This window comes from Carcharodon carcharias, chromosome 6 (genome assembly GCF_017639515.1).
Source record: "Carcharodon carcharias isolate sCarCar2 chromosome 6, sCarCar2.pri, whole genome shotgun sequence".
Classification (NCBI taxonomy): domain Eukaryota; kingdom Metazoa; phylum Chordata; class Chondrichthyes; order Lamniformes; family Lamnidae; genus Carcharodon; species Carcharodon carcharias.
This window is the reverse complement of record NC_054472.1, coordinates 192,183,709-192,327,887: the sequence shown is the minus strand read 5'-3', so window position 1 is coordinate 192,327,887 and position 144,179 is coordinate 192,183,709. Positions and strand designations below refer to the sequence as shown.

The 144,179-nt window shown below is 46.5% G+C and overlaps 3 protein-coding genes across 3 annotated transcripts in view; all 3 read left to right on the top strand.

Annotated features, from left to right (window-relative positions):
- Nucleotides 1–1,935, top strand: part of abcf2a (ATP-binding cassette, sub-family F (GCN20), member 2a) — a 61,174-nt gene extending 59,239 nt beyond the window's left edge. The window contains exon 15 of the mRNA XM_041190146.1: nt 838–1,935. Within this exon, the coding sequence (XP_041046080.1) occupies nt 838–975 (138 nt within the window). The 3' untranslated portion in view covers nt 976–1,935. The remainder of the gene's footprint in view (nt 1–837) is intronic.
- A 33,220-nt stretch (nt 1,936–35,155) lies between these two features.
- On the top strand, nt 35,156–57,761 carry LOC121278870 (E3 ubiquitin-protein ligase TRIM21-like). The gene is made up of 6 exons (XM_041189328.1): nt 35,156–35,453; nt 42,551–42,646; nt 45,196–45,435; nt 47,771–47,793; nt 55,673–55,809; nt 57,145–57,761. The coding sequence occupies exons 1-6, from the start codon at nt 35,253–35,255 to the stop codon at nt 57,759–57,761; spliced, it is 1,314 nt and encodes a 437-aa protein (XP_041045262.1). The 5' UTR covers nt 35,156–35,252.
- A 27,215-nt stretch (nt 57,762–84,976) lies between these two features.
- Nucleotides 84,977–131,124, top strand: chpf2 (chondroitin polymerizing factor 2). Its single transcript, XM_041190474.1, has 4 exons — nt 84,977–86,635; nt 90,071–90,635; nt 124,156–124,338; nt 128,982–131,124. The coding sequence occupies exons 1-4, from the start codon at nt 86,316–86,318 to the stop codon at nt 130,239–130,241; spliced, it is 2,328 nt and encodes a 775-aa protein (XP_041046408.1). The 5' UTR covers nt 84,977–86,315; the 3' UTR covers nt 130,242–131,124.
- The last annotated feature ends 13,055 nt before the right edge of the window (nt 131,125–144,179 follow it).

The following is a 144,179-nucleotide window of genomic DNA, read 5'->3' as shown; positions in this document are numbered from 1 at the left end:
AAGATTATGAGGAGCATAGATAGGGTGGATAGGAAGGCACTTTTTCCATTTAGTAGAGGGGTCAGTAACCAGGGGCCATAGATTTTAAGGTAAAAGGTAGAAGGTTAAGAGGGGAGTTGAGACCTTCTTTCACCCAGAGAGTGGTGGGAGTCTGGAACTCACTGCCTGAAACAGTAGTTGAGTCAGAAACACTCATAATGTTTAAGAAGTATTTCGATATTCCTTTGCGTTACCATAGCCTCCAGGGCCATGGGCCAAGCGCTGGAAAATGGGATTAATGTAGCCAGATCTTTGTTGATTGGCGCAGACATGATGGGCCGAATGGCCTCCTGTGCTGTAAACGTCTGAGTCAGGGAAGATGGATTTAAGGTTTATGGAGAGAGATGCAGGAAGAACTTTCTTATGCAGCGAGTGATAATGATCTGGAACTTGCTGCCCTTGTGGGTGGTGGAAGCAAAGACAATGATTTCCAAAGGAAATTGGATGGGCACTCAAGGGAAATAAATTTGCCGGGTTATGGGGTTGGAGCAGGGGAATGGGACTGACTGGATTGTTCTACGGAGAGCTGGCGTGGACTCGATGGGCCAGATGGCTGCCTTCTGTGCCGCAGAGACACTCCTCCTAAATTAGGAGAGAGTAAATTTTAAACTGAGCTGAACTGGCATGTGATAAAGGTTTGGAATCCGCTGGGGTGTGGGGAGTTCAGGATGGAGGCAGATGAGCTTGATGGGCTGAAGTACCTTTCCTTGAAAACTTGATTTTTTTTTTTTTCCTCTGGCCGGTCTGCAAGGGATTTCTCTCTCCGGTTTGGTTACAAAATTCTGATTTCTCTTTCAGGTTGCTCAGGAGATCTGGGTGTGTGAGAAGCAGACAATCTCCAAGTGGCAAGGGGGGATCCTATCATACAAGGAACATTTGAAGTCCAAGATGCTTGGTGACAACCCTCAGAGCAGCAAGAAGACTCCCAGTGTCTGAAAGATTCTCAGCAATTTGGCATCAACATGAAGCGAAATTCTTAAAACCATTACAGATCATTCTTTTTCAAATCCAGGTGGCTTGACACAGCAGTGTGGGCGAGGCTGAGTTCTAAGCATGCTAGACAATTGAAATCGAATGCAAAGAATAAATTGCTGTTCATACTATTAGCTTACTGATCCTAGGGGCTGTCATCTTCACCTGCTTGGGGATAGTGGGTAGGAGGTTTTAAAACTAAAACACAGCCCAATGCTCGTTCCTATACTCCCGTTAAATATTGGGGGATTTGTCTGCTCACCTTATCCTGGTGAGGTAGGCGCTGCCTCTCTCTCATCCCTTATGTCCTGCTGGAGCATCACCGCCATTCAAAAACTTGTGTACAAAAATCTGGCCCACCTCAAATATTTTGGACCACTGCCCTGCATGAACATTCATCCTCTGCACCAACACTGATGGTTACTTAGGGTTTTACCCACAGCCGTAACCAAACACAGCCCTCGACCTGCTCCTTTCTCATTGTCTTGAGTCAGTTTATCCCCTTTGACTGAAGGTTACAGGGGGTTTGCTGTGAGCTGGGCATTGTGAATGCTGGGCTACTTAGTGTTTCTCTCATTAACTTTGTGGCCTCTTCAGTACTCAATAACCCGGCAAGGTTGCTGTAGTTTGCCAAGAAACACATTTCTTCCCTTTTTCTTGGGTCCCAACCACAGTCCTATGCACGTGCTGTAGGAGCCCAGGTGGAGAGCTGAGCTTACTCTACTGTCCCCACCGTGCTGTTTGGCTTTGGGTACAGGACATTGTGTATGTTATGCAGAGGACAGCTGCTCCGTTAATGCATAAAGTTTAAACCCATGTTTCCTGTCCACTTTCCCTTTCCCTCCCTCAAAGTAGGTGGTTATAAACTGCGCCACAGATTATGATGCTGATGGCTAATTCTGATTAAAGCTCAGATTAATATTGTTCCGAGTATTGTGTTCATTTTTGCATTGATGCTTTAATTTGCTTTGTTGGAATATCTTCTCCAGCAGCCTGACTGAGGGGCTCCCGAGAGAAGTTCTAGGACAGAACCTTGAACTCTGTTTATTTATTTTGTGTATTGTGCACTGTGGGAGCCTTGACTGTACTTAACCCCAGCCCAGATGGACGAGGTTGCCATTTAACCCTCTGGAGGATCTGTTATATACATCCTTATTCCAAATTTCCCCTTACAGAATATGGCAGATCTCTCCACTTTTTTGTTTTGCACCATGTGAAAGAATGAAGCCTGTTGAAGATTCACAGGGTTTAAATCCATATTGTGATCTGTGTCCCTTAAAAGATTGTTTAAAATTGTAGGATACTTTCCTTTTCCAGAAGTGGGGTGGGAGAAATGGCTCACTAACTCAAGGTGTTACCTGCTGGTGAACCCCCGATTGCTTATGCACCACCCTTGACAGTGGCCATCGGGTCTGTACAGTACTGTTGTTCAGTGTGGGTTTCTGGGTTCTATGCATGCTGCCCTCCTACGATACATCTGGGGGGTCCCCATTCCACTTGCTGCTGAAAGTGAGCTGTCAGCTCAGTGCAGGAAGACCCCACCAGCGATGCTTCTGAAGCTGCTTCAGGCTGGGGAAGAGAGCAAGCACGGTGCTGTAGTAAATGTCTCCAGTTTGTGGTATATTCATAAGAGGTCTCTGTCTCTTGATGGCAGATAGGTCATAAGAATAGAGAATGTGGAACTGCAGGACCCCTTATTTGGTATTCTGAGCAGTGCTGAATTGACACACACCTACCCCTTGTTAGATGTTGCATGTACCCATCCCACTCCTCCAAAAGCTTCTTTTGATAAAATAAACTACAATCAAATTTAGTTTAGACAAAACGAGCAACAATTCGGTGTCCAATGTACTGAAAGGGGCAGGTTGTTTAAAACTCACCTCTTCATCTCGGAATTCAAAGTTGTTTCAAAGGTATTGGCATCCTTCACTTGACTGATGGAGCTTCTTTGAGCACCTCATCTTCAAAGGTGCTCCTGTGGCTATATTTCCCTAAAATGTGTACGCTTGGAGATTGAGAAGGTTTTGGATACTTTCCTTCACCTGGCAGGTGTTTTTGGATTTTGAGGTTTGATTGCAGCCCTGGTGGTCACAGGGTCTTTCTGTCCAGTTCTTTTTCCTTACCCCTTTGCCCCCCTGCTCCACACTCTTTCCCCCCTCCCCCTCCACCCCAATACACACATACATACACACACACACACACACACTGTGGTTGACATGGTGTTGTTTTGCTTCTCTTCCTCCCAGCCCAACCCCAGTTGGGCTCTAACTCCCCAGTTAAAGGGGGTGAGACAGCCTTCTCTGTGGAGTCAGGTTCAGTACATCCCCTCCATTTCCTGCCATATTGACACATCAGTACTGTACTTCAGTGTTAGTGACGAACCTGTGCCCCTTGTAATACACCTTAATGTTACAGTGATATACTTATACCAAGAGTAGTTCTCTCCTTCCAAACAAGTAGACATAACATATCAGTTTTCCTTTTACTGAAACTTTGATTTTTTTTTTATGTAACAATTCTGTTGGGTCTCATTTTGAAAAAAAAATATGTTGCACCATCTAAATCCCTTAAAGTATAAAGCACCTGGTCATCTGGAGACTGAGTGTCTGGTCTTAATGTAAAATTTTAGGGAAAAATAAAGTTTACTGGAGTGTTTCTAATTCCATTCTTTTTGGTGTGACTTTTTTTCTTAAATGTTTTCAGGAATTGAGGGACTGGGTACAGGGTATTGATTATTACATGACTACCCAACCCAGCTTACTTATGGGAAGTTGTCTCCTTGTCTTTGTGAAATGAGTTTTTTGCTGTTTCAAACCGTCTGTTTCTCTGCCTCCTGCATTAACCTGCCTCTAACTTGGTATTAAAATAGCCACCTTAGAAGCTACAGCAAGACTGCTGGTGGAATGGTTGTTGGGTTCCTGTCCTGGACCCCTCCATAACACAAGCTAGGAGCAGGAGTGGATCATGTGACCCCTGCCAAGCCTGCTCACCGTGGATTTCAACTCCACTTTCCCCATATCCCTGGATTCACAGCCTTAAATGTGGTCAAATAAGGGACGGAAACACTTAAAGGGAAGACCCACTACCCAAAGAATTGGCAGTTAGGTCTGGGCAGTAAATACAGCCTTGCCCATGCCACCCCCCCCCCCCCCCCCCCCCCCCACCACCACATCCCAAGTATATTTATTAAGTGAGGGAAATGTGACATTGTGACTGGGCCAGCAGTGAGGGAGCTTTACTCTTACTCAGGATGTTACCAGGGATGAGGGACTTGAGCTATGAGAGGTTGGAGAAGTTGGAACCATTCTCCTTGGAACAGAAAAGGCTAAGAGGTGACATAATAGAGGTTTGCAAGGTAATGAAAAAGTAATGGAGGAAAAACTATTCCCTCTGATGTAGGGGTCAAAAAACTAGAGGTCAGATTTCAAATCGTTATCAAATGATTTGGAGGAGAACTGAAGGGAATTTATTTTGCTGAGAAAAGTCAAATCTTTTAATGTTGCACTCATCAGGACAGACACAAGAATGTCAAATTTCAAAGGGAGCAACAACTTACACTACATGAGAAACGGGGTGTTGGCTAGATGGTAACTTGATTCTGGCCAGGAAACTCCTGTTCCCCCTACTTTTGTTTAATTCAAAAAAGGCCCAGTGCCTGGACATGTATCTTTTGCGTGAAGAGGACAGGTGCCTGTGTAGCTTCTAGCAAGTATAAACGATCTACATTGTGAGCCTGACTGAATCTTAAATTGGTTTTTAGTGTAATTCTTAGCATACTCAATCATTCAGCAAGTGCTGTCCAATTGTGGAATCGCATCTAACATTGGGCATTATGTTCTCAGCTTTGCCAGGAATGGCCGGTTGAGTCCAGTCAGTCCTCTGCCTATTGTGAACAGCTGAAGTAATGTGCTTTTTGATACCTTCTGCCAGTCTTTGGGATGTATAGCCTGGCATCACACCAGCACTGAAATTCATGTACCACATCAATCATTTGTGTGGTAGGCAGAAGGTCTTTTTAACTAATATCACCACTGTCAACACCCCTTTGTCCTTTTGTCTATGACATCTTTGGCAATCTCCCCTTTGCCTCCACCTATCACTGGCCCTCTATCCAGCTCTACCTGTCCCACCCCCCTTAAACAGCTTATATCTCACCACATTTCTTATTCCTCTTTAGCTCTGATGAAGAGTCATCTGGGCTCGAAACGTTAACTCTGTCTTCCTCGCCACAGATGCTGTCAGACCTGCTGAGTTTTCCCAGCAATTTTTGGTTTTGTGTGTTTTTAAATTGATGGTTGCGTCCTTTCAGTGGAAGATACCACTAGTGTTGCTACCACATCCTTCCTCAAGTAAGGGGACCAAAACTGTGCACAGTACTCCAGGTGCGGTCTCACCAATGCCTTGTACAGTTGCAACAACACTTCCCTATTTTTATACTCTATTCCTTTAGCAATAAATGCCAACATTCCATTTGCCTTCTCCTTATTACCTGCTGTACCTGCATACTAGCTTTCAGCTTGTTAGACTTCTCCATTTCAAAGGTGAGTTTGAGTGCAGATGGTGCCCATTCAGGTGTGTAAGGAAATACTTAAATGCAGATTCAAATATAACAAACATACCATCTACATATCGGAAATATGCAAGGGGTAGGAGGTTAAAGATCATTCCATCTAAAATGCATATCTTGTGGAAGCTGAAAATGTTGGTGAGAACTGGGCAAGAGGATCCCATGGCAACACCATCTATAGTATTTGGACATACACGTTTTCATTAAAGCTGAATTCAGAATCTCAGAGCAGAAGAGGCCCTTTGGCCCATCGAGTCTGCACCGACACAAGAAACACCTGACCGACCTACCTACCTAATCCCATTTACCAGCACTTGGCCCATAGCCTTGAATGTTATGACGTGCCAAGTGCTCATCCAGGTACTTTTTAAAGGATGTGAAGCAACCCACCTCCACCACCCTCCCAGGCAGCGCATTCCAGACCGTCACCACCCTCTGGGTAAAAAAGTTTTTCTTCACATCCCCCCTAAACCTCCTGCCCCTCACCTTGAACTTATGGCCCCTCGTGACTGACCCTTCAACTAAGGGAACAGCTGCTCCCTATCCACCCTGTCCATGCCCCTCATAATCTTGTACACCTCGATCAGGTCGCCCTTCAGTCTTCTCTGCTCCAATGAAAACAACCCAAGTCTATCCAACCTCTCTTGATAACTTAAATGTTTCATCCCAGCAACAACCTGGTGAATCTCCTCTGCACCCCCTCCAGAGCAATCACATCCTTCCTATAATGTGGTGACCAGAACTGCACACAGTACTCCAGCCGTGGCCTCACCAAGGTTCTATACAACTCCAACATGACCTCCCTACTTTTGTAATCTATGCCTCGATTGATAAATTGATAAAATCCCATATGCCTTTTTCACCACCCCACTAACATGCCCCTCCGCCTTCAGAGATCTATGGACACACACGCCAAGGTCCCTTTGTTCCTCAGAACTTCCTGGAATTCAGCAGAATGAGTTGCTAAGTTTACAAGTTCAATGAATATCGATTCAGAACATGGCAGCACATCAAGATTGCCATGACATAGTGATGTGGTGCAAATGTCTATGGCTTCCTTGAGTGGAACATTAGTCAATAGGCTAGCAATATCGAACAAGCACATTGACACAGCATTGCTATGTCAGGTCATGTAGAGTCTTTGCAAGGGTGAGCGAATCCTTCACCAAAGAAAAGATGAGGGAGGGAGAAAACAGCAAATTGCAGACCAGTTAGCCTAACATCAGTAGTAGGGGAAATGCTAGAGTCTATTATAAAGGATGTGATAACAGGACACAATGGGATTAGACAAAGTCAGCATGGATTTATGAAAGGGAAATCATGTTTGACAAACGTACTGGAGCGTTTTGAGGATGTAACTGGCAGAATAGATAAAGGAGAACCAGTGGATGTGATATATTTGGATTTTCAGGAAGCTTTTGATAAAGTCCCATATAAGAGGTTAGTGTGTAAAATTAAAGCACATGGGATTGGGGTAATATATTGGCATGGATTGAGAACTGGTTAGCAGATAGGAAACCAGAGTGTAGAAATAAATGGGTCTTTTTCAGAGTGGCAGGCAGTGACTAGTGGGATGCCCCAGGGATCAGTGCTTGGGCCCCAGCTATTCACAATATATATCAATAATTTGTATGAAGGAACCAAATGTAATATTTCCAAGTTTGCTGATGACATGAAACTTGGTGGGAATGTGAGCAATGAGGACGGTGTTAGGCTTCAAGGTGATTTAGACAGGTTGAGTTGGCAAATACAGGGCAGATGCAGTATAACATGGATAAGTGTGAAGTTATCCACTTTGGTAGGAAAAACAGAAAGGCAGATTATTATTTAAATGGTGATAGATTGGGAAATGTTGATGTACAAAGGGACCTAGGTGTCCTTGTACACCAACCACTGAAAGCAAACATGCAGGTGCAGCAAGCAGTTAAGGAGGCAAATGGTATGTTGGCCTTCATTGCAAGAGGACCTGAATACAGGAGCAAGGATGTCTTACCCCCTCTGTACAGGGCCTTGGTGAGACCACACCTGGAGTATTGTGTGCAGTTTTGGTCTCCTTACCTAAGAAAGGATATACTTGTTGTAGAGGGAGTGCAGTGAAGGTTCACCAGACTGATTCCTGGGATGGCAGGATTGTCATATGAGGAGAAATTGGGTTGACTAGGCCTGTATTCACTGGAGTTTAGATAGAATGAGAGGGGATCTCATTGAAACGTATAAAATTCTGACAGAGATGAACAGACTGGATGCAGGGATGATGTTTCCTCTGGCTGGGGGGGTCTAGAACAAGGGGTCACAGTCTCAGGACACGGGGTAGGCCATTTAGGACTGAGATGAGGAGAAACTTCTTCAGAGGGTGGTGAACCTATGGAATTCTCTACCACAGAAGCTGTGGAGGCCAAGTCACTGAGTATATTGAAGAAGGAAATAGATTTCTGGACCCTAAAGGCATTTAGGGCTATGAGGAGAGAGCGGGAGTGTGGCATTAAGATAGAGGAACAGCCATGTTCATATTAAATGGCGGAGCAGGCTCGAAGGGTTGAATGACCTACTCCTACTCCTATTTTCTATGTTTCCATGTGTGTGGAAAACTCACTCAACTATAGCAACTCACTCAAACAACTGGCTAATTCGCTCTGAGCAGAACCAGTCATAGATAAGAGAGGGCATAACAGAACATCACTTGTGTGTGTCTTGGGCAGCCTGTACATATGTGGATGGAGTGAAGCATGAGACTGTGCCCCATTACATGCACCCCAGGCAGCTCGTCACTCTTATACAAGTCTAACAGATGTTTTTGTAACTTGCTCTCGAGCAGGGCTGAGGTCACATTTGAATATGAATTTGGATTGTTATTCAGACATGTTTGTTAAGGGTGACTGTTTCAGTCTCTTTGTCAGGCTTGTAAAGATATATGTCCGGGTTGGTCTTGAGGCCTCGCAATGCTGCCTTGTGAACAAATGTGAAAATTGGACAAGTCTTTGGGCGCTAGGTCAGCGAGGCCTGCTCTCAAGGACTCAGCATTTTCATTGGATGCTGGCTTATGGTGGGATAGCTGAGAATAGAGGAGTTCACTGAGTTGTAGCAATGTGGCCCGTTCTATCTAAAAAGATAATGGAAGCTGATTCCATAAATAATTTAAGCAAGTTGGACAGGTATTTGGAGGTGAGGAACCTGCAGGGTAACTGGAAAAATCAGGAATAAGCACAACTTCCTGCTGAAAGCCAGGGTCATTCAGTCCAGGCAGGTGGGGGTGGAGAAGTCTCTCTGTTCCCAGTGAGATCCAGGCTGCATCTCCATCTCTAAAAGTGGGTCATGGAGGCCTTATCAAGCACACAGGACCCTTCCTAACTCTGCTGGGACCAATGGAACATAATTGGCTGCTGCTGAGTTGTTCCATACTGAGCTACTCAGCTGAACTTGTACAGAAGCTAAACGTATGAACTAAGAGCTGGAGGAGGCCACTCAGCCCTTCGAGCTTGCTCCACCATTCAGCTGGATCATGGCTGATCTGATTTTAAACTCCCACCTACCCCAGGTAACCCTTCACCCCCTTGTTTATCAAGAATCTATCTGGCTCAGCCTTCAAAATATTCAAAGACTCTGCATCCACCACCTTTTCAGGGAGAGAGTTCCAGAGACTCACGAACCTCTAAGTGAAAAAAAATTCTTCTCATCTCTGTCTCAAGTGGGCAACCCTTTATTCTTAAAAAGTGACCGCTAATTCTAGATTCTCCCACAAGATTCTCCTCTCCACATCCACCCTGTCAAGACCCCTCAGGATCTTAAAGGTTTCGATCAAGTCGGCTCTTACTCTTCTAAACTCCGGTGGATACAAGCCTAACCTGTCCAACCTTTCCTCATAAGACAACCCACTCATTCCTGGTATTAGTCTGGTAAACCTCTGAACTGCTTCTAATGCATTTATATCCTTCCTTAAATCAGAAAACCAGTACTGTACACAGTACTCCAGATGTGGTCTCACCAGTGCCTGTACAACTGAAGAATAACCTCTCTACTTTTATATTTAATTCCTCTTGCAATAAATAATAACATTCTATTAGCTTTTTTAATTACTTGCTGTACCTGCATTCTAACCTTGTGTGCACTAGGACACCCAGATCCCTCTGAATCTCAGAGCTCTGCAATCTCATCTTTTAGATAATAAGCTTTTTTATTCTTCCTGCCAAAATGAACAATTTCATATTTTCCCACATTATACTCCATTTGCCAGATCCTTGCCCACTCACTTAACCTATCTATGTCCCTTTGTAGCCTCCTTGCATCTTCTTCACAATTTACTTTCCGACCTATCTTTGTGTCATCAGCAAGTTTAGCAACCAGACCTTCAGCCCCTTCATCCAAGTCATTTATATAAATTGTAAACAGTTGAGGCCCCAGCACTGATCCCTGTGGCACTCCACTCACCACATCCTTCCAACCAGAAAAGGACCCATTTATCACTACCCTCTGTTTCCTGTTAGCTAGCTGTGATGTTTGTGTTTAATGTTTATGTGTTTTTGTAAAAGGACATTTTAGTTAAAAAGAATTGTTATATAAAAGCTGCTAGTAGGGTGTGCAGAGTCCTGGATATATTGTCCTCTGGTGGAGGATAAGGAATAAAGGAACCTTCTGTTTTTCACACAGGAAGTTGGAGTTCAGAAGCAGATAGCTGTGTGTGCGTGCATGTGTTTGCATGTGCATGTGTGTGCATGCATGTGTTTGCATGTGCATGTGTGTGCGTGCATGTGTGTGCGTGCATGTGTTTGCATGTGCATGTGTGTGCGTGCATGTGTTTGCATGCATGTGTTTGCATGTACATGTGTGCGTGCATGTGTTTGTATTCTTAATTGTTAAGAAAGTGACACAACACTTAAAATGGCGATGATGATGGGATCATCATTATTAGGGGCTTTAGAGGCTTTTGATTCAGCGACTATGGACTTTGTAGTTTAATGGAAGTTTTTCATTGTGAATGAGATTGAAGAGGAAAAGCGGGCCTCAGTGTTTCTGTGAAATCTCATTGCTCTTGGCAAACCAGCAGATAAAAGCTTTAAAGAGCTTGTGGACATTTTGAAAAAGCACTTCAATCCCAGACCAGCAATTATTACCAAGAGATTCAAGTTTCACTGAAGGGAACAGCATGAGAGTGAGTCAGTTTCTCAGTTCCTGGCTGAGTTGAGAACATCAGTGGAACATTGTGACTTTAAAGATTACCTGGAAGAAGAGTTGCATGATCGCTCGGTTTGTGGACTAAGAAATGAAAGAATTCAGTGTAGATTATTATCGGAGCAAGAGTTGACACTGAAGAAAGCGTTCGAGATCGCGCTAAGCATAGAAATGGCAGAGAAACAAGCTGGAGATTTGAAAGCACATTCTAACAATGCCAAAATTAAAATAGTAAAGTCAGGGTATAGTCGCTTTCAAACATGTTACTGCTGCAATAGAATAGGACATAATGCAAAAGCCTGTAGGTGGAAAACCACTGATTGTCGCTACTGTGGGAAAAAAAGGACACATACAGCACTCGTGTAGATCAAAGGCTGATCACAATAAAGCAGTACCACCAAGGAAAGGACATCAGGAGGAGCACACAGATAAGTCACGCTTGAAAATAAGCAGGCAGTTTAAAAAGACGCATTATTTGGAAACTAAATACAAAAGCAATGAGAGTTCAGATGAGACAGAAAGTGAAATTAACAGCGACAATGCAGAAGAGCAAAACCAAAACAGAATTACCTGGAAAAACTCAGCAGGTCTGGCGGCATCGGTGGAGAAGAAAAGAGTTGACATTTCGAGTCCTCATGACCCTTCGACAGAACTTGAGTGAGTCCAAGAAAGAGTTGAAATATAAGCTGGTTTAAGGTGTGTGGGCGGGGGGAAAGAGAGAGAAGTGGAGGAAGAGCAATTGTATCGCATTCAGTCTGATCTGAAACTGGAATAAAATAAATAAAGTGCATTGCAGCCCCACGTCGCAGTCCTTGTTAGACAAGCATACTGTCTAAGAAGGTCTTGGAGTTATTAAAGACATTGAAGCCAAACTTGCAGTGAAGGCCGAAGCTTCTCCAAGGTTCTTCAAACCACGTTCGGTTCCCTACTCAATACGATAGGAAATCGAGCAGCAACTAGAACAACTTGAAAACTTTCAGATCATTGAGAAAGTTGATCATGCCAAGTGGGCAGCTCCAATAGTCCCAGTAGTGAAGGATGATGGATTTATCAGAACGTGTGGTGACCATTAATCCTTTCCTGGAAGTGCATCAGTACCTGCTACCGAAAATCGAGGACCTGTTCGCTACTCTGGAGGTGAATTATTCACAAAGCTTGACCAATCACAGGCATTTTTGCAAATGCAGCTGAGTGAAGATTCCAGGAAGTATACAACCATCAGCGCACGCAGAGGCCTTTAACAATACAAACGGCTACCATTTGGAATCACGTCATCACCAGCCTGATTCCAGCAGGCCATGGACAAAATACTGCAGGGCGTCCCTGGTGTAATCTGCTTCCAAGACGACATGCTCATCACTGGGAAAAACCTCCTGATTCATTTAGAGAGCCGAGGCAGGGTCCTGTGTAGACTGGAAAAATACGGCATCCACTGTAAGAAATCCAAATGCTCGTTCCTGAAGCCCTCAGTGGAGTTCCTGAGACATGTGATCGATGAAACTGGCCTCTCAGCCTCACCCAGAAAGGTGGAGGCAGTTGATGAATGTATTACAGCCCCAAAATGTTCAGAAGCTTCCTTAGTTTTTGAGGCTTGTGAATTACTACAGCAAGTTCATTTCCAGTTTGGCTACCAAGGCAGCACCACTGAATAACCTGAAGAAGAATACAAAATGGGATTGGTCACAAGTCTGTTAGGAAAGTTTCGAGGGACTCAAGCAAGAGCTCACTTTTGCTAAAGTCCTGGCACAGTTCAATGGAAAGTTGCCTGTCAGCCTGGCTTGTGATGCATCTGGATATGGGGTTGGAGCTGTCACCTCCCACATACTTCCTGATGGCAGTGAAAGCCCATTGTCCATACACGCTGTCCAAGGTAGAACAAAATTATGCCCAAATTGAGAATGAAGCTCTTGGACTAATCTATGGGGTCAAGAGGTTTCACCAATATTTGTATGGGTGTAAATTGATGTTAATTACAGACCACAAGCCTTTGACCTGGTTGCTTAGCCCGAAGTCACAAACCCTGACACTTGTCGCTGTACTCCTACAAAGGTGGGCACTGATCTTGGAAATGTGGACGCACTTTTCAGACTTCAGTTACACCACAGCTCCACAACCTGAAGTGAAGTCACAGCTTTCAATGTGAACCAGATAGACACGTTACCTGTTAAAGTGGATCAAATTCTATTTGAAACACAGAAAGATGCTGTGATCTCCAAAGTTTACCTGTACACACAGAAAGGTTGATGTGTACCTCAAGAAGTGTCTACTGAGCTTAGACCGTACTACATGTGTAGAATTGAGCTGACTCTGCTAGACAGTTGTTTGTTATGGGGAATCCGAGTTGTTATTCCTCCAAAATTCCAAACACAAGTGTTAGAAAGAACTTCACCTCAGTCACAGTCAGAGAGGGTCCAGAGGAGGTTCACGAGAACGATCCCAGGATTGAGGAATGTTTGAGGACTCTGGGTCTATACTTGATGGAGTTTAGAAGGATGAAAGGGGATCTGATTGAAACTTACAGAATACTGAAAGGCCTGGATAGAGTGGATGTGGGGAAGATGTTTCCATTAGTAGGAGAGACTAGGACCCGAGGGCACAGCCTCAGAGTAAAGGGAAGACCTTTTAGAACAGAGATGAGGAGAAACTTCTTTAGCCAGAGAGTGGTGAATCTATGGAATTCATTGCCACAGAAGGCTGTGGAGGCCAGGTCATTGAGTGTATTTAAGACCGAGATAGATAGGTTCTTGATAGGTAAGGGGATCAAAGATTATGGGGAGAAAGCGGGAGAATGGGCTTGAGAAACTTATCAGCCATGATTGAATGGCGGAGCAGACTCGATGGGCTGAATGGCCTAATTTCTGCTCCTATGTCTTTTTTTTAAGTTCTACCCATATGGCTTAGCTTGAGGAGTCTTCTAAGATGTCATCCCTCCTCACTGCTGTAATTGATTCCTTGATCAATATTGCGATACCCCCTCCTCTTTTACCTCCTTCCCTGTCTTTCCTGAAGACCCTATATCCTGGAATATTGGGCTGCCAATCCTGCCCCTCTCTCAACCATGTCTCTGTGACAGCAATGACATCTTACTGCCACGTGTTCATTTGTGCCCTCAACTCATCTGCCTTATTCGTCAGACTCCTTGCATTTAAATAAATATCATCCATCCTTGCCAAACTCCCTTGTGCCTTAACTGGCCTATAATTTCTGTGCCTTCCAGACTCACTCGCTCTCTCTTCTAATTTTGGCTCCTCTCAGGATCCCACCCCCCTGCCAAGTTAGTTTAAATCCTCCCCAACAGCACCAGCAACCCCTGGACAAACATTAGGAAGGGCCTCTCAGGCACTGACTTACGTGTCTCAAACCATTCTGCCTCGAAAAGTGTGTGAGACAGGACCTATATTGAGAAGATTTTAAGAGAAAAGGCTAATCCTGAGGGCTATAGCAAGATAAACCTTAACTGCAGGACAGAAGGATACACTGGAAAAAGGTGGGGATAAGAACCTTGCACTTTTAACGAGGGTGATCTCATCACTTTTGTGAGAGATGTGAATAGTCCGGTCTCAGAGTTCTCTCTGGACGATGTCATACATGACCGGAGATTGGGCTCCTCCAATTCAAACATAGAAAGATTTACAGCACAGAGGGAGGCCATATGTTTTAAGGGGGTTAATATGCCCATGCCATTCAAAAGCTAACCGGTAAAATTCCCACCTCCTTACTCTTGGTCCATAGCCCTGTAGGTTTTAACACAAAAGACATTTGACACAGTATCGCACAACAGACTTGTGAGAAAAGTTATTCCTCATGGAATAAGAGGGACAGTAGCAACATGGATACAAAATTGGCTAAAAATTATGAAGCAGAGAGTAATGGTCAATGGATAATTTTAGGGGTGGAGGAAGGTTTGTAGTGGAGCTCCCCAGGGTCGGTATTGGAACCCTTGCTTTTCCTGATATGTATTAGTGATCTAGATCAGGGGACAATTTCAAAGTTTGTGGATGATATGAAGCTTGGGAGTGTTGTAAACTGTAAGGAGAACAGTGTAGAACTTCAAGAGGACATAGACAAGTTGGTGGAGTGGGCAGATAGGTGGCAGATGAAGTTCAATGTGGAGAAGTGTGAGGTGATGCATTTTGGTAGGAAGGACATGGACAGACAATATAAAATAAGAGGTGAAATTTTGAAGGGAGTGCAGGAGCAGAAAGACCTGGGTGTATATGTGCATAGATCATTGAAGGTGGCAGGACAGGTGGAAAGAGCAGTTAATAAAGCAGATAGTATCCTGGGCTTTATTAATAAGGACATAGAGTACAAGAGCAGGGAGGTTATGCTGAATTTATATAAGACACTCATTAGACCTCAGCTGGAATATTGTGTACAGTTCTGGGCGCCACACTATAGGAAGGATGTGAACACATTGGAGAGAGACCAGAAGAGGTTTACAAAAATGGTCCCAGGGATGAGAAACTTCAGCTATGAGTATAGATTGGAGAGGTTGGGACTGTTCTCCTTGGAGAGAAGAAGGCTGAGAGGAGATTTGATAGGGATGTTTGAAATTATGAGGGGGCTGGACAGGGTAGATAGGGAGAAATTGTTCCCGCTCGTAAAAGGATCAAGAATGAGAGGGCACAGATTTAAAGTGATTTGCAAAAGAAGCTAGTGTGATGTGAGAAAAGCTTTATCACACAGCGAGTAGTTTGGGTCTGGAATGCACTGCCTGGAAGTGTGGTGGAGGCAGGTTCAATCGAGGCATTCAAGAGGGTATTAGATGATTATTTGAATAGAAACAGTGTGTAGGGGTACAGGGAAAAGGCAGGGCAATGGCACGAGGTCATAATGCTCATTTGGAGAGCCAGTGCAGACACGATGGGCTGAATGGCCTCCTTCTGTGCCATTAAAATTCTGAGATCCTGTGACACAAAGTGCATATCCAAGTGTTTTTTTAAAATGTGATGAGGGTTTCTGCCCCCACCACCACTTTCAACAGTGAGTTCCAGACCCTTATCACCTCTGGTAGGAGGAATAGAGGGGAGCCGAGGAGCAATTTTTCACAATCAGTTTAAATCTATGCCTCCTGGTTAGTCACCTCTCTAATTAAATAGGTCCTTCCTAGCCACTCTGTCTAGGCCCCTCATAATTTTATAAACCTCAATTAAATCTCCCCTCAGCCTCCTCTATTCCAAAGCAAAAAAACACAACCTACCTAATCTTTGCTCATAGCTAAAATTCTTCATTCCTGGAAACATCCTCGTAAATCTCTTCTGTACCCTCGCTACTGGGACACATACAACCTGCAATAAAGTACTTTAGCTGCGGTCTACACATGAACATACAAGTTAAAGGCAGGAGTAGGCCATTCGGCCCTTCGAGCCTGCTCCACCATTCAATGCAATCATGACTGATCTGACATTCCACATTCGGCCTACCCCGGATAACCTTTGACTCCCTTATTAGTCAAGAATCTATCTACCTCTGCCTTAAAAATATTCAATAACCCTGCCTCCACTGCTCTCGAGGGAAGAGAGTTCCAAAGATTCACAACCTTCTGAGAGAAAAAATTTCTTCTCATCTCTGTCTTAAATGGGACGCCCTTTATTTTTAAACCTAAAAGGGGAAACACCCTCTCAGCATCCACCCTGTCAAGTCCCCTCAAGATCTTACATGTTTCAATAAGTTCACCTCACAATCTTCTAAACTCCAATGGATACAGGCCCAGCCTGTCCACCCTTTCCTTTAAAATAACACCCCCATACCAGATATCAGTTGAGTGAACCTTCTCTGAACTGCTTCTAACCCATTTATGTGAAATATAAACTAGTAAAACTGAACTATATTATGGTTCAGCGGATGGTAAATGCTGAGCTGCACAAATCCCAAAGGGAAACTTGAAACAACTGTCACAACTGTTTTGCAATTTGTATATATTTCGAGACGCGTGCCTTGAATTCAGTAGTAATAAGACCATTGAGTCTTATAGGTTTCTTACAAAACTAAATCAAACCTTTATTAATGGAAGAAATGATTTTAAGTATACACATAGATCTACAAATTACTACTGTCATAATTTCTAAATCTCTTAATTAATCTAAACCCCTAGTTACATTTTCATTAAGATAATAGTAAGACCCAGGTAAAGTAAATAACACACAATACCCTCAAACAGCTGAATTCAAAGTGAGTTTTTCTCAGCTTCAGTTCTTTGTAGACAGCAGCTTAAGGCTTATATGCTGGAGACTTTTCACACGTGTTAGATCTTAGAATTCCTTCCTTTGCACACAGCCTTCTCTCCTTTATCCATATTTTCCCCTTTGAATGCAAATTCCCATTGTTTCACTATGTCTTTGGACTTTACCTTTCTAAAATAAAAATTTCTTATAGTACCAATTTTACTAGTAATCTTTTGGGAAAAATAAACACACTGCTTTTTAACTTCTCCAGGCTAGGTGAAACATTTAATATTTAATATAACATTTAAACTTTAATATAATATGCATATAGATTGGGCAAATCAAATTAGTAACACTACCATAGAGGAAGAATTCCTGGAGTGTATACGGGATGTTTTTCTGGACCAATACATTGAGGAACCAACGAGAGAACAGGCCATTCTCGACTGGGTATTATGTAATGAGAAAGGAATAATTGGCAATCTATTTGTGCGAGGCCCCTTGGAGATGAGCGACCATAATATTATAGAATTCTTCATCAAGATGGAGAATGACGTAGTTGACTCTGAGACTTGGGTCCTGAATCTTAATAAAGGAAACTACGATGGTATGAGACGCGAGTTGGCTATGATGGATTAGGAAACATTACTTAAAGGGATGACGGTGGATAGGCAATGGCAAACATTCAAAGAGTGCATGGGTGAATGGCAACAATTGTTTATTCCTATCTGGTGCAAAAGTAAAACAGGAAAGGTGGCCAAACCATGGCTTACAAGGGAAATTAGAGATAGTATTAGATGTAAGGAAGAGGCATACAAATTGGCCAGAAGAAACAACAGACCTGAGGATTGGGAGCAGTTTAGAATTCAGCAAAGGAGGACCAAGGGATTGATTAAGAAGGAGAAAATAGAGTACGAGAGTAAGCTTGCGGGGAACATAAAAACTGACTGTAACAGTTTCTATAGGTATGTGAAGAGAAAAAGATTGGTGAAGACAAATGTAGGTCCCTTACAGTCAGAAACAGGGAAATTTATCATGGGGAACAAAGAAATGGCTGACCAACTAAATACATACTTTGGCTCTGTCTTCACAAAGAGGGCACTAATAACATACCAGAAATATTGGGGAACACAGGGTTTAGTGAGAGGGAGGAACTGAAAGAAATCAATATTAATAGGGAAATGGTGTTGGGAAAATTGATGGGATTGAAGGTCAGTAAATCCCCGGGGCCTGATAATCAACATCCCAGAGTACTTAAGGAAGTGGCCCTAGAAATAGTGGATGCATTGGTGGTCATCTTCCGAGATTCTATAGACTCTGGAACAGTTCTTACAGATTGGAGGGTAGCTAATGTAACCCCACCTAACAGTGGCAGAATCAGACAGAGTCAGCATGGATTTATGAAAGGGAAATCATGCTTGACAAATCTACTGGAATTTTTCGAGGATGTAACTAGTAGAGTTGATGAGGGGGAGCCAGTGGATGTGGTTTATTTGGACTTTCAGAAGGCTTTTGACAAAGGCCCACATAAGAGATTAGCGTGTAAAATTAAAGCATATGGGATTGGGGGTAGTGTATTGAGATGGATAGAAAACTGGTTGGCAGACAGGAAACAAAGAGTAGGAATAAATGGGTATTTTTCTGAATGGCAGGCAGTGACTAGTGGGGTACCACTGGGATCGGTGCTAGGACCCCAGCTATTCACAAAATATATTAATGATTTAGATAAAGGAATTAAATGTAATATCTCCAAATTTGCAGATGACACAAAGCTGGGTGGGAGGGTGAGCTGTGAGGAGGATGCAGAGATGCTTCAGTGTGATTTGGACAAGCTGAGTGAGTGGGCAAATGCATGACAGATGCAGTATAATGTGGATAAATGTGAGGTTATCCATTTTGGTAGCAAAAACAGGAAGGCAGATTATTATCTGAATGGCTATAAATTGAGAGAGAGGAATGTGCAACGATACCTGGGTGTCCTTGTACACCAGTTGCTGAAAGTAAGCATGCAGGTGCAGCAGGCGGTAAAGAAGGCAAATGGTATGTTGGCCTTCATAGCGAGAGGATCCGAGTACAGGAGCAGGGATGCCTTGCTGCAATTATACAGGGCCTTGGTGAGACCACACCTGGAATATTGTGTGCAGTTTTGGTCTCCTTATCTGAGGAAGGATGTTCTTGCTATAGAGGGAGTGCAGCGAAGGTTTACCAGACTGATTCCTGGGATGGCGGGACTGACATATGAGGAGAGATTGAGTCGGTTAGGATTATATTCGCTGGAGTTCAGAAGAGTGAGGGGGGATCTCACAGAAACCTGTAAAACTCTAACAGGACTAGACAGGGTAGATGTAGGAAGGATGTTCCCGATGGTGGGGGAGTCCAGAACCCGGGGTCACAGTCTGAGGATATGGAGTAGACCATTTAGGACTGAGATGAGGAGAAATTTCTTCACCCAGAGAGTGATGGGCCTGTGGAATTCATTACCACAGAAAGTAGTTGAGGCCAAAACATTGTGTGTTTTCAAGAAGGAGTTAGATATAGCTCTTGGGGCGAAAGGGATCAAAGGATATGGGGAGAAAACAGGAGCAGGCTATTGAGTTGGATGATCAGCCATGATCATAATGAATGGCAGAGCAGGCTCGAAGGGCTGAATGGCCTAGTCCTGCTCCTAGTTTCTATTTCACCCCTCCTTTTGAATTCAAGCTAGTCTGGTTTATTTAAAAATGTAGATGTTCCCATCATACCTCACATTCTAAAGCCTCCCCCATGTTTACCTACTTAACATTTCAAACCACCTTATCTTCTGATACGTCAAACCCTTCAGACCAGCTGCCTTTAATTCAATCAAGTCACACACACAAACATACACAGACATAGACACAGATCCCACTATTACTCTACAATAAATTCCAATAACATTATGAAAATTATTATATTTTCCTGACAACTATGAACTAGTTCACTATCTGAACCGGTGTTTCATGCAGTTCTAGCAGAACCTCTCAGCTCTCAGATCCTAGGCCTCGGTCAGTTAAGTTTTCCATATGCCTTCTTAACCACCTTACTTACCTGTCCTGCTACCTTCAGGGATCTGTGAACATTCACTCCAAGGTCACTTAGTACGTATACACTTCTCAGTATCCTCCCATTTATTGTCAAATCCTTTGCCTTGTTTGTCCTTCTCAAATGCATCACCTCACACTTCTCCAGATTGAATTCTATTTGCTACTTCTCTGCTCACCCGACCAGTCCATTGATATCCTCCTGCATTTTACCGCTATCCTCTTCACTATCAACCACACGCATCAGCTGCAAACTTCTTAATTGAGCCCCCTACGTTTAAGTTTAGATCATTGATATATGGGAGGTTATGTTGGAGCTGTATAAAATGCTGGTTAGGCCACAGCTAGTGCACTGTGTGCAGTTCTGGTCACCACACAATAGGAAGGATGTGATTGCACTGGAGAGGGTGCAGAGGAGATTCACCAGGGTGTCGCCTGGGCTGGAGGGTCTGAGCTATGAAGAGAGGTTGGATAGACTTGGGTTGTTTTCCTTAGAGCAGAAAAGGCTGAGGGGGGACCTGATAGAGGTGTACAAAATTATGAGGGGCATAGATAGGGTAGATAGGAAGAAACTTTATCCCTTAGCGGAGGTGTCAATAACCAGGGGGCATAGATTTAAAGTAAGGGGCAGGGGGTTTATAGGGGCTTTGAGGAAAAATGTTTTCACCCAGAGGGAGGTTGAAGTCTGGAACTCTGCCTGAGGGGTTGGGAGAGGCAGGAACCCTCACAACATTTAACAAGCATTTAGACGAGCACTTGAAACGCCAGAGCGTACAGGGCTATGGGGAAAGTGGGGTTAGAATAGATAGGTGCTTGATGGCTGGCATGGGCGCGATGGGCTGAAGGGCCTGTTTTTGTGCTGTATAACTCTGCAACTCTATGACCACGAACAGCAAGGGAGCCAGTACTGAACCTGATGGAAAAAGCCCATTGGATCAGCCTTCCAATCACAAAAACATCCTTCAACCACAACCCCTCCTATCACTGAGCCAATTTTGGATCCGATTTGCCACTTTCTCTGGGGCTCCATGAGCTTTTAATTTTCTGGCTGTTCTGCCATGTTGGACTTTGACAAAAGCCCTGTTAAAATCCACATGGACTACATCCAGGACTCTGCCCTCATTGGCCCTCCTTGTTACCTCCTCAAAAAATTCAATCAAGTTAATCAGGCACGATCTTCCATTAACAAATCCATGCTGGTCATCCTTGATCAATCCATGTCTTTCTAAATGACCATTTCATAGAATCATATAGTGGTTACAGCACAGAATTGGCCCACTGTGTCTGTGCTGAAGGAGAATCCACCTAGTGTCACTCCCCTGCCTTTTTCCCATAGCCCAGCAATTTTTTCCTTTTCCGATAATGATGAAATTCCCTTTCAAAAGCCTCAATTAACCCTGCCTCCCCCACACTCTCGGCGGCGCATTCCAGCTTCTAACCACTCGCTACGTGGAAAAGTTTTTCCTCATGTCACCATTTCTTCCTTTGCCAAACACCTTAAACCTGTGTCCTCTGGTTTTCGATCATTCCACCAATGGGAACCGTTTTCCCCTATTTACTACGTCCAGACTCCTCATGATTTTGAATACTTCTATCAAATCTCCTCTCAACCTTCCCCGCCAAGGAAACTAGCTGCAGCTTCTCCAGTCCATCTACTTAATTGGCTGCAGAAACTCTTATCTGTTCCCCTATCAAATCTCCTATCACTGTTGCTCTTCCAGTCTACTTCCATGTACCCCTGTAAGGCTGAGCCAGCCATGGTGCCCTGGACTTGACTGGCTGCACTCCTGGGTGACCCATCACTCCCATCAGCATTCAGAACTGGTGACTGGTTGGAGAGTGGGATGCACTCAGTGGGCTCCTGCACTAACTATCTGTTTCCTCTTAACTGGTGGTCACCTGTTCCCTCTTTCCCTGCATATGCTTGAGCTGCGGGGTGACCACATTTATAACTGTGCTATCCACAAAGATCTCAACCTTTCAGATGCGCTGCAATTCCACCAGCTGCTGCTCAAGCTCTGAAACCTGGAACTTCAGTTGCTGCAGCTGACAGCGTTTCCTGCACACATAATTATGCCGGACAAAGGAAATGTCCTGGAGTTCCCACATGGAACAGGATGTGCACACTGAAGGTCGGAGCTGCCCCGCCATTCCTCTATCTATTAGATAATAAAACTTCCTAAAAAAAAAATGAAGACCCACCAGCTACTCACTTCCCTTCTTCTGTTGTCACTTAAATATAGGGAGATTAACTGAAATGTCTCAATTGAAATTTATACTGTCTGAAGGTTTGCAATAATTTTCCCACTACGAAGGGTAGCCTGATTGGCCTATACTCAGTCTGTACTTTTCTGCTTTTTTAAACAACAACACAACGCTACCTGTCCTCCAATCCTCTGTAGTCAGAGGCTCCACTATTTCTTGCCTTGAGTCCCACAGCAACCTGGGTTATTCGGCATCCAGGCCTAGGGATTTATCCACTTTCAATGATGTTAAACACTTCAGTATTTGTGTCATATTTGACCCTGTCATGAAGCTATTAATGTGTACAAAATTATTGGAAATTTTTTTAAATAGAGGGTTAGTCAATGGGTGTGTCTTAATTGGATTAAAGCCAGCTAGTTTGGGTACTTTGATGTGTACTAGTTTTGAGGTGTAAGAGAGGTAGAGTGCATTTGCATTTTTTGAATAGAACATTCAAGAAGTGGGATGAAATCTGGCACCTAGCTAGCAGAGACCAAGCAGTTTATTTATATTACTAATAAAATTGGTACTAGGAAAGGAGTTTTATTGTAAGAAGAGGTGGAGTTCAAAGAGGCTGGTGATACAATGAAGATTTACTTTCAGTGAGATGTGCTGGATATAACCAATGGCAGCTTTGTGTGTGTGCGGGGCAAAGACACTGTATGATCAAAGCAGCTTTAAGCCTACAACTGTCTCCACAGGAACCAAAGTGAAAGGAACTTCATTTTGAATGCGTAAGGTGAAAATGCTTTGCCTGGTGTTTGGTTAAGTCTACAGGTTTTTGTTGCCTTAATGGAGAACAATTTGGGAGTTTGTTAAAAGTTATGATCATAGTAATTCATAGCCATGTGTATATATTTAACTAGTTCAGTGTAAAACCTCAAGAACTGGTGGTCTGATTCCTGAATTTAGAGTTGCATCTCAAACATAACACTTAAAAATATAGGTTATGACAGAGTTTCCCTCTGAGATTTTTAAATAACTCCGATTTACCAACTACATCGGTCATAACAGACCCCAATAGCACTTTCAACCACATATACACATCGACACTATGACCTCATATTTTCGCTTTTGCAATATTGCTGGTCTCTGCCCCTGCCTTTGCTCTTTCGCCTTTAAAACACTTCTCCATGTCTCTGTTACCTCCAGCCTTGATGTTCCTAATGCACATTCTACCTTCAGTTGACGGGCGGTCCAAACCTGAAGAAACGCTGCTTCCCATGTGCTGACTCGCAAGAGGTGCTGTTCAGCCATCGCTCCTGTGCTCACTGAGATCCACAGGCTCCAAGTTAAACAGCTCAAGTTTTCAAATCCCTCCCAATGGCCTCACCCCTCCCATTCTCTGTAATCTCCTCCAGCCCCTACAACCCTCTGAGATAAAAAAATAAAAAAAACATTGGAAATACACAGCATGTCAGGCAGCGTCTGTGGGGAGAGAAACAGTTAATATTTCAGGCCAGATGACCTTTCATTTCAATAGCTGCTGTACCTCCAACCCATGCTCGGTTGGCGTGTGTCTATTCGGCACCCATCAGGTTTGCATGTCTGTACCACATCTATAAATGGCCTTGAGAAACCTATTCTAGGAAGATCACAAGCAGTAGGTTTTGCAGTTAACATGAAGTGACTTACAACTATAAATGATAGAATGTTGAACTGTCTCTAATAATGTGAAATAGCCTGAGGGGCAGAGGGATCATTGAAAGGAATGATTTGTCTGTGATCTTCTCTGTTCAACCAATTTGTTTTACAGTAACTGGCTTCAGTCTTCCAGGGGATTTTATATTCAGGTAGATTCCTTGCTGTGGGTGCAGTCAGTTTCACTTATCACAAATCTGAGGAACTGCTTTGCCTTTTTCAGTTTTGCTCTTCCTGGCTCTTCGCCACACCCTTGTTATGGCAGTGACTCACGTTAGGATTTGTCCCTGCTGCTTGCCCTCCGGTACCTCATGCAGTGGGAAGTTATCAATGGGCACGAGCAAGCCATTCCACCAGGCAGAGCATCACAGTCAGCCACATCCTGACCTCTCTTTGTGTTAATGTGCATGGATTTCCCAGTGGGAGTCATTGGGTAACAATGGGGTATGGAAGACATGCCTGATGTTTTTATTCCTACTTTTTTCCTCTAACTACTTACAATAATGATACTGGCTGAAGCCCCAGCTGTGATCGAGTATCAAAGAGCTGCCAGTGGAACTGTTCAACAATAAGAGGCAGCACATGAAAGAGAGGAAGAGTGAAAACCAGGATGATGGAGGGAATAACTGAAGAAACATCCCAGCTGTTATGAGTCAGAATCACAGAAATTTAAACCACAAGGGAGGCCATCCAGCCCATTATGTCTATACTGGCTCTTTGGTGAATCAATCCAAAACAAATCCCATTTTATTGCTAAAAAAAAGAGACATTTTTTGTCAAAGCTTTTCACCTTGCACTCACCAGGACAATTCGCAAAAATACCAAATGTAAAGGGTACGAGGATATATACTACAGGAGAAGAGAGTGCTGATTGGTTGGTATGTGGACTCTGATTGGTAGAGGCACTGCCATGGAGACTGCACCAGTTGATGGTGACAGACAGTTAACCACCAAGCATTGTTTGAAATTTAAATCAGACAGCTTAACTCTGATTGGTTAAGGCATTGCCATGAGGAATGAACCAGCAAATGGCTGTCACTTATTTTGTTAAGCTGAAACAGGAGCAATGTGTGTACATGTTCTTTCTGTCTGCAAGGAACAGGACCCTGTGTATTAATATATGTTGCTTCCAGGACATGCAAATGCACCACATGGCGAACCTGACTGACAATCTTAAATTGGTTGTCAGCGTAATTCTTAGCACAGAGGATTATTTAGCAAATGTTGTCCAATCACAGAATCACATCTAATGTTGGACACTGTGCCTTGAGTTTTGCAAGCACGGGCTAGTTGGGTACGGTCTGTAGCTTGCCCGTTGTGAACAGGGGCTGGGACATGCTGTTTGATACGATCCGCCTGTCTTTGGGATGAATGGCTGACATACCTAGCATCACACTGACACTGAAATTCATATACCACGTTACTCATTTGGTGTGATAGGCAAAACGTCTTTTTGGCTTGATGGCAGCATCCTGTTAGTGGTGAATACCCGCTCGTGTTGCTACTGTACAGTAGCAACGTGAAACAGCTAGCTTCACGTGTTGCTCAAATTTTTGAGATACCTTACCCTTCCAGGGTAATCTGAGGTAGACTGGGCACTTTTCAGGGCCGAAAGTGACGGCCTTAGGCCTGTTCATGAGTTTGCATGAGATCAGCATGAAATGATTTGAAATGGGGCAGATAAATGAACTCCCCTTCCTTGACATACTGGTTGAGAAATTTGCCAGGGGATTCTCTACAAGGCTGTGCTTGACATGCATGTCTTAGTCCCAATCCAGGGAGGGGCAGGGCCTGTCTGTGCTGTGTCAGTTATGCACAGTCGTGGTCAGTCTCTCACACATTTGGAACCTGGGATTGGCGGCTTGGTATTGGTTGGTAAATGTGGCCCAGTCACTGTCAAAGGAGGCATCTACAGCCAGCAAATGGGGAACCGGTAAGTAAGATGGGGGGCACTTGATGGTTTTATGGAGGTGGTCTCGGTAGGTCACTGTGCATAGGGCCTCCAGATGGGGAGGAATGAGGTCAACTTGGGGCATCAGGACATCAACAGAAAACAGTTCAGGGGAGGACAGGGAGATCCACAGTGAAAGGGGGAGGCAGGAGAGTGATCGGAGGGAGGGAAACTTGCATAGGATGCGCTTCCAGGATGATAGCAGGGGCTTGGAGGGTGACAGCGGGCGAGTTGGAATAATAGAAGTCTCATAGTAGAAGCAGAGCAGCACCATTTTGACAGCTGATGGGATGACGCAGTTGAAAAATAACTTTGGAAAAAGAATCACCAGGGAAGTGGGGGGAGGGGGGCGTGGGGGGGGTGGGGGGGGGGTGGCGGTGTGGAGGGAAGGGTAAAACTCCAAGACGTATGACTAATGGGAAACAAAGCAACAGGTTAGCGTGTGGGGGGTTGGATTCAACTTCATGGAAAATTATGAAAAAATTGAAAAGAAAGGAGAGCCCAGGAGAGGCTATTAAAGTCCCCAGAACACAAAATAGGACAGAGTGTTTGGAAAGGGCTAGGAATCTAACTTCAAGCACATCAGGTAAAGGGACGACAATGAGAAAGGGGACAGGAAATACGGGACTGAAGATGTTGTATCTGAATGCATGCAGTATACGAAATAAGGTAAATGAGCCTGTGGCGCAGATTGAAATTGGCAGGTATGATGTGGTGGGCATCATGGAGACATGGCTGCAAGGGGATCAGGATTGGGGGCTAAATATCCAAGGATATACATCCTATCGAAAAGATAGGCAGGTTGGCAGAGGGGGTGGGGTTGCTTTGTTAGTAAGAAATGAAATTAAATCGATAGCAAGAAATGATGTAGGGTCAGATGATGTAGAATCTGTGTGGGCAGAGTTGAGGAATCGCAAAGGTGAAAAAACCATAATGGGAGTTATGTACAGGCCTCCGAACAGTAGTCAGGATGTGGGGCACAAGATACACCAGGAGATAGAAAAGGCGTGTAAGAAAGGCAAGGTTACAGTGATCATGGGGGATTTCAATATGCAGGTAGACTGGGAAAATCAGGTTGGTAGTGGATCGCAAGAAAAGGAATTTGTGGAATGTCTACGAGATGGCTTTTTGGAGTAGCTTGTGGTGGAGCCCACTAGGGAACAGGCAATTCTAGATTTAGTGATGTGTAATGAGGCAGATTTGATAAGGGAGCTTAAGGTGAAGGAATCCTTAGGAGGAAGTGACCATAATATGATAGAATTTACCCTGCAATTTGAGAGGAAAAAGGTGGAATCAGATGTAACGGTATTACAGTTGAATAAAGGCACCTACAGAGGCATGAGGGAGGAGCTGGCCAGAATTGACTGGGAGATGAGCTTAGCAGGAAAGACAGTGGAACAGCAATGGCAGGAGTTTCTGGGAGTAATTTGGGAGACACAGCAAAAATTCATCCCTCGGAAGAAGAAGCATAATAAAGGGAGGACGAGGCAACCATGGCTGACAAGGGAACTCAGGGACAGCATAAAAGCTAAAGAGAAAGCATACAATGCGGCGAAGAGCAGTGGGAAACCAGGGGATTGGGAAGCCTACAAAGACCAACAGAGGACAAGTAAAAAAGAAATTAGGAGGGAGAAGATTAAATATGAGGGTAAACTAGCCAGTAATATAAAAGAAGATTGCAAGAGTTTTTTTTAGATATATAAAGGTTAAGAGAGGGGCAAAAATGGACATTGGGCTGCTGGAAAATGACGCGCTGGAGAAGTAGTAGTGGGGAACAAAGAAATGGCGGAGGAACTGAATAGGTACTTTGCGTCAGTCTTCACGGTGGAAGACACGAGTAACATCCCCAAAGTTCAAGAGAGTTGGGGGTGCAGAGGTGAGTATGGTGGCCATTACCAAGGAGAAGGTGCTAGGAAAACTGAAAGGTCTGAAGGTGGATAAATCACCTGGGCCAGATGGATTACACCCCAGAGTTCTGAAGGAGATAGCTGAAGAGATAGTGGAGGTGTTAGTGGTGATCTTTCAGGAATCACTGGAGTCAGGGAGGGTCCCAGAGGACTGGAAAATCGCTAATGTTACCCCCCTGTTTAAGAAGGGAGTGAGGCAAAGGACGGGAAATTACAGGCCGATTAGCCTGACCTCGGTCGTTGGTAAGATTTTAGAGTCCATTATTAAGGATGAGATTTCAGAATACTTGGAAGTGCATGGTAAAATCAGGCAAAGTCAGCATGGTTTCATCAAGGGGAGGTCATGCCTGACAAATCTGTTAGAATTCTTTGAGGAGGTAACGAGTAGGTTAGACAAAGGAGAGCCAATGGATGTTATCTACTTGGACTTCCAGAAGGCCTTTGACAAGGTGCCACACAGGAGGCTGCTCAGTAAGATAAGAGCCCATGGTGTTAGAGGCAAGGTACTAGCATGGATAGAAGATTGGCTGTCTGACAGGAGGCAGAGAGTGGGGATAAGGGGGGTCCTTCTCAGGATGGCGGCCGGTGACTAGTGGAGTTCCGCAGGGGTCAGTGTTGGGACCACAACTTTTCACTTTATACATTAACGATCTAGATGAAGGAACTGAGGGCATCCTGGCTAAGTTTGCAGATGATACAAAGATAGGTGGAGGGACAGGTAGTATTGAGGAGGCGGGGAGGCTGCAGAAGGATTTGGACAGGTGAGGAGAATGGGCAAAGAAGTGGCAGATGGAATACAACGTGGGGAAGTGTGAGGTCATGCACTTTGGTAGGAAGAATAGAGGCATGGACTATTTTCTAAATGGGGAGAGAATTCAGGATTCTGGAGTGCAAAGGGACTTGGGAGTCCTAGTCCAGGATTCTCTTAAGGTTAACTTGCAGGTTGAATCGGTAGTTAGAAAGGCAAATGTAATGTTGGCATTTATTTCGAGCGGATTAGAATATAAAAGCAGGGATGTGCTGCTGAGGCTTTATAAGGCTCTGGTCAGACCACATTTAGAATATTATGAGCAATTTTGGGCCCTGTATCTCAGGAAGGATGTGCTGGCCCTGGAGAGGGTCCAGAGGAGGTTCACAAGAATGATCCCAGGAATGAAAGGCTTAACATATGAGGAACGTTTGAGGACTCTGGGTCTATACTTGATGGAGTTTAAAAGGATGAGGGGGATCTGATTGAAACTTACAGAATACTGAAAGGCCTGGATAGAGTGGATGTGGGGAAGATGTTTCCATTAGTAGGAGAGACTAGGACCCGAGGGCACAGCCTCAGAGTAAAGGGAAGACCTTTTAGAACAGAGATGAGGAGAAACTTCTTTAGCCAGAGAGTGGTGAATCTATGGAATTCAATGCCACAGGAGGCTGTGGAGGCCAGGTCACTGAGAGCATTTAAGACCGAGATAGATAGGTTCTTGATTGGTAAGGGGATCAAAGGTTACAGGGAGAAGGCAGGAGAATGGGGTTGAGAAACTTATCAGCCATGATTGAATGGCGGAGCAGACTTGATGGGCTGAATGGCCTAATTTCTGCTCCTATGTCTTATGGAAGAGACTGAGGGCTGGTGGGAGGAGTTGACTTCTACATTTTTGGGCCAATTGAAGGCACACTCTAATAATTTCTGTTCCAGGACATGGAGAGGAAGTCTCAGCTGAGACAGGTTAGGAATACTCAAATACCAATTGAAGAGTTTGGGCACCTTAACTCACAGTGCGCATTCTTGTGAGAATCCATTATGGTCTGGGGCCAAATGTTGATTGGGTTTGACTGACTGTTTGTCCCTCTTATAGGAACATACACAGGCTAAAGTACATATGCTAAATGCTCCAAAGACCCCTACACATCACAGCTAAGAGGATCAGGCTTTACACGATTACAGTCATTACATTAGTGCAAGGCTGGGCTCTAGTCTACTCAGTCAGTGCCCTGACTGAGACTGATAGCACCCGGCTGTACTCATCCAGATCCAACTTGCACAGTCATGCCCAGGGCATGGGTGGAGAGGAGGGAGAAACTCAGCTACCAGTGATGCTTAAAGCTCTGCTGGAGCTGCCTGGGAGGATCTGAGGATGGAATGCCTGGGATGAGGGCAGCCCAAGGGCTTCCCAATGACTCCCTAGCTTGGCGATGGAAGGTGATCATTGCAGGGTTATGTTAGTGGACTGCAGAGCAGCTGGAAGACTGCAAATGTACAATCTCCTTGCTAAAGCTGACCATGGAGCAGTCACTGCTGGAGGCACGCACAGCCCCTTGGAATCTCATCATCCCAGTTTGGACCAGTCTCCCCTATGGTTCAAGCTAACAGGGCAGCCTCACAGCGCACTAATGTCTGGCCATCCAAGTGGTGGCCAGCAATCTCCAGGAAGCATTAAGGGGCCTTCACACTTAACCAGGACAGGTTCTTAGTACACCCATCCTAACCACATGTCTCTCTCTTTCACCCTGCATGAGGAGTACATCAGGATCATGGAGCCTGGTGAACTAGCTGTGTGCCTGATGGCCTACAGAGAGCGAAGATGATGGAGAGAGAGTGACTGAGGCTCATGGCTGCGCAGAGGGAGGAGCAGCAGCCTCAGGAAGAAGGGACGGCTGGGGGTCCCGCACATGCTGCCCAAGAGCCACAATGAGCCGTTGCTGGGCAGCACCAAGCTTGACCCAAGGTCAATAGGCGCGGCCTTTCATTCCTTCAGATGTCCGAGAACCAGTGTCGCCGAAGACAGAGCTTGTCCAGGGACCTGGTTGGTCACATCTGCCAGCTACTGCAGGGTTTGGTGCTATGGGCATATGGAGGGCATCCACTGCCAGTAGCTGTGAAAGTGACCACAGCGCTCAATTTCTATTCTAGTGGCTCCTTTCAGGGCTCCACAGGTGATCTCTGTGGGATTTCACAATCCACCACCCACAAATATATCCATGAGGTCATGGATGCCATCTTCTCCATGGCAACGACTTTGTGCATTTCGCCTGGGACTGGGACAGCCAGGATGCAAAAGGGATTGGATTCGCCCAGATCTTGGGTTTCCCACAGGTTCAGGGTGACATCAACTTCACTCATGTGGAGCTCAGGTCTCTGTCACTACACACGGTGACTACATCAACCACAAGGGATTCCACTCACTGAATGTGCAGCTGGTGGGCGACCACCACAAACCCATCCTACAGGTGTGAGCACGGTTTCCAGGGAGTGTCCACGACTCCCACATTCTCAGTCGGTCACAGATCCCTGCAGTCTTCCAGGGACCGCAGAGGCTGCAGGTTTGGCTCCTCGGGGACAAGGGCTACCCACAGAGGCCGTGTCTGATGACACCTGAGCAGCAGCCTCAGACTGCAGCAGAGCGACGCTATAATGAAGCTCATACTGCAACCTGCAACTTGGTGGAGCTGCCCATCGGGATGCTGAAGATGTGGTTCCGGTGCCTGGACCGGTCTGGTGGGGCCCTGCAATACAGTCCACAGAGGGAGTCACACCTCGTCGTCGTCTGCTGCACCCTATACAACCTGGCGCTGCAACGGGGAGGGGAACAGGCTGAGGGGGAGATGGAGGAGCTGGAGGTCTCCTCCGATGAGGAGGATGCCGACTGGGATGAGGGTGAGGGCGTCCTCGGAGGCGATGATGATGGGATCGAGGCACTCGCACTGGCTAGACGAGGCAGGCATGCTCGGGAGGCCCTCACAGCTGCCAGATTTGTGGAGAATGATGACAACAACATGCAGTGAGGTGATCCCATAGATCCTCACATGACATCTTTGAACATTTGACTCCAGTCTGTCTTATGACAGCATGAATACCCTCTGTGAGAATGCTCCTGTCATGGAGATGCAATGGAGGCCCTAACAGTGGCTCGATTGCAGGAGGATGATGACAACATGGAGTGAGGACACTCCATAGATATTTACATAGCCTCAGAGAATGTCTGACTCCTGTCTGGTCAAGGGCAGATTGCTTGTGCTCTGTGATCAGGGTCATATCATAGTGACGCAGCCATGGTAGTTTAGAAACATCTGATCCTTTGCCTGTCTTCAGCACCTGAGCCCTTCAGGAGCTGGAGCACAGCATCAGTGGTCACAGATGCTGGTGTGATAGGGGCCAGCCCCATCTTAAAGGTGCTGAGAGCACACAGAGAGTATGAGAAAACTCTGTGGCGCCTGCCCACTACATTCTGGCAGCAATGACCAGCACCGCCAAGATGCAGGCATCAGTAATGTTTCCAGGGAGTGTGAGGCTGGACCATCACTCTGGTCTGAAGGCCGCACAGACACAGGGAAGAGGCCCTGGACTGAGACACCTGCCTTTATCTTGTGCAGAAAGGTTTCACATCGGAGTGATAAGAACACAGCTCATCAGAACAAGGATCCATAGACAGGGAGACATACTTGGGAGATTACTGACAATAGTGAACAGTATGTACAAGTGATTACCACCCGTGCCCAGGCTGTGCAACTAATTCTCCTTAACATTCCTAACCCTGCTGCTATGTCTTGGTGCTCCCCGGACATCCAGAGCAGAGGTGGAGGCAGCCTGCTGACTGCTACACCCTGTCTGTAATGACCTTGGTGGGCCTCCTCTGGAGGGCTGAGACCTGGAGGGCCCCGGCCTGCTTTCGGGATCCTGCTGTGTGGCAGTAGCCCCCTCCTCGGCTTGTGAAGCTGGAGCTGCTGAGGTCACAGGAAGAGGGGATTCGGATGTGCCGGTTACTCCCAGAGTCACCTGGATAGATGGGCCTGGAGTGTGAACCTGCTGATCCTCCTCCCTGTTGGTGCCCGAGGGGGGCCACAGGCTGACTCTGTGAGGAGAAGGGGTAGCTGGAGTGAGATCGAGCTGCCCGGCACCCCTCTCACGGACACACTGTTGAAGACCAACTATGGGGTCAATGATGGAGTTGAACCCACGCAGCAGTGCAGGAGCGAGGTCCTGGACCAAGGCGGCCACCATCCTGCCAGTGTTGACCTCAGTGAGTTGGCAATGCCGGCGCTATCACCTCAGCCTGAAGGTGGACGGACTCCTCCATCGTGCCTTGCAATCTGAGGAGTACATCCCTTCCTGATGTTCCCGAGCTTGCCTTTGCAGCTCCAGCAACTGTGGCATGACCGAGTCCAGAGACTCGTCATCTGACTCGGACTCAGCAACGTTCTGGCCTCCAGCAATCCTCCGAGTGCCGGACACCAGGGAAGGTCCTGCCATCCCCTGCTGTGGATCAGACAGCGCGATGTGCTCACCAGGTTGTGATCCCAAGGCTACTCTAAAGGAAGGTCCCACCAAGGTGTGTGTCTCTGTGCTGTTGGAGGGTGTGGGTGAGCGCTGTGATGGGATTTCATGGAGGGCGCCTTCAGATTCCTCTTCAGAGGTTTCTTCGGGGCTTGATTGGAGGCTCTGGGCAATGGACTCTGTCGGCTGTTTGGCAGCTGTGCCTGCGAAAGCAAGGGGAGATAGTTAGTGCATGGCAGTGGCACTCCTGGACATTCACTTGGTAGAGCAGCGCCGACCTCAACGTCAGCACAGGACCGGTCCCGGTCATTGCCGGCCAGTTAGATGGCTCTGTTTTCAAAGTCTGTGAGGACCTTGATTTCCACATGCAGAATAAATTGTTGTTCCCTTTGAAATTTGGTATTCTTACGTCTGTCCTGATGAGTCACGTCTCTTTCTTCAACAATACCTCATCAATTACTTAGAAATGTGAGCAACAAAGAACCTTTAACTCTCAGCAATGTAAGGTATGAGATACAAATAATTAAACTGGGCTTGTTTTCTTTGGAAAAGGAAACTCACTGAGAGGCAATCAAATCAAGGGTTCCAAGAATTAGAGGAAAAGCTTTGCTAAATTAATTGAGCAAACATTGAAGGAACACAATTCTGGTTTTAAAAGCTAAATACTGCAGCTGCTGGAAATCTGAAACAAAAACAGAAAATGCTGGGAAAACTCAGCAGGTCTGACAGCCTCTGTGGTGAGAGAAACAGTTAGTGTTTCGAGTCCTTCTTCAGAGCTAAAGAGAAGTGGAAATGGGATGAAATTTATACTGTTTAAGGGGAGTGGAGCAGGTGAAGCTGGATAGAGGGCCAGCAATAAGCGAGGGCAAAGGAGAGATTGACAAAGGTGTCATGAACTAAAGGACAAAGGGAGTGTTAAAGATAGTGATAAAGACTAAAGAAGGTGCTGATAGTGGCATAAAGATAAGAAAGCACATTGTGATAATAGCAGAACAAGGGTCAGCACTCTGTGAAAGAACAACATGAACAAGTAACAGATGGCCCTTTTGGAGGTGGGGTGGAGGGAGAGGACAAGTGGTAGGGGAAAAGGATAGAAAGTGGGATTAAAAAGGGGATAAAACAATGAAAAAATGAAAATAAATAATAACAAAACTAAGTGGATAAAAAATAAAAATGAATTTTGGAAAAAAGGTATTTAAAAGGGGTGAAGAAAGAGAAAGTTTGATCTGAAGTTGACTCAAATTTAAGTCCGGAAGGCTGTAAAGTGCCTAAATTGGAAAATGTTCCTCCAGTTTGTGTTGGAAACTGGAACAATGCAGCAGGCCAAGGATGGACATGTAAGCAGGATGGTGTGTGGAAATAGCAAGCGACAGGAAGGCCTGGGTCATGCTTGCGTTTAGTCTCCCCAGTGCAGAAGAGACCACATTGGGAGCAGTGATTAGGCACCTTACAGCCTTCCAGTCTTGACACTGAGTTCAACAACATCAGACCATGAACTCTCTCCTCTTTCTTCACCCCTTTTTTAATCCCTTTTTTCAAAATTCATTTTTATTTTTTATCCACTTAGTTTTACTTTTTATTTATTTTTCATTGTTTTATCCTCTTTTTATCTCCCCTCTTTAACCCATTTTCTATCCTCTTCCCCACCACTACCCCCAAAAGGGCCACCTGTTTCTTGTTCCATGTTGTTCTTTCACTGAGTGCTGACCCTTATTCTGCTATTATCACATTCTGCTTTCTTACTTTTATGCCACCATCAGCACCTTCTTTTGCTCTTACTATTAGCATTAACACTCCCTTTGTCCATGAACACACCCTTTGTCCTTTTGTCCAAGACATCTTTGTCAATCTCTCTTTTGCCCCCACTTATTGCTGGCCTTCTACCCAGCTTCACCCCCCATAAACTGTATAAATTTCCACATATTTCTACTTCTCTTTAGCTCTGGAGAACTCTTTCTCTCTCTCCACAGATACTGTCAGACCTGCTGGGTTTTTCCAGTCTATTCTGGTTTTCCTGGAAACAAAAACCTTCCAAAGAAGATTTCAAATAAAGAAGTTGTCATTGGTATTTAGCTTCTTATGTAACACCCAAGATCAAATTGCATAGCCCTTCCCCTTGGCAACTTGAATATAGCCAGCTCCTTGCTTCCTAGGCACTTCACAGCTCTTAAAGCCCTTTTCTATCCTGCACCTAACCTTCCTGTAAAATTGTTTTGTTCATTATCATCTGGAGTGCTGAAGGGTTTTACAGAGTTTAAACAAAATCCCAACAATTTGACATGAGTCTGCGAAATAATCATGGCAGTATTGCTAGCAGCAGCAGTGGAAGCAGTTTGGGTGTGCAATGTGTGATACACAGTGAAAACCTGATCCTTTACTGCAATGAATGCGGGGATTGTGTATGCCCTCGATGCCTGGTGGGGAGCAAGCACAAGACGCACACTTTTTCACCTTTTGAGGAGGCCTGCAAGGAACAAAAAGTAAGTACCTGAGCTTTCTCACTCCCTTCACTATTGTGATGAATTTACAAAGGCAGGGTGCATGCAACAGACTGGGTGTAGTGGGAAGGGTTTCTATAGTATTGTGTAAAAGCTGGAAAAATTGTTTTTTTTTTAAAGTGGAAGAGCCTTGTTGCTCTTGCTGAATGTTCCTTCATTCAAACTTGTATAAACAGGGTCATTAACGGGCACCATTGGGAAACACTGAACCTCTCACACTTTCAATTCAGTTATTTTCAAGCCCATACGATCAGGTTTCTCTTTTATTAATTTAAAAGGACACAGAAGCCAGGGGCAGCCGCTTCCTGATTTCCTGACCAGCTCGACTTCTCAACTAAATTGCCAATGTAATTTAAATATTGGGGAAGGGGAAAATGCAGATTATAGCTGATGTGATCAGTTCCTCTGATGGTTTAGTCGGTAAAAGGCAGCATGTAAACTGAGATTCAAATTTCAAGTAGAGTTCAAAATTAGAAATAACAGTGTTGGAACTGTAAGTGCATCCAATTCAGAGGCAAGGGGAGCCACATTCCATTGTAGATTCCCTTCAGCCTTAAACACTGAGAAATTAAGAGAACAGTTTTTCTGATCGACGGGTGGAAATGGCTTGTTCAGCCATTCAGCTCTTCCCCATTGATGGGTAGACTGTTCCTTGAACTCTTCAACCACCTTGTTTGGGTTTGCCTGTGATCCAAGAGGGGTCGGATCAGCCCTGCAGCTTTCTGATAATATAACCTGAGAATTTTTCTTCATATTTTCTCCCCCAAATATTGATCATTCACCAGGCGAGAAACTGCCAGGATCGGTTATACTTTATAGCTGGCGTTCTCCAGCTTCCTGCTTCTGAAACCTCCTCCCATGGACCCATGTAACCTAAGTATTTTTGCTGTATAAGAAAAGATATCTGATGCATCTATTATTATTCTTGTTTTACTTACTGAATGTGAAACTTATTGGTAACGCTACATTCGATTGAGGCTTGTGCTGGGAACCCGGTTGAATCTGAGGTGACAAGTATAGTAACATTTTGCAGCTTTTAACCTTCCTGTGCCTGTGTGAGCAGCAAAGCTCGGTGACTAGTTGCCAGCTGAATGGAACGGTCAAGGTGCCCAAACTTCATTAGAGAGGGAGGGCAAGTGCGCGCATGACGTTCTCTGGTTAATTCTGCCCGATCACTTGAACTCTTCTTACAGGGCCCTTGGTGGCCACAGGTCCCGGTTGAGAACCCCTGCATTGTAGTGTTTAATATGCTAAACTGAGTTACTCATGAGGAAAGTTATAGCTCATGGAAAACTTGTGAGGAAAGTTATGGGTCATGGAATAAAGGGGACAGTAGCAATGTGGATACAACATTGGCTGAGGGATAGGAAACAGAGGGAGTAACGGTTAATGGGTATTTTTCAGGCTGGAGGGAGGTTTGTAGTGGAGGTCCCCAGGGGTCAGTATTGGGACCCTTGCTTTTCCTGATATGTATTAATGATCTAGATCTTGGTGTGCAGGGAACAATTTCAAAGTTTGAGGAAGACACAAAACTTGGGAGAATTGTAAACTGTGAGGAGGCCAGTGTAGAACTTCAAAAGGACATTGACACATTGCTGGGGTGGGCAGATAGGTGGCAGATGAAGTTCAATGTGGAGAAGTGTGAGATGATACACTTCAGTACAAAGAACATGGAGAGACAGTATAAAATAAAGGATACTATTCTAAAGGGTGTGCAGGAGCAGAGAGACCTGGCTGTATATGTACATAAGTCATTAAAGGTGGCAGGACAGGTAGAGGAGCTGTTTCTAAAGCATACAGTATTCTTGGCTTCATTAATAAGGGCATAGAGTACAAGAGCAGGGAGGTTATGGTGAATTTATAAGACACTCATCAGACTTCACTGGAATATTGCGTACAGTTCTGGGCACCACATTTTGGAAAGATGTGAATGCATTGGAGAGAGTGCAGAAGAGGTTTACGAGAATGGTTCCAGGGATGAAACACTTCAGTTATGAGGAAAGATTGTAGGAGTTGGGACTGTTTTCCTTGGAGAAGGATGAGACTTGATAGAAGTTTGCACTGTGAGAAACTCTTACCCTGCTGAGTGTACAATAATTCTGGGCAGAATTTTATGGTACCCTGCCTGCACAAACCTGCCCCCCACCCACAAAATTCTCTGGGTGGCCTTCCCACCCTCCCCCAATGTTTTTGCAATGTTATGGGAGGTGGGCATGGCCTCACATTGGAAGTCTGTTTTCCACTTGGCCATAAATTTACAGCCAGTGCTCAGGGATGGGTGAGTGTGGTGGGGTGTTGGGTGCGAATCCCAGCAGCTCACCTTGATTGGGCTGCAGGTGGGGAGATGGAGGTGAGGTGGTGCAGTGGATGAGTAGCAGAGCCATCAATGGTGCTCTCCCCCCTACATCTGTCCCCGCGCCCCCCCCCATCACCCCAGGTGCTCACCCACACCTTACCATCATGGCCCCCACACCCTTCTCCCCACCAGCCCTGGGACTCCCCTTCCATCCCTGCTGCAAGACCCCACATCTCCCTGATCCTGGGGCCCTGGCACTTAGAGTGGTGGGAGGATTGCTTGTAGTCACAGATATGGACTCTGCTCAAAGTGGTCCTGTTGTGTTTCTTTTATTCATGGGATGCGGGCATCACTGGCTAGGCCAGCATGCTTCAGAGGAATTGCTGTGGGCCTGGAGTCACATAGACCAGATATGTAGGCAGATTTCATTCTCTAAAGGGCATCAACAATGGTCATCATTAGACTTATAATTCCAGATTTTTATTGAATTCAAATTCCACCATCTGCCATAGCAGGATTCAAACCTAGGTCCCCTGGATTACTATTCCAGCGACAATTCCACTACACCATTGCCATCAGCTCCCCTGTGATGTTGCCTGCATGCCTTTGTTATGTAAAGGTGCTCGGTGGAGCAAGGATTAATGTGGGACTGGCAAATAGAGCCGCCCATGGTATTATGCATAGAGTCACATGTTAATAGCTGAGAGAACAGTCTAGAAAGAACACTCTGGAACCAGCCTGCATGGAGATAACAGCACCATGCATGATAGTAACCTGGGATCTGTAAATTGTTAAAGGTTAACAGTAATTGGTTCATGTTTAAATATACAAATCTCAAGATCTCATAATTGAGACATCCAGAGAACCTATAACATAAGGGGCAGATATCCCACCTCCAGCCTATACTATAAGGGGCAGATATCCCACCTCCAGCCTATACTATAAGGGGCAGATATTCCACCTCCAGCGTATCTATAAGAGGCGGATATCCCTCATCCAGCCTATACTATAAGGGGCGGATATCCCACCTCCAGCATACACTATAAGGGGCGGATATCCCACCTCCAGCCTATGCTATAAGGGGCAGATATTCCACCTCCAGCGTATCTATAAGAGGCGGATATCCCTCATCCAGCCTATACTATAAGGGGCAGATATCCCACTTCCAGCCTACACTATAAGGGGCGGATATCCCACCTCCAGCCTACACTATAAGGGGCGGATATCCCACCTCCAGCGTATACTATAAGGGGCAGATATCCCACCTCCAGCGTAGCTATAAGAGGCGGATATCCCACCTCCAGCCTATACTATAAGGGGCAGATATCCCACCTCCAGCCTACACTATAAGGGGCGGATATCCCACCTCCAGCCTACACTATAAGGGGCGGATATCCGACCTCCAGCCTACACTATAAGGGGCGGATATCCCACCTCCAGCCTACACTATAAGGGGCGGATATCCCACCTCCAGCGTATACTATAAGGGGCAGATATCCCACCTCCAGCGTATACTATAAGGGGCAGATATCCCACCTCCAGCGTATCTATAAGAGGCGGATATCCCACCTCCAGCGTATACTATAAGGGGCAGATATCCCACCTCCAGCGTATCTATAAGAGGCGGATATCCCACCTCCAGCATATACTATAAGGGGCAGATATCCCACCTCCAGCGTATCTATAAGAGGCGGATATCCCACCTCCAGCCTCTACTATAAGGGGCAGATATCCCACATCCAGCCTACACTATAAGGGGCGGATATACCACCTCCAGCCAATTAATGCTCCTCAAAGCATTAAATGGCTGTGGGGTTGCCGTGATTGGCTGGTATGTGTTCCCTGTTATCTGAAAAATCCTCACCTCTGAACAGTTATACTGTAATGCTTATCCTGCTGAAAATACAATAACTCTGTACATTTATATTGTAACTCAGCCTACTGAATATACAGTAACTCTACTGTTACACGAAGGGATAGGTCAGTAGAGATGCTTTTAAAGGAGATATTTCAGAATACTCAGAAAAGATTACATTCCAGTGAGAAAGAAAGACTTTAAGGCAAGGACACACCACTTCTAGAGTACTGTGTACAGTTTTGGTCTCCTTATTTAAGAAAGGATATAAATGTGTTAGAGGCAATTCAGAGAAGGTTCACTCGACTGATTCCTGGGATGGAGAGGTTATCTTACAAGGAGAGGTTGGACAGGCTGGGCCTGTATCCATTGGAGTTTACAAGAATGAGAGATGATCTTGTTGAAACATATGAGATCCTGGGGGCACTTGACAGGGTGGATGCTAAAAAGATGTCTCCATTTGTGGGAGAGACGAGAACTTGGTCACAGTTTAAAAATAAAGGGTCACCCATTTAAGACGGATATGAGGACATTTTTTTCTCTCTCAGTGGGTCATGACTCTGTGGAAAACTCTTCCCCAGGGACCAGTAGAGGCAGGATCATTGAATATTTTTAAGGCAGAGGTAGATAGATTCTTGACTAACAAAGGGATTCAAAGGTTATCAGGTAGGTGTGGTGGGGAGGGTCGGGGATTAAGTGTGAATGTGAAGCTGAAGCCGCAGTCATATCAGCCATGATCTTATTGAATGATGGAGCAGGCTTGTGGGGTTGAATTGCCTACTCCTGCTCCTAATTCGTATGTTTGTATTTATATGCGTATGTGCCCTACTGAAGACTCTTCTTTTCCTTCATGAGATGGGGAAGTCGCTGACAAGGCCAGCATTTGTTACACATCCTTAATTGCCCCTTGAGAAGGTGGTGGTGAGCTGCCTTCTTGAACCGCTGCAGTCCATGTGGTGTAGGTACACCCACAGTGCTGTTAGGGAGGGAGTTCCAGGATTTTGACCCAGTGACAGTGAAGGAACGGCGATATATTTCCAAGTCAGGATGGTGAGTGGCTTGGAGGGGAACTTCCAGGTGGTGGTGTTCCCATGTGTCTGCTGCCCTTGTCTTTTTAGATGGTAGAGATCGCAGGTTTGGAAGGAGATTGGAAGAAGGCTTGGTGGCAACCAGTTTGGGTGCTGCCAGGGCCACTCAGCTCCTGACCTCATTACAGTCTTGGTTCAAACATGGACAAAAGAGCTGAACCCCAGAGGTGAGGTGAGAGTGACTGCACTTGATATCAAGGCCGCATTTGACTGAGTGTGACATCAAGGACCCCAAGCAAAACGAGTCAGTGGGAATCAGGAGGAAAACTCTCCGCTGGTTGGAGTCACACATAGCACAAAGGAAGATAGTCATGGTTGTTGGAGGTCAGTCATCTCAGTTCCACAACATCACTGCAGGAGTTCCTCAGGGTAGTGTCCTTGACCCAACCATCTTCATCTGCTTCATCAATGACCTTCCTTCCATCATAAGGTCAGAAGTGGGGATATTCACTGATGATTGCACAATGTTCAGCACCATTCGCAACTCCTCAGATACTGAAGCAGTCCATGTCCAAATGCAGCAAGACCTGGACAATATCCAGGTTTGGGCTGACAAGTGGCAAGTAACATTTGCGCCACTCAAGTGCCAGGCAATGACCATCTCCAATAAGAGAGAATTCACCCATTGCCGCTTGACCTTCAATGGCATTACCATCACTGAATCCCTCACTATCAACATCCTGGGGGTTACCATTGACCAGAAACTGTACTGGACTAGCCATATAAATACTGTGGCTACAAGAGCAGGTCAGAGGCTGGGAATCCTGTGATGAGTAACTCAACTCCTGACTCCCCAAAGCCTGTCCACCATCTACAAGGCACAAGTCAGGAGTGAGATGGAATACTCCCCACTTGCCTGGATGAGTGCAGCTCCCACAGCATTCAAGAAGCTTGACACCGTCCAGGACAAAGCAGACAGCTTGATTGGCACCACATCCACAAACATTCACTCCCTGCACCACCGACGCACAGTAACAGTAGTGTGAGTAGTGTGTACTAAGACTCCTTAGACAGCATCTTCCAAACCCACGACTACTAACATCTAGAAGGACAAAGGCAGCAGGTCGATGGAAACACCACCACCTGGAAGTTCCTCTCCAAGTCACTCACCATCCTGACTTGGAAATATATTGCTGTTCCTTCATTGACACTGGGTTAAAATCCTGGAACTCCCCTCCTAACAGCACTGTGGGTGTACCTACGACACATGGACTGCAGCGGTTCAAGAAGGAAGCTCACCACCACCTTCTCAAGGGCAACTAGGGATGGGCAATAAATGCTGGCCCAGCCAGCGAAGCTCACATCCCATGAATGAATAAAAAAGTTACTGCAGTGCACCTTGTATATGGTACACACTGCTGCTACTGTGCTTCGCTGGTGGAGGGAGTGAACGTTTAAGGCTGTCAATGGGGTGAGGCTGCTTTGTCCTGGATGGTGTTGAGCTTCCTGAGTGTTGTTGGAGCTCTACTCATCCAGGCAAGTGGGGAGTAATCCATCATACTCCTGACTTGTGCTTTGTAGATGGTGGACAGGCTTTGGGGAGTCAGGAATTCCCAACCTCTGACCTGCTTTTAGAGTCACAGCATTTTCATGGTTGGTCCAGTTCATTTCCTGAACGTATATAGTACTTCTTCAATTCAGATAGTGCTGGAAGCACTCAGTAAACCAGACAACATCTGTTCGCAGAGGAATGAAGTCTTCATGATGACCTTTTGATAAAAGTCCTTGAGCTATATCGGTAGCCCCATCTTTCTCTCTCTGCAGATGTTGCTGGATCTACCGAGTATCTGCAGCATCTTTAGTTTTCATTTCATTCTGCTTACTGTTCAATTCATTTTAGTTTCAGATTACAAGGAAAGTGAAGGATTTGAAGAAGATTCATGACCGAATCAAGAAGGACATGGACAGGATTCCCCTGACGTTACAGGACATTGAAGTAAGCACAGTCTGATAAACTTTCTCAGCAGGCCCGGCAGCATCTGTGGAAAGAAACAGAGAATGAAAGAGTGCAGAGAAAATTTACTAGGATGTTGCCGGGTCATAAGGAGTTGAGTTACAGGGAAAGATTAAACAGGTTAGGACTTTATTCCTTGGAGCATGGAAGAATGAGGGGAGATTTGATAGAAGTTTACAAAATTATGATGGGTATAGACAGAGTAAATGCGAGTAGGCTCTTTCCACTTAGATGAGGAGAGATAAACACGAGAGGACGTGGCTTTAGGGTGAAAGAGGAAAGGTTTAGGGGGAACATTAGGGGGAACTTCTTCACTCAGAGAGTGGTGAGAGTGTGGAACGAGCTGCCATCTGACATGGTAAATGCAGGCTCATTCTTAAGTTTTAAGAATAAATTGGATAGATACATGGATGGGGGAGGTCTGGAGGGCTATGGACTGGGTGCAGGTCAATGGTACTAGCGGAATAATATTTCGGCACAGACTAGACGGGCTGAAGGGCCTGTTTTTCTGTGCTGTAGTGTTTTATGGTTCTAACGGGCCGGTTTTTCTGGCACCGGCAATGGCGGACAACATTGTGGGAAGAATGGGAACATTTAGAGCAATTTTCCCAACCCTGCCCGCAACGATGTCCGCTGGTATTGGGGTCGGAAAATCCTGCCCAACGTTTCAGGTTGATGACCTTTCATCAGAACGGAAGTGAAAGGTCATCAAGCTGAAACATTAACTCTACTTCTCTCCACAGAATCTGCTTGACCTGCTGATTGGTTCCAGCCTTTTTGTTCTTATTTCAGTTTTCCAGCATCCGTGGTATTTTGCTTCTGATAAACTTTCTCTTTCCTTCTTCCAACAATCTTCAGGCTTTTAAACACAAACTTGTGTTGTCTCTTGATTTACCTTACTCTTTTCAACTTTGGCCTTGTCCTGTGCCAGAGGCACCTCACCACGGCATTTTGATATTCAAGATGCACAGATATTTCCTTTCCTACCTGCACCAGCTATCCTGCAATTAATGGAAATTATGGAAGCCTCATCACCATAAGGGCTGCACCTTCAGACGGCAACCAGGGATGGGTAATAAATAAATCTTACCAGCATTACTTACATCTGGGAACAAGCAAATTAAATTGTAGACCCTCGGCTGAAGTTGAGGCACAGCTCCTCTCTTGGTTTTCCTCTCCTGGGACTTAGGACTGTAGAACTCGTCACCTTCCTCGTTTCCCTCTTACAATCTTCAGGTCTTAAAATCCGAAGCTCAACATTTCATGGCGATTGCCTGATTTACTTTCTCTTCTCATGCTCTTTGCAGTCTCTGTTGTCTGCAGTATCACAGAATCGTTACAGTGCAGAAGGAGGCCATTCAGTCCATCCAGCCTGCACTGGCTCTCTGAAAAGAGCATTCCACCTATTCCCACTCCCCTGCCTTATCCCTGTAATCTTGCACATTCTCTCTTTTCAGATAGCAATCCAATTCCCTTTTGAATACCTCGATCGAACCTGCCTCCACCACCCTTTCAGGAAGTTTGTTCCAGACTCCAACCACCTTCTGGGTGAAAACATTTTTCCTCACATCACATTTATTGACCCTGGTCATTCACTGTAGTTTCTCACAACAACCTGTTACTCAATCTTCCTGATGCTACCATGCTCTCGGGCCTACTCATTCTACAACACCCTCAGTTCTCCCCATAACTTTCTCACACTGTTAGTAACTCCCCAACATTATCAGTTTCTCCACTAACTCCCCCAGCTTTCTCACATCCTCAGTAACCACCCCCCCCACCCCCACACCTCCAGCTCGAACTCACACCCATTAGGAAATCTCTCAAAGTCAATTAAATTATTCCTTGTGATTCAGGCTCAAGTGTGTTGTCCCAATATAGGTTTATTAGTCAGATGCCAATAGCACAGTAATTATTCCAGTTATGCAACAGATTTATATAACCTGGTTTCTTACAGACCCAAGGTCTTGGCCTCTATAGATGTTGGACTTCTGATTGTCCCGTGAGTTCTGAGCTCAGAAAGACTGTCTCCTGATTTTTGTCTATCCTTTCCTTGTGAGTTATATCACATGGTGCCAAGAATGTATATTGAAGTGAGTTTCTCCTCGCTCAACTTCTGGACTTCACATAATGGCCATCTTGAGGATTTAACTGTTAAGCAGTTAATATTACAAAGGGAACAGGACAATTTAGACAATCCTAGGTAGTTAAATGATACTGCCTGGGTGCTTCCATTTGTTCTGGCCAATACCCTACACTCACGCCTGATGCAGCCAACATGTCAGCTGGCTGCTACAGGATTTCCATTGTTCAGACTAATCTTGATGTTAACATAAATCCAAAGTTTGATAATCAGTCTCAGGCAAATTCTAACACGCCCTCAGTATTGTCACTGGTCTAGTGTTCCAGAGACCCAGGGTAATCGCAGCCCCTCTTCTCCCCTGCCTTCGACCCTATTAACCCACAATCCCCTCACACTCTCAGTTTCCTTCTCCACTTTAGTTAAATGCTCTGAGTTGTTTTTTGTGCAGATTATCATCTCAAAAACAAAAGAGTCTGTTGAAGAAAAGTACAACACAATTAAGGAGCTACTGGAGAATGACATGAGAGCAACAATGAGCCTGATCGAAGCAGAGAGCTTGTCAATGGAAACCATGATTACAGGGCAGCAAGTGGACAAGGAGGCATATAGTGATGCTATCATGTCCATAATGGAAAGAGTCAATGAGATGAATGAGAATCCAGATTCTGAGAGTGTACAGACACTACAGGTGAATATTTATTTAGGTCATAACATAATTCTTAACTCCATGGGGAGGGTGATGGTGTAGTGGTATTGTCACTGGACTAGTATTCCAGGGTAATGCTCTAGGGACCTGGGTTTGAATCCCACCATGGCAGATGGTGAAATTTGAATCCAATAAAAATCTGAAGTCACTAATGTCCTTTAATGAAAGAAATCTGCTGTCCTTACCTGGTCTAGTCTACACGTGACTCCAGACCCACAGCAATTAGGGATGGATGGGCAATAAATGCTGACCTAGTCAGTGGTGTCCATATAACTAAAAAAAAATGTTGAAATCCTGACAAGAAGTGTAAATCTCTTTCAGACCTTACCATTACAGCACAGAAACAGGTTGTTGTTGATTTATGTACTCATGAGGTGAGGCAAGTTACTGCTGGTATTTCAGCACTCTTCCATCAAACTGCCCCAGGCAAATACAGCACGGGGTTAGATACAGAATAAAGCCCCCTCTACACTGTCCCCATCAGACACTCCCAGGGCAGGTACAGCACGGGGTTAGATACAGAATAAAGCTCCCTCTACACTGTCCCCATCAAACACTCCCAGGGCAGGTACAGCACGGGGTTAGATACAGAATAAAGCCCCCTCTACACTGTCCCCATCAAACACTCCCAGGACAGGTACAGCACGGGGTTAGATACAGAATAAAGCCCCCTCTACACTGTCCCCATCAAACACTCCCAGGACAGGTACAGCACGGGGTTAGATACAGAGTAGAGCTCCCTCTACACTGTCCCCATCAAACACTCCCAGGACAGGTACAGCATGGGGTTAGATACAGAGTAAAGCTCCCTCTACACCGTCCCCATCAAACACTCCCAGGGCAGGTACAGCACGGCGTTAGATACAGAGTAAAGCTCCCTCTATACAGTGCACATCAAACACACCCAAGACAGGAACAGCACGGGGTTAGATACAGAATAAAGCTCCCTCTACACTGTCCCCATCAAACACTCCCAGGACAGGTACAGCACGGGGTTAGATACAGAATAAAGCCCCCGCTACACTGTCCCCATCAAACACTCACAGGACAGGTACAGCACGGGGTTAGATACAGAATAAAGCCCCCTCTACACTGTCCCCATCAAACACTCCCAGGGCAGGTACAGCACGGGGTTAGATACAGAATAAAGCCCCCTCTACACTGTCCCCATCAAACACTCCCAGGACAGGTACAGCACAGGGTTAGATACAGAGTAGAGCTCCCTCTACACTGTCCCCATCAAACACTCCCAGGACAGGTACAGCACAGGGTTAGATACAGAGTAAAGTTCCCTCTACACTGTCCCCATCAAACACTCCCAGGGCAGGTACAGCACAGGGTTAGATACAGAGTAAATCTCCCTCTACACTGTCCCCATCAAACACTCCCAGGACAGGTACAGCATGGGGTTAGATACAGAGTAAAGCTCCCTCTACACTGTCCCCATCAAACACTCCCAGGATAGGTACAGCACGGGGTTAGATACAGAGTAAAGCTCCCTCTACACTGTCCCCATCAAACACTCCCAGAACAGGTACAGCACAGGGTTAGATACAGAGTAGAGCTCCCTCTACACTGTCCCCATCAAACACTCCCAGGACAGGTACAGCACGGGGTTAGATACAGAGTAAATCTCCCTCTACACTGTCCCCATCAAACACTCCCAGGACAGGTACAGCACAGGGTTAGATACAGAGTAAAGTTCCCTCTACACTGTCCCCATCAAACACTCCCAGGGCAGGTACAGCACAGGGTTAGATACAGAGTAAATCTCCCTCTACACTGTCCCCATCAAACACTCCCAGGACAGGTACAGCACGGGGTTAGATACAGAGTAAAGCTCCCTCTACACTGTCCCCATCAAACACTCCCAGGCAAATATAGCACGGGGTGAGATACAGAATAAAACTCTTTCTACACTGTCCCCATCAAACACCCCCAGGCAAATACAGCACAGGGTGAGATACAGAGTAAAGCTCTCTCTACACTGTCCCCGTCAAACACCCCCAGGCAAATACAGCACGGGGTGAGATACAGAGTAAAGCTCCCTCTTAACTGTCCCCATCAAACACTCCCAGGGCAGGTACAGCATGGGGTTAGATACAGAGTAAATCTCCCTCTACTCTGTCCCCATCAAACACTCCCAGGACAGGTACAGCACGGGGTTAGATACAGAGTAAATCTCCCTCTATACTGTCCCAATCAAACACTCCCAGGGTGGGTAGAGCATGAGTTAGGTACTTTTAGTTTTGGCTTTACTGCCTCACTGGTAATGATTGATAAATTTAATTAATTTATCCATTCCTTTGTATTACAGGAAGTAATGAGTTGGAAGACCCGGTAAGAATCTCAATAATTTTGATGACCTCATAACTGACTTGCTGAAGCATTTCCAGTATAAGACGGGATGTGGGAACATGTTCAATTTGCTGCCAGTGGTGTAGCTGATCTGCCACCCGGTTAATATTGATTTTAATGGATATTAAAAAATGATGTTTTCTGAGGTGGGCAGTGGTTCCGCAATGTCAGGTTTATTCCCATGAGATAAATCGAAAATCTGCCCTGGAGTTTGTGGGATGAAAACGGTAAAGCGAAGGAATTAGTGTAGATTGGGGCCATTCACTAGAATAAAGAAAGTGAAAAGTATATCTGAGAGAGCTGTTGAAAATTCTGAGGGGCTCTGGTAAAGCTAACTCATAAAACACCTTGGTCGCTGAGTTGGCATCGAGATACTTTGAATTTAAAAAGAGCAACCAGAGGGATTCGGAGAATTTATTTTAATACAGAGGGTTGTTAGGACATGGAATTCCCACCAGAAACAGTTGCGGGCGGGGGGGGGGGGGGGCGGGGGTTAGCACAACCCATCATGGTACTTATAAGAGAATTGAGTACATATTTGAAAAAGTTAAAATACTATGGGGAAAGAGGTGGGGAGTGAGGTTACCTGGAATTATGTTGAATATGCAGCACTGAAACAAGCATTTGGCCTGACACAGTCCACACTGACATTCCACTCAAGCCTCCTCCCTTTCTTCCTCATCTACCCCTATCAGCACAGCCCTCTATTCTCTTCCCTTCATGTGCTTTCTAGGCACCCCCTTAAATGCACCTCCACAACTCACCTTCTCCAGTGTCTCCATCTCAGTAGATGATTCTGAGACTTGGGTCCTGAATCTTAATAAAAGAAACTACGATGGTATGAGGCGCAAGTTGGCTATGAAGGATTGAGAAACGTTACTCAAAGGGATGACGGTGGATAGGCAATGGCAAACGTTCAAACAGTGCATGGCTGAACTGCAACAATTGTTTATTCCTGTCTGGTGCAAAAGTAAAACATGAAAGGTGGCCAAACCATGGCTTACAAGGGAAATTAGAGATTGTATTAGATCCAAGGAAGAGGCATACAAAATGGCCAGAAAAAGACACCAGACCTGAGGATTGGGAGCACTTTACAATTCAGCAAAGGAGTACCAAGGGATTGATTAAGAAGGGGAAAATAGAGTACGAGAGTAAGCTTGCAGAGAATATAAAAACTGACTGTAACAGTTTCTATAGGTACGTGAAGAGAAAATGATTGGTGAAGACAAGTGTAGATCCCTTACAGTCAGAAGCAGAGGAATTTATAATGGGGAACAAAGGAATGACTGACCAAATAAATACATACTTTGGCTCTGTCTTCACAAAGGAGGACACTAATAATATACCAGAAATGTTGGGGAACACAGGGTTTAGTGAGAGGGAGGAACTGAAAGAAATCAGTATTAGTAGGGAAATGGTTTTGGGGAAATTGATGGGATTGAGGGCTGATAAATCCACAGGGCCTGATAATTTACATCCCAGAGTACTTAAGGGAGTGGCCTTAGAAATAGTGGATGCATTGGTGGTCATCTTCTGAGATTCTATTGACTCTGGAACAGTTCCTACAGATTGGAGGGTAGCTAATGTAACCCCACTATTTAAAAAGGGAGGCAGAGAGAAAACAGGGAATTATAGACCAGTCGGTAGTGGGAAAAATTCTAGAGTCCATTATAAAAGATTTAATAGCTGAGCACGTGGAAAACAGTGGCAGAATCGGACAGAATCAGCAGGGATTTATGAAAAAGAAATCATGCTTGACAAATCTACTGGAATTTTTCGAGGATGTAACTAGTAGAGTTGATGAGGGGGAGCCAGTGGATGTGGTTTATTTGGACTTTCAGAAGGCTTTCGACAAAGTCCCACATAAGAGATTGGCGTGTAAAATTAAAGTGCATGGGATGGGGGTAGTGTATTGAGATGGATAGAAAACTGGTTGGCAGACAGGATACAAAGAATGGAATAAATGGGTCTTTTTCCAAATGGCAGGCAGTGACTAGTGGGGTACCGCAAGGATCGGTGCTGGGACCCCAGTTATTCACAATATATATTAATGATTTAGATGAGGGAACTAAATGTAATATCTCCAAATTTGCAGATGACACAAAGCTGGGTGGGAGGGTGAGCTGTGAGGAGGATGCAGAGATGCTTCAGTGTGATTTGGACAAGCTGAGTGAGTGGGCAAATGCATGGCAGATGCAGTATAATGTGGATAAATGTGACGTTATCCACTTTGGTAGCAAAAACAGGAAGGCAGATTATTATCTGAATGGCTATAAATTGAGAGAGGGGAATGTGCAACGATACCTGGGTGTCTTTGTACACCAGTTGCTGAAGGTAAGCATGCAGGTGCAGCAGGCGGTAAAGAAGGCAAATGGTATGTTGGCCTTCATAGCGAGAGTATTCGAGTACAGGAGCAGAGATGTCTTGCTGCAATGGTACAGGGCCTTGGTGAGACCACACCTGGAATATTGTGTACAGTTTTGGTCTCCTTATCAGAGGAAGGATGTTCTTGCTATAGAGGGAGTGCAGCGAAGGTTTACCAGACTGATTCCTGGGATGGCGGGACTGACATATGAGGAGAGATTGAGTCAAGTAGGATTGTATTTGCTGGAGTTCAGAAGAATGAGGGGGGATCTCATAGAAACCTATAAAATTCTAACAGGACTAGACAGGGTAGATGCAGGAAGGATCTTCCTGATGGTGGGGGAGTCCAGAACCAGGGGTCACAGTCCGAGGATATGGGGTAGACCATTTAGGACTGAGATGAGGAGAAATTTCTTCACCCAGAAAATGGTGAGCCTGTGGAATTCACTACCACAGAAAGTAGTTGAGGCCAAAACATTGTATGTTTTCAAGAAGGCGTTAGATATAGCTCTTGGGGCGAAAGGGATCAAAGGATATGGGGAGAAAGTGGGAGCTATTGAGGCTGAGTTGGATGATCAGTCATGATCATAATGAATGGCAGAGCAGGCTCGAAGGGCCGAATGGCCTAGTCCTGCTCCTAGTTTCTATGGAACTGGACAATACTTCAAGTGTGGTCTAGTCAAAGTTCAATACATATTCAGCATAACTTCTCAATTCAGCTTAAGCAGAGAGCTCTGTCAGAGAGCCAGCACAGCCCTGATGGGCCAAATGGTTTCTCTCCATGTTGTAAGGTTTTATGTTTCTATGATGTCCCTCTGTGTCATCAGTCAAATAAATCCTTGTCAGGGCATTTGGTTCATGGTGGTTAACTCTTAACTGCCCTCTGAATGGTCCAACAAGTCACTCCGTTGTATTAAACTATAAGGGGTGGGCAATAACTGTGAAGCTTAGTAACATCGAAACAGGAGCAGGCCATTCAGCCCCTTGACCCTGTTCCTTCATTTAATGCGACTGTGACCATCCACCATTGAGCCACTCCATCCACCTGCCTTGGCTCCATGCCTTTTTATTCCTTGCCAGTGATGTCCACCTCCCAAGACAAATTTCTTTAAAAAAAGAAACACCATTAGACATCATATAATCCCAGCTTTCTGCACCAGCTCCATAGTCTTGCAGGTCACAGCTTGTCACTCAGGAACCTCAGTACTTCTTAAATGTGATACGAGAATCTGCCTCTACCACCCATTCAGACAGTGAGCTCCAGATCCCTGCTACCCTGTTTCCTCCTCTATACGCTAATCCCTAATGGGGTTGAATTACAGAACCCAGTTGATGGTAATTATGCGCTGCTGATGGAAGGTTGGAAGAAAATAAGAAAGGCTCTCCCACTTATACAGCATCTTTTACATCCTCGTGATGTAAATGTAACTGATTGCAAAGCGCTCCAAGTGCAGCATATAGGCTGGAATAATCTGGGTAGCTGGTGGCTCCCAGGAAACAAAGACGGCATGCTTCACACTGACCTATCCTGCAGTCATAGGGCTCTGTGGGGTGGATTAACGAGGGCTGAGTGGGACTTCCGCACCTCACTGGGGAGTGAGTTCTGCTCTCTGAAGCTGCCGGCCAGCTCTGTCAGTCCTGGCAGCGCCTGGAAGAGGGCATCTGTGACCACTGCTGGGACTGCAGAAGAACTGGACCAAGGCCCATGGATCCCTGGAGTGGGTAAGTCCAGGTCCTTGGGCCGGGAGGGTTTGGGTAGGTTAGGGAGAGGGGCAGTGGGGGGAAGGGGTGGGTTTAAGGGAGAGTTTGGGTAGGTGATGGAGAGGGGCAGTTGGGGGAAGGGGTGGGTTTAAGGAAGGGTGAGTGCAGGAAGGAAGTTGGGTATCAACCGTAGAGGAACCTTAGTGAGTTTGGGTAGGTTAGGATGAGGGGCAGTTCGGGGAAGGGGTGGGTTTAAGGGAGAGTTTGGGTAGGTTAGGGAGAGGGGCAGTGGGGGGAAGGGGTGGGTTTAAGGGAGAGTTTGGGTAGGTGATGGAGAGGGGCAGTGGGGGGAAGGGGTGGGTTTAAGGGAGAGTTTGGGTAGGTTAGGGAGAGGGGCAGTGGGGGGAAGGGGTGGGTTTAAGGGAGAGTTTGGGTAGGTGACAGAGAGGGGCAGCGGGGGGAAGGGGTGGGTTTAAGGGAGAGTTTGGGTAGGTTAGGGAGAGGGGCAGCGGGGGGATGGGGTGGGTTTAAGGGAGAGTTTGGGTAGGTGATGGAGAGGGGCAGTGGGGGGAAGGGGTGGGTTTAAGGGAGAGTTTGGGTAGGTTAGGGAGAGGGGCAGCGGGGGGATGGGGTGGGTTTAAGGGAGAGTTTGGGTAGGTTAGGGAGAGGGGCAGTGGGGGGAAGGGGTGGGTTTAAGGGAGAGTTTGGGTAGGTTAGGGAGAGGGGCAGTGGGGGGATGGGGTGGGTTCAAGGGAGAGTTTGGGTAGGTTAGGGAGAGGGGCAGTGGGGGGATGGGGTGGGTTTAAGGGAGAGTTTGGGTAGGTTAGGGAGAGGGGCAGTGGGTGGATGGGGTGGGTTTAAGGGAGAGTTTGGGTAGGTGATGGAGAGGGGCAGTGGGGGGAAGGGGTGGGTTTAAGGGAGAGTTTGGGTAGGTTAGGGAGAGGGGCAGCGGGGGGATGGGGTGGGTTTAAGGGAGAGTTTGGGTAGGTGATGGAGAGGGGCAGTGGGGGGAAGAGGTGGGTTTAAGGGAGAGTTTGGGTAGGTTAGGGATAGGGGCAGTGGGGAGAAGGGGTGGGTTTAAGGGAGAGTTTGGGTAGGTGATGGAGAGGGGCAGTGGGGGGAAGGGGTGGGTTTAAGGGAGAGTTTGGGTAGGTTAGGGAGAGGGGCAGTGGGGGGAAGGGGTGGGTTAAAGGGAGAGTTTGGGTAGGTGATGGAGAGGGGCAGTGGGGGGAAGGGGTGGGTTTAAAGGAGAGTTTGGGTAGGTTAGGGAGAAGGGCAGCGGGGGAAAGGGTTGGGTTTAAGGGAGAGTTTGGGTAGGTTAGGGAGAGGGGCACTGGGGGGAAGGGGTGGGTTTAAGGGAGAGTTTGGGTAGGTGACAGAGAGGGGCAGTGGGGGGAAGGGGTGGGTTTAAGGGAGAGTTTGGGTAGGTGACAGAGAGGGGCAGTGGGGGGAAGGGGTGGGTTTAAGGGAGAGTTTGGGTAGGTGACAGAGAGGGGCAGTGGGGGGAAGAGGTGGGTTTAAGGGAGAGTTTGGGTAGGTGACAGAGAGGGGCAGTGGGGGGAAGGGGTGGGTTTAAGGGAGAGTTTGGGTAGGTTAGGGAGAGGAGCAGTGGGGGGAAGGGGTGGGTTTAAGGGAGAGTTTGGGTAGGTTAGGGAGAGGGGCAGTGGGGGGAAGGGGTGGGTTTAAGGGAGAGTTTGGGTAGGTGACAGAGAGGGGCAGTGGGGGGAAGGGGTGGGTTTAAGGGAGAGTTTGGGTAGGTTAGGGAGAGAGGCAGTGGGGGGAAGGGGGAGGTTTAAGGGAGAGTTTGGGTAGGTGATGGAGAGGGGCAGTGGGGGGAAGGGGTGGGTTTAAGGGAGAGTTTGGGTAGGTGACAGAGAGGGGCAGTGGGGGGAAGGGGTGGGATTAAGGGAGAGTTTGGGTAGGTGACAGAGAGGGGCAGTGGGGGGAAGGGGTGGGTTTAAGGGAGAGTTTGGGTAGGTGACAGAGAGGGGCAGTGGGGGGAAGGGGTGGGTTTAAGGGAGAGTTTGGGTAGGTGACAGAGAGGGGCAGTGGGGGGAAGAGGTGGGTTTAAGGGAGAGTTTGGGTAGGTGACAGAGAGGGGCAGTGGGGGGAAGGGGTGGGTTTAAGGGAGAGTTTGGGTAGGTTAGGGAGAGGAGCAGTGGGGGGAAGGGGTGGGTTTAAGGGAGAGTTTGGGTAGGTTAGGGAGAGGGGCAGTGGGGGGAAGGGGTGGGTTTAAGGGAGAGTTTGGGTAGGTGACAGAGAGGGGCAGTGGGGGGAAGGGGTGGGTTTAAGGGAGAGTTTGGGTAGGTTAGGGAGAGAGGCAGTGGGGGGAAGGGGGAGGTTTAAGGGAGAGTTTGGGTAGGTGATGGAGAGGGGCAGTGGGGGGAAGGGGTGGGTTTAAGGGAGAGTTTGGGTAGGTTAGGGAGAGGGGCAGTGGGGGGAAGGGGTGGGTTTAAGGGAGAGTTTGGGTAGGTGATGGAGAGGGGCAGTGGGGGGAAGGGGTGGGTTTAAGGGAGAGTTTGGGTAGGTGATGGAGAGGGGCAGTGGGGGGAAGGGGTGGGTTTAAGGGAAAGTTTGGGTAGGTTAGGGAGAGGGGCAGCGGGGGGAAGAGGTGGGTTTAAGGGAGAGTTTGGGTAGGTTAGGGAGAGGGGCAGTGGGGGGAAGGGGTGGGTTTAAGGGAGAGTTTGGGTAGGTTAGGGAGAGGGGCAGCGGGGGGAAGAGGTGGGTTTAAGGGAGAGTTTGGGTAGGTTAGGGAGAGGGGCAGTGGGGGGAAGAGGTGGGTTTAAGGGAGAGTTTGGGTAGGTGACAGAGAGGGGCAGTGGGGGGAAGAGGTGGGTTTAAGGGAGAGTTTGGGTAGGTGATGGAGAGGGGCAGTGGGGGGAAGAGGTGGGTTTAAGGGAGAGTTTGGGTAGGTTAGGGAGAGAGGCAGTGGGGGGAAGGGGTGGGTTTAAGGGAGAGTTTGGGTAGGTTAGGGGGAGGGGCAGTGGGGGGAAGGGGTGGGTTTAAGGGAGAGTTTGGGTAGGTTAGGGAGAGGGGCAGCGGGGGGAAGGGGTGGGTTTAAGGGAGAGTTTGGGTAGGTTAGGGAGAGGGGCAGCGGGGGGAAGGGGTGGGTTTAAGGGAGAGTTTGGGTAGGTTAGGGGGAGGGGCAGTGGGGGGAAGGGGTGGGTTTAAGGGAGAGTTTGGGTAGGTTAGGGAGAGGGGCAGCGGGGGGAAGGTGTGGGTTTAAGGGTGGGTGAGTGCAGGAAGGAAGTAGGGTATCAACCTTAGAGGAACCTCGTATGATGAGGGGTGAGCTTGGGGGTGGGCGAGAAGGTGGGGCGTTAGGCACCCACCCTATTTTACATGCCCCCCCCGCGTGAAACACAGCCACTGTTGGGGGAGGGGGTGCGGTAACATGTAAAATTCAGCCCATACTAACAAATTTACAGACAGAAAGATCCCACAAACAGCAAAGAGATAGATAATCTGTTTTTGGTTGAAGAAAGTATTTTGACCTGGAGAACTCCTCTGCTCTTCTTTAAATAACATGATGAAATATTTTCCATCCACCTGGGTAGGCAGGCCAAGCCTCAGTTTAACATTTCATCCAATCGCTGGCCAGTGTGACATACAGTTTCCATCACTGCTCCCCCGGAACCATCAGCCTGTATTATGGGCTCAAGTTGCTAACATAGGGCCTGAGCCCTTACAAATGCTTAAAGTTGTACATTTTAATAAAGAATTACAATTAAATTCTTTGCAAATAGGCAAACTTGTAACCGTGCATTATCTGAAATTTTTTTCAAATACTGTTTAGTCTTGAAGCTTTTGTAGATTTGCAAAGATCAATTGGTAAAGAAGTGCCAGCGGAGAATGGGCGACTGAAATCACTGCTGCGTTCTGTAGAGGAGCTGCACCAGGCTGTGAAGAAATTGCTGCCACGAATGTGGGAATGTGAGTGTGTGAAGTGGGGTGTGGGTTAATAATCTTGTGAGTTCGAATCAAATCGGCCCTTGTTTAACAAATAGACCCGAGATTTCCCCAATCACAACCTCAATCATGCACACATGCAAATAATTCTCATTCCTATTCTGGTTTTCATTGATGTTCTGTATGTTAATTTTGTACTTTCAAAATACTCATCTTGTAGGCAGACTGGAAAGGCTGCAAGCAAATAAAGACACTGCTCTTACCTTTGTCACAGGTGGTAAACACAAGGAATAGAGTCACTGGTTTTTATAGAATGGTTCTTTTGGCAACAAGACAGGGTCAAGCCATTCCATTTAGATCAGTCCCACCTCTTGACTTTCCATCAATTCCCTCTCTCTCCAGAAACATATCTCGTTGCCTTTTGAATCCATTAACTAAATTCACTTCAACGCTCCTCCCTGGTAACTTAATCCAGAACTTTACTGCCTATTAGGTGGAAAGATTCCTTTGACTTCCCCTCTCACTTCCATCTTGCCTATTTCTAACTTGTACTGTTTTGGGATTGAGGCCTTCACAATGATATGTCAAGTGATTATGGTACCGGACCAACACCCATAAGTCATGAGTTCAAGTTCCAGTATGGCAAGGCAGCTACATGTTGTGGAACTGGAGTCATATGTACGGCAGGGCAGGTGGACATGGCTGGTTTTCTGCACCATAGGGCATTAGTGAACCAATCAAGCAACTTTCTTAGGAATTTCTTCTGGTGCTAGCTGACAGATGACCAGTTATTGAATTCAGTTTCACAGCTTGCCCTAGTGCAAACTGAACTAATGCCAACAACAACTTGCATAAAAATGGTGGCTTTAACATGGTAAAACGTTCCAAGGCGCTTCCCAGGTTAACTCGCAAAAATTTGACACCAAACCACATGAGGAAATATTAGGACAGGTGACTAAAAGCATAGATTCTAAGGACTGTCTCAGAAGAGAGAGAGAGATAAAGAAGTTTAGGGAGGGAATTGCAGAACTTAGGGTTTGGACAGCTGAAGGCACAGCCACCATCAGTGAAACAATTAAAATTGGGGATGTGCATGAGGTCAGAATTGGAGGAGCGCAGGGATCTTGCAAGGTTTTAGTGCTGGTAAAGGTTACTGATGATTACTTTGTTATTAGTCTAGTGTCATAATCACTAGACTACCATATCACAACTGGGACCAAGAACACTATGCAGTGGAATCACATGTCCAACTTCATTGTCGGATATATCCAAATATAGATTGACTTTTAGATATTGAGCAGTGTACAGCTAATAATCATTTTCAAGTCTTAGTAACAGTATTTTTGTAATATGTTACAGATTCAAGAAATATTACCTTCGATGAGAACACAGCACACAAGAATCTGACTTTGTCAGCTGATCTGTGTTCTGTGCAATACAATCCCATACCCACTAGTGTCCAAAACAATCCAGCGCGGTTTGAAGGTTCTTGCACTGTCCTAGTGAATGAGAGCTTCTCATCAGGCAAACACTACTGGGAGGTGAAAGTGAGGAACAAAGATGGGTGGAACATCGGAGTTGCCTACTCCTCCATCGCCAGGAAAGGGAAAGGTAAAGAAACTGTCCTGGGAAAGGACAAATATTCGTGGTCCCTCCGCATGATTGACAAGGAATACTACGCGCTCCATGCTGATGAGTCCATTCTGCTTGATATGAACAGCAGAGACCACAACTGCGAACGACTGGGAATATTTTTAGATTACGAAGAGGGGCGCTTGTCTTTCTACAACGTTTGCCGAGGCGTTCGCATTCACTCTTTTAAAACAAAGTTCCGTAAACCGGTATTTCCCGCGTTCAATCCTGTGTCAACCGCAAATTCAAAAAATTATGAACCGATCGTGTTGTGCCACTTAGCCCCCGCCACAGAAGAGAATGCTGACAGCGCCAATAAAGAACTACAAGGTGAAGAGCTCTAAAGGATCCTCGGTATCAACTTGGAAGAGTCACATGGAGAGCAGATTATATCGCATTCTAGAGTTTAATTTACTATGATTTTGAGTATCTTGATATATACATTTACTGGAGTTGCACTTTTTATTTATGTCTAGCTGACTGCTTCTTTGGCTGTTTCATTTGGCATTTTGGCAACACCAGCGTATGTTCTGAGCACAAGTGCCATGTCTAGAGTTTGCCAACATGGATGTATTAAAAACCACATCCTCATATTTGTCTTTTCTTGTTCTTAAAGGGGATTCAACTGTAAGTACTAAAAATGTAGCTTGCAAAGCTTCAATTATATTATATAAGCCTACAATGATAATTTCTCTCGGTAAAGATCTATGCGTTGTTCGTTAACAATGTCATTTTTGGTCACATTATTCATATCTGTCTTATTCACTGTCCATTTCCAAGAGTGATGATCCTTGTGTAATGAAGAATACAGATACATTGGACAATTTGGATTGATTCCAAGTATTCAATGATGGTGGTGTTGGTGGTGGAGGGGATTTAAACAATGATTAAACAGTGATAAAATTGGACCTTTAGGGGCAGAAACTTGCCTTGAGTGGTGCAGCAAAATGGATGGTTTCGAATACACAGCACTGGATAATCAGTTCAGCTGCTTTCAATGGAATTGGATATCAGGTACTCTGTATTATAGACAGCAACCGGCATCACCGACTGAGAGGAATTTCTAATCTCTAGTGTCTTTAACATGGCACAATGAACCAAGGCACTTCATAAAGGCTTAAAGAAAAATGTGGAGGCTGAACCATATTAGGAAACAAGGTGTGACCAAAAGCTTGTTCAAGGAGGCGAGTTTTAGGAGGATCTTAAAGGAGGAGAGAGAGATGGAGGTACAACCTGTTTAAGATTTCAGTGGAGATGTTTATTTGGATTTGTATTAGTTTTCTTTTCTGACAGTAAGTGTTATGCTAGATGCTGATGGGCAATGCGCAGCGAGGGTAAACAAAAATAGAATCTGTTGAGAATTGAAGGTGGTTATTTATGGGTTTTCTTGTATTATTATCAGAAATAATTGTATCTTACTTTCAACAAAGGAATGATTCATAATCAAACATTTTGTTTTCATTCAGTCACTTCATTTAAACATTTTTTTAAGCAAATATTGTATAAATTTCTGAAATAAATTGTAAGAATTCAGCTCAGGCCTTAAAATGGGTACGATGGACTTAATTCCTGGCATTACACACACATTGCAAGGCAGAAGCTGTTTATCCTCAACACCAAATGTACCTTAATCACAAGTGCCTGCTCTGTTCCTGCATCTCTTTATCCTCCCTTACCTGCAATCGCCCTATCTGTTCTGTTTTTCAAAGGTTTCTGCTTCTATCACTAACTCCATTAATGAATTCCTGTAACCTCACAGCTCTCAGTATGAAGGATTTCTCCTGTTTTCTACCTTAAGAATTTTACATTTAATATCTATGTTCCTTCATTCAAGATCCCTCAAGCACTGGCAAAAGTCTGTTGCTATCTATTTTGTCCCATTCTTTCAAACTTTAAACACTTGTATCAAATCAGCCAATGATCTACACCAGTTTAACTAAAGCAGCATGGGGACTTTCCCAGGCATGCCCGCTTGATGTGGGATACGCGGTAGAAGCAATTTTTTTCCCTCCAAATGTTATGGTCAAAGTAGCAATTCTACGCGAACAAGATTAAAAATATCATGCTAATAGCATGGGAGTGTCTGATGCTAATACAAAGGTTCCAAGCACAGGTCAACCTTAACCTGCAAAACAATTCAAAGAAACTCCATACCAGATACTGGGTGTGTTTGTTAACCTGTGGCATAAACACCCAAGATTGCAAACAGATGCCTGCTTAAATATTATTATGAAAAGTTTTAATTAGGTACAAACTTCTTACACTCCCACAACATAAGAAATAGGAGCAGGGGTAGGCCATTCAGCCCTTCAAGCTTGCCCTGCCATTCAATAAGGTCATGGCTGATCTGCCCCAGGCCTCAACTCCTCTTTCGTGCCAGCTCCTCATAGCCCCCAACTCCCCAATATTTCAAAAAGCTATCTATCTCCTCTTTAAATACTTCCAGTGATCTAGCCTCCACAACTCACTGGGGTAGAGAATTCCTGACATTCACCACCCTCTGAAAGAAGAAATTCCTTTGCATTTCAGTTTTAAATGAGTTTTCCCTTATTCTGTAACTATGTCCCCTAGTTCGAGATTCCCCCACTAGTGGAAACATCTTCTCAACATCTACCCTGTCAAGCCCCCTCAGAATCTTGTATGTTTAAATAAGATCACCCCTCATTCTTCTAAGTTCTAATGAATAAAGGCCTAATCTGTTTAGCCATTCTTGATAATTCAACACCTTCATCCCAAGAATCAGCCTAGTGAATCTCTCTTGAACTGCCCAGTGCCAGTATATCCTTTCTTAAATACAGGGACCAAAACAGTACAAGGTACTCCAGGTGCAGCCTCACCAACACCCTGTACAGTTGTAACAAGACTTCCCTATTTTTAAACTCCAACCCTTGAGCAATACAGGCCGAAATTCCATTTGCCTTCTTAATGACTTTCTGCGCCTGCATGCTAACTTTTTGTGTTTCATGCCCAAGAACACCCAGATCCCTCTGTGCTGCAATTGTTTGGAGTCTCTCTCCATTTAAATAATAGTCTGCCTTTTGATTCTTCCTACCAAAGTGCCTGACCTCACACTTTCCTGCATTAAACATCTTGTGGGGAGGTGATGGTGTAGTGGTATTGTTGCTGGACTAATAATCCAGAAAGCCAGGGTAATCCTCCGGAGACCTGGGTTTGAATCCCACCATGGCAGATGGTGTAATTTGAATTTAATTTAAAAAAAAAATCTGGAATTAAAAATCTAATGATAACCATGAAACTATTGTCATAAAAACCTATCTAGTTTACTAATGTCCTTTAGGGAAGGAAATCTGCCGTCCTTACCTGGTCTGGCCTACATGTGACTCCAGATCCACAGCAATGTGGTTGACTCTTAAATGCCTTCTGAACAAGGGTAATTAGGGATGGGCAATAAATGCTGGCCTAGCCAGTGATGCCCACGTCCAATGAATAAAAAACACACTCCATCTGTCAAGTTTTTGCCCACTCACTCAACCTATCTATATCCCCTTGCAGATTCCTTTTGTCCTCATCACAAAATGCCCTCCCACTCTGTATCATCAGCAAATTTGGATACATTACACTCTACCCCCTCCTCCAAGTCATTAATATAGATGATAAATAATTGACTGATCCTTGTGGCACTCCACTAGTTACATCTTTCCAACCTGAAAATGACCCATTAATCCTGATTCTCTGTCTCCTGTGTGTTAACCAATCCTCAATCCATCCTAATACATTTCCCCCAATACCATGAGTTCCTAGCTTGTGCAATAACTTTTTACGTGGCACCTTATTGAATGCCTTCTGGAAATCCAAATACACTACATCTAACGGTTCCCCTTTATCAACTCTGCTTGTGATATCCTCAAAGAACTCCAGCAAATTTGTCAAACATGATTCCCCTTTCACAAAACCATGGTGACTTGGTTTAATTGTGTTAAGCTTTTCTAAATGTCCTGCTATTTCTTCATTATAATGCACTCTAGCATTTTCCCAATGACAGATGTTAGACTGACCGGCCTATAGTTTCCTGCTTTTTGTCTCCCTCCCTTCTTGAACAGGGCATCACATTAGCGGTTTTTCAATCCACTGGGACACTCCCGGAATCCAGTGAGTTCTGGAATATTTTGACCAATGCCTCCATTATCTCTGCAGCCACTTCCTTTAATACCCTTGGATGCAGGCCATCAGGTCCTGATGACTTGTCTGTCTTTAGTCCCATTAATTTGTCAAATACTTTGTCCCTCATGATAGTGAATGTTACAAGATCTTTCCTCCCATTAGCTCCTGGCTTCTCTGATATCCTTGGGATGTTTAAAGTGTCCTTCACCATGAAGACCGATGCAAAATATTGGTTTAAATTATCTGCCATTTCCCTGTTCCCTGTTATCAATTCTCCAGTCGCATCCTCCAAGGGTCCCACGTTCACTTTAGCCACTTTCTTTCTTTCTATATACCTGTAGAAGCTCTTGCTGTTTCTGTTTATATTTCTTGCCAATTTACTTTCATAATCAATTTTCTCCCTCTTAATTAGCTTCTTAGTCATCTGCTGCTGGTTCCTAAAAAAATCCAAATCCTTTGGCCCACCATTAGTTTTCGCTGCTTTGTATTCCTTAGTTTTTGATTGGATGTTCTCCTTGACCCCCTTTATTAACCACAGGTGGTTCATCCTTCTCATCGAGTCCTTCTTTTTGACTGGGATAAATTTTTGCTGAGCGTTATGAAATATCTGTTTAAATGTCTGCCTCTGCTCATCCACTGACCTTCCCCTTAGTCTATTTTCCCAGCCCGCTTTAGACAATTCTTTCTTCATACCTCTGTTATTGCCCTTATTAAAGCTGAGGACACTGGTTTGAGACCAGAGTTGCTCGTCCTCAAACTGAATTTGAAATTTTACTATGTTGTGATCGCTACCCCCTAGAGGATCCTTAACTATGATATCACCTATTAATCTCACCTCATTATACATTACTCGATCTAAAATAGCCTGTTCCCTTAGGTTCTGAAAAGTATTACTCTAAGAAACAATCCCTGATGCACTCAACAAATTCATCTTCCATGTTACCCCACCAATCTGATTTGTCCAGTCAATATACAGATCACCCATGACAATGGTAGTGCCCTTCTTACAAATCTCCATTATTTCCCAATTTATACTTTGTCCTTCAGTGAGGCAACTCTTTGGGGACAACCGTGGCTTCTTCCCCTTGCTATTCCTTATTTCCACCAAACTGATTCCACATCACGATCTATTGCACCTATATCACGACTCTCCACCGCACTGATACCTTCCTTTATTAGCAAAGCTACCCCATCTCCTTTTCCTTTTTGCCTATTTTTCCAGAACGTCAAATACCCTTGAATATTGAGTTCCCAGTCTTGGTATACCTATCAAGTCATATTCATTTATTTCGGTTTATGGCAGTTTGTGCCATCAACTCATCTATCTTGTTACAAATGCTGCGTGCATTCAGATAAAGAGTCTTTGACTTTTTAACCATTGTTGCTCATTCTGGTTCTGATTTCTGCTGCACTCTTTTTTAAAAATTTGCTTTTGGGATGTGGGCATCACTGGCTAAATCAGCATTTATGCCCATCCCTTGAGGGCATTTAAGAGTCAACACATTGCTCTGGGTCTGGAGTGAGTACAGCAGATGTACTTCCCTAAAGAACATTAGTGAACCAGATGGGTTTTTAAACAACCATGGTTTCATGGTCATCATTAGAGTTATAATTCCAGATTTGTATTGAATTCAAATTCTATCTGCTGTGGTGGGATTCAAACCCAGGTCCCCAGAGCATTACCCAGGGTCTCTGGATTACCAATCTAGTGACAATACCACTACGCCACCACCTCCCCATTGCTTATATTCTTCTGCTTATATTTTCTGCCCCTTCCTGTCACATTTTGATTATCGTTTGCCTCTTCACTACCCTGCACCTCTGCTCTCTCGTTTCTTTTTAATTTTTTAAACTTCTCTTCAGTTGAACCTTCCCCCCAACTGATTAGCTTAAAGTCCTACCTATAACCCCAGTTATATGATTTGCCAGGACACTGGTCCCAGCATAGTTCCAATGAAGCTCATCACAATGGAACAGCTCTCTCCTTCCCCAGTACTGGTGCCAGTGCCCCATGAATCAGAACCCACTTCTCCCACACCAATCTTTGAGCCATGCTGGATCACACAGGTGCCCACCAGCCCCCACATAATACAGCTGCAATACATTGCCTGCCCAGCCTTCTCTATTTAATTAATTAATTTGGATGTTAAATATTTTAAAAGTGAATTTCTTAACTGTACTCTTCAGCTGTATTAACATCTCCTGATTTAAACCACTTGGCAAATCAAATGAGACACGGAAGAGATGCCCACCTATCACCTACCTGTTTTCCTTTGATGTCACACTTCAGCTCTGACAGGTGGAAACTGGTCCTCCTCTCACACTCTCCTCTGGGTGCTGCTGACTGCCTGTCACAGGGTCCTCCTCTTGCACTCTCCTCTAGGTGCTGCTGGCTGCCTGTCACAGGGTCCTCCTCTCACACTCTCCTCTAGGTGCTGCTGGCTGCCTGTCACAGGGTCCTCCTCTCGCACTCTCCTCTAGGTGCTGCTGACTGCCTGTCACAGGGTCCTCCTCTCGAGCTCTCTTCTAGGTGCTGCTGACTGCCTGTCACAGGGTCCTCCTCTCGAGCTCTCCTCTAGGTGCTGCTGACTGCCTGTCACAGGGTCCTTCTCTCGCACTCTCCTCTAGGTGCTGCTGACTGCCTGTCACTGGGTCCTCCTGTTGCACTCTCTATCACTGCAGGTGTTCCTCAGCATAGTGTCTTAGACTCAACCACCTTCAGCTGCTTCATTAATGACCTTCCCTCCATCATAAGGTCAAGAAGCGGGGATGTTGGCTAATAATTACACAATGTTCAGCACCATTCGCGACTCCTCAGATACTGAAGCAGTCCATGTGCAGATGCAGCAAGACGTGGGCAACATTCAGGCTTGGGCTGATAAGTGGTAAATAACATTCATGCCACAGAAGGCAATAACTAAGTACAAGAAGAGAGAATCTAACCCCCCCCCTTGAAATGAAATGGTATTACTGTTGCTAAATCCTCCAACATCGATGTGTTAGGGGTTACCATTGACCAGAAACTGAACTGGACTAGCCATGTAAACACAGTGGCTACAAGAGCAGGTCAGAGGCTGGTAATTCTGAGGCAAGTAACTCACCTCCTGACTCCCCAAAGCTCCCCATCTACAAGGCACAAGTCAGGAGTGTGATGGAATACTCTACACTTGCCTGGATGAGTGCAGCCCCAACAACACTCAAGAAGCTCGACACCATCCAAGACAAAACAGCCCTCTTGACTGGCATCCCATCCACCACCTTATACATTCTCTCTCTCTGCCACTGATGCACAGTGGTAGCAGCTATGTACCACCTACAAGATGCACCAGCTGAAAGCACAAGGGCAGCAGATGCTTGGGAACACCACCACCTGCGAGTTTCCAAACTGACCTTGACAACGCAGTCAGTGAGATTGCTCGAGGTGGGAGAATCTTTTCGGGTGGGTGGAGTTCAAGTTCAGCACAAGTGGCCAGCTAAAGGGTCATCCTACTATAAGGTAACTATAAGACCATAAGATGTAGGAGCAGGAGTAGGCCATTCAGCCCATCGAGTCTGCTTCACCATTCATTGAGATCATGGCTGATCTGATAATCCTCAACTCCACTCTCCTGCCTGTTCCCCATAACCCTTGATTCCCTTCCTGGTTAAAATCTGTCTATCTCAGCCTTGAATATACTTAACCACCCTGCCTCTACAGCCCTCTGCGGTAAAGAATTCCACAGATTGACTACCCTCTGAGAGAAGAAGTTCCTCCTCATCTCTATTTTAAATGGGCACCCCCTTACTCTGAGATTATGCCCTCTGGTCCTAGACTCTCCCACAAGGGGAAACAACCTCTCAGCATCTACCCTGTCAAGCCCCCTAAGAATCTTATATGTTGCAATAAGGTCACCTCTCATTCTTCTAAACTCCAATGAGTACAGGCCCAACCTGTTCAACCTTTCCGTTGCCTAGGCAAATGCACTGATGGGGCCAAATCAATGATAGGGAAGTATTCTGGATTTGTAGCTTGAACAAAAAAGGTTGCATCAAACGTCTCTTGGGCTCATTGCAGTATCCATAGACAGGCTCTCATGACAAAATGCATGCCTGAGGGACTGAGGGAAGTGCTGGACCATGCAGTGAAAATAGTGAATTTCATAAAATCACGGCACCAGATTCCAGAATATTTCCGGCACTTTGTGAGGAAATGGGTAGTTTGCACAATTGTCTGCTGTCCTATACTGAAGTTAGATAGCTTTCCCAGGGCAAAATCCTTGCGTGTTTGTTTGAGCTTAGAGCAGAAATTCTAGTCTTTTTCAACAGCCACCCCTTCCACCTCGTGGAAAAATCATGTCTGGCTCCAGGGTCTCGCTTATTTAGCAGACGTTTTCTCGAGGATAAATGAGTTAAGTTTATCTCTCCAAGGCCCCAGTATAACAGCTTTCAATGTGCAAGACCGGGTTGAATCTATGATAACGGAGTTGCAGTTCTGGCAAAGGTGTTTGGAAAACTAGCAAACTGAATGTTTCAGTACTTTTCATGACTTACTGGCAAAAAATGAGCTCTGGTTGGATCAGTGCACTAAAATCAACATAACTACACACCGGAAAGGACTTTGCACAACGTTCAGGGAATATTTTCCAGCTATGTTAGGCAATATTGACTGGATTCGCAACCACTTTCTCATTACAGATATCGAGCACTAGAGGAAAAAGAGCAATCGATTAAAATCTCCTGTGATTGCGAATTGAAAATGAGTTTCAGAAGTCTAACATTATTCAACTTTTGGCAGTGGAAGAAACAGTTACCCTCTGCTGGCAGAAAAAGCTACTGTGGTTTTGCTACCATTTTAAACTTATACTTAGGTGAGAAAGCATTTTCCTTGAATGCACATCTGAAAACCAAATACAGAAGCAGACTCAATGCTGAACCAGACCTGAGACTTTTATCTTTCTGCATTGGTTCCAGATTTCCAAGGGCTGCTGGTCAAAGCAGCCACATCCATCACACCGATTGAAACTTTTAGTTTAACTACAAGTTTAGGTTTAATCAAAGTGATTTGAGTTACGAAAGTGAAACCTTGGAAGAGTGTTGGAGTTTTCATAATGTTATCGAATTAATAATGTAATAAATAATGTAATCATTAATATTGTGCAATAAATTGTCATTAACACAAACAAGTTTTATATTTCCAAGATCACGGCTTTGATAATGTATACTCAGGTAAGGGAGAAAATACCCGGAAACTATTAATTTTCACGAGATTTGGCATTTTCATGAAAGGGATTCAAGGGATCTTAAAGTTTGGGAACCACTGCCCGAAACCATGTGCTGTTATCTTGTGTAGTAACCTTTGATGTGGCACCTTATCAAATGCCTTTTGGAAATCCAAGTACACTACATCTACAGGTTCCCCTTTATCCACCTTGCTTGTTACTTCCTCAAAGAACTCTAATTCATTAGTTAAACACAAATTCCCTTTCACAAATCCATGTTGACTCTGCCTGACCACATTGTGATTTTCTAAGTGTCCTGTTAGGACACCTTCTTAATCATGGATTCTAGCAATTTGCCTATGCCAGATGTTAGGCTAACAGGCCTGTAGTTTCCTGCTTTCTGTCTCCCTCCTTTCTTGAATAAAGGTGTTACATTGCTATTTACCAATATACTGGAACCTTTCCGGAATCGAAGGAATTTTGGAAGATTATCACCAATACATCTACTATCCCTGCAGCCACTTCTATTAAGACCCTAGAATGCAGGCAATCTGGTCCTGAGGACTTGCCAGGCTTTTCCCAGCACCCTTTCCCTAGTGACGGTAATTGTTTTAAATTCCTCTCTCCCATTGACCTCTTGATTTTCAAGTATCTTTGGGAGGCTTTCTAAGGCTTCTACAGTGAAGACAGGCATAAAGGGAGGGATTTTCCATTATGGGACTAAGTGCGATGGCTGGAATGGTGAGAACTCACGCCTGATTCTACACTTGGAAGCTCATTAATTATGCACAAGTGAGTTGGGGCCGAATCACCTATTGAGTCGGGAGCTGATTTATCTGCCCGCTGACAGCTGGCGGGGTGGAAGTTCCGGGCGCCACATTTAAACGCCAGTCCGACACGTACAGCTCACTCTCTCCAGCCCAACTGTCTTCAGGGCACCTGCAGAGATGTCCTCCAGCCACAAGGAGAAGGCCAAAAGCCTCAAGAAGAAGGCAGCACTCTGCTTCACCCACCAGACCCTCTAGGCCTTGATCAGAGCAGTGCGGTCGCATAGGCTTGTCCTGTATTCCAGGGATGGCTCCAGGAAGCATAACAGCCTCATGCCTCCGGCCTGGGAGGCCATCACAGAGCAGGTCAACGTGGCTGGCAAATGAGCCCAAAACACCAACCAGTGCAGGAAGAGGATGAGTGATCTCATCCGCTCCCCCAGAGTAAGTCTTCCTTCAACTCCCTCCAGTATCAAACTCTCATTATGGCATCGTGCACTCAAATGGCTACTCACTTCAGGAATCTCACACAACCATTAGTGGGGATACATATCAACGCTCACTATCTAATGGAGACTTTCACATCACCACCATCCCATCTATCATGTTTGTTAGGAAGTAGAGAGTTTTAAGTAAGTTACATGTTCATATGTGGGTGTAAGAAATGAGTCTTAGCTTTAAAGTTTAAGCTTGATTTGTATTTCTGTGTTAAGAAAGGGAGAATTTGAATTTTAGTTTTACTTTAAAAGATGCCTGCATTTTAGTGAGTTTTGTGACTCTTGAATGCGGAGCTAGAACAAAGTAGGAAAAAACTGTGTTGTTGCCTAACAACAGAGAGAGAGGCCCCACATACACACACAGAGAGAGAAATTGAAAGCAATTTGAGCTCAGCTGGTCAGTGTGCTCTAAGGTTGAAAGGAGTTGCCAGCAGAAGCAGCGTAGGACAGATAGCAAGTCCCAAACTAAAGTTGAAATCAACTGCCAGGAGAAGTTAGATAGTAGGGGACTGCAGGAAGCAGGTTTCTGAGAAGACCTTCTAGTCAGAGGGAACGAACAGGAGTCTGGAAAAAATCCAGTTAAGTGAAGTTAAGAGTGAGAAGCAGAGAAAGGCTCCAAGCTTAAAGGGAGAAGCTGCAGGGTGCAGATTTAAAGCAATATAGGCTTGTGAAAAGCCAGAAGATCCAAGGAGACAGCTGGAGGTCTGTTACTCTTGACTATGGGCATGTGAAGCAGTGGTGTTCTGTTGGCATGGCTGAGCAGTTGAGAAAGACCATGTGAAAGGAAGGTTGAATGCAATTGGTGATCCAGGGGAGCTCAAAACCCTGGAGGTGGATGCTTGTAGAAGGCGTCTGAGAGAAAGCATCATTTGGGAGAAGATTCCAAAGTGAGTTCTTCGAAAGTGGAGACTGGAAACCCCTTGTGAAAGGCAGAGTTCAGTGAGACCGGTTGGCTCACGGTGTGATAAGCTTCTGGGGCGAAGTCGATGAGAGACCCATTGCATCTGTTTGCGGTGGCATCTGTCAATTGGTTTCAGAGTTTGGTGTGTCTGGCCACAGGTCGTCTATTGGTTCACATGGACTGCGTACTTGCTGTGAACATTAGAGTATAAGATAGCTTTTGTAACTTGTATCATCTTTACAAATCTGTATATATTTGTAAAGGTATAGTTGCGGGTGAAGGAGTGGTGTAATATAGTTCAGCTTTATTTAATAAATGTTTTATTCTTCTGTTAAAAGTTCATCAGCTGACTCCTGTGACTCTGTTCAGTAGCCACTCTCCACATTTCTAAACAAAACATAAAATTTAGGATCTATCAAGCTGGGTTCCACCGTATGATCTGGCTTGTCCAGTAGTAACATCAGCTGGGATCATAACATGTTGTTCACACTCCATCCTCTGGCCCTTCTGGGGAGGGCTCACAGGGGACACACAAGTCACCCAACCTCTGCTCCATCCTTTCTCACCACATGCCTTTCTTTCTTCTTCATACAAGTTAAGCTGGCACACAACAGACACAAAAGATCTCAGATTGGGGGAGGGACGACTGACATCAATGCCCTCACTGAGGAGGCTGCAGCAAACTGGCTGAAGATGACAGGAGGAATTCCTCCTGTGGGGAAAGGGGAGATCAGCCTCTCCCAGCAACCTAGTACAGATCACAGCTCCATCAATTCATCAAATCCTGACAATCACAGTGACTCACATGCAGTCTTATTAACTGAAACTCTATTTTCTAAGCACCAGCAAATTGAGGACCACAAGACAGTCGAGCACCAGTCTGAGCCCTCAGACCATGTCCAAAGAAGGAGCTCTGGAAGCTATAGATTGGGCTTGGGCTCACTTTTTGGAGAGCACCTCACAGACAAGACCCGGTAGCAGTCGGAGGCAAGGACAGGTCAGGTCTCCAACACTCGGAGGGCTGCTGGAGACCAGCCACCTGTCAGTCCGAGTCAGGTGAGTGGCCGTCAACTGAGTGCTGGAGATGCAATGGCGGGGGAGGAACATCAGGCAGAGATTCAATAGCCACTCAGTAGACTAGAGCGAATGATGGAGGTGTTCCTGATATCTTTCGTGAATACATTTGATGGTTATGTTAATGTTTTGGGCAACTGAAGATGTTGTGAATTTGTACATTGGAATCCTCTTATGTTGAGGTGTAGCTAACCTCCTACTCAGTAATAGTGAGATTCACATTCCTGTGATGTCAACCTCAGTTGAACTAGTCTCCACACCCTTGTGTGATGCCAGGGAGACGTGTTTAAATTTTTATTTGAAGTATGTGATGTAAGTGTTTCTAATCCTTCTTCCCCAAGGAACACCATTAAGTGAGGGTAGCTCATCAGCATTGATATTCTAGCAGCATTTGTCTCCTCAGTGGTAATGGCAGAAGACAAGGCATGCACGGGAGGAGATCTCTCGGCATGTCCACATCTCAGTCGGAGCAGTGCTTACATCATGAGATAGTGGCGAAGGGTTCAAGTCTTCTCTAACATCACTCTTATTCTTCAGTGACTTTCCGTTCCCAGGGTGAGCTCACTCACCAAAGCAAAGATCATGGCCTGGAGATTCATGAGGCCAGAATGCGCAAGTGTGAATGCAGGTCTCGTTCTCTCTGCAAGTGTTGGACATCCCCTAAGACGAAAGAAAATGGCATTGAGGGCAAGGAGAGATGTGGCTATATGCCCTCACTCAACTTTACTCTTCCTGGAACCTGTCAACAATTAACATATCACAGGCACATCTCCCATGTCCTCCTTCCTCCATGGTGTGATTGTGCTCATACTAACCCTCAGCAGCCTCCTGAGATTCCTGGGCCTCCGGATCCTCATCCTCTGAGAGGGAGTCACCTCTTTGCAATGCCAGATTGTGAAGTGTGCAACACACTGCGAGGATGCGGGAAACCCTGTTGGAAGTGTATTGGAGAGAGCCACCTGAGTGGTCCAAACACCTGAAGCGCATCTTCAGAAGCCCTATGGTCTGCTCTAAGAGAGCATGTGGAGCTGTGAGCAGTGTTGTACCTCACCTCGGAAGGACTCTGAGGGAGGCGCTCTGGCATCATCAGCCAGGGTTCCAGTGGGCACCCCTTATTCCCAAGCAGCCATCCCTGAAGATGTAATGGCCCCTCGAAAATCTCAGGCAGGTGGCAATGACTCAGGATGTAGGGGTCATGGCAACTCCCAGGGTCCTGTGCACAAACATGCAGTATGTGCTCCTGGTGATCACATACCAGTTGTACATTGATGGAATAATAGCCCTTGCAGTTTATAAACACTAGGGGCTGCTGCCATGGAGCCCGTATAGCCACATGGGTGCAGTCTATTGCATCTTGCATTCCAGGGAAGCCTGAGATGTGTTGTGGATGAGAGATGCCACACAGGTCCCCTATTGAGCCTTGGAAAGATCCAGAGATAAAGAAGTTGAGTGCTGCGGTCACCTTCAAAGCCTCTGGCAGGGGATACCCTCCAACTCCACGTGGTGTCAGGTCTTCACCAAGAATGTGATGTACCATCGTTCGGGGAAAATGCAGACGTGCATGGCATTGCCGCTCATTCATTTGTAAATAGGAGACTCTTCTACTATGAAGCCTAGGTCTGGCGATTCACCCCTCTTGTCTGGGTCTCTCCTCCTGACCCTCCTGTTCGTGCTCTGGCTCTGCTTGACCAGATCCCTCGGGTGAGGCCTCCTGCTAGAGCTGCATGTGGGGTCGCCTCTCTCTCCTTTGCCTCCTCTGGGTGTCCAAGTGCATGAATTGCAAAAGGCCAACATGCAGGTACAGCAAGTAATTAGGAAAGATAATAGAATGTTATCGTTCATTGTGAGGGGAATCGAATACAAAAGTAGGGAGGTTATGCTTCAGTTGTACAGGGCACTATTGAGACCACATCAGGAGCGCTGTGTAAAGTATTGGTCACCATATTTAAGGAAGGATGTAAATGTGTTGGAAGCAGTGCAGAGGTTTGCTGGACCAATACCATGAATGGGTGGGTTGTCTTGTGAGGAAAGTTTGGACACTCTAGGCTTGAATCCACTGGAGTTTAGAAGAGTAAGAAGTGACTTTATTGAAACCTATAAGATCCTGAGGAGTCTTGACAGGGTGGATATAGAAAGAATGTTTCCTCTTGTGGAAATATCTAGAACTAGGGATCACAGTTTAAAAATAAGGGGTTGCCTATTTAAAACAGAGATGAGGTGAAATTTTTGCACTCAGAGGGCCATGAGTCTTTGGAACTCTCTTCCTTAAAAGGTGGTGGAAGTAAAGCCTTTTGAATATGTTTAAGGCAGAGGTGGATAGATTCTTCGTAAGCAAGGGGGTGATAGGTTATCGGCGGTAGATGAGATGCAGATTTCAGGTTACTATCAGATCAGCCATGATCTTATTAAATGGCGGAGCAGGTTCGAGGGGCTGAATGGCCTACTCCTGCTCCTTGTTTGAGTGTCCTCCATTGCATTAGGACCCTGACAAAAGCAGCATTGAGCCCTGGATCCATATCTGCTTTTGCCTTTTCTCTGAAAGGAAACATTGAAGACATTAATGATTCAAGGGGCAAGAAAGTGAAGCTCAGAAGATGAAAGAATGGAAACTGTAAGAGCCCATAGCTTTTCCTGCCCCACTTGCATAGTGGCTGATGCTGCCTTGACCCTGAGACACTAACACACACATCGAGGTGACCAAGATGGCATCACAGGTATGTAACATAATGAGCCCTGCGTGGGATGCTAAAGTTTAACTGGGATGAGTGGCCCAACCTAGCTCTGTGCTTCAATCTTCGATGTGGCAAATTAATGACCAGCCAGCTGTTCATGGCCAATAAGTGGATGCCCTTTGGCCTGTTAGGAATGTCAAATCTGGTGAACACTTGACAGGTCTTCACTGATGGAAGGCAGTATATGAAGCGGCTGCGTCTCCTTCACTACTGCCTGCATTCCCACACTCTAAATTCCTCTGTGTCACTCTTGAGATGCAGCGAATGTGATGTGAAGCCACTGAGTTCTGAGTAGCCCTTTAACAGTGCTAATGAAGCCATTGGCTTTCAGTGGTTTTCATCACAAGGGGGTCTTCCTCCATTCTTTCTAAGCAGACTCCTGTTTGATCGTGCGGCAACCAGTTAGAGGGTGACCCTGGAAAGGCCCCCTCGTGTTCGCCCTTCCCCCTCACTGTCATTCTACAGCCTTTCTTCCAATTGCCCGCCTTGTGTTCGTCATCCCCCCCCCCCCCCCCCCCCCCCCCCACCCCACCCCGGTTGACGTGCTAGTTTCTGAGAGTGGGCTTCTGCCTGACTACCACCGCAAAGTGATGTCCTTGTGGATAACGGTTTACCACTGGGAGTAGAAGACCCCCCGCACTCCCCAGCCCTGGCTGCAGGACTGGTCACTGCCTGAAAGTGGAGGCCTGCATGAGCACCACAGCACGGTGGTGTTCCTCGGGACAACACAGGCAAAGAGCAGGAGCAGACCCAGCAGCGTGGTGTTCATCACAACAAGACTGGCACGGCGCTACGGCGGCTAGGCTATGAATGTTCCCTCGAAGTTACGAGTGAACTGAGGTCCGACTTGTGCACTTGTCCCCTTTTCAAACGGGTTTGAGGCCGATGTAATTTCCCGCTGGCGTGATGGAAGATTGGAAGGTGTGACAAGATTCCGGTCAGCAGCTGTTTTAATGAGCATTCATGAGATGTTAATGAATGCAAATGGCTTTCATGCCACATCAGGGAGGGGGAAAGTTACCTGGACGCTTTGCTCCAGGAGGCGGTCACACCCCACAGGTTAGGTCATTCAAATTTGGTTTGTGATCAGGGACAGGATGGTGTGACTGCAGGTGAAGCAAGGTTGGGGACCCGGGGGTAGCATTCGAGGAGCCTCGGCCCCTGCAACTGGTCAATAGCTACAAGGTTCTTGCAAGCTGTGTGGATGAGAGCAGGGACTGCAGGGAGGGTGAGTGAACTGACCACGGCACCGTGGTACAGGGAGACATTCAAGTAGGGAGAGGAAATGGGAACATAGTGGTAGGGACAGTATAATTAGGAGTCTGCAGCCATGAACATGAGTCCTGAAGGCTGTGCTGCCTGCCTGGTGCCAGGGTAAAGGACATCTTCCCAGGGAGGTAGGAGTAGGAGGGGAGGGATCAGTTGTCGTCGTCCATATTGGTACCAACGACGTTGATAAAACCAGATTGGAGGTTCTACTGAAAGAATTTGAACAGTTATGAGCTAAATTAAAAAGCAGAACCTCCAAGGTAATAACCTTGGGATTAGATAATTTACATTTGGTCTGTGATCAGTGACAGGAACGTGTGACTGCAGGTGAGGCAGGTTTGGCCCCTGAGATTGTCCAAACAGTTAGAAGGTTCTTGCAAGCTGTGTGGACGAGGGTGGGGACTGCAGGGAGGATGAATGAACTGACCACTGCACCGTGGTACAGGGAACCATTCAAGTGGGAGGAGGAAATAGGAATGTAGTAGTGGTAGGGGACGGGATAATTAGGGGGGCAGATACTGTTCTCTGCAGCCGTGAGCGTGAGTCCTGAAGGCTGTGTTGCCTGCCCAGTGCCAGGGTTAAGGACATCTCCTCAGGGCAGGAGAGGAACTTGGAGTGGGAGGGGAGGGATCCAGTTGTCATTATCCACATTGGTACCAACAACATTGATGGGATTGGAAAGGAGGTTCTGCTGAAAGAATTTGAACTGTTAGGAGCTAAATTAAAAAGCAGAACCTCCAAGGTAATAATCTCAGGATTACAACCTGAGCCATGGGCAAACTGGCATAGGGTAAATAAAGTCAAGGAGTTAAATGCATGGCTCAGAGACTGGTGTAGGAGGAATGGGTTTCAGTTCATGGGACACTGGCATCAGTACTGGGGTAGGAGGGAGCTGTTCCGGTGGGATGGGCTTAAATTGAACCGTGTTGGGACCTGTGTCCTGGCGAATCAAATAACTAGGGCTGGAGAGAGGGCTTTAAACTAAATAGGGGTGGGGGGACAGATCTGGAAAGGGGTTACGTAGGCTTCCAAAACAAAAAGATTATGCAGCATTGCAGGGCAGCTACTTAGGTAATGATACCCAGAGTGTGACAGAAAGGGACAGTGTGTACAAACAGAAAAAAATCAACAAATGAGGTCAAAGGGTGGAAAAAAATGGGTCAAAAGGCAAAATTAATGGCTCTTTACTTAAATGCACGTAGTATTCAGAACAAAATAAATGAATTAATGGCACAAATGGAGATTAATGGGTATGATCTTATAGCCATTATGGAGACATGGTTACAAGGAGATCAAAGCTGGGAACTAAATATTCTGGGGTATGTGACTGTTCGAAAGGACAGGCAGGAAGGAAAGGGTGGTGGGGTAGCCTTGTTAGTACGAGATGGAATAATTTCGAAAGCAAAAAATTATCTTGGATAGGAAGATGTGGAATCCAAATGGGTAGAGGTGAGAAATAACAAGGGAAAGAAGACACTAGTGGGAGTAGTCTATGGGTCCCCTGACAGTAGCTATGCTGCCGTACAGAGAATAAATCAGGAAATAATGAGGGCATGTAAAAAGGGCAGTATATTAATCATGGGTGACTTAAATCTCCACGTAGATTAGGAAAATCAAATTTGCAGAAGTAGCCACAAGGAAAATTCATAGAATGTATTCAGGACAGTTTCACAGAATCACACAGTGCAGAAGAGGCCCTTCGCCCATCGAGTCTGCACCGACACGTGAGAAACTCCTGACCGACCTACCTAATCCCATTTACCAGTACTTGGCCCATGGCCTTGAATGTTATGACGTGCCAAGGGCTCATCCAGGTACTTTTTAAAGGATGTGAGGGAACCTTACATTGGAAAACTGCCAATGTAACACCCTTATTCAAAAAGGGAGGGAGACAAAAAAACAGGTAACTATAGACCAGTTAGCTTAACATCTGTCATTGTGAAAATGTTGGAGTTTTATAAGGAAGTAATAGCAGAGCATTTCGAAATGCATAATATAATCAAGCAGTCAGCTTGGCTTCATGAAGGGGAAATCCTGCCTGACAAATTTATTAGAATTCTTTGAGGGGGTAACAAGCAGGATAGATAAAGGGGAACCAGCAAATGTAATATATTTGCATTTCCAAAAGGCATTCAATAATGTACCACATATAAGGCTACTTAATAAGATAAGAGCCCATGGTGTTGGGGGTAGTATATTAGCATGGATAGAGGACTGGCTAACTATTAGATGACAGAGAGTTGAGATACGGCGGGTGGGGGGGGGGTGCATTTTCAGGATAGCAACCTGTAATTAGCCACAGGGATCAGTGCTGGGGCCACAATTATTTACAATATATATTAATGACTTGGATGAGGGAAATGAATGTACTATCACCAAATTTGCGTATGACACAAAAATAAGTGGGAAGGCAAGTGGTGAGGATAGCAAAAAGAGTCTACAGAGGGAACTACAGACCAGTAAGTCTCAAGTAAGTGGTAGGGAAACTTTTGGAGAAAATTCTGAAGGAGAATTTATCTCTACTTGGAGAGGCAAGGTTTGATCAGGGATAGCCAGCTTGGCTTTGTCAGAGGGAGGTCATGCCTAACAAAGTTGATTGAATTCTTTGAGGAGGTGACTAAGTGTGTAGATGAGGGTAGTGCAGTTGATCTGGTTTATATGGATTTCAGCAAAGCCTTTGACAAGGTCCCACATGGGAGACTTATAAAGAAGACAAATGCACATGGGATACAGGGTAATTTGATAAGGTAAATTCAAATTTGGCTTAGTTGTAGGAGGCAGAGAGTGATGACAGAAGGATGCTTTAGTGACTGGAAGCCAGTGTCCAGTGGCGTGCCACAGGGATCTGTGCTGGGTCTCCTATTATTTGTCATTTATATAAATGACATAGATGACTATGTGGGGTGTAGGATTAATAAGTTTGCAAATGACACAAAGATTGGCCGGATGGTTAACAGTGAGGTTGAGTGTCTTGGGCTACAGGAAGATATAGACGGGATGGTCAAATGGGCAGATAAGTGGCAGATGGAATTTAACCCTGAAAAGTGTGAGGTGATACACTTTGGGGGGAGTAATTTGACAAGGAAGTATTCAGTGAATGGCATGACACCAGGAAGATCTGAGGAACAAAGGGACCTTGGCATGTGTGTCCATAGATCTCTGAAGGCAGAGAGGGGCATGTTAGTGGGGTGGTGAAAAAGTCATATGGGACACTTGCCTTTATCAATCGAGGCATACAAAAGTAGGGAGGTCATGTTGGAGTTGTATAGAACCTTGGTGAGGCCACAGCTGGAGTACTGTGTGCAGTTCTAGTTACCACCTTATAGGAAGGATGTGATTGCACTGGAGGGGGTGCAGAGGAGATTCACCAGGATGTTGCCTGAGATGAAACATTTAAGTTATGAAGAGAAGTTGGATTGACTTGGGTTGTTCTTGTTGGAGCAGAGAAGTTTGAGGGGCGACCTGATCGAGGTGTACAAAATTATGAGGGGCATGGACAGGGTGGATAGGGAGCAGCTGTTCCCCTTAGTTGAAGGCAGGAGGTTTAGGGCGGATGTGAGGAAAAACATTTTTACCCAAAGGGTGGTGACGGTCTGGAATGCACTGCCTGGGAGGGTGGTGGAGGCGGGTTGCCTCACATCCTTTAAAAAGTACCTGGATGAGCACTTGGCACGTCATAACATTCAAGGCTATGGGCCAAGTGCCGGGAAATGGGATTAGGTAGGTAGGTCAGATGTTTCTCATGTGTCGGTGCAGACTCGATGGGCCGAAGGGCCCCTTCTGCACTGTGATTCTGAGAAGTCTTTGATTTCTTTGTAGTTCAGTCATCCTGTGAGCTACACTCTGGTTCCCAGCAATGCTGCTAAAGTGCTGCCCAATTCTGCAGATGATGATGTCCTACCAGACCCAGAAGAAAGCCTTCACGTCTCCAAGACATCTTCCCTAAGGGCCGAGAATTCTGTGGGAGACTGAATCCCCTAGGACTGTGACTCAGGGAGGGGAAGAGTAGGAGTTGGGAGTGGGCAGTATCTGTAGTCGTAAAAGTGGGTCACAGAAATGCAATGTAAATAGTTAAAGATATAGCTTCATGTTGTTGAAAATAGGATAGTATACTTGGGGGGAGATGTTGTATAAAGGATTAACAGATGGGATATTCTCATATATCATGGAGATGATGATGTACCACTGACACCAGTCAGTCATGTGTTAGCATCTCTCTCTCTCTCTGAGAGAGAGGTTGGAGCAACAAGCCTACTCTGTATAATAAAAGCAAAATACTACAGGTGCTGGTAGATCTGAAATAAAAACGAAAGTGCTGGAAAAACTCAGCAGGGCTGGAGAGAGAGACACAGAGTTAACATTTCAAGTCCAATATGAATGTCCACAGATGCTGCCAGACCTGCTGAGTTTTCCAGCAATTTCTGCTTTTATGCCTACTCTGTAACCTGTTTAGTAGTGGTACTGATAAACGGATGCTAAACAGATACCAGAATATGTCTACAGTTTATCCACTAACCAAATAACACTTCCAAATAGAGGCCATCACAGAACAGGCTGCAGAGGAGATTCACCAGAATGTTGCCTGGGCTGGAGCGTTTCAACTATGAAGATAGATAGATAAGCTGTTTTCCTTAGTGCAGAGAAGGCTGAGGGGGGACCGGATTGAGGTGTACAAAATTATGGGAGGCATAGATAGGGTTAAAATCCTGGAATTTGCTCCTTAACAGCACTGTGGGTGTACCTACACCACATGGACTGCAACAGTTCAAGGAGGCAGCTCAGCACCACCTTCTCAAGGGCAACTAGGGATGGGCAATAATAGCTGGCCCAGCCAGCGAAGCCCACATCCTGTGAATGAATTAAAAACTCTTCTACTCTCGCCAATCACCTTAAAACCATGCCTGTTAGTTTCAGGGTTCTCTCTCATAATCACCCGTTAATCTGTTCCCATATAGAGTGATAGAGTTTTACAGCACAGAAAGAGGCCCTTCGGCCCATCGTGTCCATGCCGGTCATCAAGTCCCTATCTACACTAATCCCATTTACCAGTACTTGGCCCGTAGCCCTGTATGCGATGGCGTTTCAAGTGTTCATCTAAATACTTCTTAAATGTTGTGAGGGTTCCAGCCTCCACCACCCCCTCAGGCAGTGTGTTCCAGATTCCAACCACCCTCTGGATGGAAAGATTTTTCCTCAAATTCCTTCTAAATCTCCTGCTCCTTATCTTAAATCTATGCCCCTGGTTATTCACCCGTCCGCTGAAGGGAAAAGTTTCATCTTATCTACCCCCACTTCATAATTTTGTGCACCTCAATCAGGACACCCTCAGCCTTATGATACGAAAATTGGTGGGGTGGTAAATAGTGAGGAGGATAGCCTTAGATTACAGGAGAAGATAGACAGGCTGGTCAGATGGGCTGGTCAGTGGCAAATGGAATTTAATCCAGGTAAGTGTGAGGTGATGCACTTGGGCAGGACAAACAAGGCACGGGAATACACGATGAATGGTAGGACCCTGGGAAGTACCAAGGATTAGAGGGACCTTGGTGTGCATGTCCACCAGTCCCTTAAGGTAGCAGGACAGACAGATAAGGTGGTTAAGAAGGGATATGGGATACTTGCCTTTATTAGCTGAGGCATAGAATATAAGAGCAGGGAGTTTATGCTGGAACTGTATATAATGCTGGTTAAGCCACAGCTATAGTATTGCATGCAGTACTGGAATCCGCATTATAGGAAGGATGTCATATAAGAGCAGGGAGGTTATGCTGGAACTGTATAAAATGCTGCTTAGGCCACAGCTAGAGTATTGCATGCAGTTTTGGAATCTGCATTATAGGAGGGATGTGATTCTATCAGAGAGAGTGCAGAGGAGATTTACCAGGATGTTGCCTGGGCTGGAGAGTTTTAGTTATGAGGAGAGATTGGATAGGCTGGGGTTATTTTCCCTGGAGCAGAGGAGACTGAGGGGGGAACATGATTGAGGTGTATAAAATTATGAGGGGCATAGATAGGGTAGACAGGAAGGAACTTTTCCCCTTGGTGAAAGGATCAATAACTTGGAGGCATAGATTTAAGGTAAGGGGCAGGAGGTTTAGAGGGGATGTGAGGAAGAATTTTTTCACCCAGAGGTTGGTGGGAATCTGGAACTCACTGCCCGAAAGGGTGGTAGAGGCAGAAACTCTCATAACATTTAAGAAGTATTTGGATATGCACTTGCAATGCCATGGCATCCATGGCCTAATGCTGGAAAATGGGATTAGAATAATTAGGTACTTGTTTGACCGGTGTAGACTCAATGGGCCGAAGGGCCTTTTTCTGTGCTGTAGACCTCTATGACTCTACTCTGCTCTCAGGAAAACAATCCAGGACCCTCCACTCCTTCCCATCCATCTGACCCCATCCAGTCTTCCAATCCCAGCCCCGGCCATGTATTCACCATACCCGCTGACCTTCCCTTCTCTGATGCTGGACGTTCAATACTCAGCAAAGGACTCAATTTCATCCCCTTACGCCCACACCTCAATGAATCCCGGGCTCGGCACGATGCTGAACTCTTCTTCCGCTGCCTTCATCTCCGTGCTCACTTCTTTGGGCAGGAGTCCTCCCCCCTGTTCAACGGATCCTTTCACTACCTCCGGTATTCTCCCTCCAACTGGACTCCTCCCTCTGGTCTCTTACCTGCTCTTGATCTTTTCATTGAGAACTGTCGGCGTGACATCAGTCGTCTCAATTTCTCTGCTCTTCTCACCCAGTCTAACCTGTCTCCTCCTGAACTTGCTGCACTCCGTTCTCTCAGGTCCAAACCTGACTTTGTTATCAAACCTGCTGACAAGGGTGGTGCTGTTGTTGTCTGGCGCACTGACCTCTACCTCGTAGAAACTGAGCGCCAACTCACAGACACTTCCTCCTACCTCCCCCTGGAACATGACCCCACCACTGAACATCAAGCCATTGTTTCCAGGACTGTCACTGACCTTACCTCCTCTGGAGATCTTCCCTCCAGCCTCATAGTCTCCCAACCTCAGACAGCCCGCTTCTACCTCCTTCCCAAAATCCACAAACAGAGCTGACCGACCAATTGTGTCAGCCTGTTCCTGCCTCATGGAACTCATTTCTTCCTATCTTGACTCCATTCTCTTCCTCTCTTCCCACGTACATCCGTGATTCCTCTGACGCCCGTCATATCAACAATTTTCAGTTCCCTGGCCCTAACTGCCTCCTCTTCACCATGGACGTCCAATCCCTCTACACCTCCATCCCCCACCAGGATGGTCTGAGGGCTCTCCAATTCTTCCTTGAACAGAGACCTGAACAATCACCTTCAACCACCACTCTCCTCTGCTTAGCTGAACTTGTTCTCACACTGAACAATTTCTTCTTAAACTTGTCTCAATTCCTCCAAATGAAAGGTGTGGCTATGAGTACCCACATGGGCTCCAGCCATACCTGTCTCTTTATCAGGTATGTGGAGCATTTCTTGTTCCAGTCCTACTCAGGCCCCCTCCCACAACTCTTTTTTTTGGTACATCGATAACTGTTTTGATGCCACTTCATGTTCTTGTCTGAACCTGGAAAAATTTATTGATTTTACTTCCAATTTCCACCTATCATCTTCACATGGTCCATCTCCAACATGTCCCTTCCCTTCCTTGACCTCTCTGTTTCCATTTCTGGTGATGGACTGTCCACCAATATTCATTACAAGCTCATCAACTCCCACAGCTACCTCGACTACAACTCCTCACACCCTGCTTTCTGTAAGGACTCCATCCCATTCTCTCAGTACCTTTGCCACAGTCGCATCTGCTCTGATGATGCCACTTTCTAAAACAGTTCCTCTGACATGTCCTCCTTCTTCCTTAACCAAAGTTTCCCACCCACTGTGGTTGACAGGGCCCTCAACCTTGTCCGACCCATCTCCCCCGCCTCTGCCCTCACACCTTCCTCTCCCTCCCAGAACCGTGATAGGATCTCCCTTATCCTCACTTTTCACCCCACCAGCCTCCCCATTAAAAGGATCATCCTCTGCCATTTCCACCAACTCCAGCATGATGCCACCACCAAACACACCTTCCCATCATCTGCCCTGTCAGCATTCCGTAGGGACCGTTCCCTCTGGGACACCCTGGTCCCATCCACTTCCCATGCAATTGCAGAAGGTGCAATACCTGTCCCTTTACCTCCTCCCTCCTCACTGACCAAGGGCCCAAACACTCCATTCAGATGAAGCAGCGCTTCATTTACATCTCCTACAATTTGGTCTACTGCATTCGCTGCATCTAAGGCGGTCTCATCTACATTGGAGAGACTAAACGCAGACTGGGTGATTGCTTTGTGGAACACCTTCAGTCTGCCCTCAAGCATGATCCAGATCTTTTTGTTGCTTGCCATTTCAACGCAACAGCTTGCTCTCATGCCCACATGTCCGTCCTTGGCCTGCTGCAATGTTCCGTTGAAGACCAATGCAAACTGGAGGAACAGCACCTCATTTTCCCATTAGGTACTTTACAGCCTTATGGACTTAGCATTGAGTTCAACAACTTCAGACCATGAACTCTCTCCTCCATCTTCACCCCTTTTTAAATTAATTTCTTCTACATTCATTTTTATCCGCTTATTTTTATTAATTGTTTTATACCCCTTATATTCCATTTCCTATCCCTTTTTCCCACCACCGCCCACGCCCCCACCCCTTCTCCAAAAGGGCTACCTCTTACTTGTTTCATGTTGTTCTTTCACAGAGTGCTGACCCTTGTTCTGCTATTATCACTTGCTGCTTTCTTACCTTTATACCACTATCAGCACCTTTTTTTAGCTGTTACCACTACCATTAACACTCCCTTTGTCCTTTAGCTCATGACATCTTTGTCAAAGTCTCCTTTATCCCCCATTTGTTGCTGGCCTTCTATCCAGCTTCACCTGCTCCAACCCCCTTAAACAGAATGAATTTCATCACATTTTTACTTCTCTTTGGCTCTGAAGAAAGATCAAATGACTCAAAATGTTAACTCTGTTTCTCTCCACAGATGTTGCTAGACCTGCTGAGATTTTCTAGCATTTTGTTTTTGTTTCAGATTTCCAGCGTCCACCGTATTTTGCCTTTATCCATCATAACCTCCCTGCTCTTGTGTTCAATGCCTCGACTAATAAAGGCAAGTATCCCATATGCCATCTTAGCCACTTTATCTACCTGCCCCACTGCCTTCAAGGATCTGTGGACATGCACACCAAGGTCCCTCTGTACTTCCTACGGACCTACCACCCATCGTGTACTCCTTGCCGTGTTAGTCAAAATGCATCACCTCACAATTTTCAGGATTAAATTCCTTTTGCCACTGTTCTGCCCATCTGTTGAACCGGTCTACATTGTCCTGTAGTCTGAGGCTTTCCTCCTCGCTATTTACCACGCCACCAATTTTTGTGTCACCTGCGAACTTACTGATCATACCTCCTACATTCGTGTCTAGATCATTAATACACACTACAAACAGCAGGGTACCCAGCACTGAGCCATAAGACATAGGAGCTGAAATTAGGCCATTCGGCCCATCGAGCCTGCTCCGCCATTCAATCATGGCTGACAAATTTCTCAACCCCATTCTCCCACCTTCTCCGCGTAACCTTTGATCCCCTTACCGATCAAGAACCTATCTATCTCGGTCTTAAATACACTCCAAGACCCGGCCTCCACAGCCTCCTGTGGCAATGAGCCACTGGACACAGGCTTCCGGTCACAAAAACAACCTTCGACCATCACCCTCTGCCTCCTGCCATGGAGCCAATTTTGGATCTAAATTGCCCTGGATCCCACGGGCTCTTATCTTCGTGACCCGTCTCCCACGTGGGACCTTGTCAAAAGCCTTACTGAAGTCCATGTGGACCATGTCAACTGCACTACCCTCACCTACACAACTAACACCTCCTCCTGACAAAGCCACGCTGACTATCCCTGATTAATCCTCACCCCCCTTTCCAATAGTTTCCCTATCACTGTGATGTTAGACTCACTGGCCTACAATTCCCCGGTTTATCCCTGCCACTCTCCTTGAATAATAGTCTCTGCTGTTCTCTTATTCCCTTTCTCAGTTCTGCTCTGGACTCTCTCTGATTTTAACCTCAGCTCCGCCATTTTGTTGGCCTTTTCCCGCCCGCAGGCGACCGTTTCCCAACTGGCGCAACCCGCGCATGCGCACGCGCACCCCTCCCTCCAGGCGCAGCAGCCGCGCACGCCCATTACTGCCGCCCAGGCCGGAGCCCCGCGCACGCGCGCTCCGAGATGCCTCGGCAGACGCGCGCACGCGCAGGGTCGAGGACGCCCAGGGGCGGGGTTGCGGGGGCCCGGCGCGTGCGCACTTCGCGCTTCCCCCTGGGTCAGCGGAGAGCCCGGAGAGGGACGGGCGGCAGCTTCGGTACCCGGAGAGCGAGGCCGGTACCTGGGGGGCCCTGTCTGGATAAACACTCGACATCGAGGCCTCAACTCGGGGGGGGGTCTCGCCACCGAGGGCAGCAGAGCGGGGCCTCTGACCACCAACCCCCCCCGATTCTGACCAGGGCCTCTGACCCTCCCCCCTCCTGACCAGGGCCTCTGACCCTCCCCCCTCCTGACCAGGGCCTCTGACCCTCCCCCCTCCTGACCAGGGCCTCTGACCCTCCCCCCCCCCCCCCCCCACTCCATTCTGACCAGAGCCTCTGACCCCCCACCCTCCCCCATTCTGACCCTCCCCCCCCCCCCCATTCTGACCAGGGCCTCTGACCCTCCCCCCTCCCCCCCATTCTGACCAGAGCCCCCCTCTCTCCCCCCCCCCCCCCATTCTGACCAGAGCCTTTCTCTCTCCCCCCCTCCCCCCATTCTGACCAGAGCCTCTCTCTCTCCCCCCCCCCCCCCCACTCCATTCTGACCAGAGCCTCTGACCCCCCACCCCCTCCCCCATTCTGACCCTCCCCCCTCCTCCTCCCCCATTCTGACCAGGGCCTCTTACCCCCCCACCCCCCCCCCACCCCAGTGTGTAAGGGGAGCTGAGCTAACAGAAGGACTGTGGACACCTGCAGTCACTGAAAACAACAGCGGGAGCTGAAGTGAGGCAGGAGGTTGGGATGAACTGGACCGTTCAGCTGGTCCCTGTGCGATTCTCTATCATCTGTGAATGATGATGAGACTGCAGCCTTGCGGAATGGACTAAACTGTGCCCCCCACCCCCCCCCCCCCCGGTCTGGCTGCCGCACGGTATTTTGACAGCTCTTGGAAATGAGGTGTTGGAAAGAAGATTTAAACTGTGGCTCAGACCGTTAGGTTCGCAGCCCGATCAACCTGGAGGTGCTTTACTGTGAGATTCCGTTCCTGAGTGCGAGAAATTCCTGGCCAGCATTGAGACTAGGAAGAATTTACCAACACGATTGGTTTTAGTGCTGAGGGAATAAGGATTGGAGGTGAAGCAAACCCTGTCTAACCCTGATTTCCCTGCAGTCTAACGGTAATTTATTGGTTGATGCATCCACCGAATCTGCTGTGAAAACCAGGATCTTAAACGAAGAGGGATTTAATCGGAGACCTTTCCTCAACAATAGCACCCTTCACTGTCTGATGAACACCCTGTTGAATCTTTCCATACGTGGGCCGCATCCACACTGAGCCTTAAAGAAGTTATTCCATTCCACCCCACCAGGAAGACGGAAGTTTGGACGGTGTGAGAATACGTCTCTCTCTCTCTCTGGTGTGTCGTTCCAAACTATGTGGAAAAAGAAGTGGGTGGAAGAGAGAGAACAGAGGTGACCTCAGTAGAATTTTAACAAGTCGATGGCAACTGCGAGAGAAACATTCTGGCATCAAGGTGTAGGATTGATGAAGTTTTTGGCCCCCGTGATATTGCTTATCCAGTGCCTTTAGTGTTTATTACACATTCTGCTCGAGTTTCCAAGATTGTGCAGGTTCAGTTACTGTTGAAGTGTGGATGGTTCGAGTTGAGCTCACTCTTGTGAGGTGCCAGAAGTTAATGTGCTGCTAAGTGTAGTGTAACCAGTGTTACTGAGTTTTATTGATCATGTTTAGATTTCTGTTTGCATTGTGATTAAACCTCCGCTTGAGGCTGACTTCATGCCCTTTGGGTGTCGCTATGATATGCTTTCTGTCTCATGACTGGAGAAATTCCTTTTTGAAGTTAGCTTCAGACAGAAGAGTGTAGGGCTGGGAGCTTGGATTCACCACTTCCAGCCTGTCAGTGTTTGTGTCTGTCTTATACCTGTCAGTGTCTGAGACAAAACCAGTCGATATTTCAATTGAGTAATTTCCATGAGACTATTTGTGTCAGACCCATATTTTGTTTGTGTGCGTCCCTCGCATGCTGCTCTCTCTCTGCTGCTTTTTCTGCTCAGTCTCTACAATGCGTTTGACTTCCCTGCTACTACTCTTCCGCCCTGCACTGCCCCTCATCCTGGGGCTATCCTTGGGCTGCAGCCTGAGTTTGTTGCGAGTCTCCTGGAGTCAGGGAGATGGGGATGAGTCGTGCATGGATGCAGGGGACAGCAGGGGTCTGCCCCATGACAACAGACGCCTGGAACCCGGATTAGAGACCAGAGAGTTTGGTGACAACAAGGAGTATGAACCCAGGATTGTTCCTTATTACAAGGATCCCAACAAACCACACAAGAAGGTGCTGAGGTAAGAATTTAACATGAAAATGAGTGCTTGTTAGTGATCTTTAAAAGCAAACACACGTTTGGCGTGTTTAAATATTTTCTTGAAAGGTAGGGTTTGCTTATTTTAATTGTTCTAATTGTTCTCCCTCCGACTCTTATTTGGAGAGCGAGTCCATCAGAGATCAATGGACACACACGCCAAGGTCCCCTCAGAACTTCCTAGTGTCATGCCATTCATTGAATACTTCCTTGTCAAATTACTCCTTCCAAAGTGTGAGGTGATACACTTTGGAGGGAGTAATTTGACAAGGAAGTATTCAATGAATCGATTGACACTAGGAAGTTCTGAGGAACAAAGGGATCTTGGCCTGTGTGTCCATAGATCTCTGAAGGCGAAGGGGCATGTTAGTGGGGTGGTGAAAAAGGCATATGGGACACTTAGCTTTATCAATCGAGGCACAGATTACAAAAGAAGGGACGTCATGTTGGAGTTGGAAAGAACCTTAGTGAGACCACAGTTGGAGTACTGTGTGCAGTTCTGGTCGCCACATTGTAGGAAGGATGTGATTACACTGGAGGGGCTGCAGAGGAGATTCACCAGGATGTTGCCTGGGATGAAACATTTAAGTTATGAAGAGAGGTTGGATAGACTTGGGTTGTTTTCGTTGGAGCAGAGAAGACTGAGGGGTGACCTGATCGAGGTGCACAAGATCATGAGGGGCATGGACAGGGTGGATAGGGAGCAGCTGTTCCCCTTAGTTGAAGGGTCAGTCACAAGGGGCCATATGTTCAAGGTGAGGGGCAGGAGGTTTAGGGGGGATGTGAGGAAAAACTTTTTTACCCAGAGGATGGTGACAGTCTGGAATGCGCTGCCTGGGAGGGTGGTGGAAGCAGGTTGCCTCACATCTTTTAAATGAGCACTTGGCACATCATAACATTCAAGGCTATGGGCCATGTGCTGGTAAATGCGATTAGGTAGGTAGGTCAGGTGTTTCTCATGTGTCGGTGCAGATTCAATGGGCTGAAGGGCCTCTTCTGCACTGTGATTCCCTGATGAGTACTAGCTGCTCTGCAGGATCTAGCCCAAGTGTCCATTTTCCATGTGCAAACTGTGACAGTGACAGCAAGCTATTCAAATGCAGAAGACAGCACTGTGTGTAATTCGCCGGACAATAGGAATGTTGATTAATTATTCAGAGTCACTGAGGCAACAACTGTTCTCCAGTACCTAACGTCAGCCATGGATTCATGGGCCACAAACTCCACTCTGACACCGCAGGTCATGGGGTCTAGGCCTTGTCCATGTAATACCAGAGATTTCACCTTTCGGATGAGACTGTCTGTTCCTGCGTGGGTGTAAATGGTTCCATGACCATTGAGAAGAGCAGGGGAATTCTCCCTGGCCAATATTTATCCTTCAGCAGCATCATAAAACAGTTTTAAAAGAATAAAAGAGCTCTGAAGAAGAGTTGTACAGACTCGAATGTTAACTCTGTTTCTCTCTCCACAGATGCAGCCAGATCTGCTGAGTTTTTCCCAACACTCTGTTTTAATTTCAGATCTCCTGCATTGGCAGTATTTCGCTTTTATCATTAAAAAAAAGTTTATCTGATTGTTATCATGTTGCTGTTGGTGGGAGCTTGCTGTGTGCCAATTAACAGCTGCATTTCCTACAAGTGCAACCTTTGGACAAGTTTATCTCAGCTGGATGAGCATCACCGAAATCTGCCTTGATTGATTCTTGGCAAAGCAGACGCAGAAAGCTACCATTCCGGATTATAGTGCAGCCCCCACAGGCTGGGCAATACACTGAGATGGGCCTGGGCGTGATCAGCTTCAGGATCACATTTGGGCAAGTTCAGGATTGAGACCTTGCCTAGGCCCTGCCAGATGATGGTGCCTCCTGATATCTGGGCTTTATTGTAACAGCAAAATGCCAGAGGATGGATATTGCTCATGGAATCAAAAAGAAATAACTTGTATTTCTCTGGTGCCTTTTACAGCCTCAGGATCATAGAACGATGCAGCCCAGTTGAAGGCCATTCAACCCATTATGTCGGTGCCAGCTCTTTTGAAAGTTATCCAATTAATTCTTCTACCCAATGCATTATCATTTATTTTTCATTGGAGTATTTATTCACCTCTGGAAAGTTACTGTTGAAACTGCTTCCACCATGTTTTCAGATTGATTTCAAATACACTAAAACTCGTTGGATAAGGAGAAAAACATTTCCTCATCGTCTTTGATTCATTTACCAATCCCTTTAAATCTACTTGTGTCATTTGACCCTCCTGCCACCGGCTCTCCTTATTTCCTCTCTCAGAACCCCTCATGATTTTGAAAACCTCTATGAGATCTTTTATCTTCTCTGCTCTTAAGGAGAGCAGTCCCAAGCCTTTTTATAAAATTCCTTCATGGGGTTGTGAGCATTGTTGGCAAGACCAGCATTTGTTATCCATCCCCAATTACACATCTCCACTGTCTCCATGTAGCTGAAGCCCCTCATCCGTGTTAGCACTCCAAAAAAAATCTCTGCTGCACCCTCTCTAAGACCTTGACATCCTTCCTACAGTCTGGTGCCCAGTATTGGACATACTACACCTGCTGAGGCCTAACCAGTCTTGATACAAGGTTCAGTATAACCTCCATGCTTTTGTACTCTCTCTCGAAAACCAAGGATTCTTTGTTTTTTTTCAATGACATTCTCAACTTGTGCCATGTCAGTGAAGTACTCTTGAGGTGTTGTCACTGTTGTCGAGACTGTTGTAATGCAGCAGCTATTTCATGCACTGCAAGATCCCACAAACAGCAACGAGACAATGACAATTGGGCCTCAAAAACAGCATGCACTGCAACAGCTCCTTGTAAACGTGCTAGTTCATCGTTAAACTAAAGTCACAATGGAGCAGTTGTGAGAGCAGCTCGATCCCTTTGTGGTCACCTGCCACTCTCCAGTAAAGAGCAAATGTAAGACTTGCATTTCTGTAGCACCCCTTTTGACCTCAGGACGTCTCGAAGCCAATGAAGCACTTTTTTTTTTGAAGTGCAGTCAACTTTCATAATGTAAGTAACAGGGCAATTTGCGCACAGCAAGATCCCACAAATAGCAATATGATAAATGACCACACAATCTCTTCACTTTAGTGATGTTGATTGCAAGATAAATGTTGGTCAGCGCACCAAGAGGAGCCCCATCTCTCTTCTCTCTCTCTCTCTCTCTCTCTCTCTCTCTCTCTCTCTCTCTCTCTCTCTCTCTCCCTCTCCCTCTCCCTCTCCCTCTACCTCCCCCCCCACCTTGCTGTTCTTCAAAATTGTGCTGTGGGATCTTTTTATGTTCACCTGGCCAGACAGGTGTTGGGTATGTCCAAAAGAGGAGGACAGATGTTACTGAGGGAGGGAAAACAAACTCAAATACATGGGCTGATGCTTGAGGCTGTCTTATTTTTCCTCTACCAGGACACGTTACATTCATACGGAGCTGGGAATCCGCGATCGATTGTTTGTTGGTGTCCTGACGTCTAAGGCGACGCTGAACACCTTGGCTGTCTCTGTTAATCGGACAGTGGCCCAGCACTTCAGCAGGCTGATTTACTTCACTGGATTTCGCAATACCAAGATCCCACACGGGATGCAGATAGTCTCCCATGGAGATGACCGGCCCGTGTGGCTGATGTACCGGACCATCCAGTACATCTACGAGCATTTTGGCAACGAGTACGACTGGTTTTACTTGGCGCAGGACAACACGTACACAGAGGCGGAACGCATCAAGTCCCTCGTTTCTCACCTCAGCATCGACAAGGACCTGTACCTGGGCCGGGCGGAGGAGTTCATCGGTGGTGACCCGGACTCCCGATACTGCCATGGTGGCTACGGCTACGTGATGTCACGGAGTGTCCTTGTCAAGCTTCAGCGGTACCTGGACAACTGTCGCAACGAGATCCTGAGCGTTCGACCCGACGAGTGGCTCGGTCGCTGCATCATTGACTACATTGGCATCAGCTGTGTCGACAAACACAAGGTCAGTCACCCATCAGTTTCCCCGCCCCTACTCCCCTGACCTGCTAAAGATAACATCAACTTGTATCCACAAAGTGATGAGAATATGGAACTTGCTACCACAGGGAGTAGTCGAGACAAATGGTATGGGTACTTTTAAGGAGAAGCTACATAAGTACATGATGGGGAGCCACTTCATAGTCTTCCACAAAGCAGCAGATACTAGCTCAGTAATTACCTCTTCCACTGAAGGTGGGCTGAGGTTGTGTTTTCCCCATTGTTTGTTAGTCTGTTTGTAAACAAATTTCAAAAACTAATGAGCGGATTGCAATAAGACTTGGTGCTTAGATAGAGTGTACATCTCAAGATGTGGATGTGGATCTGGAACTTGGAAGTTTTTTTTAAAAGATCTGTTAACATTGAAAATTAGGGCAAATTGACTTTCGTTTTAAGAATGTTTTGGGTTGCTTTAGAATGTTGTGGATTGCCTCAATGTTGTGGTGGAACTTGTCACAGCTGTCAAAACATGAGCAGGGTTTTCAGAGCAGATTGTTGGATGTGGATTGGCCTGAAGCCTTCTCCGTGAGATGGAAGCTCTTAATAAAAGGTAAGGGTATGAAAGGTTATAAAGTCAAGGCTTGTGGATCGAATTAAGATACGAATCAGCTATGATCTTATTGAATGACAAAAGGGCTTGAGGGGCTTATGGCCTCCTCCTGTTTCTATGGCCCTAAAGGAATAGAACGATAAGTTGATGGGGTGAGATGAAGTAAAGTGGAAGGAGGCTTGTGTGGAGCAGAAACACCTGCATAGACAACTTGGGTTCAATGCCTGTCTCTATGCTTAAATCCTATGGTTGCATTTAAGACAGAGATGAGAATTTTCTTTCTGAGTGATCTCAGATTGGAGGGAAGCAAAACTGGTAACAGGAAGTAGAAAAGTAGTAAGTGAAAATTAGGCAGATGAAACGAAGGCAAGCATCAAATGAATCAGAATGCAGAATAAAAGGCAAAGTCAAGGACACTCTAACTGAATGCACGCAGCATTCACAACAGCGTAGATGATTTGAAGGTGCAAATACAGGTAAATGGGCATGATTTAGTTGCCATTATGGAGACATGGTTACAGGGTAATGAGGACTGGGAACTGGGAATTGAATAGTTACAGATATTTTTCATTTAGAAAGGATAGGTGGAGGGGAAAAGGAAGTGGGGTAGCACTGTTAATTAGAGATGATATCAGTACATTAGTGAGAGAGGATCGTTGATCAAAGTATCAAGATGTAGAATCAATTTGTGCAGAGCTAAGAAAGAGCAAGAGGCAGGAAAGATTGGCAGGAGTTGTTTATAGGCTACCAAGTGGTAATGTAGGGCACGGTATAAATCAGGAATTTAGAGCTGCATGTAACATGGGTAATACAGTAATAATGGGCAACTTCAATTTACACATACTGGGTTAACCTAATTAGCAATAATGCTGTAGACGATAATTCCTGAAGTGGGTAGGAGGTGGGTTTCTGGGGCATTATGTTGAGGAACCAGCTAGGGATTAGGCTATTTTAGATTTAGTATTATGTAATAAGAGAGGGCTAATTAACAACTTTGCTGTAAAGGAGCCTTTAGGAAATAGTGACCATAATATGCTAGAATTTTACATTAAGTTTGAAAGTGATATTCATTCTGAAATTAGTGCAGGAGTGCAGTCAGAGCCAAGTTTATGACACCACAGGGAGCTCAGCTGTACAGGAGAGGAGGCAGAAGAAAGGAAGAGCAGTAGCGATAGGGGATTCGTTGGTTAGGAAAACAGGTGTTTCTGTGGTTGTAGACATGACTCCAAGATGGCATGTTACCTCCCTGGTGCCACGGTCAAGGATGTAATTAAGCGGCTGCAGGACATTCTTCTGGGGGAGGGTGAACGTACAGAGGTTGTGGTCCACATTGGTACAAATGACTTAGGTAGGAAGGGGGATGTGGTCCTGCAATCAGAATTTAGGGAGCTAGGTAGAAAATTAGCAAGCAGGACCTGGAATGTAGTAATCTCCAGATTACTCCCAGTGCCACGTGCAAGTGAGTACAGAAATAGGAGAATAAAGCAGATGAAAACGTGGCTGGAAAGATGGTACAGGAGGGAGGGTTTTAGATTCCTGGAATATTGGGAAGGCGGCACCTGTACAAGCCAGACAAGTTGCACCTGAACAGAGCTGGTACTGAGTTCCTTGTGGGTCGTTTTGCAAGTGCCGTTGGAAGGGCTTTAAACTAACTCAGCAGGGGTGTAGGAACCAGGAGAGAATATTAGAGAGGAATACCAAGGTGCACAAAGTAATAGGAGAGACAGCTCTAGTATAGAGAATAGTAAGTTAACAGGTGGAGTTGGTGTAAGTGAGAAAGTCATGAAGTCTAAATCAGGGTTACATTGCATGTATGTGAGTGCACAGAGTATAGTAAATAAGATTAGGGAGGTACAAACGCAGATTTCCATGTGGAAATATGTTATGGCAATAACAGAGACCTGCCTCGAGGAAGGGCAGGACTGGGTATTAAATATTCCTGTACAAGGTGTTCAGGAAAGATAGGGCAGGAAGAAAAGGAGGAGAGGTGGCTGTATTGGTTAAGGAGAGCATTGCTGTGCTGGAGAAAGAGGATGTCCCAGAGGGTTCAAGGACAGAATCAATTTGGCTAGAGCTAAGGAACAAAAAGGGTGCAATTACATTGCTCGATGTAGTCTATAGGCCACCAACTAGTGGGAAGGACATAGAGGAACATATCTGCAGGGAACTTACAGAGAGGTGCAAACGTTATAGAGTAGTTATAATGGGGGACTTTAATGATCCTGAATGTAGACTAGCACTGTGGTAGTGTAAAGGGCGGTGAGGGGCAAAAGTTCCTAGATTGTGTTCAGGAGAATTTTCTACATGAGTATGTATCCAATCCAACAAGAAAAGATGCACTGTTAGACCTGGTTCTTGGAAATGAGGTGGGCCAAGTAGATCAAGTGTCAGTGGGGGAACATTTAGGAGACAGTGATCATTGTATCTTAAGGTTTAGAGTGACGGTAGTAAAGGACAATGTGCCTTCCGGAGTAAGAATAATTAACTGGGGCTTCAATGGGGCAAGAACAGAGCTGGGCCGGATAGACTGGAACCAAAGGTTGGTGGGAAAAACTGTAGTTGAACAATGGGCTACTGTCAAAGAAGAATTGGTTCAGACACAGTAAAGGTATATTCCCTGGAAAGGGAAAGGTAGAGCAAACAAATCCAGAGCCTCCTGGATGAAAAAAGGACATAGAAATCAAGGTAAAGAAGAAAAAGTGTGCTTATGACAAGTGTCAGGTAGAAAATACAATTGAGAACTAAGCTGAATACAGAAGGTTCGGGGGGAGATGATAAAGCAAATAAGAGAAGCAAAGAGCGATTATGAGAAAAGACGAGCAGCCAACATAAAGGGGAGCCTCAAAGTTTTCTATAGGCACATAAATAGTAAAAGGGCAGTAAAAGGACCTGGGTGTCCTTGTTCATGAGTCACTAAAAGCTAACATACAGGTGCAGCAATCAATTAGGAAGGCAAATGGTATGTTAGACTTCATTGCTAAAGGATTTGAGTACAGGAGTAAAGATGTCTTGCAATTGTTTAGAGCCTTGGTGAGTCCGCAACTGGAATATTGTGTACGGTTTTGGTCTCCTTATCTCAGGAAGGATATATTTGCCATAGGTGGAGTGCAGTGGATGATCACTTGGTTAATCCCTGACATGACAGGATCCTCTTATGAGGAGGGATTGAGGAAACTGGGCCTGTATTCTCCAGAGTTTCGAAGAATGAGAGGTGACCTCACTGAAACTTGGAAAATTCTTACAGGGTAGATGTGGGTAGGATGTTTCCCCTGGCTGGTGAGTCAGGGGATGGAGTATCAGAATAAGGAGCAGGCCATTTAAAACTGAGATGAGGAATTTCTTCACTGAGGGTGGAGAATCTTTGAAATCCTCTACCCCAGTAGGGCTGTGGAAGCTCAATCATTGAGCATGTTCAAGACAGACGTCAGAGGATTTCTGGACACTAATGACGTTGAGATATGGGGATAGTGGGGAAAAATGGCGTTGAGGCAGATGATCAGCCTTGGTCTGTTTGAATGGTGAAACTGGCTTGATGGGTCCATTGGCCTACTCCTATTTCCTATGCTCTTCCCTGGAGAGCAGTGGACACAGGGTCATTGAATATTTTTAAGGCTGAAGCAGATAGGACCTTTCCGTTAAGAATATCGGGTGTAGGCGGGAAAGTGGAGTTGAGGGCACAATCAGATTAGCCATGATATTGAATGTCGGAGCAGGCTTGAGGGCCGAATGGCCTACTCCAAATTCTTATGTTTGTATGTTCCATTTCAGTACTTCCTGGGTGGCTGATTATCCCCATCCTTCGTACACGAGTCTATGTTGTGCCAGTAGGAAATGTTGAAGGTGAGCCCTATGTGCTCCTTACCCAGTGCCCACATGTATGCTTAGTGGATGGTGACCATAGGAATGCTGTTCAATACTGCCCGCTCACTAGAACCAGGGAGGTCAGACAGTTGTGAAGAAAGACTTGCATTTATATAGTGACCTCAGACGGTCCCAAATCACTTTGCAGCCAATTAAATATGTTTTTGAAATGTAGTCACTGTTCCAATGTCGAAAATGTGGCAAACAGTTTGTGCACAGCAAGATCCCACAAGCAAGAAGTTAATGACCAGGTGCCCTGTTTTTGATGTTGGCTGAGGGATAAATCCCAGCCATCACACCGAGGAAAGCTCCCCTATTGCCCTGCGATTCATGCCATGGGATATTTTACCTCCATATTTTAGGAAGAATGAGATGGTCCCTGAGAGGGTGCAGAGGAGATTGATCCGAATGGTTCCAGGGATGAGGGGTTTTTAGCTACAAGGTTAGGTTGGAGAAGCTGGGGTTGTTCACCTTGGAGCGAAGGAGATTGAGGGGAGATTTGATAGAGGGGGACAAGATTATGACAGGGTTAGATAAGGTAGACAAAGAAAAGCTGTTCCCTTTGGCTGGTGCAAGGACTGGAGGAGGGGACAGATTTAAGGTTGTTTAAGGCAGGAGATACTGGGGGAGTGTGAGGAAGAACGTTTTTACACAGTAAGTGGGAATGATCTGGAACCCGCTGCCTACAAGGATGGTGGAAGCAGAGATGACGAATGATTTCAGAAGGAAATTGGATGGGCACTTGGAAATAAACTTGCAGGGATATGGGATAAAGCGGGGGAATGGGACTGACTAGATTGTTCTGCACAGAGCTAGCATGAACCTGATGGGCTGAATGGCTGCACTAATGACTAAGGTGAGGGGCAGGAGGTTTAGGGGGGATGTGAGGAAAAACTTTTTTACCCAGAGGGTGGTGACGGTCTGGAATGCGCTGCCTGGGAGGGTGATGGAGGCAGGTTGCCTCACATCCTTTAAAAAGTACCTGGATGAGCATTTGTCACATCATAACATTCAAGGCTATGGGCCAAGTGCTGGTAAATGGGATTAGGTAGGTTGGTCAGGTGTTTCTCACGTGTGGGTGCAGACTTGATGGGCCGAAGGGCCTCTTCTGCTCTGTGATTCTGTGAATGACTATGACCTGAGGGGGCAGACTGACCCTTGGTTTAACCAAACGTTGGCACCTTTGACAGAGCGGCACCCCTTTGGTACTGCACTGGGAGAGTTGAGCTGGATTCAGTGCTGAATTCTCTGTCATGGGACTGCTCCACCTGCTGCCCTGTTGGAAATAGCCAACACTGACCTGGATTGAATGTGGCCATCTGATCTGTGTGGCTCAGTGCTCCATCAGTTGGTGCCTCTCCTCCCTCAGCTGGGAGTGGGGCTAGCTAGTGTTTAGATAATCCAGTTTTAGTAGATTTCTGCCCTGTATTGTTGCTGACTCTCTCCAGGTGAGTTTTGTTCTTGACTTGGATACTGTGCTGTGTCGGTTGATCTCGAATGGAGCAAGGTGGTTAGAATTAGTTTCAGTTTCCTCTAAAGGAAATAAAATATCAGGCGGGATCTTTCTTTCATGACCCTCATCCCCTACGAGTACAGACTTCCACTGAGTACAGGATTGGGCTGGGCCTAGATGACCTGCGCTGTTGAGTAGTTAGTTGACAGACACACTCCGGGTCCCCAGGTGAAGAGTGACCACCTGGCCAAGGAGGCAGAAAGCCAGGAGTCTTTGTAACTGCAACTCCAGCACGTGCCTGTGCCTTTGGGAAAAGAGGAAATTGAAAACATAGTAAATCTGGGCAAGAAAAGAGACAGGCACGAAATGTTCATTACCAGCAATGGTTTTAACCGAAGCCACTAATTTGGATGTTTACTTAGTTCCTGTCTTGTGCTGTGAATGTAACGAGTAGCAAATGGTAATTTTGACACAGGGCAGAGTCCAGCAAACTGTGGAAGTGTTTTAAGTGGGGACCTTTCATTTATAAATCCTTATCTGTTTTTACTCAGAGTCTGAGCCGTCTGATTTTATCTCCGACTCTATCACATTGTAATGAAATTACATAGAAATGACAACATGAGCCCAGACCTTACAGCCCATCCAGGGGATGATATTTCTCCTCCAGACGAGCTCTATCCTAATGCTGTGTACCTGCTCTGTTTGCGCATCCTTTATCCTTAGGTTTTAAGTGTTAGACATAGTTCCTGTCTCACTCACTAACCCTGGGGTGCATTCCAAGGTCTCACAATTGCAGAATGGTTCCAACACAGAAGGAGGCCATTCAGCCCATCGCGTATGCACCTGCATTCTGAGCAATTCTCCCAGTTCCATTCTCTTACCTTCTCCCTGTAACCTTGCACATTCTTCCTTTTCACATAAGCCTTAATTCCCTTTTGAATGCTTCAGTTGAACCTGCCTCCAGGTTCTCTCAGGCAGTGTGTTTCCAACCCTAACCACTTAGCCTCATGAAGTTTTTCCTCATGTTACTATTGCTGCTTTTGCCAATTACTTTAAACCTGTGCCCTCTCGTTCTCGATCCTTCCTTGAGTGGGAACAGTTTCTCTCTCTCTACTCTGTCCAGATTATCATGATATGTCATGATTTTGAATACCTCTATCAGATCTCCTTTCAGCCTTCTCTTCTCCAGCAGTCCTAAGTTCTCCAAACTAACTTCATAAGACATAGGAGCAGAAATTAGGCCATTCGGCCCATTGAGTCTGCTCCACCATTCAGTCATGGCTGATAAGTTTCTCAACCCCATTCTCCCGCCTTCTCCCCGTAACCTTTGATCCCCTAACCAAACAAGAACCTATCTATCTCAGTCTTAAATACACAACTTTGGCCCTAGGGATGAGGAACTTTCCTTGTGAATCTTTTCTGCGCGCTCTCCAATGCCTTCCTGAAGTGCCGCGCCCAGAACTGGATGCAATATTCCAGTTGAGGCTAAAGCAGTGTTGGGGAGGAGGTTCCAGGAATTTGACCCAAAGGCGATGAAGGAACAGTAATATATGCCCATGTCAGGATTGTGTGAGACTTTTGCCCATGCATTGTCAGCCCTTGCCCATCCAGAGTGCTGACAGTTGTTGGATTGGGTGGTTCTACTAAAGAAGCTTTGGCGAGTTGCAGGCTTGCATTCTGTAGATAGTACACGCCTGCAGCCACACTGCGAGTGGAGGGAATGAATGTTTAAAATGGTGACTGACCTGTCGATCAAGCAGGCTTCTTTGTTTGCCGTTGAGCTTCGAGTGTTGATGGGGCTGCTGTCAAGTGGAAAGTGTTCCATTACACTCCTGACTTGTGCCTTGTAGCTGATGGTTGGGGAACCACTGCGGTAGCACAGAGAATGAAGGGAGGGAATAAAAGAGTGGCATTGAGAGAGATCTGGTAACAAGTGGAACCTTCCCCTGAAAGAGGCAGGCCACATTCTTGAGTGGAGAGTGACAGTTCTACTTGATACTGTGTCAAACACCCTTGTGGGTCAGACTTATGTAACCTGACAGCTTTCCTGTGCTCTCAATGGCACTGGCTTTCCTATAGCTTTCTCAACAGTAAGGCCAGCATTTGTTGCCCATCCCAAATTGTCCAAGAACTGAGTGGCTTTTTGGACCATTCCAGAGGATAGTTAAGAGTCAACCACATTGCTGTGGATCTAGAGTCACATGTAGGACAGACTGGGTAAGGACAGCAGATTTCCTTCCCTAAAGGACATTCGTGAACCAGATGGGTTTTTACAACAATCGATGATAGTTTCATGGTCACCATTACTGAGACCAGCTTTATATTCCAGAATTATTAATTGAATTTAAATTCCACCAGTCGTGATGTGATTTGAGCCCATGTCCCCAGAGCCTGGGCCTCTAGATTACTAGCCCAGGGACATTGCCACTATGTCCCCATCTTCCCCATCTCCCATCTCCTTGAAATGTTACCCACATTGTAAATGTAGCGGGAAGATTTTATCAAATTGCTGTTTCTAAAGAAGTAATAAATGTTATTTACAATACTTTTGCCATTTGACTATAAATATCAAACTTCACAAATTCCTACTGCATATCCAATGTTCTTAATACTAAAAGGAGACAAACGTTTCTTCATGTTTTTCAAATAGCTCAAATTGTGGAGTCTGAAATCCTCTCGGCCTGGGTATTTTGGTGCTTTTAATGTCTGACCTCCCATCGTCATCTCTCTGTAAACCTTGGCTTAGTTACCTGTATCCCACTTGTCCATTGCCCCTTTGCCCATTGACTACCATTGACTCCCTGCCCTGGTCAAGGGTCAAGCCTTCAAATGTAATAATCTATTCCTCGTATTTAAATCTACCACTTCATGGCTTTGTCATTCTCTATATGTAACCTTTCCTGCCCCATAATTCCCACTTGCTCACCCCCCACCTTGCCCTCTGATTTCTGTTCCTCAGACACTCCCTTCTTCCTCCCTGTCACCATGGGCAGAGTACCTTCAACGACCTAGACCTTGTGCTCAAGAATTCTCTCCTTTGCTCCTCCTCTTAAACCCCTGCTTAAAACTCACCTTTTTGATCAAGCTTTTGATCACCCCTCCTAATTCCTCTGGTCTTGTTTTTTTATAATTCCTGGGATGTTTTTCTGCTTTACACGCACTATCTAAATGTCAGTCATTGCCAACCAAAGCTTTGATACATTCTACTTCCTGCTGATGGCTCTGTTATTGTATTGAAAGTAAAGGGAATAATCTGATTTTATTTAACATGCCTTGTACCTGGTAACAAAGCTCTCGCTGGGGATCGAACGAATATTGCCTGAACCTGTTGTGTGCAATCTGAAATGTGGTGTAAGGTCTCAACAATGACTCATAGGATCAGGGAGTTGGCCATTCAGCCCTTTGAAACCGTTCTGCCATTCGGTGAGATCGTGGCTGATCTACCTCTCAACTTGATTCACTGGTCATGACTCCACATCCTTTCATACCCTTGGCCAGCAACAAGCTATCCTTTGCAGTTTAACAACCACCATTGTTTATAGTTACATAGCACCATTAACGCAAAGGTACCCAGGCACTTTGCAGGAGCAATTATAAAACAAAATATGACACCCAGCCACATGAATTATTAGGTCGGAGTCTTGATCAAAGAGGTGGGCTTTAAGGGCGTGCTTTATTGGGGGAAAGGGAGTTAGAGAGGTGTAAGGATGGAATTTCAGAGCTCAGGGCCCAGGCAACTGAAGGCAAGGGCACCAATGATTAAACAATTAAATTTGGGATGCTCAAGAGGCCACTGCTGATCGATGACCTCAGTGCTAAGCTCGATGGCAACCAGCGAGGATTGAACAGTACGATCGGGCCCCATGGGGCAGCGAGCATGCTCTGTGGAAATAATGAGCGCCTGCTGGCCTTCTGCAGCAGCAATGGGCTCATCATTGGGAATACCTTCTTCAAACACAAGGACATTCATAAAAAGACATGGAGGTCTTCATGCGGTAACACCCTGAATGAGATTGACTATATGTGCTTCAGCAGATGGTGGACATCCCTACAAGATGTCTGATGTAGGATCTAGCCATCTCCTTGTGACGGGCAAAATCCACCCCAAGGACAATGAATGTGTTGGGCAGTTTCTAACTGGCCCCCTTCAACAAATTCAAAGTAATACTGAGGTCAGGCAACATTGAGGAACAGTTTGAGGGAAATCTTCAAAAGAGAGATTAAAGAGAGTGCAGAAGACACTATCAGCCAGAGGAACTAACAAAGATCGATCGATCGCTGACGCAACATGGAAGTTGATTGATGAAAGCTGGCGAAGAGCAGGAGGGACCAGGAAAAAAACATTCAGCAAAGACAAGAAGGCCATGCAAAATACAGAAGACTGGATAAAGCTGTGAAGAAGAGCTACTGGAGCGACAATCTAGGATGGTTAGCGTTAAAAGGCTGGAAAGCACAAGAAGCAGCATAATGGGGATGACACCAAGATGCCGTGTAGGATTGTACAGGAATTGACTGGTGCAAGAAGCAACATCGCTGTACCAGTGAAGGGCAAGGATGGCAGGACACTATTGGTGGACGAGGAGCAGGAGGCGAGGTGGGTGGAACACTTTCAGGAAATCCCAACCAGCCCAGCCCCAGCTCCATGTTCAGGTTCGAGGACAGCACCACATCTCAATAGCTGAACACCAACCTGGGTGAAATTTCCAGATCAGAGGACTAAAGATCCATCAAGAGCCTGAAGAACAACAAGGCACCTGGGATCAACGCGATACCTGCAAAACTATTGAAACATGTTAAGTACATCGACACAACAGAGCTCATGGACCTGTTCACCAAGATCCAGGCTGCAGAGGACATCCAGGATGAGTGGAGCCGAGCAGTAATCATCAAGCTGCTAAAGAAAGGGAACCTCAGTGACTGCAATAACTGGAGGGGCAGATACTACTGTCATTACCTGGCAAGGTGTTCAGCATGGTACTCCTCAACAGATTGAAAGCAGAAGTAGAGTACCCTTTGAGAAGAATAGGTTTCTGGGATGGCAGATCATGCTGCGGGTAAACCTTTACACTCAGGAACATGGAGCATAGCCTAGTGCATCAGAAGCCACTTGGTTTCAAGAAGCTTTCGACAGCATCTATCTGGTCATTCTGGGGCATTGGAAGACAGAATGGTATCCTGGAGCAGTATATTAACATCTTTAAAGCCTTATACCGCCACTCCAGCTGCTGCATCAAGACCAGCACAGGCACCACGGACTCTTTCAATACCATTGCAGGAGTATGGCAAGGCTGCACACTCTCCCCATTCCTTTTCCTATTGGTACTGAGTTCATCATGGGGAAGGTGGGTGCTTTGGCATGCTGTGGCAACACCACTGGTTGGCAGACCTGGATTTCGCAGAGATCATTGCCTTGCTGGCCTAAGTATTGTACATGAGCTCCAAGATGTGACCACCAGTCTTTAGAGTAACGGCACCAAGGTTGGTCTATGCATCAGCTGTGAGAAGACCAGGGCAATGATGACTGGAGGGCAACGAGGCCCTTCCATCAGCATCGGGCAACAGAGCATAGGGGACATTGATCACTCCCCCTTCCGAGGGAGCAACGTCTCCAGGGAGGGTGATGTAGAGATCAACATACAAGAATCGGCAAAGCAGCATCGGTCTTCCAATGGCTCCACACAGTCTGGGCATCCATCCCCATCAACATGGCCATGAAACTGCGACTCTTCTGTCCTTAGTAGTACCATCTACAATCTGTGCCAACGAGACATGGAAGAGAACAGCAAACATATCAAGTGTGTCCACCATTGCTACCTGTAAGATCCTTGGCATCACATGGCGAGGCAGCATCACCAAAAGAAGTGCTGCAGAAGACTGATCAGAGGCATCTGCAAGACATCGTGAGGGAGAGATGACTGAGGAGTATTTTGCCTCCTGGACTTGACCTGCCAGAATGGCAATAGAATGGACACCATCAGACGGCAGAAGACGACCTAGCGATGTACATTTAAAGAGGACCTTCAAGAGTGGGACAGCATCTGGGCTGGAGCAAACGAGGTTGCGATGAAGTGGGGCCGATGGTGGAGTCTTCCTGCCCATTGTCCCGCACAGGACCAGAGGAACTAAGTCAGAGTCTAAACAAGGTAAGAGGTCAGAATTAGAGGAGTGCAGGTATCTTGAAGGGTTGTGTGCTGGGGGAGATGACAGAGATCATAAGATGTAGGAGCAGAAGTAGGCCATTCAGCCCATTGAGTCTGCACCGCTATTCAGTGAGATCAGGGCTGATCTGATAATCCTCAATTCCACTTTTCTGCCTTTTCCCCAGAACCTTTGATTCCCTTACTGATTAAAAATCTGCCTATCTCAGCCTTGAATATACTTAACGACCCAGCCTGTACAGCGCTTTGTGGTAAAGAATTCCACAGATTAACTACCCTCTGAGAGAAGAAATCCCTTCTCATCTCTATCTTAAACGGGTGACCCCTTGCTCTGAGATTATGCCCTCTGGTCCTGGACTCTCCCACAAGGGGAAACAACCTCTCAGCTTCTACCCTGTCAAACCCCCTAAGAATCTTATGTTTCAATAAGGCCACCTCTCATTTTTCTAAACTCCAACGAGTGTGGGCTCAACCTCTCCTTATAAGAAAATCCCTTCATAACTGAGCTCAACCTAGTGAACCTTCTCTGGACAGCCTCCAATGCCAGTATATCTTTCTTTAGATAAAGGAACCAAAACTGTTCACAGTATTCTCGGTGTGGTCTACTAGTGCCTGTATAGCTGTAGCAAGACTTGCTTATTTTTATACTCCATTCCCTTTGAAATAAAGGCCAAAATTCTATTTGCCTTCCCTATTACCTGTTGAACTTGTATGTTAGCTTTTCGTGACTCATGCACAAGGACCCCCAAATCCCTCTGTGCTGCAGCTTTCTGCAGTCTTTCTCCGTTTAAATAATCAACTCCTCTATTCTTCCTGCCAAAGTGCATAACCTCACATTTTCCCACATTATATTCCATCTGCCATGTTTTTGCTGACTCATTTAATCTGTCTATATCCCTCTGTAGACTCTTTGTGTCATCTTCACTACTTGCCTTCCCACCTATTTTTGTGTCATCTGCAAACTTGGCAATAGAACATTCGCTTCCCTCATCCAAGTCATTAATGTTAATATATATTGTAAATAATCCAAGTAATTAATAATATATATTGTAAATAATCCAAGTCATTAATACATACTGTAAATAAATAGAGAGGGGCCAGACCATAGAGGGTTTTGAAAACAAGGATGAGAATTTTAAAATGTTGCTGTACCTGGAGCCAAAGTAGGTCAGCGAGTACAGGGCTGATGATAGAGGAGAACAGGACTTGCTCAAAGTTGAGGCATGAGCAGCAGAGTTTTGGATGACCTCAAAGTTTACGTGGGGTAGAAAGTGGGAGACCAGCCAGGAGTGCATTGGAATAATGAAGGGATGAATGAGGGTTTCAGCAGCTGCTGAGCTGAGACGGGCGATGTCGGGTGATGCCAAGGAGATGGAAATAGGCGACCTTCCTGATGGTGCAAATATGAAGCTGGAACCTCACCTCGGGGTCAAATATGACACCAAGGTTGTGAACAGATTGGTTTAATCTCACTGTTGCTGGGGGGAGGGACGGAGTTGCTAGCAAGAGAACGGAAGGAACTGAAAACAATGACTGACTTCAGGCCTTCCAGTATTTAATCGGAGGAAATTTCTGCTCATCCAGCCCTGGGTGTTGGATAAGCAGTGGGATAATTTAGCAACATGGAGGAGTCTAGAGAGGCGGTGGTGAAGTGGAGCTGGGTGTCGTCATCGTTGGTGTGAAAACCAACACTGTGCTTGGGGAAAGGGGGTGTCGTGCTGATGTCATGGGACGAGGGATCCAGACGCCCAGGTTAACGCTCTGGGGCCATGGGCTCAGATCCTGCTACGGCAACTGGTGGAATTTAACTTTCATTAATCAGTCTTGAATTGTAAAACGGTGACCGTAAAAAAATTCATCTGGTGCACTAATATTCTTTTAGGGAAGGAAATCTGCCGTCCTTACCCGGTCTGGATGCAGGTGACTCCAGAACCACAGCAACGTGGCTGACTCTTAACCGCCCTCTGAAATGGCCAAGTGAGCCACTCAGTTCAAGGGCACTTAGGGGGTGGGCAACGAATGCTGGCGCTCCCAGCAACACCCGCAGCCTATGAGAGAATGAATTTTTACAAAAAGATAACATCATTGAGGAGCAACATGGAGATGAGAAATAGGAGGGGGCTAAGGATAGACCCTTGGGAGATAACCGTGTGGGAGCAGAGAGAGAAGCCATTTTCTAGGCTACAGCTAGATAAGAATGGAACCAGGCGAGAGCAGCCTCATCCAGCTGGACGGCAGGGGAGAGGTGTTGGAGGGTGGTGTAGACACCGTGTCAGAGGTTGTAGACAGGTGAAGAAGGATGAGGAGGGAATATTTACCTTGGGAACAGTCCCACAGGATGTCATTTGTAATTCTGATAAGAGCCGTATTGGTAATGTGCCTCTACTTAATTGGTCCCCCTCTCTCCGAGTCCCAAGAATGTGGGTTAAAGACCCACATCAGAGACTAGAACGCAAAATCTATGATGTTCCCAGTGCAGTACTAAGGGAGCGCTGCGCTGTTGCAGGGCCGGTACTGAGGGAGCGCTGCGCTGTTGCAGGGCCAGTACTGAGGGAGCGCCGCGCTGTTGCAGGGCCGGTACTGAGGGAGCGCTGCGCTGTTGCAGGGCCGGTACTGAGGGAGCGCTGCGCTGTTGCAGGGCCGGTACTGAGGGAGCGCGGAGCTGTTGCAGGGCCGGTACTGAGGGAGCGCCGCGCTGTTGCAGAGCCGGTACTGAGGGAGCGCTGCGCTGTTGCAGGGCCGGTACTGAGGGAGCGCCGCGCTGTTGCAGGGCCGGTACTGAGGGAGCGCCGCGCTGTTGCAGGGCCGGTACGGAGGGAGCGCCGCGCTGTTGCAGGGCCAGTAAGGAGGGAGCACCGCACTGTTGCAGGGCCGGTACTGAGAGAGCGCTGCGCTGTTGCAGGGCCGGTACGGAGGGAGCGCTGCGCTGTTGCAGGGCTGGTACGGAGGGAGCGCTGCGCTGTTGCAGGGCCAGTACTGAGGGAGCGCTGCGCTGTTGCAGGGCCGGTACGGAGGGAACGCTGCGCTGTTGCAGGGCCGGTACGGAGGGAGCGCTGCGCTGTTGCAGGGCCGGTAAGGAGGGAGCGCTGCACTGCGCTGTTGCAGGGCCAGTACGGAGGGAGCGTTGTGCTGTTGCAGGGCCGGTACGGAGGGAGCACTGCACTGCGCTGTTGCAGGGCCGGTACGGAAGGAGCGCTGCGCTGTTGCAGGGCCAGTAAGGAGGGAGGGCTGCACTGTGCTGTTGCAGGGCCGGTACTGAGGGAGCTCTGCGCTGTTGCAGGGCCGGTACGGAGGGAGCGCCACGCTGTTGCAGGGCCAGTACTGAGGGAGCGCTGCGCTGTTGCAGGGCCGGTACTGAGAGAGCGCTGCGCTGTTGCAGGGCCAGTATGGAGGGAGCATTGTGCTGTTGCAGGGCCGGTATGGAGACAGCGCTGCACTGCGCTGTTGCAGGGCCGGTACTGAGGGAGCTCTGCGCTGTTGCAGGGCCGGTACTGAGGGAGCGTTGCGCTGTTGCAGGGCCGGTACGGAGGGAGCGCTGTGCTGTTGCAGGGCCGGTACGGAGGGAGCACTGCGCTGTTGCAGGGCCGGTACGGAGGGAGCGCTGCGCTGTTGCAGGGCCAGTACGGAGGGAGCGCTGTGCTGTTGCAGGGCCGGTACGGAGGGAGCGCTGCGCTGTTGCAGGGCCGGTACGGAGGGAGCACTGCACTGTTGCAGGGCCGGTACGGAGGGAACGCTGCACTGCGCTGTTGCAGGGCCAGTACGGAGGGAGCGTTGTGCTGTTGCAGGGCCGGTACGGAGGGAGCGCCGCGCTGTTGCAGGGCCGGTACGGAGGGAGCACTGCACTGCGCTGTTGCAGGGCCGGTACGGAGGGAGCGCCGCGCTGTTGCAGGGCTGGTAAGGAGGGAGGGCTGCACTGCGCTGTTGCAGGGCTGGTACTGAGGGAGCTCTGCGCTGTTGCAGGGCTGGTACGGAGGGAGCGCCGTGCTGTTGCAGGGCCGGTACTGAGGAAGCGCTGCGCTGTTGCAGGGCCGGTACTGAGGGAGCGCTGCGCTGTTGCAGGGCCGGTACTGAGGGAGCGCTGCGCTGTTGCAGGGCCGGTACTGAGGGAGCGCCGCGCTGTTGCAGGGCCGGTACTGAGGGAGCGCCGCGCTGTTGCAGGGCCGGTACTGAGGGAGCGCCGCGCTGTTGCAGGGCCGGTACTGAGGGAGCGCCGTGCTGTTTCAGGGCCGGTACTGAGGGAGCGCCGCGCTGTTGCAGGGCTGGTACGGAGGGAACGCCGCGCTGTTGCAGGGCCGGTACTGAGGGAGTGCCGCGCTGTTGCAGGGCCAGTACTGAGAGAGCGCTGCGCTGTTGCAGGGCCCGTACTGAGGGAGCGCCGCGCTGTTGCGGGGCCAATACTGAGGGAGCGCCGCGCTGTTGCAGGGCCGGTACTGAGGGAGCGCCGCGCTGTTGCAGGGCCGGTACGGAGGGAGCGCCGCGCTGTTGCAGGGCCGGTACGGAGGGAGCGCTGCGCTGTTGCAGGGCCGGTACGGAGGGAGCGCTGCGCTGTTGCAGGGCCGGTACGGAGGGAGCACTGCGCTGTTGCAGGGCCGGTACGGAGGGAGCGCCGCACTGCGCTGTTGCAGGGCCGGTACGGAGGGAGCGCCGCACTGCGCTGTTGCAGGGCCTGTACGGAGGGAGCGCTGCACTGCGCTGTTGCAGGGCCGGTACGGAGGGAGCGCTGCACTGCGCTGTTGCAGGGCCGGTACGGAGGGAGCGCTGCACTGCGCTGTTGCAGGGCCGGTACGGAGGGAGCGCTGCACTGTTGCAGGGCCGGTACTGATGGAGCGCTGCGCTGTCAGAGGTGCCAACTTTTGGCTGAAATGCTAAACTGAGGCCCCATCTGCCCTGTCCAATGGATGTAAAAGATTCCACAGCAGAGTTTCAAAGAGCAGTGTCGCCCTGGTCAATAATCATTCCTCAATCAACATCATTCATGATCTTGCTGTGCAGAAAGTAGCTGCATCATTTCTATTGCAACACTGACTGTAGCTTTTCATTGGCTGTAAAACCCTTTGGCGTGTCTCTCAGTGGTAAAGGTTCTATAGAAATGAGCGTCTTTTTCTTGATGTTGAACCTGCAGCCTACAATCACCTTGGGGATTTCTGCAGTCACTTAGAAATATTCCAGTTGGTTTTAATCTTTTGAGGCAGCTCCAGCGAGGTTCTGTACATGGTCTGTCTGAACTGGTTCATCAGTGGGGAGAAGCTGGGTCTAGAGTGCTTGTGCTGTTTTAAAAGAATCTCAAGTCAATTCAATTGAAAGTAGGTGTACCATTTTCATCAGTTCTGTCGAAGGGTCATGAGGACTCGAAACGTCAACTCTTTTCTTCTCCGCCGATGCTGCCAGACCTGCTGAGTTTTTCCAGGTAATTCTGTTTTTGTTTTGGATTTCCAGCATCCGCAGTTTTTTTGTTTTTATACCATTTTCATCTATGGTTTTGCTTGTTTCTTTAATTACTGGGACTGTTTAATTTTTTGAGAACGAATGACCTTCAATTTGAAACACAAAATTGTTTGGAATTTTGTTGTGACTAATCATTTAACAAAGCAGTTTGCTGTTGCTCGTAGTGAGACCATCAGTAAGTGTTCAGCACTTCACTCACTCTGTGGGATGTTAACGGATTTCTGAGCATACATTTTTATGCCATTGATAACTGTATTTTTTTCTTTTTATTCTTTATGGGATGTGGGTGTCGCTGGCAAGACCAGCATTTGTTGCCCATCCCTAATTGCCCTTAAACTGAGGGCTTGTTAGACCATTTCAGAGGGCAGTTGAGAGTCAACCACATTGCTGTGGGTCTGGTGTCACATATAGGCCAGACTGGGTAAGGATAGTAGATTTCCTTCCCTAAAGGACATTAGTGACCCAGATGGATTTTTAGAACAATCGATGATAGTTTTATAAAAACAAAAAACTGCGGATGCTGGAAATCCAAAACAAAAACAGAATTACCTGGAAAAACTCAGCAGGTTTGGCAGCATCGGCGGAGAAGAAAAGAGTTGACGTTTCGAGTCCTCATGACCCTTCAACAGTTTTATGGTCACCATTCTTCAACATGAGTGTCCTGTGACCTGTAGAACAGTTGCCAGGATCACTTGCTTGACTCTGCTCTGGTGTGCAGAGGTCTGAGGTCTACACGACCTGCTATCTACTCTCAGGCTCCAGTTTGGAAAATCCATTTGGTATACACTCTATGTACACAAGTGATTCACAATGACAGGGCCGCATTTAAAAAATGTGCAGGAGAGTCCATGAAACTTCCAGCACAGAATCAACTCAGTCCACCGAACTGGCCTGTGCTGGTGTATATGCTGGCAGGAAGCCATTTAGCAACCCCCCCCATCCCAAAGCCTGTTCCGCTGCCATTTGGTGAGGTCACGGCTGATCTGTGAGCTGTTATGGCACAGCCGATGGCAAACGCTGAGTTGTTAGAGTCCCAGAGGGAAACTTGGAACAACTGCACAACTGATTTTCAATTTGTATAAATTTCGAGATGCGTGTCTTGAATTCACGAAACTAAATCAAGCCTTTTATTAGTATAAGAAATGATTTTAATACATACGTAGATTTACAAATTACTGCCATGATAACTTCTAAATGCCCTAATCAATCTAACTCCCACTTACACCTCCGTTAAAGCAACAATAAAACACAGAGTTCAAAAGACCCAGGCAAAGAAACACGAGACCCTGAACAATCCAATTCAAAGTGAGTTTCCTTAACTTCAGTTCTTTGTAGACAGCTTGGGGCATAGGTGCTGAAGGCTTTTTACACACGTTGGATCTTAAAATGCCTTCCCTTACAGCCTTCTGTCTGTTCTATCCTTTTTTGTATAAAAATATGTATAAAATGGGATAAAAGGGAGGATAAAAAAGGAGATAAAACCATGGATAAATGAATAAAAATAAGTGGATAAAGATAAATAAAAATGAATGTAGAAAAAAGGAGTTTCAAAAAGGGGGTGAGGATAGAGGAGAGAGTTCATGGCCTGAAGTTGTTGAACTCAATGTTAAGTCCAGAAGGCTGTAAAGTGCCTAGTCGGAAGATGAGGTGCTGTCTCTCCAGTTTGCGTTGAGCTTCACTGGAACAATGCAGCAGGCCAAGGACAGACATGTGGGCCTGAGAGCAGGGTGGGGTGTTGAAACGACAAGGGAGGTCTGGGTCATGCTTGTGGACAGACCGAAGGTGTTCTGCAAAGCGGTCACCCAGTCTGCGTTTTCCTCTCCAATGTAGAAGAGACCGCATTGGGAGCAGCAAATGCAGTAGACTAAATTGAAGGAGGTGCAAGTGAAATTTTGCTTCACCTGAAAGGAGTGTTTGGGGCCTTGGATGGTGAGGAGGGAGGTGGTAAAGGGGCAGGTGTTGCACCTTCGACGATTGCATGGGAAGGTGCCGTGGAAAGGGGGGTTGGGGGTGATGGAGGGAACTGTCCCTACAGAATGCTGACAAGGTGGGGTGAGGGGAAGATGTGTTTGGGGGTGGCATCATGCTGGAGTTGGCGGAAATGGTGGAGGATGATCCTTTGAATGCGGAGGCTGGTGGGGTGATAAGTGAGGACAAGGGGGACCCTATCATGTTTCTGGGAGGGAGGGGGAAGGTGTGAGGGCAGAGGCGGGGGAGATAGGTCGGACACAGCTGAGGGCCCTGTCAACCACCGTAGGGGGGAAACCTCGGTTAAGGAAGAAGGAAAACACATCAGATGTGCCGTTTTGGAAAGCGGCATCATCAGGACAGATGCGACGGAGGCGAAGGAACTGAGAGAATGGGATGGAGTCCTTACAGGAAGTGGGGTGTGAGGAGCTGTAGTCGAGGTAGCTGTGGGAGTTGGTAGGTTTGTAATGGATATTGGTGGATAGTCTATCACCAGAAATGGAGACAGAGAGGTCAAGGAAGGAAAGGGAAATGTTGGAGATGGACCATGTGAAGGTGATAGAGGGGTGGAAATTGGAAGCAAAATTGATAATTTTTTCCAGGACCAGACAAGAACATGAAGCAGCACCGAAACGGGCATCGATGCACCGATAAGAGTTGTGGGAGGGGGCCTGAGTAGCACATATCCGACCTGATCAATTACCACCCCATCAGTCTACTCTTGATCATCAGTAAAGTAATGGAAGGGGTATCAAGCGGCACTTGCTTAGCAATAAGCTGTTCACTGATGCCCAGTTTGGGTTCTTCCAGGGCCACTCAGCTCCTGACCTCATTACAGCCTTCATTCAAACATGAACAAAAGAGCTGAATTCCCGAGGTGAGGTGAGAGTGACTGCACTTGACATCAAGGCAGCATTTGACTGAGTGTGACATCAAGGAGCCCTAGCAAAAGTGGAGTCAATGGGAATTGGGGAAAACTCTCCACTGATTGGAATCATACCGAGTACAATGGAAGATGGTTGTGGTTGTTGGAGGTCAGTCACCTCAGCTCCAGGACATCACTGCAGGAGCTCCTCAGGGTAGTATCCTGGACCCAACCATCTTCAGCTGCTTCATCAATGACCTTCCTTCCATCATAAGGTCAGAAGTGGGGATGTTTGCTTATGTTCATCATTCGCAATTCCTCAGATACTGAAGCAGTCCATGCCCAAATGCAGCAGGACCTGGACAATATCCAGGCTTGGGTTGATAAGTAACATTCATGCTACTCAAATGCTAGGCAATGACCATCTCCAACAAGAGAGAATCTAACCACCTCTTGACATTCAATGGCATTATCATCACTGAATCCCCCACTGTCAACATCCTATGGGGGTCACCATAATCCAGAAATTGAGCTGGACTAGCCATATGAATACTGTGGTTACAAGAGCAAGTCAAAGGCTAAGAATCCTGCAATGAGTAACTCACCCCCTGCCTCCCATAGCCTGTCCACCATCTAGAAGGCACAAGTCAGGAATGTGATGGAATACTCCCCACTTGCCTGGATAAGTGCAGCTCCAACAACACTCAAGAAACTTGACACCATCCAGGATAAAGCAGCCCACTTGATTGGCACCACATCCACAAACTTTCACTCCCTCTGCCACTGACGCACAGTAGCAGTAGTGCGTGTATCATCTACAAGATACACTGCAGGAATTGACCAAGGCTCCTTAAACACCATCCTGACTCGGAAATATATCTCCGTTCTTTCACAGTCGCTGTGTCAAAATCCTGGAACTCCCTCCCTAACAGCACTCTGGGTGTACCTGCACCACATGGACTGCAGCGGTTCAAGAAGGCAGTTCACCACCACCTTCTCCAGGGCAACTAGGGATGGGCAATAAATTCTGGCCCAGCCAGCGAAGCTTACATCGTGTGAGTGAATAAAAAAATTGTGGTGGAAGCAGATTCCGTATTTTTTTTTAAAAGAAGAGTTGGGTAAATACTTAAGTGGGAAATAAATAGAGGGGTAAGGGGAAACAGCAAAGGAAGTGGGGCTAATTAGATAGCTCTTTGAAAGAGCTGTCACCTGCATGATGGGCTGAGTTGCCTCTTTCAGCGCTTTGTGATTCTGTAATCTATGATCTACTACAACGTTTCTTTCAATCGGTACCCGGGAGATTTGGAATCTTTGCGGGAACAGTAAACAAAATAGCTGCATGTACTTGTATAAAATGTTCCACAAGTGTTTTACAAGGGCTTCAAAGGACTCTCAGCATTGTGTGGGAGAGATCTTTTGGCCAAAGAAAATCCGCCTGTTTTGAGCCCACAATCTAGACTGATGCTTCAGTGCTTTATTGTGGGAGAGAGAGAGACCCCCCCTCGCCAAATCAAGGCAGCAGCACTGAGGGAGGGATCCCTGTCCGGAGGTTGGGGGTGTTGCTCTAAGAGAGGGCCCCTCTCTCTCGAGGGAGGACGGTGCTGAGGGAGGCCCATCCTATTGGAGGTGCAGGCTGAGGGAGAGCTGTTCTGTCATAGAGGCAGCTCTGAGGGAGAGCGGCACTGTCGGAGGGGCAGTGTTGAATGCGGATGCGCAGTTAGAGGGAAAGTGTTGTGGAAGGACCGCGCTGTCGGAAGGGTGGCGCTGAGGGAGGGCTGTCCTGACCGAGCGGTAGCACTGGGGGAGGACCATCCTGTCGGAGGAGCAGTGTTAAGGGAGCACTGCCCTGTTGGGGTCAAGTTTTAGACAGGAATGCAACGCTTGGAGGAAGTTGGTTGTATTGTCATAAAGCAACATGACCAGTAGCGCAGTGGTTATGTTACTGGACTAGTGACGATAGAGGAGTAGTGATATATTCTGGGTCAAGTTGGTGTGTGGCTTGGAGGGGAACTCGCAGTTGGTCTGCTTTGTCCTGGATGGTATCAAGCTTCTTGATTGTTGTGGGAGCTGCACTCATCCAGGCAAGTGGGGAGTATTCCATCACACTCCTGATATGTGTTTTATTGATGGTAGGCCGGCTTTGGGGAGTCAAGAGGTGAGTTACTCTCCGCAAGGTTCCCAGCCTCTGACTTGCTCTTGTAGCTACAGTATTTATATGACTAGTCCAGTTCAGTTTCTGGTCAATGGTAACCCCCAGAATGTTGATAGTGGGGGATTCAGTGATGGTAATGCCATTGAACATCAAGGGGGGATGGTTACATTCTCTCTTGTTGGAGATGGTTATTTCCTGGCACTTGCTTGGCGTGAATATTACTTGGTACATATCAGCCCAAGCCTGATTATTGCTCAGGTCTTACTGCACGCAGATACTGCTTCAATATGAGGAGTCTCAAATGGGACTGAGCACTGTGCAGTCATCAGCAAATTATGATGGATCTTATGATGGAGGGAAGGCCATTGATGAAGCAGTTGACCCTCAATCACTTTGGAAGTTTCTTCACCATGTCCCTTTAGTGGTTCAAGAAGATGGATCACCTGCATTTTCCCAGGGCAAATGGGGATGGACTGTAAATCAATGATTAGGCCTCAGCTGGAGTTTTACTGGCATTTCTGGAAACTTGTCTTCATGAAAGATATGTAGGCCTTGAGGCACAGAGGAGGTTTTTCAGGATGTTACCAGGGATGAAGAACTTCAGTTATGAGGAGAGCTTGGCAAAGTTAGGACTGTTCTCCTGAAACATAGAAAATAGGAGCAGTAGATCATCTGACCCTTCGAACCTGCTTCCCCATTCAATACGATCACGGCTGATCCTCTATTGCAACACCATGCTCCCGCTCTCTCCCCATACCCTTTGATGCCTTTAGAGTCTAGAAATCTATCTATTTCCTTCTTAAATATATCCAGTGTGACTTGGCCTCCACAGCCTCCTGCGGTACAGAATTCCACAGGTTCACCACTCTCTGAGTGAAGAAGTTTCTCCTCATCTCAGTCCTAAATGGGCTACCCCGTGTCCTGAGACTGTGACCCCTTTTTCTAGACCCCCAGCCAGAGGAAACATCATCCCTGCATCCAGTCTATCCATCTTTGTCAGAATTTTAAACATTTCAATGTGATCTCCTCTCTTTCCTCTAAACTCCAGTGAACACAGGCCTTGTCAGCCCAACCTCTCCTTGTATGACAATCCTGCCATCCCAGGAATCAGTCTGATGAACCTTCACTGCACTCCCTTTATGGCAAGTATATCCTTTCTTAGGTAAGGAGACCGAAACTACACATAATACTCCAGGTGTGGTCTCACCAAGGCCCTGTACAGCTGCAGTAAGACATCCTTGCTCCTGTACTCAATTCCTCTCGCAATGCAGACCAACATACCATTTGCCGCCTTAACTGCTTGCTGCACCTGCATGCTTGCTTTCAGTGGTTGGTGTATAAGGATACCCAGGTCCATCACCATTTAAGTAATGCTCTGCCATTCTGTTTTTCCTACCAAAGTGGATAACTTCACACTTATCCACGTTATACTGCATCTGCCCAGTATTTGCCCGCTCACTCAACTTGTTTAAATCATCTTGAAGCCTCTTAACATCTTCCTCACCACTCTCACTCCCACCTAGTTTTGTGTCATCAAACTTGGAAACATTACATTTGGTTCCCTCATCCAAATCATTGATATATATAGTGAATTGCTGGGGCCCCAAGCACTGACCCCTACTACTCACCGCCTGCCATTACGAAAAAGACCCATTTATTCCTGCTCTGTTTCCTGCCAATATATTACCCCTAATCCCATGTGCTTTAATTTTGCACACTAACATCTTATGTGGGACATCATCAAAAGCTTTCTGAGAATCCAAATACACCACATCCACTGGTTCTCTCTTATCTATTCTGCTAGTTCTGATGAGAGGTTCTCAGCGTGAATAGAGAAATATTTATTATCCCCTCTGTGTGGGTCAATAACCAGAGGTCAGAGACTTAAACTCAAACGATCTAGAGAGAAGCCGAGGAGCATTTTTTTTTTTGAGTTGCTGGTGTCTTGAAAGCTTGACCTGAGTAAGTGGCGGAGGCTGATCCCATCAATAATTTTAAGGGAGTATTCTTGACAGTTGACGATGAAGAACTTATACAGGGTTTCAGACAAAAAGCAGGGATGTGGGATTAGGAACGATTTCTCTTTTGAAGAGTTAGCACAGGCATGACAGCCCCAATGGCTTCCCGAGCTAAAGCTTCTGTGATTCTATGAAATCATGTTCTTACTTACGAACATGCGAATTAGGAGCAGGAGTAGGCCACCAAGTCCTTCGAGCTTGCTCCGACATTGAACCTTTTGGCTGATCTGATTGTAACCTCAACCCGACATTACTGTCTACTGCTGATAGCCTTTCACTGTCTTGTTAATCAAGAATCTATCCAGCTCTACCTTAAAAATATTCAAACGCTCTGCTTCCACTGCCTTTTGAGGAAGAGAGTTCCAAAGTCTCACGACTCTTAAGAGCGACCCCTTATTTTTAAACGCTGACCCCCAGTTCGAGATTCTCCCACAAGAGGAAACATCTTCTCCAAAGACCCTGTCAAGACCCCTCAGGATCTTAAAGGTTTCAATCAAGTTTCCCCTTACGCTTCTAAATTCCAGTGGACTCGAGCCTAATCTGTTCAACCTTTTCTCATGAGACAACCCGCCCATTCCTGGTATTAGTCCGGCAAACCTTCTCTCAACTGCTAACGCATTTGCATCATCCCTTAAATAAGGGCACACTACTTCAGATGTGGTCTCATTAGTGCTTTGTATGCCTGAAGTATAATCTCCCTATGTTTGTAATCAATTCCCCTCACAATGAATGATAACATCCTATTAGGTTTCCTCATTACCTGCTGTACCTGCATACTAACCTTTTGTGATTCATGCACTAGGACACCCAGATCCCTCTGCATCTCAGAGCTCTGCGATCTCTCACCATTTAGATAATATGCTTCTTTTCTGACATCCACTTCCTGAGATTGAATTAATGAAATAAAAGGAGCTCACACCTTTACGGGGAGAACTATTATTGAAGAGAAACAAGTACATTGAATGGGTTTAATGTCTGCTGCAGACCAACCAGCTGAAGTAACCCACTAAGCTGTTCACACTCGCCTCCCTCTCCAATCCTCTATTCTTGGAAAATGGCCCAGCTCCCTGTGAGGAATTCCACTCTCTCTGCTCCTGCCTAGAGGAATATTTCCCAGCAAAGCAGGAGTGATTTGTGGGTGGCGAGGATGATGAGGAAGGGAAGGAAAAATTCCAGTTTCATTAAGAGTTTTCACAAGGACTTATAAAGTGGGTCACTGTCCCAGTGTAAAGATCTCCCTTGTCTGCATCTTTGTGTGGAGAGCCTGGCTCTAATTATTGATCGGGAAGTGGTCAGAATTAACTCAAAACTGTAATTTTTCCCAAATGCTCTAAACTTCCCTTCGTACAAGTCTACAAAGTAGTCTAATTGAAGTTTACCACAAAACTGTTCAAATGTTTGCCCAGCCTGTGCTGTGGGTAGTTCATCCTCTTGGTGTGGCAGTGAGATACAAAAACCATTTGGCTAAACTCTGAAAGTCCCAGAACTTCAGGTACCTGCGTTCACCACCAGCTGCATGTAGAGTACTAACACTTGCAGCTTGTGTTGATCAGGTATACCTGGGGGGAATACTTTGAATGTAGAGTTCTACCCTTCTCCCCAAACCAAGCAATAAAATCTGCTCCTGCAGTGTTTAAAATTGACGATAGAGCAAATGTATGTTTCTGTAGTGTTTTTCACAATCTCAGAGCCACTGAAGTATTTCAAAGGGATTTCAAAGTAACGCAAGGGGAGATGGTGGCATAGTGGTAATGTCACTGGACTAGTAATCTAGAGACCCAGGCTAATGTTCTGAGGACATGGGTTCAAATCCCACCATGGCAACTGGAGGAATTTAAATACAGTTAATAAATCTGGAATTGTGTACGAAACCATTGTCAATTGTTGTAAATACACCCATCTGGTTCACTAATGCCCTTTAGGGAAGGAAAGTTGCCATCCTTACCTGGTCTGTCCTACACGTTATTCCAGACCCACAGCAATGTGGTTGACTCTTAACTGCTGTCTGAAATGGTGTGGCAAGGGACTCAGGTCACAGAATCACACAGTGCAGAAGAGGCCCTTCGGCCTATCAAGCCTGCACTGACACCGGCACGTGAGAAACACCTGACCTATCTACCTAATCCCATTTACCAGCACTTGGCCCATAGCCTTGAATGTTATGACGTGCCAAGTGCTCATCCAGGTACTTTTTAAAGGATGTGAGGCAACCCGCCTCCACCACCCTCCCAGGCAGCGCATTCCAGACCGTCACCACCCTCTGGGTAAAAAAGTTTTTCCTCACATCCCCCCCAAACCTCCTGCCCCTCACCTTGAACTTGTGTCCCCTCGTGACTGACCCTTCAACTAAGGGGAACAACTCCCTATCCACCCTGTCCATGCCCCTCATAATCTTGTACTACTCGATCAGGTCGCCCCTCAGTCTTCTCTGCTCCAATGAAAACAAACCAAGTCTATCCAGCCTCTCTTCATAACTTAAATGTTTCATTCCAGGCAACATCCTGGTGAATCTCCTCTGCACCCCCTCCAGTGCAATCACATCCTTCCTATAATGTGGCGACCAGAACTGCACACAGTACTCCAGTTGTGGCCTCACCAAGGTTCTATACAACTCCAACATGACCTCCCTACTTTTGTAATCTATGTCTCGATTGATAAAGACAACTGTCCCATATGACTTTTTCACCACCCCACCAACATGCCCCTCCGCCTTCAGAGATCTATGGACACACACGCCAAGGTCCCTTTGTTCCTCAGAACTTCCTAGTGTCATACCGTTCATTGAATACTTCCTTGTCAAATTACTCCTTCCAAAGTGTAATCACCTCATATTTTTCAGTGTTAAATTCCATCTGCCGCTTATCTGCCCATTTGACCATCCCGTCTATATCTTCCTGTAGCCCAAGATACTCACCCTCACTGTTAACCACCCGGCCAACCTTTGTTCAAGGGCAATTAGGGATGGGCAGCAAATGCTGGCCATTCTCTATAGTCACTTTTATTGTGTAGGAAATGAGGCAGCATTTCTGTGCACAGCAAGCTCCCACAGACAGCCACTGACTTCCCCTACCCTGCACTGAGAAATTAATGGGCCGTACCAAGGCTCATAGCACAGGATAACACAGAGAGAGGGGGACAAAATGGTTCCAGGGATCCGGGACTTTGGTTACTTGGATAGATTGCAGAAGCTGGGACCGTTTTCCTTGGAGAAGGGAAGGCTAAGAGGAGATCTGATAGAGGCATTCAAAATTGTCAGGGGTCTGGACAGAGGTAGATAGGGAGAAACTGCTTCCCATCATGAAAGGATCGAGAACGAGAGGGCACGGATTTAAGGTAATTGGCAGAAGAAGCAATGCTGACATGAGAAGCTTTTTCATACAGTGTGTGGTTAGAGGGGGGGAATGCCATTTCAGAGGGAATTGGATTAATACCTGAAAAAGAAGAGAAAAGAATTGCTCCTTAAGAGGGCCGGTACTGACACAATGGGCTGAATAGCCTCCTGTGCTGCAACCATTCTGATTCTGTGATGAGGCAAGGTAAACTGTGGACTCGTGGTTAGACAGTGAAAGCCTTGATTTTTGAATGTTTAAAGATTTGAGGAGGAAGGTTAGGAGCGTGATTATAAGAGTAAGATGGGGGGGGTTGTGGAGAGAGAGTTTAAAAAATAGTCTGATAGCATTTCCAGTATACTGGAACCCTGAGGGACCCAATAACTATAAGCAGCTAAGGATAGAATTCTGCATTTATATAGTGCCGTGTATGACTTCCAGATGCCCAAATACACTTCACAGCCATTGGAGCACTCTTGAAGTGTAGCCACTATTGTAATGTAGGAAAGGAGGCTGTAAGGCATAAGCAGCCAGTGTGATAATGACCAGATAATCTGTTTTAGATATATTGTTTGAGGGGTAAATATTGGTCAAGATACCATGGAAAAGGCTCCTGTTCTTCTTTGATTCCCTTGGTGGCGATGGTTGGCGGTGTGGTGGTCAGCTTTGTGCTAAACATTATCTACTGTGGCTCAGGAGCCCCACTTGGACATGGCAGTCTCTGCTGCATTTGCTGCAGAGGAGGACAGTAGATTGAGAAGGTACAGGATTTGCTGCTCTCTGTTTTTGTTGAGCCACATTCACGGCCAGCTGAGCTCTTTGTTTCTGCTCACCTCCTTCCTTCCAGGCAGTCAGCCTCCAGAGGTTACGGCCGTCAGCAACTCTCTCCCAGTTGTCAGCATCAGTGCCCACCATCTTCAAACCTCGTTCGCAGGTGCCCTTGTAGCAGAGGTATGGATGCCCAGGAGGTGGTAACTCAGTGGCCAGTTCACCATACAGAAGATCTTGGGGTATATGGCCGTCATCCATCCAATGAATGTGGCTAAGCCGGTGCAGACGCTTTAGTTTAGCAATAAATATACTCTGATGTAATTAGCATGCTCCAGGACCTCTGATTTGGTGATCTTGTCCTGCCAAGAGATCTTGGTGATGCATCTGAGACAGCAAAGTTGGAAACCGTTCAGCCTTTATTCCTGCCTATCATATGTTGTCCAGATATCACCACTGGTGGAGTGCACTGAGGATGCAGGCTTGGTAGTCTCGCTGTTTGGTGTTCAGTCAGGTTGCTATTGCTTATTCTGAAAGAGGGTGTTACTTACACAAAGCTTGTGGTAGTAGCAAAGCTGAAGTAGTCTCTGTCCGTTCTAATTTACCTTTCCCAGGCCATGACTTCCAAGGGAGGAGGACCATGCCTCATGGTCCATGCCCACTCTTGCGTTGAAATGCACCAGTAGGTAAAACTGTTCTGTCTTAGGGATTCTGCTGAAAGCAGGGTCAAGCTTACAGCGCCAGTCTTTCAGCACAGCATCGGAGTATCGATAGTCATGATGCTAACTGGCCCTGTCTGAGTTGAGAGGTGGATGGAGAGAACGTGTTCTGAACCATTTGTGGGGAGTTCTATCATGGAGAATAGTGAGTTCCCTACAGCAGAGCCTACACCTTGCTCGCACATTTCCTTTGAACTGTTCCGCTGCGAGATGAACGTGTAAAGCCTTTCTTTCGGTGATCCACTCTTAGCAAGTTTGGTCTCTTGTTGGGAAACTATGTCAATGTTCAGTCTGTCAAGTTCCATGTTGATCATGGATGTCCGGTGTGTGTTATCGACCGGCTGCAAGTCATCTGGTTGGTGCTGTAAGATTTTTGATGCCTACGTTTTCATGACAATCTGGCAGATTTCCTGGTGATTTTTTTTCCCCCCCTGGTGCCTGACCACAAATTGCCAGATTAATTCAATTCAGTTTCCCTTGCCATTCTTAAAATATTTGTCATTGGGATGTGGGTGGCACATTTTCTGACATTTTCTGCCCATCCAGCAGCGCTCTTGGAATTTGCAATGAGTGTCCACACCATCAAGAGAAGGGATATGCAAAGCTTTACCACACTGTTGGTGATGTCTTCGCCTCCTGTTGTGTTTTGAAGCTTTTAAATATTTCAGGGTGGTTGTGCTGCAGAGGATTTTTTTTTAAATTAAAGGGTTGCACTGCCTGATCTATAATTTTGTTGGTAATTTCCCAGATGCCTCAGAACTGAAACAGGAACCCAGAGCCTTTCAAGTTTGAAATGGGACTTTCTGATTAATGTTAAACACGGCTGCCCCATCTAGCTTTCCACAGAATGGTGACTCAGAGCTGAAACAGATGGTTATTTGTAAGAACGTTCAGGGAGAGATCATCACTCAGGCACTTTGTGACTTCACATCAGACTTCAGATAATGAAAGAGTCTGTGCCCACTGGCAGCAAGACCTGGACAACATCCAGACTTGGGCTGATAGGTGGTAGCAACTTGCCTTTATAATGGCACCCTTAGCACCATAGAATGTCCCGAGGGGCTTTGCAGGAGCGATTATCAAACAAGATTTGGCACTGAGGCACATGACATGTTGTTTCTGGTGACCAATAGCTCAGTCAAAGGGGTAGGTTTTAAGGAGCTTCTTAAAGGAGTAAAGAGAGACGGAGAGGTTTAGGGAGGAAGTTCTAGGGGCTTAGGCCCTTGACAGATGAAAACACGGCCACCAATGGTGGAGCAAATAAAATCTCTCGATGTAATTCGATAGATAAGGACAGAACCAAGTAAGGGAGGTTCAACCCTTTAAGACGTATTGGAGGGAGAAGGGTGCCATATAAAGGCAGGTTGTTGTCACCTAGCAGCCCAAGTCTGGATGTTGTCCAGGTCTTGCTGCCGCACCATCTCCAACTGTGTTGAAGACTGCTGATAAGTCAAGAAGAATGAGGCAGGGATAGTTTACAACTGTCACAATGAATGTCACTTGTGACTTTGGTAAGTGCTGATCCAGTACTGAGACAGGCCAGAAATCTGATTGGAGGGATTGGAACGTGGAATTGTGGGGAAAATGGGCGTGAGTTTGGGAGGCCACAAAATGCTGAAGGAGTTTGGAGAGGAAAGGAAGGTTGGAGATGGGTGAACATTTGCAAGGATGGAGGGGTCAAGGGTTGTCTTTTCGAGGTGACAGATGACTGTATACTTGAAAAGGGAATGACAGTACCTGAAAGAGTACTGTTAACAATATCAGCTCACGCGGGAGCTAGGAAGGCAAGTTGAGTCATCAACAGTTTGATCATAGTTTGAGATTTATACAGGGTGATGGAGAGAGAGCAGAGCAATGGGATTAGTTTGGGATTGATACAGGGCTATGGGGAGAGAATGGGATTAGTTTGGAATTGATACAGGGTGATGGGGAGAGGGTGGGGTAGTGGGATCCATTTGGTATTGATGTAGGGCTATGGGGAGAGAGTGGGGCAGTGGGATTAGTTTGGGGATTGATACAGGGCTATGGGGAGAGAGCGGGGCAGTGGAATTAGTTTGGGGATTGATACAGGGCTATGGGGAGAGAGTGGGGCAGTGGGATTAGTTTGGGATTGATATAGGGCTATGGGGAGAGAGTGGGGCAATGGGATTCATTTGGGATTGATCCAAGGCTATGGGGAGAATGGGGCAGTGGGATTCATTTGGGATTGATACGGGGCTATGGGGAGAGAGTGAGGCAGTGGGATTCATTTGGGATTGATACAGGGCTATGGGGAGAGTGGGGCAGTGGGATTAGTTTGGGATTGATAGAGGGTGATTGGGAGAGAGTGGGGCAGTGGATTAGTTTGGGGATTGATAGAGGGTGATTGGGAGAGAGTGGGACAGTGGATTAGTTTGGGGATTGATACTGGGCTATGGGGAGAGAGTGGGGCAGTGGATTGGTTTGGGGATTGATACAGGGCTATGGGGAGAGAGTGGGGCAGTGGATTAGTTTGAGGATTGATACTGGGCTATGGGGAGAGAGTTGGGCAGTGGATTAGTTTGGGGATTGATAGAGGGTGATTGGGAGAGAGTGGGGGCAGTGGATTAGTTTGGGGATTGATAGAGGGTGATTGGGAGAGAGTGGGGGCAGTGGATTAGTTTGGGGATTGATACAGGGTGATTGGGAGAGAGTGGGGGCAGTGGATTAGTTTGGGGATTGATACAGGGTGATTGGGAGAGAGTGGGGGCAGTGGGATTAGTTTGGGGATTGATAGAGGGTGATTGGAAGAGAGTGGGGGCAGTGGGATTAGTTTGGGATTGATACAGGGCTATGGGGAGAGAGCAGGGCTATGGGGAGAGAGTAGGACAGTGGGATTAGTTTGGGGGTTGATACAGGGCTATGGGGAGAGAGCGGGGCAGTGGGATTAGTTTGGGGATTGATACAGAGCTATGGGGAGAGAGCGGGACAGCGGGATTAGTTTGGGATTGATCCAGGGCTATGGGGAGGGAGTGAGGCAGTGGGATTAGTTTGGGGATTGATAGAGGGTGATTGGGAGAGAGTGGGACAATGGATTAGTTTGGGGATTGATACAGGGCTATGGGGAGAGAGTGGGGCAGTGGGATTAGATTGGGGATTGATACAGAGCTATGGGAAGAGATTGGGGGCAGTGAATTAGTTTGGGGATTGATAGAGGGTGATTGGGAGAGAATGGGGGCAGTGGATTAGTTTGGGGATTGATACAGGGTGATTGGGAGAAAGTGGGGGGCAGTGGATTAGTTTGGGGATTGATAGAGGGTGATTGGGAGAGAGTGGGGGCAGTGGGATTAGTTTGGGGATTGATACAGGGCTATGGGGAGAGAGTGGGGCAGTGGGATTAGATTGGGGATTGATATTGAGCTATGGGAAGAGATTGGGGGCAGTGGATTAGTTTGGGGATTGATAGAGGGTGATTGGGAGAGAGTGGGACAGTGGATTAGTTTGGGGATTGATACTGGGCTATGGGGTGAGATCGGGGGCAGTGGGATTAGATTGGGGATTGATAGAGGGTGTTTGGGAGAGAGTGGGGCTGTAACTGTGGCAAAGTGCCAGCACAGACATTTTGAGACCAATTGGCCTCCTTTAAGCTTGAATGATTCCAGCCTTTTGAAGCTGTCACTAGAGTGTAACTAATTGTCTTTGATATTTCAGATTGGAATCTTCTTTTGCAAGTTTGTCATATTTGGAAATAAGTTAATTCTCAGAAACCTAAAAGTTCCTAGATTGAGATTATTGACCTGGATAGAGCATTGGATCAAACACTGGGCTTGTACCTCTGGTCCCAGTGTTCAAATCCAATCCAGAGAAACGATGAAGGAACTTTCTGTCCGCCTGTAACTACCTTTTTGCGATATGGGCAATCTCAGTCCATTTGTTTGTGGGCTCATGGTTTGGCCCCTGGTGTCACTGCTTCAGTTGTCCAACTTAGAGACATCGCAGAACAGCTGATGTGGGAAATGGGGGATAATGCTGGAAGCTTTGACAGTGTGTCTCTTTTTGGCAGCAGTACTCAATTTCTGCACTACTAGGTGACTAAAGGGAAGAGCGCCTCACTGGTCCGTTAAGTGCGGAGTGCTGAGATGCAGCTGAGCAGAGCTTCACTCTGTGCTTGTTGCTGACCCTGGGTGTCTGAAATGTTCTGTTCCCTCTACACTGACGTCTCAACCTGCTTGTTGTTCCAGGATGTGCGTTACCACTCCTTCCAACTCAGCAAGAACACAGACCCAGATAAAGAAAACAGCAGAAAGTTCAGAAGGGCCTTTGCCATTCATCTGGTGTCAGACCCTATGCTCATGTACCGCCTTCATCGCCGTTTCAGTGAGCTTGAGTTGGAAAGGACGTACCGGGAAATCAGACAGCTGCAGGTAACGTCGGCTTGGATCATTCTTCGGGCCACTAGTTTACAGCGACTGTGAATAAACTCAGTTCTGTTTTTGTTGCGCAGGATTCCAGGGGTTTTTAACAGGTGCTTTAAGAATTAGAGCCCTTCAATTCCATTTGCTTTACCACAAAATCCACAAGTCATTATTTATCCTGTCCTCTCAGGGGTCCCATTCCTGACGTAGAGTTATTCAAGTGCCACCATCCTCTATCATGTCTATTTGAAAGATCAATCCCATTAGTCCCCCTGCCCCGTTCTATCCCCCATTATCCTACATAGTTCCCCTTTTCAAGTATTGATGCAATTTCCTTTTGAAAGTTACGAGCATGCGAATTAGGAGTAGGAGTAGGCCACTCAGCCCCTCACCCTGCTCCACCATTCAATAAAATCATGGCTGATCTGATTGTAACCTCAACCCCATGTTTGTGCCTAACCCTGATAACCTTTCACCCCATTTGTTCATCAAGAATCTGTCCAGCTATGCCTTAGAAACATTCAAAGACTCTGCTTCCACTGCCTTTTGAGGAAGAGAGTTCCAAAGACACTCAACCCTCTGAGAGAAAAAACCTCTCCCTATCTCTGTCTTAAATGGGCAACTCCTTGATTTAAAACAGAATCACAGAATTTTAACAGCACAGGAGTCCATTCAGCCCATCGTGTCTGCACCAGCATTCCAATGAGCATTATGACCTAGTGCCATTGCCCTGCCTTTTCCCTGTACCCCCGCACATTGTTTCTATTCAAGTAATCATCTAATGCCCTCTTGAATGTCTCGATTGAATCTGCCCCGACCATACTTCCAGGCAGTGCATTCTAGACTCAAACCACTCGTGTGAAAAAGCTTTCTCTCGTGTCCCATTTGCTTCTTTTGCAAATCACTTTAAATCTTTGCCTTCTCGTTCTTGATCCTTTTACGAGTGGGAACAGTTTCTCCCTATCTACTCTGTCCAGCCCCCTCATGATTTTGAACACCTCTATCAAGTCCCCTTTCAACTTTCTCCTCTGCAAGGAGGATAGTCCCAACCTCTCCAATCTTTCCTCATAGCTAAAGTTTCTCATCCCTAGGACCATTCTTGTAAACCTCTTCTGCACTCTCTCCAGTGTGTTCACATCCTTCCTATAATGTGGTGCCCAGAACTGTACACAGTACTCCAGCTGAGGTCTAATGAAGGGCTTATATAAAGCATAACCTCCAGTCTCTTGTACTCCATGCCCCTATTAATAAAGCCCAGGATACTATATGCTATATTAGCTGCTCTCTCCACCTGTCCTGCCACCTTCAATGATCAATGTACATATACACCCAGGTCTTTCTGCTCCTGCACCCCCTTCAAAATTCCATCCCTTATTTTATATTGTCTGTCCATACTCTTCCTACCAAGATGCATCACCTCACACTTCTCTGCATTGAACTTCATCTGCCACCTATCTGCCCACTCCACCAACTTGTCTGTGACTCCTTGAAGTTCCACACTGTCCTCCTCACATTTCAGAACACTCCCAAACTTCGTATCATCCGCAAACTTTGAAATTGTCCCCTGCACACCAAGATTTAGATCATTAATATATATCAGGAACAGCAAGGGTCCCAATACCGACCCTTGGGGAACTCCACTACAAACCTTCCTCCAGCCCGAAAAATATCCATTGACCATTACTCTCTGCTTCCTATTTTTCAGCCAATTTTGTATCTACGTTGCTAATGTCCGTTTTATTCCATGAGCAATAAGTTCTCTCAAAAGTCTGTTGTGTGGCACTGTGTCAAATGCCTTTTCAAAGTCCATGTACACCACATCAAAAGCATTACCCTCATCAACCTTTTCTGTTATCTCTTCAAAAAACTCCAAGTTAGTTAAACACAATTTCTCCTTTAGAAATGCATACTGGCTCTTCCTTATCAACCCATATTTTTCCAGGTGACTACTAATTCTATCCTGAATAATTGTTTCTAGAATCTTGCCCACCACTGAACTGAAACTGACTGGTCTGTAATTGCTGGGTTTATCCTTACAACTTTCTTTGAACAAGGGTGTAATGTTTGCAATTCTCCAGCCCTCTGGCACCTCCCCTGAGTCTAGGGAAGACTGAAAGATTATGGCCAGTGCCCCTGCAATTTCAACTCTCAATTCCTTCAGTATCCTTGGATGCATCTCACCTGGTCCTAGTGCCTTGTCAACTTTAAGTACCGACAGTCTATTCAACACTTCCTCCTTATCAATTTTGAGCCCTTCTAGTGACAGAGCTTCCTCGTCTGTCACCATGGCCTGGGTAAAGGCGGATGAAAAGTATTCATTTAATAACTCAGCCATGGTCCCTTCGTCCAAGTATAAATCCCCTTTTAGGTCCCTAATCGGCCCTACTCTCCTTTTACTATTTATATGCCTATAGAAGATTTTGGGATTCCCCTTTATGTTGGCTTTCAGTCTTTTCTCATAATTTTTCCACTTCTCAAAGAAACAGTGACCCCTAGTTCAAGATTTTCCCACAAGAGGAAACATCCTCTCCACATCCACCCTGTCAAGACCCCTCAGGGTCTTAAAGGTTTCAACTAAGTCACCTCTTACTCTTCTAAATTCCAGCGGATACAAGCCTAATCTGTCCAACCTTTCCTCATAAGGCAACTCGCCCATTCCTGGAATTAATCTAGTAAATCTTCTCTGAACTGCTTCTGACGCATTTACATCTTCCTTCAAATAAGAAGACCAGTACTGTACACAAGACTCCAGGTGTGGTCTCACCAGTGCCCTGTATAACTGAAGCATAACCTCCCTACTTTTATATTCAATTCCCCTCACAATAAACAATAACATTCTATTAGCTTTCCTAATTACCTGCTGTACCTGCAAACTAACCTTTTGTGATTCATGCACTAGGACACCCAGATCCCTCTGAACCTCAGTGCTGTGCAATTGCTCACCATTTAGATAATAAGCTTTTTTGTTCTTCCTGCCAAAATGGACAATTTCACATTTTGCCCACATTATACTCCATTTGCCAGATCTTTGCCCACTCACTTAACCCCTCTGTGTAACCTCCTTACGTCCTCTTCACAATTTACTTTCCTACCTATTTTTGTGCCATCAGCAAGTTTAGTAACCATTCCTTTGGCCCCCTTCAACCATTTATATAAATTGTAAACAGTTGAGGCCTCAGCACTGATTCCTGTGGCACACCACTCGTCACACCTTGCCAACCTGAAAAAGGCCCTCTGTGCCTACTCTCTGCTTCCTGTTAGTTAACCAATCTTCTATCCAGGCCAATATGTTACCCCCTACACCATGAGCTTTTATTTCCACAATAACCTTTGATGTGGCACTTTATCAAATACCTTCTAGAAATCTAAGTACAGTACATTCACCAGTCTCCCTTTATCCACAGCACATGTGATTCCTTCAAAGAACTCCAATAAATTGGTTAAACATGGTTGCCTTTTTACAAAACCATGTTTTGGGGAGGCGATGGCGTTGCAATATTGTCCCTGGACTAGTAATCCAGAGACCCAGGGTAATGCTGTGGGGACCCAGGTTTGAATCTTGCCACGGCAGATGTGGAGTTTGAATAATCTGGAATTAAAATTCTAATGATGACCATGAAACCATTGTCGATTGTTGTGAAAACCCATCTGGTTCACTGATGCCCTTTAGGGAAGGAAATCTGTCGTCCTTACCTGTGATTCTAGACCCACAGCAACGTGGTTGACTCTGAAATGCCCTCTGAAATGGCCTAGCAAGACATTCGGTTGTACCTTCTCAAGGGCAACTAGGAATGGGCAATAAATGCTGGCCCAGCCAGCAAAGCCCACATCCCTTGAATGAATAAAAAATCTAACTGCCTGATTGCTTTGAAATTTTCTAAACTGTAGCCTTGCTATAACATCTTTAATAATAGCTTCTAACATTTTCTCTATGACAGGTGTTAAACTAACTGGCCTATAGTTTCCTGCTTTCTGTCTCCCTTTTTGAATAAAGGAGTTACATTCGCTATTTTCCAATCTAATGGAAGCTTCCTCAAATCTAGAGAATTTTGGAAAATTAAAACCAGTGCATCAAATATCTCACCAGCCACTTCTTTTAAGACCTTAGGGTGAAGTCCACCCAGGCCAGTTGTATCTGTTCCCTCTGCCCTTTCAGGCAGCACACCTCTCTGTAAAAGAATAACATTCTCCTCGTCTCTCCTGTTTTTCCACCAATGGCCTTAAATCTGTAAGCTCTGGTTACTGACCCGCCTGCCTGTGGAAACATTTCTCCCTGCCTACTCCATCCAAACCCTGTGCCTCTAAACTTTCATTACTTCACACCACTCTCCGAGAGAACTGGGTGCAGATAGAAAGAGAATGTTAACTCTATACTGTCCTATTATTAATCGGCTTGCGAATCCTTCCGCTACATCACCCAGCTGTCTAAGGGAGGAATGTAAAAAATACAAAAATGTCCTGGGCTTCCGTCACCAAAACCTCACTTCCTGATTTTGCTCCTCTGTTCTCCTTTTGTAACCTCGCTGACCTGCTTCACTGCAGCTCCTTAGTGATCCATTAGGGTTTCTCAAGGATTGAGATCCCTGAATGCTAATCTCTTTCTCTTTGTGTGTGTGTGTGTGTGTGTGTGTGTGTGTGTGTGTGTGTTGCAGGTGGAAATTAAGAACCTGAGTAAGCTGACACCAGAGGGGGAAGCGGGAGCTTCCTGGCCGATCGGCATCAACCCGCCGTTCAAACCCAAGACCCGTTTTGAGGTTATAAACTGGGATTATTTCACAGAGGAGCAGATTTACTCGTGCGTGGAAGGAGCCCCAAAGTGTGAACTCCGTGGCATCAACAAGGCGGACATTAGTGACATCATAGAGACTGCGGTGCAGCAGCTGAACGAGAAATACCAGCCCACGCTGCGCTTCCGCAAGAGGCAGCTTCTCAATGGCTACCGCCGCTTTGACCCGACCCGGGGCATGGAGTACACGCTGGACCTGATGCTGGAAGCGCACACCCAGAAGGGCTACAGCCGGGCCATTGCAAAGCGGGTCAGCATGCTGCGGCCACTCAGCAGTGTGGAGATCATCCCCATGCCTTATGTGACTGAGGCTACCCGGGTTCAGGTGATCCTCCCGCTGACCGTGCACGAGGAGGGCTATGTGGGCAATTTCCTGGAGGCCTACTCTATGAACGCCCTGGACGTCCATGATAACATGCTGCTAACTTTCCTCTTCATCTACGACCCCTTTGATGCACAGCGCGTGAGCCAGAACGATGTATTTGCGGGTGTCAAGTCAGCCATAGCCGAGATCGAGAAGCGGTATTCTGACGTGAAAATCCCGTGGATCAGTGTCAAGACAGATGTTCCTTCCCAGATTAAGATCATGGACATCATCTCTAAAAAGCACCCTGTAGACACTTTGTTTTTCATTGCCGGTGTCTGGACTGAGATCAATGGCGAGTTTCTCAATCGCTGCCGGATGAATACCATCAACAACTGGCAGGTCTTCTTCCCCATCCACTTCCAAGAGTATAACCCCGCCATCATCTACCGGGAGCAGCAGACCCCTTCTTCTGCCGAGTTCCTGAAGGATGGCCATTTTGACAGGCGAGTCTTCAGTGAGGCCTGCTTCTTCAACTCGGACTACATGGCGGCCCGGACCAAGATGGCCGCCGACATCCTGGACAACGACGAGATGCTAGAGAACATGGAGGTGTACGACGTGTTCATCAAGTACTCGAGCCTGCACGTCTTCCGGCCGGTGGAACCAGCCTTGGTGCAGAAGTACACCCACCGCACGTGCAACCCACGGCTGAGCGAGGAGGTATACCACCGCTGTGTTCTCAGCAACCTGGAGGGACTGGCCTTGCGCTCCCAGCTGGCCTTGGCTATGTTTGAGCAAGAGCAAGCCAACAGCACTTAGACTTGACATTGTTATGAGGGGTGCTCCGGCACTGAACTGTACGCAGTATTTTATGTGATGTTGGGAACTGATAGTAGTTGTCAGTTAGGCGCAGCATTTAACCTCTGGGATCTCCAATCAAATCCATCCCTCTTCACACAAAGAGTAGTGGAAATCTGGAACGCTCTCCCACCCACACACACAAACCGGGGTTCAATTGATAATTTCAAAACTAAGATTAATAGATTTTCCTTGGCAAGGTTAATTAAGGCCTTTGGAACCAGGGCAGACAGATGGAGTTACCATAAAGATCAGCCATGATCCCACTGAATGGTGGAACAGGCTCCTAGAGTGAAAATCTCTGCTGCCTGTAAAGATTTGGAAGGTCGGGCGGTTGCAATCCGGGAAGGTTTTTACTTCTCCCACAATCTGCAGACCTTTATAACCCAAATTTAGCATAATCTCCCACTTTTTATCTTTTATCATTCCCTCAGGCCTGGTGATTATGCTGCATTAGGGTCTTTAGTTGTGGAAGCTTTCGTCAGTGTCTCAACAATGCTGAACTTGACATGACGTAGTCCACTCTCCAGTGCGAACATCTCTCAAGTCAGTGAACAAAAACATTTTTCAGGAAGTAAGATGGGGAGAATTGGAAGCCAATCCCAGATGAAGTGACAGATTGCCTGTTGACACTCCCTTTCAGCAAATTCACTGAAGTCTAAGCAAAACATTCAGCAAATATTTTATATTCAATAAGAGATTTGAAAAAGCACCCAACAGCTTGGGCTGACAAGTGGCAAGTAACACTCACACCACACAAGTATCAGGTAATGATCATCTCCAACAAGAGAGAATCCAGCCATCACCCCTTGACGTTCAGTGGCATTATCATCACTGAATTCCCCACTATCAACATCCTGGGGGTTACCATGGACCAGAAACTGAACTGGACCAGCCATATAAATACTGTGGCTACAAGAGCAGGTCAGAGGCTGGGAATCCTGCCACGAGTAACTCACCTCCTGACTCCCCAAAGCCTGTCCACCACCTACAGGGCACAAGTCAGGAGTGTGATGGAATACTCCCCACTTGTCTGGATGAGTGCAGCTCCCACAACACTCAACAGAGTAGACAAAGCAGGCCACTTAATTGGAACCACATCCACAAACATTCACTCCCTCCACCACCAATGCACAGTAGCAGCAGTGTGTGTACCATCTACAAGATGCACTGCAGGAATTCACCAAGGCTTCTTCAGCACCTTCCAAACCCATGACCACTACCATCTAGAAGGACAAGGGCAGCAGACACATGGGAACACCACTGCCTGGAAGTTCCCCTCCAAGTCACTCACCATCCTGACTTGGAAATATATCATCGTTCCTTCACTGTCACTGGGTCAAAATCCTGGAACTCCCTCCCTAACAGCACTGTGGGTGTACCTACACCACATGGACTGCAGCAGTTCAAGAAGGCAGCTCACCATCACCTTCTCAAGGGCAACTAGGGATGGGCAATAAATGCTGGACCCAGCCAGCGAAGCCCACATCCCGTGAATGAGCAAAAAAAAAAAATAACGGCCATTAAGCCCATCCAACCCTCTCCTTCCCCATACTCGGTACACCCTATCCTGTCATGGACACTACACTCTCATTTGATTTCCTTAGGAAAAGTTCTGCAGAAACATTGTGCTTTCAAATCAAGCAAGACTCTGGGAGTTTCATCCATTCCCACATCTCCCCTCTTCAACCATATGTTCAGCTTAATTTCCGAACTGAATCTAGGTTTGATGTTCGATGTGTTAATAACTCCCTTGCTGCTTTGTTTGACCAGGGAATCAATAGCAGATGCTGCAGCCATTAATCCTGATCCAGTGATCCTGATGGAAATTGCTCAGGTCTTGATGTTGGAACCATAGACTGAAACAGCACAGAAGGCCGTTAGACTCACCATGCCCATTCCAGCTCTTTGAAAGGCCTATCTAATTAGTCCCACGTTCCTTGCTCTTTCCCCATAGCCCTCCTCTTAACCTCTGGTCACTCATCCCTTGCTGAAGTCCCTCATCCCTTGTTCGATTCTGGTAAATCTCTTCTGTACTTTCTTCAAGGCCTTGACTTCCTTCAAAAAGCTGCTGCCTAGAATTGGCTGTAATCCTCTGGCTGAGGGCTTTCATTGACTTATAAAGGTTGAACATGAATCCTTTGCAGAGTTTGGCTGCCCCTCCTGCCTTTCTAATAGAGCCAAGCTTTCTCGTAGAGCAGGGGATAGCCTTTTCAGGAGAGTGGTGGAGAGAGTTGGAAAACCGTCATTGAGTTGAGGAACGTTAGCACTGGCGAGTGAAGCATCTTCCTACATGAGGCACCTACATCAGTGCTGAGTATTCCCTGTTAGGTGGAGTAGATAGAATTTTACTCCACAGAAACAGGCTTTTTGAGCAACAACGTAAGTATGTACCACGCAACGGTTCCAACCTCTGGCCTTTCATGTGGGATTTTCCGTTCATTTTGTTTTGGCCACTGGGAACATGGCTGAGACTGCCCCAGCTTCAACCAGTAGGTGAGCACTTTCACCCCCACTGTCTGTACTGGATTCTAGTCCATTTCTCAAGGTGAAAGGCCTTGTGTCTCACGCCCTGCGCTCAGCCAGTCCTTGCATAATAGATTTCTTGGACCATGGCATTGAAACCTTGGCATGGGTCTCTGTTGCAGTAAGAAAAGCATTTTAATGGTTCCGTTTTGAGTGAGGTGCCCCATTAGTTTTATTTCTTTCTGTTAGTTGGTTCTGGTGCCAGGAGAGCTGCAGCCCAATGGAGAACCATGGCTGAAGGGGACCTCTGCTGCCTGCTCTTGCCTGTTGTGTGTCCCCCAATCTGGAAGGGCCTCGGGTCAACTCCTGGCACCATCCTCTGTCCCGACGAACTCCTGTCAGGGCCTTGGCTGAGTTACTGTGACTGGTCAGAGAGCTGAGAATCAAACAAGCTTCCAATTCCTGATCATTCTGGATGCACAATGCAGTCATCTGCACACGTGTGTGTGTGTGTACAGACATTCAATAAGAACAGCATTGAGCTTGGCTGTTATTCAGCATGCAAATATCAACACATAGCCATCTAGCCTTGCGTGTAAATAATTACCGCCCCCATGAGCTGTTGGCATCTGCTGGGCTCCTGGAACCATAACTCACGAGTTCCCTTCAGGAGGGGCGGGAGACGATAAACAGAAGACTGGTGGGAGGGGAAGACTGTGGATTATCTTTGGGCTTCAGCTTTGTCTTATTTTGAGTATGTAATGATCAGTAACTAGATTGTGTCTTGTATTTGATTTGCACCTTGCTTCCCAGTGTTGTCGCTAGGTTAATGCAGCCTGTTGGTGCTGGTATTGTATTGGGAGATTCTCCCTCCAGTTATAGGCACTTTCGTGTGCTGTACATCATTTCAAATGATTCCCATGGTTCCCACCCAAGCATTATACACACTGCTCCCCAGACCCGATCCAAACCTGGAAGCGCAGAAGCTATAACTTTCCCGCAGGATGTCTTTCATAGTTTCAGTGAACATCCGACCAAATCTCCTTGCCGTTCAGCATTACACTTCAAACGTCATCCGCAGCTCAGCTGGCAGCAATCTCGCCTCTGACTCGCGCTGTTGTCTGTGTGAAGTCCCACTCCAGAGACTTGAGCCCACCACCTAGGCTGACACCTGTAGTGCAGTACTGAGGGAGTGCTGCACTGTCAGAGCTGCAATCTTTCGAGCTGAGATGTTACACGGTGGCCCCACCTGCCGCCTTGGCTGGCCCTTAAAGACCCCGTGGCGTGCAGGGAATCTGACGCCCCTCATCAACTTTTATCCCTCAGCCAACACCAGTTTCATCTCATCGCTGTTTTGGAAAGGTGTGTGCTCATGCAGTCAGCTTGCCACCCATGCCCACTTAACAGTCGCTTAGAACTAATTCTAATTTTGTGAAACGCTTCAGGGAGCTCTTACTGCTATCCCAGTGGCAACACTGCTTCCTGTAAACAACGTATTGCACTTGTGTCAGAATGACTGGTTCCCTTCAGTAAAGGACATTGTTTAGGGCCATCCATGGGCTCTGTCTATCTGACATCTTGTCTTAAAAGCTGTAACTTTATGTTGTAACTGTTCCAAACGCTGTGCTACCACTTTGAACAATGACATGGCATTATAAGTTGTTACTGTTTTGCTGAATGGGATCAAGGGAAAGAGGGCCTCTTGCAAATATTCTTTGCTCATTTTCAATGCCATCTAAATGAACTGACTGCTAATAATTCTCGCCTGAAACTCGTTCCCCTGGCACCCTCTCTCTCGCAGCCCAACTCCACTTGAAAGACAGCAACTGCAATTTGTATTTACATAAAATGCCCCAAAACCCTTCACTGAGGCATAAAGGAACAAAATGTAGCTCACTTCCCAAGGGTAACACTGGCTGACTCACGGTACTGAGAATAAATCATGCATCAACAATGACGAGCACAGACGAGGTCAAAGAAGTTTGTTCTATGATGATAAAATATAAGCTGACATTAGGGCAGATGTCCAAAAGCTTGGTCGGTGAGGTAGGTTTCAAGGAATGTCTTAAACCAGGATAGCCGGGTAGAGCGTTGGAGAGGCTTAGGGAGGAAATGTCCGAGCTGCTGAAACAGGGCTGCCAACAATTATAACCGGGGTTGTATGAGAGGCCGGAATTAGAGGAGAGCAGAGATCTTGGAAGGTTATGAGATTCTGGAGATAGGGAGAGGGGCAGGGCCAGGAGGGGTTTGAAAACAAGGATGAGATTTTTAAAATTGAGGCATTGCTTGACCAGGGGCCAGTGTAGGTCAGCAAGCACAGGCCTGATGGAGGAATGGCACTTGGTGTGAGTTAGGACATGGTAGCAGGGTTCTTGATCCCAAGCTTAGGGAGGGTAGCATATGGGAATCCGGCCAGGAGTCGGCTAGAATAATCGAGTTTAGAGGTCACAGAGGCACAGGGGTGTAGTGCTGCCGGAGTACCACGGAGCATCACTCCGGCACCCCCCCCAGTTTACTGCCGGAGTGTAAGCTCTCCTCTGCTGATTGGCCATCCGCTTGGCTGCCCCTTATCCAGTTGTGATGGCGCCAGTGGCTGGAAGGTCCGGCTGGCTGTGTCCGAGCGGTGAGGCGGAGGTCCAGGAGGGCAGCCTGCACCCCGGGCTGCTGTGGCTGCTGCTGCTCCAAAACCTGGACTTGGGGGCTCGCCTGCAGCAGCTGCCACCTGAGCTGTGCAGCCTGAGCCAGCTCTGGAGCATGGTGTTCAGGTCAAACCGGCCGGCCGGCCTCCCTGCTGTGCTGGGTCATCTGCAGGCCCTGTGGATCCTCCACGTTGAGTGGTTTCTACCTGCGTTATTCGTGGGGCACAAGGGCACGTTTGGCCACAAGTTCCTGGAGTTTGGAATCCAGCCGGACAGTAAGATTTGACCGGAATGTCCGGAGCTTGCAGTGTGGCTGTGAATCCGGAGGTTGAGGTGGCAGAGTGAAGGCTGTGCCCAGTGTCCAGGGCATCACACTGCCGCTGTCGAATGCCTGAGTCAATGTACAGCAACAGCAGTAACCCTCCTCTACCGTTCCCTGACTGTAAAAACAATACAACCCTTACAGCTCCCTGCACACAGCTTTCTCATAAACAGGCATTTCAGAGTCTTTGAAACTCAAGGCTCCTATATCCCTGCGTTTGTTACTGAACATTAACTCCTTGGCTGTGATGGCCTGATGATTTGAAACACAGAATCAGAATCACACAGTGCAGAAGAGGCCCTTCGGCCCATCGGGTCTGCACCGACATGTGAGAAATACCTGACCTACCTACCTAATCGCATTTACCAGCACTTGGCCCATAGCCTTGAATGTTATGACGTGCCAAGTGCTCATCCAGGTACTTTTTAAAGGATGTGAGGCAACCCGCCTCCACCACCCTCCCAGGCAGCGCATTCCAGACCGTCACCACCCTCTGGGTAAAAAAGTTTTTCCTCACATCCCCCCTAAACCTCCTGCCCCTCACCTTGAACTTATGCCCCCTTGTGACTGACCCTTCAACTAAGGGGAACAGCTGCTCCCTATCCGCCCTGTCCATGTCCCTCATAATCTTGTACACCTCAATCAGGTCGCCCCTCAGTCTTCTCTGCTCCTACGAAAACAACCCAGTAGTGTTTGAATTCCCTGCTGGCAGCTTTGTGTGGTTTTTACAGCACAGAAACAGGCCATTTGGCCCATCTCATCTAGGTTGGTGTTTATGTTCCATACAAGCCTCCGCCCACCCTTTTTGATCGCACTATCAAGGTAACCTTCAGCTTCTTTCTTTCTCATGTGTTTATCAAGTTCCTTGAATGTATCTATACTAGAATCATAGAATAGTTACAGTACAGAAGGAGGCCATTCAGCTCATTGCGTTTGCTCATTGCAGTTCTCTGCAACAGCAGCTCAGCTTGTCCCACTCCTCGACCTTTTCCCTGTGGTCATGTCAAATCTTTTCTCTTCAGATAATTATCCAGTTTCCTTCTGAAAACCACAATTTAATGTCCCCTCCACATGCTCAGGCGGTGCATTCCAGATCCAAACCACTTGCTGCATAAGGACGTTTTTCCTCTTGTTGCCTCTGGTTTTTTTTTGTTAATCACCTTGGGGTTCTCGCCCTTCTGCCGATGGGAACAGTTCCTCCCCTTGTGATTTCGAACGCGTCTAACGAAGCTCCTCTCAACCTGCTCTGCTCTTCGAGGAGAACAGCCCCAGCTTTGACAATCGATCCACATTAACTGAAGTGTCTCATCCTCCGAACCGTCCATGTAAATCTTTCCTGCACCTTTCTAAAACCCTTCACATCCTTCCTGCTGAGGCTGAACCCGTGTTTTATGAAGGTTCATAACTTAGTTGCTTTCATACTCTGTGCTCTATTTATAAAACCCAGGATTCAATATAATTTATTAACTGCTTTCTCAACCTGCCTTGCCACCTTCAATGATTTATGCACACACACAAGCAGGTCTCTCTGCTGTTGCATTCCCTTTAGAATTTTACCCTTTATGTTTACGTCATCTGTTCTCATTCTTCTGATCAAAATGTATCACTTAACATTTTTCGATATTAAATTTCATCTGCCACGTGTCTATCCATTCTACCAGCCTGTCACTCCTCTTGAAGTCTATCACTACCCTCCTCACAGTTCACAATACTTTCAAGTCTTGCATCATCTTCAAATTTTAAAATTGTGCCCTGCATACCCAGGCCTAGTCTATTAATATAAATCAAGAAAAGCAGTGACCCCTCCAGATACCAACACCAGCCAGAAATAAGTAAAGTTTTCTGTAATTCATGCCTTTAATAGGCTTGAATTAAATAATTAAACTTGCGTAATGAAATACTAGCTATGCTAAACACTAATGATTCAAAATACCACATGGTTTGAAATAAAATGTCTACAGGCAGTAACATTTTTCACTTAGCTTTACTGATGATCAAATGATCAATATGTGGGAAAACAACGTAATGGGAAATTTCAAATAATATGGCACATTTTCTTAGAGCCCCACCTCAAAACCTGACATGACATCCCTGGAAAGGCATGGATGATGGTTACAGTAGCTGAAGGACTGAGGGAGGGGCCGGCATGAGTAACGTTATGATGGTGGTATTGGCGGCCTTAGCAATGGCATGGATGTGTTTGGAAGCTCGCTATGGTGTCAAGTAGCTTCCTTTGTTATTTGACTCAATGTCATAGTGCTTTAGTTGTTATCTTCAAGGAGATGATGCTGCTGAAAAGCTGGTGGTCTGATGTTTCCCCTTGTAGGAGAGACTGTAGGGGATACAGATTAAAAATAAGGAGTCTTCCATTTAAGATGGAGATGAGAAGAATTTTTTTCTCTCTGAAGGTCGTGAATCTGTGGAACTCTCTTTCCCAGAGATTATGGAGGCAATGTCATTGAATGTTTTTAAGGCAAGGGTAGATAGATTCTTGATTAACAAGGGACTCGAAGGTTATCGGGGGTCGGCCGTATATGGAGTCGAGGCCACAATCAGATCAGCCATGACCTTATTGAGTGAAGGAGCAGGCTCGAGGGGCCGAATGGATTACTACTACTAATTCATGTGTATTATTCATTCATGGGATGTGGTGTTGCTGACTAGGCCAACGTTTATAGCCCATCCCTAATAATACTTGAGAAGGTTGTGAGCTGTTGCCTTGAACCGCTACAGTTCATGTATGTACCAGCATTCGGCACCTCTGAGACAGCGAGTAGAGACCATGTCCTTGTGGGCCCTCTGTGGTACACCAATATAGTTCCATCATGTGCCAATGTTTAAATCTAGGGTGCATCCATGTGTTTTAAGTCTATCAGCTTGTTGGAAGATTGAGTTTGTGATGGTGAGGTCAAACTAGCTGCACCTAAGCTGGTCATTGGAGTTTAGTCTACCAATGCTGTGGTGTCCCAGTACTCTCCTCCATGTATTGCAGTCTGTACCAACACTGGCATTGAAACCATCAAGGATGATGAGTTTGTCCTGGTGTTGACTCTTCTGATGACCCTTTGACTGTGTGTGTGTGTGTGTGTGTGTGTGTGTGTCTATATGTCAGTCATTGTTGGTGCTGATAAGTATTGCATTGGGAAGTGAGTCAAGCTTACAAACCAATCCACATCAAATGGCAACACTCACACCGGACTGTTGAGGCTGATCGTTTGACTTGCTAATCCAGTAGAATGTCCAACTTGCACCTGCTGCCTCAAGATGAGACTCCTCTGCAAACCTGTTCTACTTCGAGCGACTATATTGTACCTGCCCAGTGTTCTGGCTATGAGGGCTGCTCTATGCTCTGTCTTGGATTATTGTCTAGAAATGTTGTGACATCTCATGAGCTGAGTGTCATTTCATATTTAGTTGCCCTTTGACTTTGGTTTTCTTTATGGTTCAAATGCAGTGATTTGGTGAGCAGCCAGGAGCGGTGACTTGACAGATACGGGGAGGGCAGGTTAGGCTCAGGGTTCCTTTTCTTCCCCTTTCCTGGATTGGAGAGAGCAGTGCTGTACCTAAACAAAAGAAAAACATCTGCTCCGTCACTTTAGGAAGTTACAAACCTTACATCTGCCCTGATCTGTGGAGAGCGACCATCACCCTTGTGACTGGAGACTGTAACATCCTCTACCTGTCCCTGCCACCATTTCCCCATCGCCATAGGTCTTGGTAGCTCTGATATGTTGGTTGATTTGATTTGCTGAGCGACCTGCATGTTGAGTTTAAGTGGGTGAGGTTTGTGTAGAGCTGCTCCCACACTCTCAACTGAGGCAGCCAATGCCTCGCAGCTGCAACGTGTCACAAGCAGCTGAAAGGATGTAGGTTTAATTTAATTTAATTTTGGAGCCGTCCTTCTAGATGAGGTGCAAACAAACTAGTTGGGACTTTGTGGATGAAGAGCATCTCGGCTCTCTTCACTTTCTCGGACCTTCCAAACCCTTTGACCCAAAGTCTAGCTCGTTAACGTAGCTCAAAAAAGGCAGTGGTCCTAACGCTGCTGTAATGAAGTCTGGAGCCCAGTGGCTCTGGTGCAACCAAAGTCAACATGGGGATTGGCCTGCTATGAGATCCACGGAGAGGAGTTTTTAACAGAATAGTGAGGAAAGGAGGAGTTGTATTTGTGGTCGGACTTGTCCCTGAAGCAGGTGGTTGTGGATTTAAGACTGCTGTCCACTGAGTCACAGCCGGTTAATCAGGATTTGAAGTTAAATCAGTGACACCTCAAGGAGACAAATCACAAGGAGCTGCTGGTTTACATCGAAGGATGCTGAGAGAAGTTCAGGAAGAAATAGCAGATGCTCCTGACTATAATTTCCTAAATTTCTGGGCTTAGAAAATGTCTGTGAACTGGAGGGTAACACAAAAAAAATGCAAAAATGAGCAAGGAACTTAATAGACTGGATTAATCTTATATGGGGCAGTTAGAAAGGACTCAGAGAATCTTGAATGAATCAGGGCCGGTCAACAGAGATTTCTAAAAGGCAGCTCATGCTTGACTGACTAGAATTTGTTGAGGGGGTAAATAAAGAAAATGCAATGGTTTGTTTGTATTTTCAAAAGCAATTGATAAAGTACCACTTATGGCAAAGGTAATGGTACATGCAATTGTGGTTTTGTTAGGAAGATGTTTAGGGTGCAGAAAGTCTATTGTCAGGGGTTCAAGATCGCTTGGAGCAGAAAGGTGAGTAGTAGTTTATGGGGATCTGTGTTGGCATAACTTACCACATATATGAATGGATCTCAATGTGAGGGAGTCATGTTGAAATTTGCTCAAGATCGCAGACTGGTGGGTATGAAAAATTGTGAAGATTGTGATGGAATTCAGGAGCATCTAGATAGGTTACCTGGATTGTGTGGCAGATACAATTTAAGGAGGGCCTGCTCTCGTTGGCACCCCTGGTATGAGGAGAAGTGACCAGCAAGGGTTTTAAGTTTGGGATCGCTCTCCATAAACTGCTGCAGGAAAGTGTGCAGACACACACACTGGGTGAGCTGTCTGATATAGCCTCGACCTCCCATGTTTAAATCACAGTCTAACACTCAGGATCTAGGTGTATTGAGGGCTCCCCTCAATTAACAGTGGAATTAGAGCCTAGTTAAGAGTTGGCACCTTCTAAAGGGAGAGGAAAGGGAGTGAAGTTGGCCTTCAGGTCAAAACGTGGTAGTAAATCACCAGCCAGTATTATGCCCTGTCTTATTTTCATTCCCGTGGGATCAGACAGGGGGTGGAACAGGCGACCCATTCGCTACTGTCCACTTTGTGCTACCATTGAATTTTATTCCTTCACTTCCTGCCCTCCCACCCCACAGACCCCAGAAATGAATTGAGGTACTGCTGCAGTTTAATTGGCTATAACTGAACAGTTAATCACAGAGAAGTGATAAGCTTCTCATTCCTTGGCCAGGCCAGGACCACCCAAACTTTTTAAAGGTGTTGATTTGAAGGGTAATTTGAAGCAAATGCCCCCCATCCCCATTTGCTCAAGGGACAAGCCCTCTCCTCTCAAGTTCCAGTGGTGAATGAGACTGACATTCTGGTACAGCGGACGTTGGGTTATGGACTCTGCCACATGGGGTTAATTTAGTTTCACGTGTCCATTGGCAGATGTGTTATTTTGGGAGTTAAAACTCTTTCTTAAGTTTCAGACAACTGGGGACAGTTGAAAGGTAGTAAGACAGTTTCCATATAAGCACCTGTAAAGTTCGTGGTTGTTCAGCGTCAGCTCTTGTATGGTCCGTGTGTGTGTCTCAGTGTCAGCTCCTGTACGTCCCTTTGTGTGTCTCAGTGTCAGCTCCTGTACGGTCCGTGTGTGTGTGTCTCAGTGTCAGCTCCTGTACGGTCGGTTTGTGTGTCTCAGTGTCAGCTCCTGTACAGTCCGTTGTGTGTGTCTCAGTGTCAGCTCCTGTACAGTCCGTGTGTGTGTCTCAGTGTCAGCTCCTGTACGGTGCGTGTGTGTGTCTCAGTGTCAGCTCCTGTACGGTCTCTTTGTGTGTGTCTCAGTGTCAGCTCCTGTACGGTCATTGTGTGTGTCTCAGTGTCAGCTCTTGTACGGTCCATGTGTGTGTCTCAGTGTCAGCTCCTGTACAGTCCATGTGTGTGTCTCAGTGTCAGCTCCTGTACAGACTATGTGTGTGTCTCAGTGTCAGCTCCTGTACGGTCATGTGTGTGTGTCTCAGTGTCAGCTCCTGTACGGTCTGTGTGTGTGTCTCAGTGTCAGCTCCTGTACGGTCTGTGTGTGTGTCTCAGTGTCAGCTCGGTATCGGTCTATGTGTGTTCTCAGTGTCAGCTCCTGTACGGTCAATGTGTGTGTCTCAGTGTCAGCTCCTGTACTCTCTGTGTGTGGTCCACTGTCAGCTCCTGGATGGTCTGTGTGTGTGTCTCAGTGTCAGCTCCTGTACGGTCCATGTGTGTCTCAGTGTCAGCTCCTGTATGTTCCGTGTGTGTGTGTCTCAGTGTCAGCTCCTGTACGGTCCGTGTGTGTGTCTCAGTGTCAGCTCCTGTACAGTCTGTGTGTGGTTTCTCAGTGTCAGCTCCTGTTCGGTCTATGTGTGTTTCTCAGTGTCAGCTCCTGTACGGTCTGTGTGTGTGTCTCAGTGTCAGCTCCTGTACGGTCCGTGTGTATTTCAGTGTCAGCTCCTGTACGGTCTGTGTGTGTGTGCCTCAGTGTCATCTCCTGTACAGTCCGTGTGTGTGTGTGTCTCATTTTCAGCTCCTGTACGGTCCATGTGTGTGTGGCTCACTGTCAGCTCCTGTACGTTCCGTTTATGTGTGTCTCAGTTTCAGCTCCTGTATGGTCCGTGTGTGTGTGTCTCACTGTCAGCTCCTGTACGGTCTGTGTGTGTGTCTCAGTGTCATCTCCTGTACTGTCCCTTTGTGTGTCTCAGTGTCAGCTCCTGTACAGCCCGTGTGTGTGTGTCTCAGTGTCAGCTCCTTTACGGTCTGTTGTGTGTCTCAGTGTCAGCTCCTGTACAGTCCGTGTGTCCGTGTGTCTCAGTGTCAGCTCCTGTACAGACCGTGTATGTGTGTGTCTCAGTGTCAGCTCCTGTACAGACCGTGTGTTTGTGTGTGTCAGTGTCAACTCCTGTACGGTCTCTGTGTGTGTGTCTCAGTGTCAGCTCCTGTACAATCACTGTGTGTGTCTCAGTGTCAGCTCCTGTACGGTCCATGTGTGTGTCTCAGTGTCAGCTCCTGTACAGTCTGTGTGTGTGTTTCAGTGTCAGCTCCTGTACGGTCCGTGTGTGTGTGTCTCAGTGTCAGCTCCTGTACGGTCCATGTGTGTGTGTCTCAGTGTCAGTTCCTGTACGGCTTGTGTGTCTCAGTGTCAGCTTCTGTACGGTCCGTGTGTGTGTCTCAGTGTCAGCTCCTGTAGAGTCTGTATGTGTGAGTCTCAGTGTCAGCTCCTGTAAAGTCTGTCTGTGTGTGTCTCAGTGTCAACTTCAGTACGGTCCGTGTTTGTGTCTCAATGTCAACTCCTGTACAGACCGTGTGTGTGTGTGCCTCAGTGTCAGCTCCTGTACAGTTCATGTGTGTGTGTCTCAGTGTCAGCTCCTGTACAGTCTGTGTGTGTGTCTCAGTGTCAGCTCCTGTACAGTCTGTGTGTATGTCTCAGTGTCAGCTCCTGTACGGTCTGTATGTGTCTCAGTGTCAGCTCCTGTACGGTCTGTGTTTGTGTCTCAGTGTCTGCTCCTGTACATTCCGTGTGTGTGTCTCAGTTTCAGCTCCTGTATGGTCTGTGTGTGTGTCTCAGTATAAGCTCCTGTACGGTCTGTGTGTGTGTCTCAGTGTCAGCTCCTGTGGTCCATGTGTGTGTGTCTCAGTGTCAGCTCCTGTACGGTTTCTGTTTGTGTCTCAGTGTCAGTCCTGTACGGTCGTGTGTGTGTCTCAGTGTCAGCTCCTGTACAGTCCGTGTGTGTATGTGTCAGTGTCAGCTCCTGTACAGTCCGTTTGTGTGAGTCAGTGTCAGCTCCTGTACAGCCCGTGTGTGTGTCTCAGTGTCAGCTCCTGGACACTCTGTGTGTGTGTGTCTCAGTGTCAGCTCCTGTTCAGTCTGTGTGTGCTTGTCTCAGTGTCAGCTCCTGTACAGTCTGTGTGTGTGTCTCAGTGTCAGCTCCTGTACAATCACTGTGTGTGTCTCAGTGTCAGCTCCTGTACGGTCTGTGTGTGTGTCTCAGTGTCAGCTCCTGTATTGTCCATGTGTTTGTGTCTCAGTGTCAGCTCCTGTACGGTCTGTGTGTGTGTGTCTCAGTGTCAGCTCCTGTACGGTCTGTGTGTGTGTGTCTCAGTGTCAGCTCGTGTACGCTCCATGTGTGTGTGTCTCAGTGTCAGCTCCCGTACAGTCCGTGTGTGTGTCTCACTGTCAGCTCCTCTACGGTCCCTGTGTATCTCAGTGTCAGCTCCTGTACGGTCCGTGTGTGTTTCTCAGT

Bases quoted from the DNA above. Each gene is read 5' to 3' on its own strand.
- chpf2 (XM_041190474.1), top strand. From the start codon at position 86,316: ATGCTGCTCTCTCTCTGCTGCTTTTTCTGCTCAGTCTCTACAATGCGT. The intron at 86,636-90,070 runs GTAAGAATTTAA...TTCCTCTACCAG, and splicing joins CCACACAAGAAGGTGCTGAG to GACACGTTACATTCATACGG. The intron at 124,339-128,981 runs GTAACGTCGGCT...TGTGTGTTGCAG, and splicing joins GGGAAATCAGACAGCTGCAG to GTGGAAATTAAGAACCTGAG.
- LOC121278870 (XM_041189328.1), top strand. From the start codon at position 35,253: ATGAGTCTGCGAAATAATCATGGCAGTATTGCTAGCAGCAGCAGTGGA. The intron at 45,436-47,770 runs GTGAATATTTAT...TTTGTATTACAG, and splicing joins AGAGTGTACAGACACTACAG to GAAGTAATGAGTTGGAAGAC. The intron at 55,810-57,144 runs GTGAGTGTGTGA...AATATGTTACAG, and splicing joins GCTGCCACGAATGTGGGAAT to ATTCAAGAAATATTACCTTC.